At 42.2% G+C, this 144,179-nt stretch overlaps 1 protein-coding gene across 3 annotated transcripts; it reads right to left on the reverse strand.

The window, feature by feature from the left end:
* Positions 1 to 548: 548 nt before the first annotated feature.
* On the reverse strand, positions 549 to 113,453 carry CTTNBP2 (cortactin binding protein 2). Of its 3 annotated transcripts, XM_048499375.1 has the most exons (23): positions 113,247 to 113,450; positions 99,540 to 99,647; positions 74,513 to 74,737; positions 59,111 to 60,722; positions 45,965 to 46,168; positions 44,049 to 44,148; positions 38,992 to 39,142; positions 36,196 to 36,450; positions 32,862 to 32,979; positions 27,457 to 27,732; positions 26,118 to 26,213; positions 25,271 to 25,350; positions 22,124 to 22,210; positions 21,935 to 22,034; positions 19,763 to 19,915; positions 18,927 to 19,114; positions 14,074 to 14,252; positions 10,608 to 10,813; positions 6,670 to 6,855; positions 3,938 to 3,998; positions 3,025 to 3,148; positions 2,025 to 2,129; positions 549 to 1,741 (listed from the first exon to the last, which is right to left on the reverse strand). In XM_048499375.1, exons 1-23 carry the CDS (start codon positions 113,307 to 113,309, stop codon positions 1,484 to 1,486), a joined length of 4,935 nt encoding a protein of 1,644 aa, XP_048355332.1. In that variant the 5' UTR covers positions 113,310 to 113,450; the 3' UTR covers positions 549 to 1,483. The 3 variants fall into 3 exon arrangements, with proteins under 3 accessions (XP_048355332.1, XP_048355334.1, XP_048355333.1); XM_048499377.1 differs by lacking the exons at positions 74,513 to 74,737; positions 99,540 to 99,647; positions 113,247 to 113,450 and having other exon boundaries at positions 59,274 to 59,408; XM_048499376.1 differs by lacking the exons at positions 549 to 1,741; positions 2,025 to 2,129; positions 3,025 to 3,148; positions 3,938 to 3,998; positions 14,074 to 14,252 and having other exon boundaries at positions 6,669 to 6,855; positions 113,247 to 113,453.
* Between the last annotated feature and the right edge of the window lie 30,726 nt (positions 113,454 to 144,179).

Raw genomic sequence — 144,179 nt, forward strand, 5'->3', positions numbered from 1 at the left:
TCAGGCAGAATACAAAAATTGTATATCCCCCACTCCCATGAGTTATTGCTGCCATTTTTACTCCTGATATTTTTGTTGTTTACCTACTACTATCTTTTAACAAAAATAGTTTTTACTGTAAAATGTATGCAGAGTGAGCAAGTAGGAAACGGTTTTATAGCATATCCAATAATTTATGTAATTATAGGTGATTTTTCCCATTGATCAACAAACAAACAAACATATGTGACTAATGACTACAGATTACTTATTACAGTAGCTTGCAATTTCTGTTTTTAATGGAAAAGCAAAATCTGCACAAATCATAGCTCTAAAGCAGGGGTAGGGAACCTGCGGCTCTCCAGATGTTCAGGAACTACAATTCCCATCAGCCTCTGTCAGCATGGCCAATTGGCCATGCTGGTAGGGGCTGATGGTACCAGAAGTCTCCTGAACATCTGGAGAGTCAAGAGGTATCTGGAAGGCTACCCTGGGATTCTACTAAAGAGTTGGAATGCCAAATACAAGTAGAGGAAAAGAGAGACAAAGGAAATAAGCTGCTTCCTCAATGGGCGTTGAAATATTTAATGCAGATGAAAACTGAAAGTAACTGGGAAATATTCCCAATCCTTCCCATTATTGCCACATTCTATTCACTTTAAAAAAAAGTGAACATAAACGCTTTTTTAAACAAATGTACATTAGCTTGAAGCCAGTACTGTACATAATTGTGCAACCTAAAGTATGAAACAGAACACAGGAAACTCAGCATATGACTATTAGAAAGTATAGTATCCCCTGCCCCAAAACCACTGATCCTCCTCCTGCAGGCTGCAGGGATACTGTAAGTAAAGGGTTTTAATGTGTGCAACCTCCTGGGTCCCACTTTATGAAGAAAAGGAAGAAGTTGCCACTGAGTTCTTCCATATACAGAGAGTTCTATGGGAAACACAGATTAGCATCCATAAAATATATGGACGTATATGGTGATGCACAGCAGAAGCAGTCACACAGGCAATGTAGTTATGGATAAGCCGTGAGCCCTTCCAGACTGGTTATCTACATCTTAAAGCAATGGAGAATACTAGCTGTGTGCAACACCCATTTGTTTCTAGGTATCTCTGGATCAAATTTTATATATATAAACTTGATATATATATATATATTTACTGTATTTAAAGGTGCACATGACTGCACACATACCCCAACACTTTTTGTAGGGATGCCCCTGAATATAAATAAACAATACAACATTTTGGATTAGAAAATCAATTAAGAAGCTAGTATTTTCTACTACCAAGGGAGCAATTTGATATAATCTAATATTTTCATTATAAACAGGTTATATTTACATAGAAATTAAACTGTGGTCCCATATACACCATTTTAAACGAAGAAAACAATTTAAAAATTATTTACACATGAGAATGAATTTGTTCTCTAAGGTAACTGAGATTACAGAAAGGATGAGGAAGGATAAAAAATGAGTGGGAGAAAGGTATATTTATTCATATTTTTCAAGTTGTACTTTTTTGTGCATGTTCCAAATTTCTTCTTTTGAGTCACTCACTGCCTCTATTTGCGTTGTATTGCTGCTGCTTTGCTTAGTGCTCTGAGAAGACAGGCTGGCTTTATTTCTGGGTACAGGAAGAAAAGATCTCACTTTTGAAATACCACTCTTGAAAGATTCAGTTTTTGGTTTGCTGTTGCTGCATTCCACAGGTTGACTGCTGCTGCGAGGACAGATCCTGGGATTTCTATCCTATCAACAGAAAAAAAAATGTAATTTAACAGGATAGCATTAAAGCTGCTAAGGTAAAAAAGAAAAGAAAAGAAAAGCAAAACTGCCCAAGAGCCAGTGGTCCAAGCATATTAGGAACTTCTGTTGCAGCTACGAGAGACACACTAAGCAAGTAGACAGGACATGATGGGAAAGAGAATCTGAACCAGGTTCTAGAACCTTAATCAGTACACCACATGCTGGCTCTCTGGATGGAATATGCTTAGACACCTATAAATTCTGTGCAGGATGGTTTGTCTTGTACCTGCTGGGGTGCTGATGTATTTGCATTGATGATATTCGCTGAAAACACGGAGTCCTTCTGAGAATTGTTGATCATAACCCTCAGCTTATCTTTTGAACTGACAATCTGAATAAGGTGGAGAGAAAGGTCAGCATTAGAAATCCTAAAACTTTGAAGCCTATAGAGCATTTTAGTTCACACTAAGGTTGCTTCCATACAGTTGACCTGTTCCCAAAACAGGAGCTTCTCCTGCCCCAGTGTCTACAAGTGTCTACAAGTGTCTATCATTGCACTTTCATGCACCTTCTGGCTTTCCTCCCACTTTGCTGGATATTTCATAAACCTGCTTTGTGATAATTTGTTCTGAAATATTGCAGCAAAGCAAGTTTGCATTGGTGTAAATGGAAAGGAGTTTTTTTTAAGGTCTCAACCATATTGGTGCCATTTCTCTTTTCCCAATATGGTGGTAGTCTTCTGGAGAGATGTGAAAGGGCTGAGGTTTGGTAACAGATGTTGCAGTGGAAAAATAACTAAACATAAAAGGGACAGGAAGAGTTATGGAGTAGAGAGACAGCGCTGAAAGACATGCCACAGAGCACTGATGACAGATCGGAGGGTCACCAGCAGAGGACCCACAGGGAGCTTTCCCTTGTAGAAATGTTTAAGGGATGGGAGAATATCAGCTAAGGACACAGCTATGATAACTAAGAGCATGAATGGAGTCAAGGAAGGAAGGCAGCAGAAAGGTCAAGGAGGCTTTTGGGTAGGAAAGAGAATTGGCAGTGATCTGGCAGAGAGGAGATGAACAATGATTCTGCAGAGGACCAGGTCAGGAAAAGTACTGGAGGAGAGAAAGTCGACAGAGCAAAAGTAAGCAGCAACGGTCACAAGGGAAACTGGAAGGTAAGAAGGGTAAGTCAAGCAGCGGCTGAATGGGGCTATATTTTGAATGCAATAAAGAAAAAAGCCAAAGGAGATGGCTACATTGATTATGCAGGACAGAGGAGTAGACATCATTTACCTTGCTTATGTCAGACTCCGATTTACTTGAACACATACTCTGAAGCTCCTGTAACAGGTCAACTTCATCATCAGAACTAAGGGACAGCCTCTGATCCATTTTTACTGGGTCATCCTCTAGAGAGCTTGGAAAACAGAACAAACAAAAAGTTACTTTCATTTGCTCAACCATCTGTAATTAAAGATGGCAACTTAAAATCATGATTAATAGCTTTTTTCCAAGGTGTTCAGGGAGTTATTTATAGTAAACAAATGGCTCTTTGAATCAACAGGGATCATCTCTAAACCCCTTTATGACTTCACCCCCACTATATATGAGGGAGAGTCATTCTCCGAATGACCAACTTTACTGCTGAAGCCTGCTCTATTTGTAACCTAGGAAAGATCAGCCATAACATGGGTGGTGCTGGTCGAGCTTTGAAATGCCCTCCTCAAAGAGCAGAACCTCTTGCTTGCATTTCATATGCCAGGTAAAACATTTCTACTTCTTTTCTTTCAAGAACAGAAAATAACATCACACTGAACAAGTGTTTGAATTCTGCAATTTTTTTAAAAAATGGAAAAGATCAATTCTACATGGGTATATCTCTTGTTGATTTAAATAAAAGCCACTTTGATATATGTGAGGGATGACTTGATAGACAATTATGTGCAATGTAGAGAAAGTAGATAGAGGCCTCAACCAATTGAACTGAGTGGCAGAACATTCAGTACAGACAAAAGGACGTGATAATTTCATGCAGCAGGTAGTTACAAGTGATTTGTCTCCCTCCTTTGGATGGGGCTGTTAATTCATAAATTCATAAAACAGCCCTCAGGCTAGAAATAAACCATGACAACCGCTAAAAAAGATATAACAGATGTAAAATCATTTTATCCTCGATTGAATCCTCCCCCAACCCGCAGTAACTTACTTTATTGTCTGAGGGACCATTTTGTTGCCATTTTGCTGGAATATGTTCTTTGACTTTATTCCTACAGAACAGGAAGATGAGGAAAGAAAGATTCAGTTCTGGGAATTTTTTCTTCATCTTAAAGAAGAAATTATTTAAGGAGAGAGCGAATCCACATGTGCCTATCTGTAAGTAACTTCTCACACCTCACCCTCAGAAGTCTACAAACTCTGAAACAGGAATTGGTTTGAAAATAAAGGTCATGCCGCTTTTTCTGGGTGTCAAGTCTCTTAGCTCTTTCCCCCCCCAATCCATCTGGAGTGTTGCCATAATGAGGATCACCAAAAGAAGATGCATAGGCTGGGGTTCCTGTGATCCTACCATCAGTTCAAAGGAGATTAAACATACTATGATGATCACCTCAAGGATTTTTTGCAACCATTCTAAGGAAGTGAACAGGCACAGCAGTATGGGCTTCCCTGCCATTTCTTTGAAGCTTTTCCTTCTCCACCTCTAAACAAGGACTTCTTACTGCAGCAGAACCCATTCCTTTCTCTAACTTTAATTACTACAGCACAAAATACATTTCCAGTGAAATTAAATTAGGTTCTGTTTATGTGGATGCCACAGCAAAAGATTCCATTGAGAGGAAACAGTAACAAAAAGAACAAAAACCAACCCATAATCATAATAAACAAATAATAAAAAATACAAAGGACAATGAAATGAATAAATGTGCAAAATGGAATGAATAAATGTGCAAAATTGTATACATCTTTTCCAAAGCTTTTGCATGAAAAGGGGATATTAATCAGCAAGTTGTGTGAGAGAGTAATAGATGGAGGGAATCACACCTTCCTTTTCTTCTGCAAGCATCAGTGGCATACATATACTACATGAACCATTTACACAGGGACTGCCTTTTAGTAGACTACTGGTCTCTCTCCATCAGTATTGTACATTCTATATTCCAGTGGTGGCGAACCTGTGGCACGGGTGCCAGAGGTGGCACTCAGAGCCCTCTCTGTGAGACGTACAAGAACAGAGGTCCCCCCCCCACATCTAGGCTGGCCTTGGGCCTCTAAATTCGATTATTAGCATAAACCTAAGACCTAGTTTTGGGACGCAGTGTAGGTAACCCTCTTAAGGCTAAACCCCACTCGATTTTCATGCAAAGAACTGTGCGCATCCTTACCTGGGAGTAAGCTTGCTGCTGGCAGTGTGGTTTGTTTCCTGAGTAAACCCCTCCTCAGGGTTGTGGATTCACCCATTGAGAAGAGTTGCACCTGCTGCTTCAAAAGCAAGCCACCAACTACCACCAAGCTTACTCCCCGAAAGTAACACTTCGATGTTCAGTGGGTTTAGATAAACAGGGATACTCCCACGTTTCTACCAGCATGGCCAATTGGCCATGCTGACAGATGCTGATGGGAATTGTAGTTCCTGAACATCTGGAGAGCCGCAGGTTCCCTACCCCTGTTCTAAACAAAAACCTCAGTATTCAGGTTAAATTGCTGTGTTGGCACTTTGTGATAAATAAGTGGGTTTTGGGTTGCAATTTGGGCACTCAGTCTGATATATTCTGACTGACAGTTACTGTCCAAGGTCCCTGGCAGAAGTTTTTCACACCAACTACCTGATCCTTTTAACAGTAGATGCCTGGGACTGAACCTGCAGCATTCTGCATGCCAAGCAGATGATCTACCACTGATTTCATCCCTACTAGCACATTGTCTAAAGAGACTTCAGGTTGAGCTTCATTTGTGAAAGCAGGGCCAGATCACTAAAACATAGGACTTGGTTAAAGCTATTGTATTCTGCGGGCTGGCTGTTGTGCTGCTCTTAAAGGTTCTGATGGCACTCTTGTGTCTAAAGAAATGAACAACTGGAACTGCTTTGGCACAAATAAATTTTTAAGGAAAAAAGATTTTGTAAGTATTTTTTCTTTGCTAGTGCTTGATATGCTTCCAATGTTCTTCAGAAAGACAAGTATCACTTAATAATCCTCCAAATTAAATCTTCAGACAGCAATGTGCCACAACAAGCACCTTTGAAAATTAGAATGAGTGGCTATCTTGCAACTGCAACATTAACAGACAACAGAAATCATCCATGAGGATGCCTATACACCAGAGGCATAGCTGGGTCATACTGTTTCCAGTGTGTACCTCAGCAGCCTCGCGAGTCTCAAGGCGGAGCATAGTGCCCCGCCCCCCCACACTTATTTTAGTTCAGTTTTGCTGGAAAGCTGCTCAGCCTGACTTGAGGTTGAAAACGCCTGTAGTACACTTCCTCAGGGAGACCTTTAAAGCCTCGAGATCTCCTGGAAGTGTGTCTCTCACCAGGCCGTTTTCAGCCTCAAATGAACAGGCCGCTTTTCCAGCCTGCATTTCCAGCCTGCTGAACTAAGGTAAGTGGATGGAGGAGGGGAGCTATGGGTGTGTGCGTGATTTTCTGCCTCCCGCCAGGTGTGCACCCAGTGCAATGTGCACCCCCCTGCCACTGGTAGTTCCGCCTCTTCTATCCACCATAAATTTTAACAGGGTTCAGCGATGAATTAGAAAATCAAAAGAATCTGCATAACATAACTGCTGAGTGGGCCATGCATACGAGTTGGTTAAAGCCCCTGCAATTAAAGCAGCTGTGGTTTAATTTTAATGACCACACATTTGTCTTAAACAGAGCTTCTTGGTGTTTTCTGCTGCTTTATAACAGCTAAACTTCCCAGTGGTTCTACTTCCATCAACTGTTACCTTCTACATTTTCTTCTTTCTTACTCCACAACTGGGCCGAGGGATGGACTGACTTCTTACGAGGACTTGTGCTCACTTTTCTCCAAGCAGCGCTTTCCCCCTTTTTCTTGCAGCAATTTTTGTAGCCTGATACCACAGAAAGAGGGAAATTTCCTCCTTTAAAATCAGCAATGTACTGATCCAGTTCTGAAACAGTGAAAATGAAATAAGATGTAGTGAGAATCCTGTTGCCCATCATTCCTGAAATACCACAATAGGTCACTAACCTTTCCACTTTTGCTCCAATATTCTCTGTGTCTCTATTGCATTTTTGTCCTTACAACAAATTGTCCTTACAACAAGTAACATGCATTTCTGTTCCCACATCCACAATATTAAGAACCTTGTGGCCCAGAGTGGTAAATGGCAGCACTGCAGCCAAAGTTCTGCTCACAGCTCAAAGTTCACTTACGATTCTGCACAGTTCAGGTAAAATGGGATGAAACCCTTCTTAAAAATATTTTGGGGGACCAGTTCCCACAGAACTTGCCCGTCAAACACCTCTAAACAGTTTTATTGGCCAAAACCTGGGTTAAATGAGAATTGATAAATTAGCTATTTTTTTCTTTAACCTAGGTTGCAATTGCTTCCTGCTTGCCTGTGCAAACTTGCAAGCGGGAAGCATTCAATTCCAATCCCTTCCATCCACCATTATGGTGTATTTCCCACGCGGCCACCATTAAAGTAGATATTCTAATAGGAGGCCGCCATTCCATGCAAGTAGATGAGGTGATTCTCGTGTGTGTGGGTGGATTCTCGGGGGTGTATTCTCAGGCGGAGGGGATTCTCAGCTGTGCTGCCTCCTGCCTCTGGAATCCCAGCAATCCTGGCTGGCCCCTGCAGCTACCATGCAAACGGCAGCACAGGCAACAGAAACAGGTTTTCAGGCTCCATCCCTGAAGACTGGAAGATGGCCAATGTCACACCAATCTTTAAGAAAGGGTCTAGGGGGGACCCGGGAAATTACAGGCCAGTCAGTTTGACATCTGTTCCTGGTAAATTAGTAGAATCTATCATTAAAGATAAAATTATTAAACATGTAGAAAAGCAAGACCTGCTGAGGAAGAGTCAGCATGGCTTTTGTAGAGGCAAGTCCTGTCTTACAAACTTACTAGAGTTCTTTGAGGGTGTAAACAGACATGTGGATAAGGGGGAACCAGTGGACATTGTCTACTTGGATTTCCAAAAGGCTTTTGACAAAGTTCCTCACCAGAGACTGTTGAGAAAACTCAGCAATGAAGGAATAAGAGGGGAAGTCCTCCTATGGATTAAAAACCGGTTGAGGAACAGGAAACAAAGGGTGGGTATAAATGGGAAGTTCTCACAATGGAGAGATGTAGGGGAGTGGTGTCCCCCAAGGATCCGTTTTGGGACCAGTGCTCTTTAACTTATTCATAAATGACCTGGAAGTAGGTGGGTAGTGTGGTGGCCAAGTTTGCAGATGATACCACCAAGGAAGTGGTAAGAACCACAAAGGATTGGCGAAGAGCCCAAGCCGACCTTGATAAATTAGGTGAGTGGGCCAAGAAATGGCAATGCAGTTCATCGTAGCGAAATGTAGCAAGTGATGCACGAGGGGCAAAATCCAAACTTCACATTAACACGCTTACAGGGTCAGCGCTATCAGTCACAGACCAGGAAAGGGATTTGGGCCGCCTTTAGTTGATAGTCTTGAATGTCAACTCAATGCATGGCAGCGTGAAAAAAGGCAAACTCTATGCTGGGGATAATTAGAAAGGAATTGAGAATAAAACTGCAAAGATTGTCATGCCCTTATATAAAGCGGTGCGACCGCACTTGGAGTACTGTGTTCAGTTCTGGTCGCCACATCTCAAAAGGATATCAAGAGATAGAAAAAAAGTGCAGAGAAGGGCAACGAGATGATTGAAGGATTGAGCACCTTCCCTTATGAGGTGAGGCTGCAGCTTTGGGACTCTTTATTTGGAGAGGAGACGCCTGAGGGGGGATATGATTGAAGTCTATAAAATTATGCATGGGGTGGTAGGCGGAATGCTGACAGAGAGAAATTTTTCTCTTCTCACAATAATCAGGAACCAGGGCATTCATTGAAAAATGCTGGGGAAGAATTAGACTAATAAAAGGAAACACTTCTTCTAACGCGGTATCGGTGTTTGGAATATGCTGCTACAGGAGGTGGTGATGGCCACTAACCTGATAGCTTTTAAAAAAAGGGCTTGGACAGATTTATGGAGGAGAAGTCACCCATGGCTACCAATCTTGATCCTCCTTTTGATCTCAGATTGCTAATGCCTTAGCAGACCAGGTGCTCAGGAGCAGCAGCAGCAGAAGGCCATTGCTTTCACATCCTGCATGTGAGCTCCCAAAGGCACCTGGTGGGCCACTGCGAGTAGCAGAATGCTGGACTAGATGGACTCTGGTCTGATCCAGCAGGCTAGTTCTTATGTTCTTATGTTCTTATGTTCAATGAACCAGCGTTGTCTGTGCAGAATCGGCCTCCGTCTTCCATCCTTCCAAGGTCAGTAAAATGACTACCCAGCTTGCTGGGGCTAAAGTGGGGAAGGCAATGGCAAACCACCCAGCAAACAGTCTGCCTAGTAAATGTTGCAATGTGATATCACCTTATAGATCATTAATGACCTGATGCTTGCACAAGGGACTACCTTTATCTTTTAACATCCAGAATAACCCTGTGAGATAAGTTAGGCTGAGAGAGTGACTGGTCCAAGATCAGCCACTGAGCTTTATGGATGAATAAAACTCCCTGGTCACTTTCCCTGGTCCTTATCTTACACTCTTAACTACTATACACCACAGGCTCTACTCAGTCCCCTGTATACAAAAGGTCACTGTGATTTCTGGGATTGAAAAACTGTACAAAAATATGACAGAGTTTTGAGAATTAATTGACAAATTAAAGGACTGGGCATCCAACAATGAGCTGTCTGACTGTCCAGCAAAAAATGCAATTCAGAGCTACAAAATTAAAATGAATTAAATCCAAAGACAGGTGGTAAAGACAAAAAGGAAGCATGAGAAATTGAAGGATTGGGGATTTATACAAGATGTATAAGCTGAAGAAAAGAAAACTGAGGTTTAGAAAAATGTAGCAAAAGGTATGGCCAGAAAGAAAACCATTTGGTAGAACTAAGAGATTTATACAGAAACCCTTGGACAAAAACTAATAAACTGAGAAATTAAAGAATTTCTCTACAATAGGAAGCACTTGAGGCCTTTCAAGAACAGCAACAAAAACTAAAACAGAAAAACAGAAACGGCTTGAATGTTAGTTCTGTGATAAAACTTTCAAATTGTTAATCCCACCTTTGTGGTTGTGCCTTCAAAAGCTATGGGTAATGCTTTAGAATGACCCCACAAACTACTGCCTTCCACAGCAATACAGTATAAGTGAAAGGTCTCGCTGGTTAGCTCAAATATTTGTAGTCAGGGATTAAATTTGCCACAGAAATGACTAGTAAACAACCATGGGCATTTAATGCTTATTTCTGATCTCCAGTGATAGCCTTTTTTTTTTGAGCCATTTGGAGTTTTCAAAGAAAATACCTCATGAAATAACTTCAAATATAAATTTGTGTAGATCATAGTTGCAGGATTTAAAACCCTGTTGTGTGTTTCAATCATACTTTCCAATCATATATTCGATCAACACACACAGAGGGGGAGCAGGTATGAGTGGCCTGGCCCTGCTCCCCACCTCCATTCAACTGTGGGGAGAAAGTGATCAGAGGAGAATGCACTTCTTCAACTGTGTTCATGGTTGCAGGGTGGTGGCAGCTTCAGGGTGCTTGTAGCCCAGCCCCCATATTTTGGTCAAAAATATAATTGGAATATATGTAAAGGGCTGCAATGTTTATTCTAGGCCTTCTGTTCTAAGCACTGATTCATCCATTGTGTCCTACCTTCTCTGGGAAGAGGACAGCCATGCAGAACAGCCTTGTTTAACAAGATGCTGAGGGCAGCTTTCACCACAGCCTGCTGCCCTTGGCTTGGACTTTTCTTGACTGCTGGCTGTCCTAGTCCAGTTGGTCTTTTCAGCGATGCTCTGGAGAGAATGGCTTCTTGAACTCGGGATGCAATGACAGTGTTCCATAATTTGGACATCCATCTGGAAGCACACAGTGAAAAGAAAGGCACCATTACTGGACATGCCCAACACATCAAAAGAGACCTTCAAGCATGTGGGAGGAACATAACATCATAACCCAATTCTCTGGTTATTCTCTGGTGTGTTAACAATACTGCAGTGACTATGCCCCTATTTTTTGGTTTTTTTAAAAAAATTCTTGAACTAAAAGTTTTCCAGATGTTACTTCCAATCAAAACAATAGGGTCAAAACATAAAAAAGTAGCTTTCATTCAAAAAGTTTAGAACTACTATTGCTACTTGGCAGAACAGTAGTATTTACAAAGCTATCAGGATGTGGGTGGGAAATATGCTGATTTTAAGAAATGCTGCATCTGGGATCATCCTGAGGTATTTGAAGAAATGTAATCAGTATTATATTCTGCTGCTCTTCTACCCAAGATTAGTTTCAACTGCAGACCTGCCCTGGACAGTGGGCGCCACTCTTCTGGTCACGCAAGTGCAAATCGCCCCACACGGACTGAAGTCTCCGTTGTTCGGGCGCTTTTGGCGCACCTCAACCCTGTCCAAGGAACGCAAAAAACGACGAGACAGCAGGACTTCCTGCTGCCTCCAAGCACCCTCAACGTACCCTGGACTCCCCCCTCCCTCCCTCCCTTCCCCCCCTACCGGCTGGGCTCCCAGCCGGCAGCTTGCAGTCTCTTCTGACCTCCCCTCCGGGCAGGCCAAAAGAAACTGCAATCCCGGCCTCAGAGACCTTCTTTTATAAGCACTGAGGCCGGGGGTGGGGCTTGGGGAGCAGAAAGTCCCACCCCTTCCTGCTCCCCAAGCCCCACCCCCCAGCCTCAGTGCTTATAAAAGAAGGTCTCTGAGGCCGGGATTGCAGTTTCTTCTGGCCTGCCCAGAGGGAAGGTCAGAAGAGACTGCCGGCTGCCGGCTACAAGCCCAGCTGGCAGGGGGAGGGGAAGGTGGGCACTCTAGACCTTGCCCATGTCCATGGTGACATGGGGGGGTTGAGGGCAGTGGGGGGCAAAGCCGGAGTGGGGGGGCAGAGCATGGGGGGCATCCTGGAGACAATTTGTCTCCGGGCGCCATTTACTCATGGTACGCCTCTGGCCCTGGAACACATGAAGTCTAAAGAAAAGACTCTTGGAATCTCAGTGACTTTATCTTAACACTAAGTCAGCACAACCTTTCATATGTGTAACCCAAGCACTGTCTGTATTGAAATTAATCACACTTTTTCATTTGAAAAAGTATGGGAGCACATTTACACAGCCCATTTATAGTGCTTTCCCAGCAACTTGGCCTTGAACTGCCTCCTGTTTCTGAAATAGAAAACAGTGGGTGGGTGGGGAAGAATTCTTTTAAAAAACAATGATTTCAACCATCAAAAAATCTCTTTACAATCCAGAAAAGTAGGTTAGGTGAATAAACTTGCTGAGTTCCAGAGGAAACTTGACTGAAGACTGTTAACTATTCATTACCAAGTAGCTAGCCTAAGACATTATGTTTTGAGCGACACATGGAGAAGAAAAGAAGAAGAGTGTGGATTTATATCTTGCTTTTCACAAGCAGTTTAGAAACTCCTTCCCTTCTCCATAACATGCCCCTTGTAAGATAGGTACGGCTGAGAGAGAACAGTGACTAGCCCAAGGTCACCCATCAGGATTCATGTGGAGGAGTGGGGAATCAAACCCAATTCTCCAGATTAGAGTCCACCTGCCTTTAACCACTACACCATGCAGTACCCTTAACACTTGCTGAGTGCCAGAAATTTAACAAAGGAAGATTTTTTCAACTTGAAATTTATGCTGGATAGGAAATTGCTATTAAACTGCTTAGTTGTACAGGAGTTCAAGGCACAGATGTCCTGTCAAAAATAATGGTGGCAATCCTATAGCAGGATATAAAAGATACATTCCTACTGGAGATTTCTAGGCTATCATTCTGTAATTCTTTTTCCCATTCTGTGTATATGTACAGCTTGCCAATAAAGACCAAACACTTCCCTCCTTGAGAAACAAAGCATGGGTGTTCAATAGATCAACACTGCTGACATTATTCAAGACAGATAAGTGTTTTGCAATTTTGCTGCTTGTTTATATTTAGCCTGCTCGCTCATGTTTTATTTATTTGGCAAATAAATATGTAAACACAACTACTCATGCAGAGCAGTAATCTCAGGCCATATTAAAATATTTCTCTATTTAAATCATTGTTAATTTGTGTAGTATGTTGAGCAAGCACAACACAACGTTCTTTCTCATCTTCGCAGTAATTCTTGCAAAGGTACATTAATCCTTGTTCTCATTTTACAGGCAGAGAACCAGATTGAGGGTACAAATCTGAGAAAACTACCCAGCGAGATTTCAACATTCGAGTCATATGCTGACTGCATGGTATGCTAAAAGCAGTGGTAGTCATGGAGAGGAGTAAACACATAAGCAAGTCACTGAAACCATACTTCTGGTTCATGTGATGTCTACATTTTTCCAGGGACCATCTGTTTTAAGCTTATCTTTTCATAAGGGATTGAAACTTTCCCTTTGAAACAAAATGAAAGCAGAAATTTGAACTATCTATATAAAACCAGACCCTGAACTTATGCACAATCACAGGATGTAAATAGCTCTGACAGGTTTTTTTCTTAGCCTACATAAAAATAATTTCTGTCATGCAACCTTAAACCTGACATATTTTTAGGGTTCTAAAAAACTGGAGGCTATATATGTCCTCAGAGTAGCATAACCATGGAGGAGCAGAGGGGGGTGGTCTTGGAGCCCTAGGTGCCACTTGGCCAGGTCACTTGGGGGGCCTGCTTCTGAGCCACCTTCCCAACTGTGCCCCGCCTGAATTCCACATGGAGCTGGGCAGGGTGGGCCCATTTGCTGCTGGGCTCGACTTGCCCAGGCCCAGCTTTAAACTGCAGGCATCGAGCAAAATGCTATTTGCACATATTAACAAAAACAGCCGTGCAGATAGGAAGACTGCAGGAAGGAGAGGGTATTTGGAAGAAACAGCTCTCTCTCCTCGCTCTACCAGCCCTTGTGGCTGTTGGATATCACCATTAGTTCTTAAACCAAGAAACAGAATATTGTCTTTCTGCAGACCATTCCTACTTTCTCAGGAATGAAATCTGATGCAATGGATTTAGCAACTGAAATCAATGACAATTAATTGGATTAAAAGTTGATTACTACTAGTGATGGATTATAGATGGAAGCAGTTGAAGATACTGGTGCATTGCGGAAGTGACCGAGATGAAACAGAAGACCTACTTCACTGTGGCATGGTTGTGACCAGGCACCACCGGACAAGAAAAGAAATGTTTTGGCCCAATAAGTGCTTCAGGTGTGCCCAGGCGTGACAAGCATGAGTTCAGCTGGTGCCAGACTGCAAGTATCCACTCTATCATTTTGCATACTGGATCACATGGAGGAGGCATTTTACCTCTGAACTGTGGGAGAGTAAACAGGTGTTTAAGTTTGGTAGTGGTTTCTTATCCTCTTGAAAAAAAGCAAATCTACACTTGTTGCACATGAGAAGCAGATTTCATTTTGCAAGAAGTCAAATATCCATCATTATTCCCTGAAAAGTATAGTTCGTGTGAAGAACCCACTACTAACAGGCAATCACCCATTTTGTATCACCTCAGGCACAGTCCTCTGCAATGGTGTCAGTGTCTTTCCCTTCACCTGTAAGGTATTGTGCTGATTGATCAAGCAACAAGTCATGTACATTTGTGTATTAACTGGTCTTGCTTCAGAAAGTATCATTTGTGTATTAACTGGTCTTGCTTCAGAAAGCAGCAACCCCAAGAACTTCCTCTCCATACTAGACGGAACACTAACAGAGCTGTGAACAGACCTTCTCAGCATTTTAAAAGGGAAATACTGCCCTGATTTTAAATTTAGCCACAATGCAAGTGGGAGAGAGGTGTGATTATTCCTGATCAAAATAAATGTTATTAGCCATTAGGGGAATGTGAATGTGACAGACAGATCCAGTTCCATCTCTCCCTAACATCAGCCACTGGGCTCTAACTGAATGTTGAGAGAACAGACAGTTTGAATATTTGAAAGATAGTTAAGTATATGGGAGTTGGACAGCAGCTGAGTAAGAACTGACATTTCTGAGCTTGGGAGAGCCAGAAGAGCAGACTGTCAATGATTGAGGAAAAGTTATACTGGAGGTTAGTTGTAACATAGGCACACCAGAAGACAGGACATTTACACTCCTTGGTCTATTCATGGATCATTTTGTCAGAGTTTCATGATGTATGCTGACAAGATCCTGGCCAGTGAAAGCCACTACTTGCACGCTGAATCCTTGCCCATTCTAGCTGCTATAATCATGTAAGGACCACATCAACAAGCCTAAGTAACTATTATAAATTAGTCACTAACTCAGGGTATTTTCTCTCAGCCATTCAAAGAGATGACTATCTGTCTGCTACTTAAAAACCATCCCTACAGAAAAATGATGGATCAACTCCAGGTCTTCTTGGATAAGTCATTTGTACTAGACTCTTTTCAGTCTGGCTTCAGGTCTGGTCACAGGACAGAGATGGTTCTGATAGCTTTAGCTGAAGTTTGGTTGCAGGGGATCCAATGGAATTGTCACCCAAGTGAAGGAAAACCTGGTGCCCTTAGAATTGGATCTCATTACCCAGACCTCAACAAACTTTACTGGTTTCTGTGAGGAGAGTCATCAGCAGCTGTGCAGCAAATTTGGTGCTTCCACCTTGAACTACACACCCACCAGAGCCCCCAATAAAATTGCCAGCAGTACAGCAAGCCCCATGTAAGTCTATGGTGGGAAAAAGTGACCTTTTTCATACACATGGATTGCTGCTGAAACTTGCCTGATTCTTATAACTGACTGGGCTCCTTTGTAGCCTAGGAGGAATTTGGGGGGCAGGGTATCTGCAGGGGGCGAATTTGTCAAGGTAGAGGCACAAAACCTGTAAGGTGGCTTCAGGAGATCCTCCTGATTTGAGTACCCAGGTTTGGTGAGGTTTGTGTCCAGTGTTATGGGTTATTGGGAAAAAAGGGAGATGGGACTACCCCTTTGGGGACTCATAGCACTAAACCTCCTAAATCACACTTCATCAACCTTGGATGTTCTTATCAGGAGAGTTGCCTGAAGCCACCCTGCACGTTTGGTGCCTGTATCTTGAAAAATATGTCCTCTAGAGATGAAAAACTGAAACACCTCAAATTCCCCACAGGCTCAAATAGAGCTGATTTTTTTTTCAGGTTTCCCAAATCAGATTCAGGTTTTTCAATAATTTTAAAGCCAGAAAAACCCAAATTCGAATTTTGCCAATTTTTAAAATATGTTCAAGCCTTTTTCTAATACCCTCTCTGCCAAAAAAAACTTGCTGGGCCAGTCATTCTCTTCTAGGTTTACCTATTTCACAGGATTATTATAAGGATAAAACGGAGGAGTGCAGAATGGTACTGTAAGCTGCTTTGGCTCCCCATTGGAGAGAAAAGTATGGTATAAACAAATAAATAAAAATAGGAGAGGGAAAAATCGAAAAAGCCTTAAATTATGTTCTAAAACCAAAAACCAGCTAAACAGAACCTCCAAGAGTTGAGAATCCAGGAAGGACTACAGAATGGTATTTTTGTGACAATTAAAGCAAATTGGCCTCTATTTATGCCAGGTCTCATGTGCATTTATTAACATATTTTATCGATGAAGACTCAAACTTTATCTCCCTATACATTACAGCAACAGGGAAGATATGAAATAATTAGCTACAATCAATTTTCAGAGGAAATTCCAATGCATGGTTCAATTGTCCTACAGCCAAGATTACCCTTCTTTTCTAGATCAATAATCTTTCTGACTAAAGCAGAAATTCCCACACAGGGGCTGGCAGGCTACTGCTAACTGTGCCATTTGTGTGTGTGCTAGTTTGCTAATTTGCTACCATTTCTGAGCCTTAACATGCATGCTCCACTTATTTAGCTCTCAATAAAAATGCTCCCAGGATACAGAGAGCACTTCAGACTTTTAACAAAGAGGACGATAAAGCCAGAAGGAGGACCAAGCACAAGTGTTCAGACAAGAGCCAGAAAGGAAACCCCCTCCTAATAGAGCATTTGTGTTTTTCCTAATCTCATTTTAAACAGCGCTTTGAGAGGTGAAGCTAGAATGTAGAGACCCTCTGCATACAGATACTTATTTAGTACTGTTTTAATGGCTCCATTGTGGCTCTTGGGCGGAAAGGGCTTCTGAAAAGAAAATGCCGTCACCAAGGCCACGCATGCCAGCACTTAAAACATGTACTTACATTTACATTTTGCACCAAGGTAACCCAAACTCTGCATGCACCATGCAAATTAAGCTGATTTGAATGCATCTGCATAATCATTCAGCTTCCTTTAGTCAAAGGGTACAGAAAGATGCCATGTCAATTCTTGGCCAGTCCTACAGAGCACCCTTTTGGCTTTGAAGATTTTATCAGATATATTGCAGTGGGAGCAGGGAAACTAGAAACTCTTGCTCACAACTTTCACAGATGTTTGGATTCAAGCCACTTTCTCTGGGTCAAACCAGATGGATTCTGTGAATGAAGTGTATTTCCCACTATTCATTAAATAGAAAGGACTCAAAGCTTGATTCAGACTGGGAGTTTGGATGAGAGAAGCAGGGTAGGAAGAGCAGGTTAAGATACCCTTTCATGCCATTTTACCAACCTGAAATAGCCCAATGGAGCTATCATTTGTCCCATGGAACAAATACCCACATCAATATACGGAAGAAAACAGGAATCCCATGGGGCTGTTTCAGATTGGGAACATGGTCCAAGAGGAAGGTTTAAACCCTCTAGTCCTGATTCTAGCTAGCATATACCTGCTGCTTAAAGGAAAAATAAAAATTTCTGGGAGTGTCATTCATGGAACTCATAGCAGTTTTGACACCCAGGCGCTGTCTTCTCTCTGTTAGCAACAGAGTGGTAATAGTACCTACTTACTTTACTTTGAACTCTTGTAAAGTTCTATAAATACAAAGTCCACTTGGGGCTTGACAGCAACCAGCTCAGCTTTTATCAGTATCATAACCCTTCCACTTTCATGGACTCAGAGTTGCAACACATGGATTTCTTCTCTCCAGACAGTTCTGAAGCAAGGAACTGGTTTTTATCTGCCCTTTACATTAGAAGAAATGTTCAAATTGCTAATTGTGCCATTCACTGTGCCAGTGTTACATCTTTCTAAGCCGCTGATTTTAGCAGGCTTTGTGGGGTATAACACTGCTTAAAATGGCACTGTAAAGGGTCAAGAATGCCCTTCTAGGCTAAGTGGTGGAAAGCACTCCAGTTCAATTGCACAGCAATGATTTATGACTATGCCTCCAAGGAAAAAGGAGATTGGAAGAAATTTTCAAAGAAATTCTGCCTCTCACAAATGATGCACCAGGTTTTGGGACTCCATGCTGCTGAAACCTGCAGTCAAAGGAGGGGGGATCCTAACTGAAGTGCAGGAGGGCTTTGAATTACAGTCTGAAGCCAGGCTCTCAATCTGTAGTTTTGCCATCTGCACAGATAAGAGATGAAAACCAATATGGATGCTACTTAAAGACAATGGCTTCAATCCTACAGACTGCCTGCCCAGTTGGAACGATCCCCACCCCACTAGAGCCCCAAATGCCTTCCCAAATCCTGTTCCTGGAGATTCCCTGTCTTTCAACACCAACCCTTCTGGAGACGTTTTGAAGTGTAATGTATGTGTGTGAGAGAGGAGACAGAGTCATGTTCTGTGGGTAGAAACCATTGGATCTAATTCAATGAAATCTTTACTGAAGTCTTTAATAATCCAAGCCCACTGAAAAGCTAACTTGTAGTTTTGCAATTGGGGAGCCACAAGGTATGGTGTATGGGTATGAAATTTCATGAAAGCTAGTTCCCTAACAGTTTCATAAAGACCCTTCTGAGCCAGCCCCCTCCCCAGGTCAGCATTCATATCCCAGTCACAGAAGCAGGAAGCAATGTTGCAGCTATACATCCTTTGTCAACATGAAAGAGCTAGTGTTCTTCAAATCTTCTTCTGCATTTTGCTTCCCCACAAGTAATACTGAAGTGCACAATAAATTCAAACTCAACCGTGCATGTCCCTACCTTGCTTAAAACCTTCCTCTGTAAGAACCTTTGGAGGAGGCCATAGATTGGCTCACCATCACATCGGAGCTGGACCCACAGGAAATGCTGCTGGACTATCAGGTCAGAGCCTTGAAGCCGAGATTTTGCAATGGTCCCCATAAGAAAGCAGTTCTCATGAAAGTAATAGGCATCAGACAATCCATTAGCTAACAACAACAAAAAAAGACATTTGAAATGGCATTTAACAGGGATAGGTAACCTATAGCTCAGCGTAGAACCAAATGGGGCTCAGAACATAAACAGATGCAGTTCATAAAAAACAAGATAAAATCTTTAAGTTGGAGTATGCTGTAGGGTAAGTGGGATGCTAGAATAACCAGTATGAATGAAAATGGCAGACAAGATTTTTATGGGACTAAAGGGTTCTTAAAGATGCATTACAGAAAGGGAAATGATAGCTGCGCCAGGGATTCCAGGTGCAAACCATATGCAGATTTGTGCCAGAGGATTACAACATTTATGCATGATGCTCCTGTATATTTTTATTACTTACTGTGAGATCTCATCTTGTATCAGACTTCCTAATAAAGTATTCAAAACTAACTGTAAGCTGAAGAAATGTTCTCAATCAACAGGTCAATTATCATTAATATTAAGTTGTATATTTTCAGTATGCAAATAGATTTTCTTATACTTAATTTTGAGGCAATTTGGCAGCAATCATGAAAAGCTCTTAACACCTGGCATATAATGACATGTGTTTAAATGGAATGCAAAAGGAGAAAATGCAATTCAAATTTTATTTGCAAAGTAACTATCACAGCAAATACAGTAGATTTAAAAATATTCTGTACCTTTCTTTAAAGTACAAGGGTTTTCAGTGCCGCGGTTTTCAAGAGGTTGCAGAAATTCCCCCAGTAATTCTGACAATGAAGCCTTTTCCAAGTTCTCCAAAATAACAATGCTTCTCTTGCTTACAGAAGGCTGTTTCACTGGGATCAGGCAAGCTGGAAGTACAAAGAGCTCACTGTGGTTGGTAAATGAAAAATATCTTTTTGTAAAGAACGCATTCTATACAAGCATATATTTAATGAATGCAGGCACTTCCATGTTGACACTGTCTTTTAGGTTTGGGGAGGGATTTGAATTGCAAAATACTGGTGTAGATACAATGCCAGACAGTCCCTGAGCCATGGTTAAGCAGAAAGAGAGACGGATCAGATGGATGACCAATGTATTAATTACTGCAATGACAGGCTACTGGAAATGGAAGACAGGTGAGGGAAACGTGACAGTTTCACAGCCAGAACACTGTCCTATGAATTCCAGTAAAGCTATTTCAACGCAGCACTCAAGAGACCGGGGCAAATTAATTCCATGTATCAGCCCACAGCCGGTAAAAACAGTTGCAGAATCAAAATTTGGGTTTCCGGAAGTGCTGTGAAAAAGAGAAAACTAACTTGAGAGTTGATCCAATACTTCTGGATTATGATTTTGAAGATGATATAAAGTAAGCATCGCCATCTGTGATGTGCAATTCATCTTACCATTGACTCTCACTGAGACTTCTTATGTTATTTGCAAAACCTTTTTGTCTACAGGCTGTGGAATGTAGATGGTAAGATCTACAAAATGGAGCTATAGACAGATGTGGTGGGGGGCAGATATCTTTATACATCTGAATGATGTCGGGGGAAGCATGGGTGAATTTAAAAGTTAAAACAGCCCTGGAAAGGGTCTGTCCTCCTCTCCTGGTGACCACTGGAGATTCACTTTCTACATCACTCAGCTTGGTTACGGTGGCCAGCATCACCCAGCATCAGCAGGCCAGACATTTCCTGTCAGGAAGCTGCCTGGAGGAGGGAAGAAGGGAAACCTGAAGACAGGGCAGATAAAAGCAGGTTGACTCGTGGGTGGAAATGACAGAAAAGTAACAGGCTAGGAGGCAGCCAGGGAAGGGAAAGAGGAAATAGTGGTAAGGATGATATACAGGTGAAGTCTTTGTACAAGTCTTGTGGGTCCCCCACTTGGAAATATATGAATAAACAAACTCAAATATTACTGTCTGTCTCAAGGCTAAGCCATTTCCTTGTGATACCTTTGATAGCGTGGATGCACACATTTCGATAGCTTCTCTTATCAAAGCTTCATGATTAAAACTGAAATAGCTATCTTAGAAACTGCATTTCACGGTTTATTCTACACAGCTCAGAATGTCAGAGCAGAGCAAACAGACCAGACAGAGACATGGTGAGGTCAACTAATGCCTCCGTTGTGTCATCATACTATGACTATCATTATACTAGGCGCCAGTATAGAATGTCCATAAATCTCTTGGCAGTAAGTGTCCTGCAGCAACCAGTGCAGTGCGATTAAATGTGGGAAGCACTCAGAGCAAGAATCTTGTATAAAACAGACGAGGGCAGCATGAGGTGTTTGGGCTCTTGGTCAAGAATGCAAGCTTTGGTTTGGGAATAGCAATCATATGATACTATTAATTTGATTAATCTTTTTGAAGAATGAAAGCCTTTTCAAAGGACATCATTTTTTATTTCCAGGCTTTCCTGTCAGAAAGACATAAAATAAATGCATACTAGTGTGTTATTTAGTTCTACAGAAATGCATTTCTGGGCCAGATCAGATTTTGAACTTCCTTCCTCAGTTCTCCTCTTTTTATAGTTCTGCTAAAAGAAGCTGTTGGAGGAGTGAGGAGGATGTGGCTTGTAGTAATTCTTCATTCATCTCTGGTGTAATTATCTCAATACCAATCATCCCATTGGGAAGGCGAGAAGAGTTTTCCCCTATCCTTCAGCACCTAGTTCCCTCTATAGTTCCCTCCCCAGAGACAGGGAATCTGACTGTGGATCTCCAATTTCTCATCTGACGTGGAGTTTCTGTCGAAATATGCACTAGGATACACAAAACTGAATTAGCTGAGGTTTGTTTTTTTTTTGAAACAATGAAACACCGACTTCTAGTTATAATCCCCCACACCTCCCCCCCCCATTTTTTAAAAACAACCTTACCTTTACTGATGAACAATTCTGCAAGTTGCTCCTTGGAGAAATCAGCATCTATCTTCACACTGACTATTTCACAGTTGAACCCTGAAGCCAGTTGCTTGTGCTGCCAATTAAAAAGTCCACGAACATAGTGACATACTAATCCTATGATCTTTCTATTTCTCCAAACCTTGTACAATTTTATCTTCTTACCTTCATGCAGAGTGCTATCTGGTAGGCTATATAATCCTGCAGGCTTCCTTCTGGACCATGGAAGATAACATTACGGTACTGTTCCACCTGCAGATAAACACAATAGTATTTATATACAGCTTATATGGTCCTCGTTTAAAATAGGTAAAACATACATTTACAATTTTGTGAACATTAGCTAAAATTCTTTTAAGTCACTGAGACACGCTTATAAACATGTCTGACATACCGTCACTTTCATGGGTACTGAAAGAAAAAGAAAATTGCTGATAACAGCAACTTTTAAATGTAAAGGTAGTCCTTCTCTAGTTATTATCCCTTTCAACAATCATTCAAATATCACAGAATCAAAAGAGTTATTGCATATACTCCTAATGCAGGGGTGTCAAAATTTATTTGTTATAGAGGCCAGATATGGCATATATGTGACTTGAACGTGCCAGGGTGTGTGTTGTTGCCTCAGCTGGTGAGCTCCCAGTGAGCTTGCCAGCCCGAATTGGCACTGTGGGAGGGGGGTGATTTTCTTGGCTGTCAACTCTGCAGTGGGCTTACCAGTCCAGAATGGCACTGAGGAAGGTGGTCAGCACTTGGGGGGAGGGAGGGTGCCTGCCTTGACTGTTGAGCCCACAGCAGCCTTGCCAGCCCAGATCAGCACCGGGGTTGGGGGGGGGGGGGAAGGTGGTTGGCACTGGTGAGATCAGGAGCGGGGTGGGTAGGTTGGTCTCTGCATTGGCAAGCCCACAGTGGGTTCACCATGTGAGACTGGGAACAAAGGAGGGGTTGCCTCAGCTGGCTCGTGGGCCTGATAAGCCCTCTCAAGAGGCCCCCAAGCCGCAGGTTTGACATACCTGTTCTAATGGCTTTGGTATGTCCACTGGAATTTTGACTTTTTTTATCTTTCATCAGCAGGCCTAGTGCTATTTCACAGTGGTCTTGAAGAGAAGAGTAGTTTGGCGTATGCTAATGCTGCTTGAAAAACACAAGTTCACAGCCCTCTAGTTCACATGCAGATGGTTGTACAGTTCTGTAAAGGTTATGTTATGTTTTTTAAAATAATCTCTGGCTTGATTCCTACACCTTTGCTCCACAGGCCCTTTTGTCTGGCCACAGTGAAGGCTGCCTTCTGCCATAGCGTGTGCTTCTCCTCACTCTAAGCATTTATGCTTGTGCAAGACTAGTGTTTTTCAAGGAACCCCGAAGTGCCAAGTGTGATAGGAACACGCTCTGTGGTGGAGGACAGTCCCTGCAGCAACCAGAGAAAAATGCTCACAGAACAAAGGATCCAACTCAATGTTTGCACTTAATACAAGAACATTTTTCAACTATTCCATGGTTCCAGGGCTGCTGTTGCTGCCACCAGCTGAAATTCAGTGCTCATGCCACAGTTTCCTAGCAACATAAACTACCTGCCGAGGGTTCTGAAGATAGCATTACAAACTGAATTCCAGGAGCACTGAATCAGCTCTAGTGCTGCAATGATCATGCATTTTAAATGTTAACTTGCTGCCTCTAGTAGCCTTGTTTTTTCAGGCAGTTTTTGAGGACTACTTTATATGGAAAATTTCATATTTCAAGGAAGTATGCTTTCTGCAATGTATGCCAACCAGCAATGGACAAAATCTGTAACAGCCCATTCGCTAGGGTTGCCAACTATCGGTTGGTAATTACCTGGAGATTTTTTTTTTTGGGGGGGGGGTGTAGAGTCTGGGGAGAGAGCAGGTTTTGGAGAGGGACTTCATCAGGGTATAGTGATATAGTGTCCACCCTCCAAAGCAGCCATTTTCTCAAGAGGAACTGGTCTTGGTTGTCCGGAGATCAATTATAATAGTGAGAGATCACTAGGTCCCACCAGGAGATAGGCAACTCTACTGTACACATGCTTTCTCCATTAGGTTTCTACCTTATGGAATGGCCTGCCTGTGGCTTTCCACAAACTATGCAAAACTAAATTTGTCAAGAGGACCCTTCCACAGAAGCAACAGGGTTGCACTGTAGAGAATGGTTTACAAACTTGCTTGGATAAACGATTAGGGATTGTGGTCTACACTGCTCTAAAATGGATCCTATTATGTAATTTTTACACTGCTCAATGTGTCCTGTTAATACGCTTAGTTATTTCTGACTGATTCCAGACTTTCACAATCCTAGTGCATTCTAATGCTCATTTTGTTGATTGTACTGATTCTCTATATCTAATCCACCTTGAATCCCTGTGAGAAAGGCGGATTATAATGTAAATAAAAATAGATCAAGAGTTGTATTAGACTTTTCTTCTTGTGCACCAATGCTACAGCTGACATTAAGATCAGAGCAGATTCTCAATATTTTATCAGCAAAAAACCTAGCAAAAGTATCATAGCTAATTGTCTCTGCCAGGGACAGTAAAGACTCAGATTTGCTTGTTAGCAGATGCTGAACTATCTTGAATATCTGGGATGGACCTGAATTAACTTATGCTATAATAGTAGAGTAACCTTTCTTTGCTGCCATCATCAATGTTTCATAGGTTTTGCAATATAGTATGATCTGTCAGATTCAGTAAGATTACTTTGCCAGTGCCATTCTAGATGTCTCCCAGTACTTTCCATGTTAGCGGTAAACCAGGATGCTGGGTTTTATCCCAAGGATGGGAGAAACCCACAAGGGGCAACTCTGTCAACAACTCAAACAACTTCATGTTCCATTGTGACCTCTACAAGATACATGTTTGGAATCCTAAAATCCTGTAGAGTGTTCTGGAATTCAGCAGGATTTATGAGCCTCCATGGAAGGCGTCTCCAGTACCATATCCAACAGTACCTCTGCCAACACTTAGAGGGTGCCCACTGCAGAATTAAATGATTCCTAGGCAAGAGCAATGACTAATGTAGCTGTGCCTTGCCAGATTCATCCCAAGTTTTTTTCCACTGTCGCTCTAACCCTGTTTTTTCATCATCTGCAGTTCCGAGTAAACCTATAGGCTTCCTGGGCTCTCAAACCTGAGAGATGGTGCCTTGATGGAATTGTGTCAATTGCCTAGGTCATTTCTCCATTATACAGGTCAACCAGAACATTGATAAGAGCTATGTGGGTTGCACCCCGAACAGTTGGAACACACAAGAGGTTCACCATTCTGGAAACAGATGAAAACACTATGCTCTTCCTCACCAGTCTCAGGTAGTTCTGCAGAGTCTGAAGACGGATCATTGAGGCATAAGCCACACTGTGCAGACAGCCTTCTTGAGGACCTGGAAGTCAGCGCAAAACAGAAATCATCACAATCATAAAAGTTGTGGGAGCTGAAGCTGTGGAAGTCTGGCAGAAGCTGTCCCCCCTTTCTCCTCTTGAGTTTGTGAGTATTCCATGCATGCAGAGGATTTGTAAGAGAAAAATTAGGTTAGCCACTATGCAACCATGGGGCTACTAAGCTAAGGTCAATGATTTATCTTGGGTGATCAAAGAAAGGATAATGATTGTACAGTTGTGCCTGGTATTTGTTATACTTCTTCCTCTGCTTTTACATAATAAAAACAACAAAAAAGACAGCTTTGCTTTACAATCAACAGCAGCATTACCAATGTTTAATATGATTCAATATATTGTGTGTCACTCTTACATATTATCTCAATAATCCCTTGATAGCCCTATTATAAGGTAGGTCAGTTATATCACACTTGAGAGAGCAGATGTGAGTCACAGTAAACACTGCTGAGGTTGATGGAGCAGTTGCCTGACTTAATATATGCGAATCATAGTTATAAAATAGCTGTAGCTGGTTTGTCTATCACAACGGAGAAATGGTGTTCAAGAACCTTTCCAGCTTTTCTTGTTGTTCAAGAGTTGACTCCCTTTGTTAGATATTTAAGGGAAGTTACTTTTTGAACTGAATTGCAAGCTTAATAAGAATGCGGCATGTAATTACTCAAGATGACAACCAGCAGCAACTCCTACACCATCTATTACTGAGAACATTTTGGCATGACGTGAAACCAACATTAAGGGAAAAAGTATTTACCCAGCAAAAATATGACTATATATTCCACCTGGTTCCTTTTCAAAAACTCCCAGGGTGGTTGGGGAAATGTTTGACCTGTTGACCATGAAACATTGCCTGTTTAAAACAGAAAAATTATAGAGTTATATTTACAAACAGACAGGGCAGGATATGCAGATCTGAAAATGCTTTTACAACAACATGTTTTATAGCAGTGGTATATTTTTAAAATTTTGGCTGGAGATCCCAGGGTGTATCCCTATCAAGACAAAAAGCTGAAACTCACTACTGTTTAATGAAACTAGCCACATAAAATGAAAACACTAACATAAAGTCAACATTTCTTTAAAAAGGTGATGTGAATTTGTCTACCTCCAATTCTCCTATCATAAAATTAAATAAATGCTACCCAGAGTAGAGTTAGGCTGGGTCAGAAGGTGTCCTACTATTCTTCCTTCCTCAGAGGAAGGCTTCCGCTGACAGAAGTCCTTTAGTCAAGGAAAGAGCACATGTGGCTCCAACCCAATAGGTTGTCCACAAATGTTTGCTGGATAAACTTGTATATAAACTAAATGTTATATTTGTGGTGTGTGGTTGCTATTGCCAAATTGCTTCAATCTCTTACGTACATAAAATGTGGTGTATAAAATGCTCTGATAACACAACATCCTGACCACATGGATAACTTCACATGCCAATTTCAATGGCAATCATACTACAAAGGTGACGTGTGAATTGAGCCAGTCAGTGTTAAGATTCATACTTTGATTCAAATTTACTGTACATCTGATTGAGTTACAACTCTATGAAAATTCTCTGGAGTCTATTGTATAGACATGCCCAGCAGTATTGGGTTAGTTTGCTTCATAAACCCATCAGTTAAGCCACACCCACAGAATAGTCAGATGGAGACTTATTTATTCATTTAATTTTTGTTTATTCAAAACATTTGTATGCCGCCCTTCAACATAACTTTGTGTCTCCAAGGTTTGCCAGATGATAGTCAATGTACTATCAATTGCTTTACTGAAAGCAGAGTAACAAGGCACAATTTGGGCTTTGGGGATGAAAGACATTTAACATTTCCATTAACCAACAACTTAATGAATGCAGGAAAGTTTAGATTTCTACAACCCAGTTTCTGCCAAAAGCAGTGCTGTGTGTACACTGTTAGTGCAGTCAAATGTAGAATTACACCGATCCACACCCACTGCAATCAGTGGGCTCAGATAGGAGTAAGGCTGCACAGGATTACACTGTTAAAAAAAGCAACCTGTCACATGCTACATACCAACCCCCCCCCCCCCCAATAAAAAACCAAGGAAAACAATTGTTTTGTACAAAGCAACAGAGCTGATACCAAGTTTAATAGATGATATACTGCTTGCAGTGAGGCCAATATTGGATTCCACAGTATCATTAAACTTCAGGTCTTCCAAGTCCCTCAACCCATCAGAGGCAACTGCTTCAAAATGGTTCATTGCTGCCTGGATCACTGACTTTGAAAATTCATCCCATGTTGTCTGCTTGCGGATATTTAGTACACAGATGGTATTTTCCATTTCTAGGCTGTCCATGCCACAGTAGACTGGCTCTACCTGGCCAACTGCAATCTGCAAAGGGATTTTGAGAGCATCTGTTGAAAGATAACCGGAGAGCTGAATGTAACAAAATCTGAACAATACAACAAGAAATCAACTAAAAAAGAAAAGAAAAAAGCATCTTCCAGGACATGCCATACCTTAATATAATCCATCGCTACAAAGAGGAGCAAGAGTAGAAATCAGATACAAATGCAAACAGAGCCAATCATTCATGATCCATGTGTTTTCAGAGGACAATAGCGTTAATGCTATTGAGACAGAATTTATTAGTCAGATGCGGGAAGTACTTGAACATAAAATATGCACAGCAGTTGCAGGAAACCGTAAGTATGGCAATCATATAGATTTTTATATATGTGTGTTAAAGTGCCCTAAGTAATTGGGAAACATTCGAGCCTTTGAGGAAGTATTTCAACAGGACTGTAACTGGATATGTCACGTAACTGAATTTGGTTGAGATCTCAGCGGGAAAGTCAGACTTCCAGCTCTCTTCCATTAAGTGAAGAAAGACTCCTTCCTCTGCTGAAGCAAACTATTTGACCAACCCACAGTTTACCCTTTTTTTACGGTGTTCAAATATTTTGACACCCCATGTGAAAATGTCCACAGTCTGAATGGACTCACTGAATTACCTGGTTGAGCTGCCTAACTAAATATCTGATACTACAAACTTAAATAATCTCAAACACAACCCTCAGGAGCGATTTCCTGGTGAAAAACCTTCAACGAATGAAGGCTGAAGCACTAGGTATTCATCAAATGGTGCCCAAAGAATATCTGCCTTGCACCCTCCACTGAATTCTGTGCCCTGTTCCCAATGGACAGAGTAGCCTTTGGATCCATCATAATCTCTCAGTCTAGCACATCTCACAAGGTTTTAGTGTGATGATAAGGTGGGGGAGGGGAGAATGATGTGGCAGCTGCTTTCCGTATCCATGAGGGGGAAAGCAGGATATAAATAAATATAAAAATAAAATAAGTGGGGTAGATCCAAACATTCTCCGCAGAATCTTTCTCTACTTTAATAAGCCCTCCTCAAATGTAAGTGGCTCTTCTTCTCCAGAAGAAGAGTAGTTTAAATAGTAAGAAGGCTTTTTAGGGTGGATGAAGGCCTCAGATTTACATAATATTTTACATGCCAAATGAGTATTTTATAACCAGAAAAAAGAGGGAAAAACTGTCTTTTTGCAGTTCATTTTAAAACAACAAAGCAGTTGGGGTGGGAAGGGAAGGAGATCTTTCCCTATTTTAAGATCTATGCATTCATTCAATGTCAGATGTCCTTTGATCTATAATAAAGGAATTGATCACATTTTTGTTCTTAAAATAAACTGCTTTTCACAAGCTGTCAGTGTATCCAGAAGCAGGCCCTTATACTTTCCTGAAAATAAACACACACACCTAAGAAATCTTTTTTACAAAAGAAATCTGAATCAGTGCCCTTGCTCTGCAGCTCCTGCTTAGCAGATCAATAGTGCAACCCTGTGCAGAACTATTCCAGCCAAACCAAACGTGATGACATTTGTGCAGCCACCATGAGAGCATCACTATCATTTAAAAATGATTTTAAAATATTGTGAGGGCAAGGGCTTGCTGGGTGGTAAGTTGAGATGCTCTTGTACCCTCCATCAAGACTGACCCCACCTTGGTACAACAACTTGACCAAGCTTTACCTGGGTTTTGTCTCAGTAACTTCCCAAGCATCACACAGCATGCAGTAAAAGAAGGCTTTATTGAAGAAATCCAAGAAAAGACATTAAAAACAAAGAATATATTTCAGTTGCAGTGAAATGAACAAAAATAACAAAATTGACTAGCTACCTTACTTAGTAGAGTCCTAACGCAGTGCAGTTGATTCTTAAAGCAGCAGTGGCATAGTGGCTAAGAGCAGGTGCACTCTGATCTGGAGGAACCGGGTTTGATTCCCAGCTCTGCCGCTTGAGTTGTGGAGGCTTATCTGGGGAATTCAGATTAGCCTATGCACTCCCACACACGCCAGCTGGGTGACTTTGGGCTAGTCACAGCTTTCCGGATCTCTCTCAGCCCCACCTACCTCACAGGGTGTTTGTTGTGAGGGGGGAAGGGCAAGGAGATTGTAAGCCCCTTTGAGTCTCCTACAGGAGTGAAAGGGGGGATATAAATCCAAACTCCTCCTCCTCTTCTTCTTATTCTTCTTCTTAAAGCAAAGAGTTCCAGAGCATAATATAAATATTTTCTTGGCAGCAAAACATAATGGTATCCTCATGATAGCCATGAGGATGCCACCGCCAGTGCTTTGAAAATCTTGTGAGGGCCTAATACTGAGTAGTAATTGGTTGAGGAAGTCAGGAGCTTATGGCCAGAATGTTCCTATAATTATAGTTAGAAAGAATAATTCTATGCTATGTATGGTCGAAGGCTTTCACAACTGAAATCCTTATTTCCTTTTACCCCTTTCTGTCCAACTATATGTATAGAAAAATGCTGGCCATAATCTCCTGACCTCCTCAACCAATCACTAGGCAGTATTCATGGAACTTTCCCGGGTGGCCCTCCCATACCAGATTCATAGTTGAATTGTGTGAGCTACCTGAGTAGATGGCCTCAACAAGTACCTCCGATGTCTGTGTATGTGTGTGTGTGTGGGGGGTGGGGTGGGTGACTAACACCTGCAAAGAATCAGAGAACAGTGAACCTAGCTGGAACTAACTGTAAAATTTCTTAACACTGCCCTCACCACAATGCTTCATCAACTGTCAAAAAGGCCAAACACTCCAACGTGGTTGAAAAGTTGTACGTGAAGTGGAACAAGATCTGTAAGTGGCAGACACAATTAGAATGAGACCCTCACAGTATTTTCAAAGCACTGGTGATAGTATCCTCACAGCTGCCATGAAGATACCATTATGTCTAGTTTGACCTTAAATCCCTGGATTAGATTAGGATAATTTTGCATTGGATCACAACTGTAAATTGCAATTTTTTCAAAATGACATGGGTTTTTTTGGGATGGGGGATAACTTAAGAAAGAGTTTGTTTTGAAAAAAATGTTAATGAGGGGTTTGATTTCAATTACTCAATACACAGAGAACTAGTCAATAAAACCATTTTCAATTGGGACCAGAAAACAGCAAGTTTTTAAATTTGGTTTTCTGTTCAGTAGAGTTATTAATTTATACAAAACTGTAGCACTTGCACAGGCTATTTCTTTTTACCCTGTCACTTTAGCAAAATAAATATAGAAAATAAACAAAATTTATATTAACTAATCGTTCTGGATTGTCTTCTCCTCTTCCCCAATCTTGCTGCTTCAAGAAGTGAAATATTATTCTACATATCAATGATTTAGAAAAGGAACATGAAAAACGTGATAAATGTCTTCATGCTGCATGCTCTAATAAAGCTCCATTCTTCCCACTTAGTTAAGAAAGCCAGTACAATTTCCATACTTAAGCATGCTGAACAAGATTGATGCAGGAGATATGCTTGCTGGAGCTTGAAGGCATTTTGCTGCCACAGAGGGCAACTCCTCATCAGAGTAAAAAAGAACCACTCCATTAACGCTTCCATTTAAAGCAACACATGAGATCTAACCCTGGAGACACATCCATGTGGTGCTAATTTAGGGAGCCAGATATGGCTGCTTCAGCATATCCAGTCTCCATAGCCCAAATGGGGCAGAGCAATACACACTCCTATTGGTGCTCTGCCAATTCACAGAGTCAACAGGGACTACTGTGAGATGGGTATATTACCTAACCCCAGCACTATCGGCTTCTTTTAGCACAAGGGTTTTCTCTTGGGGCAATACCTTCGTTTTCAGGAATACATTAGGCTCCAAGCAGAGCACTGAAATTATGAACCTCCATGTGATACCAGGCTTAGCAGTGCAGTTCTGTGGATGAACCAAGGAGAACTTGGTTCATAGCTGAGCTCCATCACAGTTAGGCAATCCTAAGTAGAATTACTTCAGTCTAAACCCATTGATTTCAGCAGGCTTAGGCTGGAGTAACTGCAAAGTATTGCACTGTGGAAAATGAGAACAGTTTTGTCCTACTTCCCACAGGCAATGACAAGTGAAAGAATAAGATTGATCTATGTGACCATTTACCGTATTTTGAAGTCAAAAGAGGTTTACCAACTATACATAAGTGATCAGTGACATCTTTACACAAAGGACTTGTAGTGCTACATACAGTGAGCGTTCCCAGAGCCAAATCATAAACAACAGCCAAAATTTCAGCCTGTGCTCTTTAAGGGATAAAGAGTCAAAAACATAATGCAGAAGGCCTTCACTGCAGGGTGAGGGCAAAAACTGACTCCATCCAAATGGATACTGGCCCAAATGCTGCCCCACCTTGGCTGGGCAGAGACAAGTTTTTTCCTGGATCACATGTGCTCACATACTATGCTACCGTGATTGCAGAGGAGAAAGTCAGGAAGTCAGATTGACTGGAAATTGGTAGGATTTTGGCTACCTCCAAGACGGAATACTAGTTCCAATGGAAGATGGAAATAAACAGAGCAAGCCCAGAATGAGCTTGCCGAGCTCCAGAGTCCTAGGACTGGGAGTGTCTGTGCTTGCTTGCATTCAGTGTCTCTGTGACATCTGGGATATATGGTGTGTAGAGCTTGGCAATAGTGATCTCCAGAGCAGCTGGCAAGAGGTTAGTGAGTTGGGTTGAGCATGTGTGGGGGTGGGCTGCTGATGCTGGAGTTTGGATCCAGGGGTTTACCCTTCCATGCAGACAATTCTTTCCTGGACATAATTGTTGGCTCAGCCAATTTTTGCAGGTCTTCCATTACTATCTCTTCTGGATGAAAAACAGGATCGTATAAGTGTCTGGACTGGTCTCTCCTCATCAGAGGTGTATTTGTCCTCACTGAGTAGGGTGACAGCACAGGGGATTTTGTCCCATTTCTGAAAGCCTCTGCATGCCTACAAGATCACTTTCCCCCCCAAAAAATCTAGGGCAACTTCAGAAGAAGCACTAGGGACTAGTGCTAGGATATGTGTGTGTGCGCGTTTGTATGTTTATAAATCAAATCACTTTAAGTGTGCAAATTAGAAATCCATAACTACTCAACAATTTGCTATTAACTTTAAAAGGATTTTGAGCCTGAGCATTGAATTGTATTTGTGACCTTTCTGCAAATATCCATGACAGACTAGTTTACTCACTCAGATTCTCCAGGAGATGTTTGCAGTCATCGGTAGCAACATCACGCAGTGTTCTGTTGCATTTATCTTTCCTCTCAGCTTCCAGTCCATCATGGCTACACAAGACTTCCAGGCAGCTCTGGAAAGAAAATGGCTATGTTAAATTGAGGATTCCAAGGAATGAAGAGGATTCCAGACTGAAGAGTTGGATGAATCCTTCCTGGAACAGATGACCAAACTTTCAGAAAGGAGAGAAGTAGTAGTAATGGGAGATTTCAATTATCCTGATATTTGTTGGGAGTCCAACTCTGCCAAGGCTATATTCAACAAATTCCACACTTGCCTTGTAGACGATTTCATGGTCCGAAAGGTGAAAGAGGCAACAAGGGAATCAGCTATTTTCGATCTGCTCCTAACCAACAATGATGATCTGGTTACTGGGGTGGAAGTGGTAGGATTATTAGGTGGGAATGACCATGTTCTCCTGGAGTTTGTTATACAGTAAAAAGGGGATGCCAAATATACTCAGACACCCCTACACTTTTAAAAAGCTGATTTCAGTAAACTTAAGAAACTACTAGATGTGACCCCATGGTTAAGAATACTAAAAGAAAAGGGAGTACATGATGGATGGGAGTTTCTTAAAACTGAGATCTTGAAGGCACAATTTCAAATAGTTCCTATGAGGACAAAAAATAGGAGGTGTCTTAGGAAACCAGGATGCATGTCTAATACCTTTCAACTGAGCTAAGATTTAAAAGGAACATGTACAAGAAATGGAAAATGGAAGAAATCACTGAAAGAGGATTTCAAACAGATAGCCAGGATGTGTAGGGAGAAAGTTAGAAAAATTAAAGTGCGCAACAAGCTCAGGCATGCAAGAGAGGTTAAAAACAATTTTTTATTTTTTTTATTTGTCTTTAGGTTTTTTTTGGCAGAATAAAATCCTATCAAAAATACAGAATTTATCATAAAAGCAGTATTCAAATGCAAAATATATAGCATAAGTGTAGGCTACTGGTTATACATCACTTCCAATAAAAATTTGCTACCATTTCACAAGTTGTGAGATCAGAATTATCCAGTAAAAAAAATGAGTCTGCATGGAGCATCCATTTCATCAGGAATCAGATAAAACATATTAGAATATTTTAATCTAATATTTGCGGACTTAGGGCAGCAGAACAATTGATGTATCAATGTTTCAATTTGAAAAACAATTTTAAAAGGCTTTTATGTATGTTGCAAAAGGAAGAAAAAGGATATGACAGGATCACTGTGTGGAGAAGATGGCAAAATGCTAACAGGGGAAGGAGAAAAGGGAGAACTACTCAACACCTTCTTTGCCTTGGTCTTCTCCCAAAAGGAAAACAGTGCTCAACCAGGAGGAAATGGAACAGAAGGGAAATTCAGCAAAGAATAAATAAAGAGATGACAGGAATACCTGGATGCTTAAATGAATTCAAATCTTCAGGGTCTGAAGAATTACATCCCAGGTATTAAAAGAACTGGCAGAAGTAATCTCAGAACCACTTGCTATAATATTTGAGAACTCCTGGAGAACTGGAGAAGTCCTAGCAGACTGGAGGAGGGTTAAAGTTGTCCCCATCTTCAAAAAGGGGACCCAAACATCTTCAAAAAGAAGACCCAAACAATTACCGCCCAATCAGTCTGACATCAATAATAGGAAGGATTCTAGACAAGATCATTAAACAAAGGCCCTTTCCGCATGGGCCATAAACAGCGCCCTGGGGATGGCAAAAACGCCGTCCCCAGGGAGCTGTTCGTACAGGGGGAGCAGCTGCTGCGCAGCCGCGCAGCCCTCGCGCCTCCTGAGTGGCGCAAAGCTGCCGTTTTCCCACCTTGCTTCCCAAGCAAGGTTTACGGAAAACGGTGGCTTCCAGCCGCTGCCATGCGAATGGCAGTGGCTGGAAGGTGCCATCCCTCCCCCCTGTGACCAGTCGACCTACCATCTCTGTGGCCGTCTGGCGCATCGGCGAGGCCTGGGGACCCGCCCCCCCTGCCCTGCGTTGCTGGAGCGGTTGCGCAGGGCAGGGGGGGCGTGTCCCCTGGCCTTGGCAATGCACCGGACGGCCACAGAGACGGTAGGTCGACCGCGATAAGCTCCACGCCTTTCTCAATACCACAACCACAGGACCATTGATGCCCGTGTGCTTAACGGTCGAGATGGTAGATCAAGGCGTCATGTACGCCGACCCAACCCCCATCGTGGCCGTGCGGAAACGGCCAGACAGTGTGTAAGAACTTAGCAGATAATGTCATTATCACTAAAAGTCATCATGGGTTTCTCAAAAACAAGTCATGCCAGACTAATCTTATATCTTTTTTTATAGAGCTACGTTTGATAGACAAAGGAAATGCTGAGGGTAGACAAAGGGAATACCTTGGCTTTAGTTTAAATATTTGAAGGGATGTCATGCTGAAGATGGAGCAAGCTTGTTTTCTGCTGCTCCACAGATTAGGACACAGTGTAATGGATTCAAAGTACTACTTATAAATAGCAGCATTTTGAAACTGACATATGGATCTGGAGGTACCGTATTAACCGGCTTTTTAAAATGTGCAGTAGAACCAAACAATACTCAGTACTCAATACAATCCTGGCAACATTCATGTCATGCAGTCTTTTAATTGAGGAAGGCTTATGTAGAAGGATCCTTGAAATTGCTCTCAGATTGTTTCACTATATTCTCACAGTACATTCACCAAAGGAAAACAAAATGCTACATCACATTAAATCAATTTCTGCACCAAGAACTCTAGTTCCCTCAACTATTAATTATCTGTTTAGCAAGAACAGATTGTTAGAAATCTAATCTTAAATGTATTGATTTATAGCCTAATAGTAGCAGTGAGTCCAGAATAGAACAAACACTGGTAACTTCACATTGACCCACAAAGATGATTGAGAGAAATACATAATCAGAACAGGTTGCAAAGCAGGCTTCTATTCCAGTAGTATCTCTTTTTATCTATTTATTTGAAGCCTTATCACCCACATTTTAGCTAAGAAGCTTTTCCTGGCAACCCTGAGAAGTTAAGGTGCAAGACATGAAAGAGACAGCCATCCTCTATCATTTAGCAACTGGAACTCAGAAATATGATTATTTGGCATTACATGGTTACTTTCCAAACCAGAGATGACACTGGCATAGGAGGTAGTCCTGCTGTGAGGAGTGTCTCTAATGACTGAGGCAGCGTGTGGAGACAATCACAGGGGAGCAGACAGAAGGCCAGCCATTTTATAAAGCTAAAACCACCCAATACCAGCAGGTCAGTCACTCAAACCTCAACAGCAATGCTACACAAACCAAAGAATGTGAGACAGACAGACCTTGAAACCTTTTGATGCTGCTATATGGGCTGCAGTCCAGCCTTCTTTGTCAGCATGGTTGATGAGATCTGCAGAAATAACAGGTTTTGCGGTATGGCTCAGGCTGTCTTCTTCACACTCCAAGTCAAAGATGCAGGAATAAGCATCATCTTCATTCAGAAAGTTTCCACTTCCTGGCACTCTGTAGCACATAAGAAGTCTTAAGCAGTCAACATGATCGGCATCTACAGCTGCATGAATTGCTGTCCAGCCGTCCTATTGAAACGACAAAAGGAAAGAAAAAAGAAGAAACAAGCTTAACACAAACAAATAGAGATGAATGGATAGTTACAAAATTAATGCGCTCTGTACAGTGTTTGGCTATAAATATTGCAGCAAAGACTGTCCATCTATTGTCTCTGTGCCAAACTTCATGTGCTGGTATACAATGAAGAAAAGGGTCAAAAACTACTAATTTCCTTGAAGGGCATCTGTTGAAGTCACAGCTGCTCAGAAAAGAAGATTCACCCAGAAAATGCATGAATGGGGCAAAATGAGTTCAATCTTGCAAAGGATGTTTGCCATTCTAGGAAACTGATCAAAAACTTACCCTAATATAGAAGGCACATATAAACATTACTGGATCTCTGTCAGATGCCTGAATTCTTTACTAGCAATTTTGCACAGCTTCATAGAAGCACGCTTCTTCTCCCAGGCTCTATGCAATGTTAAAGTCTTGCATACATTAGCATAACAAAGTAAACACAGCTGCTCGGGGTGGGGGGGAGTATTTTTTCAATCCTTAATTTCCTTTTAAGCATTTTTTTAAATAGGCAACATCTTTGTTATTATTACTTTCCTTCAAGTTATCATTAATCTTGAGCTGACTGTACCAGAACTTTTTTCTCATTTAAAAGACAAACTATTGGCATTATGTGCTGTATTTCTGAATATTCATTAGTTGGGGTGTGGGAGACCTACCACCATACTTCCAGACAGATCAACAATCTAGTATCAGCGCCTCCCCAACCCCCATCCAGGTTGGCAAGTCAATAGTTTTTCTTGCTGAGTAATCAGGAGTAATTCTAAATTCAGAAGAAAAGGGATAGACCACATTGATGATTCAAAAATGCTTCTATGAAATTAACTTGATCAAGGCACACAAATTATGGAATTTCCTCCCCAGGAAAATTTGTCTGCCTCTTCTTGTAACTGTCTTCTCTCAGCAGGTGAAGGACTGTTCTGCTTTTTCCAGGCCTTCCCTTGTCGATCCTCACTGACTCTTCTTCCTGTCAATGTATTTATTTGTTTATGCATTCTGTTTTAATTATTATAATTAAATTATTAATATGTGTTTACACGTTTATTTGACTGTTCTTATTCTTTGCCACCATGGGGACTCAAAATTGAATAAAAAGGCAGCTTAAAAATGTTTTAAACAAAATACAAACTCTTCAGGGGGCTTGGTCTCAGAGTTAAGGAAAGAAATAATAGGTTCATGTATCCCCAACCTTTAATACTTCTGCAGCAACATTTTTTTCCAACTTATTGTGGCAGCTTCACAGTGGTACAATTATTATGTGTTATTTGTTATGGATAAAAAAAGAGCGTGGATTTTCATAATCCTAAAAAAATTCTACAATCTATACAAAAGTACAAGTACCCTGCATGTAACTTGCATGTAACCCCTGACAATAGAGGCATTTTGGTTGCTAGGCAGTATGTAAGAATGCAGGCTCCGTGTGCATAATGTGCATACATATGATTCATTGGACACCTTGACAAATCAATTCGCTGTTACTGGTCTAAGGAGTAGAGACATTCCCAGGAAGTAAAGTATCCCAGGAGCAAGACAGGTTGAGTAGTCTCTGCAATATTATAGGCCAGCATTGTAGGGCCATTCAACTAATACCTTACCAACAACAGGCACCTGTTTTGTTTTTTTCTGCACAGCTGCCAATGACAAAGGGTGAGCTGACACCTATCATTAGTACCACTGGCCATGTCTAAGTTGAGTCGCCTCTGCAAAGTTAGCAGATCTACATGGGCTTTCTCTGACTGTCAGTAGCCTTCCAGGACAGCAGCTCACTGGGAACTTTTCTTCAAAGTTAAATGGCCAATCCACCCCTAGACATGCTCAGCAAAAGGGTATCTACCTATAATATTACTTACCACTTACTGGCAACCCAATCTTCCATAATTTCCATATTATGTAAAGGGTTAGCCATTATCACACCAAAGGTGAAGAATTTATCTTGATAAATTTCCTTATTTGTATAGTATTGTTTTTATATAAGAACATAAGAAAGAGCCTGCTGTATCAGACCAGAGTCTGATATCTCTAATATGTCCACCTCTTTGCACCAACATATCTCTAATATGTCAACCTCTTTGCACCCATACTGTTCAACGGTTGATCCCTTGATAAATCCAATAGTATCACAGAAGGACAAAAGCAATTTTCTAACAATCAAAAAAACCCAAGGTTTGACATCAGAGACAAAGGTCTCTATCAAAGCTGTCACTATGAAAAATAGGAGGTCACAGGATTGAGATGTAAGTAATGGCACTTCAAATTCTGTGTGAAAGGTAGGTTGACAGGAACAAGAATGATTTTGGAAATCTCAGAAGGGAAATATGTAATTTAATACAGTTGAAGGGTTTTCATGAAAGTAAAATCTTTTTATTAATTCCCAAAAATGTCATGCACTATAGCAGTTGGGAGTATTAATAAAAGCTTCAATACAAAGCCATTTTGAAGTAGCTCTTTTCAGTTTTGGGAAATGTTGACTTTTAAAAATGGGCTTTAACACTTACACAGGTTTCTGCATTTCTGTTGGCTCCAGCCTCCAGCAAGAGCTTGACACATGCGTTATTCCCATTTCCACAGGCCAAGTACAGAGGTGTCTCGCCTCTTTCAGCAGCATGATTAACATCGGCATGATACATGATTAATAATTCTGCACACCTGGGGGAGAGTTGGACAACAACATGTTAGAACACCTGATCCTGGAAAAGACAAGACCTTTAAAATGGTATCTTTCAGCAGATTTTAATTTAAGCTATATCAAACAAAAACATTGATTAGTGACCCATGTCAATCCATTGAAGCGTTTCTATAGATGGCTTCTGCCCACAGATCACAACTTGCTCACTTTCCCCCTCCTACTACAACTCCAAGTGCCTCCTAAGATGCTGTTTCTGGGGATAGAAGGACCCTAGCAACAGCATGGGGGCATTCAGGTTGGAACATAGAAGTGGAAAAGAGAAAGATAGTCTCTACTGGTGGCAATGTTTCAGTCCTCTGTATCTGAGCCAGAATATGGTACAGATACTACAAGTAGCCAAATTCTCTTGCATAATTAGTTGGAGATACTTAAAGAAGGCTAAAAGAGAGAGAGAGAGAGAGAAAGGAGGAGGAGGAGGAGGAGGAAGAGAAGGAGAAGAAGAAAAGTAATGTTGGAGCAACAGAAGCACTAGACTTCTTCAAACTAGGAGGGAAGAAGGGGAGGAAGCATGAACAGAAGTATGATAGATTAACATAAAAAGAGATGAGGCAAAAGCTGCAAGAAAATTTCAGGTTATGTATTGGAATGAACTAGACCAGTTTACAGTCATAAGAAAGCATATCGGTTTCCATAATTCTACTCTGTACTTGGGGCCAAATTCTGACAAGTTCCTCAATAACTGTGCAAAAGTGACAATCTCAACCAAAAGGACGTCACCAGAAATTGTAATTGAAGGGTTGCCACAGGTAAAAAACTGAATTGAATGACAGCTTCTCTGGGAAATGTGTACCATATTGGTCTGAACAACATGTGGCATAATGAATAATTCTGCTCATCTGGAAGAGAGAGTTGGACAACAACAGAACACCTGATCCTGGAAAAGGCCTCATACTTGGTCCCCTTCCAGTCTTCATCCCATTCAGAGGCATGCTGGTGGAGAGGCTTGGGAGAAGCCCTTTTCCGTCGCTGATGTTGTGTAATGCCAGGTCCATCAACAATAAGACCAGCACTCCGCAAGAGTTTTTTGCAGAACAAAGGGTGGAGCATGTATGGGTAAGGGAGGACAAGATGATCACCATAAAAGAGGGGTGGCAATGGTCATATGGGAGGCTTTCTCCTATAAGACACTCCCCACTGCACAAATTCCAGTTTGGCAATCTTGTTGGTGTACTGTCCACATAATGCATTAGCAGATTTCCTGTCAAAGCTGCTGGAGGTGGGTGTCTGGCTGGGCCTTGATGTTCCCCAGGCTGGGTCAGAGGAGGTTGCTTGGGGCATGCTGGCTGCTGACTCTTGATCTCCAACTTTTTAATTAGTCATCAGGGCCCTTCAGAATTATGCTTGTTGCTAGTAGTCTTATGAATTGGAAGATTACCAGTGCTTGGATCTAGTAGTATGTTTTATTATTGTTTTAGATGCTTTTAACGGTTCATATACATATGTTGTGAGCCCCGAGCCCCAAGCCCAGAAGGCAGCATATTAAATCAAATAATCAAACAAACAAATAAATAAATAAAATTTGCCTCTCATGTGGAGGAGTAGGGAATCAAACCTCTAATCTCCAGATTAGACTCCACCATTCTTAACCACTATATTATGCTGACTAAAAGCAACAGGATTTTACTAATGAGTAAAATGGCAGAAAATCAATATTGGCAAATTGCCTTCCAGCTGGACAACCAAAGAGAAGGATACTTTGATCCCAGCCACCAGACAGCAGAAAAAGTCTGCTGAGATGTTTCTTCTCACTAACAAAAAGAAGACCGTTTTCTTGGTATTTAGAGGGGCAATTATTGTAGCTTTATGCATCTTTTTGTGTAACAATTTTAGAGATCTGAGGTTGGTAGAGGACCATAAACAAAAAAATTACTGCAGATAGTACTGCAATATTTCACACAAGAAATATAATCAGCTTGTCTAGGTCTTAGGAAGCAATCAACAAATCACTCGCAACTTCCCATGTTATGATCTCCATATATGGATGAGCCTCCATGGAAAAGAAGACTTTCTCTGGACACAGACGAGCCTAACAATCACATTCCTATTCTTGGACTAGAAGACACAGGACTAACATTACAGTTTTAGACAGGGAATGCTATTGGAAGTAATGAATGAAAATAACTGGAATGAAAGATGACATTAAATGGCAACAGAATTTTACTTTAATGCCCACAAACCACCTAAAGTCACAAACATGTGAATGCTTTTTTAAAACAAAATCCATGGAATTTACTTCCAAGTAAGCACACTAAGCGTAGTGTATGTGTATGCTATTGGAATTACTATGGTTTGTGAAAGCAGTTCATCATCCCCTGCTAAGTCAAGCTATCACCAAATGCATGGTTAGCTATTTCCAATGCCCCTTCCATTTTTTGAGGAGTGAATGTTCTCAGGTACCCATCAGAAAACTTAGCAACCAATGGAAAAGTGAGGCAGGTCACATCATACACCTCATACACATCATTTCTGAAGTTGGGGTACTGTGTGGTTTCCGGGCTGTATGGCCGTGTTCTAGCAGCATTCTCCCCTGACGTTTTGCCTGCATCTGTGGCTGGCATTTTCAGAGGATCCACATAGCACCCCAGTGATTCCGGCCGTGAAAGCCTTCGACAATACATTTCTGAGGTTAATTAAGAAGTTTCTCTCACTTTTAAAGAAGTCACACACTGAATGAATTTTGGAGACTGATTTTAAATTTCCTGAGCTTACAAAAAATGAAAATAAGTCCTGCTTTGGTGAAATACTGTTAGTGCCTACTTCATTCAGACAAGCAAGAATTAACTGTTGAAGTCACATGACTAGAATCACATGAGCTTCTGGAAAGATCGCTCTGCTTCTTCCAGAAAAAGAGGAAAGGCAGAGACACACAGGCACAAATAGAATGAACAGAAACCCAGACTGAGCACTTGCATAGGTAGAGTTAGCTGTTCCTATATTCAGTGTTATATTGTTATCTAGTAAAGTTCTACAAACAACTCACTTGCATCTGTGTCCTATTATTTGCTCTGCTAATTAATTGCAGTACAACACAGTACCCAGTTTTTCACAAGTCAATCAGTTTCTCAGAACAAACTATCCAAGACCCACAAAATTTTTCTAAGATTTTATTCAGTCTTCCAAGAGTGTATTATATGAAACATCCTAGTTATTTGACATAGTAGAATCTGTCTGAAATATTATTTGGGAGGAGGGGGGGGGGGGGTTACAAGAAGATCACAAGAGGATCAAAGTGAAAAATATCTATGAATGAATCTGCTGCCAGTAACTGCACATGCTTTTCATTGAATCCTAGTCTGTGTGTTCAGAGAAATGTCTGATGAGGCTTTGAGCAAAAATTGGACTATAAATCAGTTCCAACTCCCAGTTTAGAGATGTGTTTGAAGGAAGCAAGACACACATACCCAAATTTTGCTTGAAAAACACTAAAGCTTGAAAAGCAAAAAGAATGAAGAATACAATCTAACATGTGCGTAAGAAAACTAATTTTTGATATAAGATTTTTTCTATATAACCTAATATATATCTTCCAAAGCCAGATGATATAGGATGTTGTGGATTTTCCAGCTTGTATGGCCATAATCCTGTGAAGACGCCAGCCACAGATGCAGGCAAAACATCAGGAAAAAATACTACTGGAACACAGCCATACAACCTGGAAAACCCACGACATCCTAGTGATTCAGGCCATGAACGCCTTCAACAATACACCAGATGATATAATTAAAAAAAAAACTTCTCACAATAAAGAAATGCCAATTCCTGTGGGAATCTCTAATGGGAACCACAGCTCTGAAGAAATAAATAACTCCCTGTCTGGAGTCCCCGCTGCTGGACTACCAGCTACCAGCCCTCACTCCCAGTTTCCAACCCAGTTTCCTATAGGGGCCTACCTGGGAAGCTCAGGCATCAGGATGCCATGGAAAGCAGTCTCAGGGACAACCCAGGTCCAGAGGAGAGTCACCCCAGCCCAGGAAGGCAAAAGCTGGCCAACACCACAGAGTAGTGGCCCTAACACTCCCCACCTGTGCTGCTGCAGTTGGACCAAAGCTGCAGGTGCTGGGGGGAGGGATGGGGCTGGAAAGGTGCCAGCAGCCTCCAAGGTACTACTGCGCCCGATGCCACAAGAAGCAAAAAGTGGCTAAGAAAAGAACTGGGTTTAAAACCCCTTTGTGAGGAGGGAACAGGGCATGAGCAGAAACCAGGAGACAGGGAAAACTGAAGTTGAGGATGATGATCAAGGAGGAAAAAACTGTCTTGCTGTTGCTCCTGCAAGAGCTCTCTTGGCAGCCAGTTGGGTCATCTTGACTCTAGAGAAGGCAGCTGACCCTGACTGAGGCCACAGGATGGACCCTACTAGCCACAGAGACATGTTGGGGTAGAAGCAGCGACGCCTGGGTGCAACATTCCCTTACACTGGTTCTAGCTGCACAGCATCTAGCTGATGATGTCTACTCAGATAAGTAGTGACTGTTCAGCATCTTAGGTGGAGAAGGGTATGAAAATCCTTTAACCAGAGATATCAGGGATCAATTTTGGGCTTTCCATGCACAAAGCACATGGCCTAGTATTTAAACCCTCAACCAATATATCCAAGCAGGCAAGAATGAAGAAGGCAAGACTTTCAAACACACTACAGAAACTGGAAGGGGGCAGGGGGGGAAGGGGGGGAAAGAGAGAGACTGTTGCTAAGTTTTACCAACACCAATTTCTATTCAGGCAAAAGAAAACCCAGGTGATGAAAACACATTCCTATGGGTCTTAAATTGCATAAACTCATCCTAAGAGATTATATATTGCCAAGTTTAATAATTGAACAGAAGTAGATTTGCCCTGGAAAAACAAACAAATGATTGGCACATCACTTACTTGCAATGTCCCTGAGCAACTGCTGAACACAAGGGTGTAAAGCCATTTTTATCAACAGGATCAACTTGTGCTTCTGAAGTCAGCAGCAATCTTACACAATCTATGAGGCAGAACACAAAGAGGCAAAATAATACACAGCAACAGCAAGAAGCTCAAATGCAAACAAACTTCATTTCTTAACTTTAGGTAGAATACGAATTAACACTTTTAAACCATTTAGCAAATCATTTTACGATCACTAACAAGCCACTGAGTGTCTTTTAGGGACAAGTAGCATCACTCAGTGATATCACCAAAGATTTTCTGATTGTGCCACATGGTGTATTTGAGGGGGGCAGAAGGACTGATGCCTCAGGTGTCACTTGCATGCATCTCTTGGGAGGGCACATTACCCCAGTCTCTCTGTGCTGCTGCCTCCTCTTGCACCCCCACCCACCAGCCTGAACTTCTGCTGCCTGTTGTCTTGGGCTGCTTCAAGGTCACAGTGATTTGCCTGGAAGGTCTCTAGAGGCGGCTGAGCGAAGGTGGCAGCAACAAGGATGAGGAGGGTGGCAGTGGCCAGGCTTTGATTTCCTGCCACCATATATGAAGCTCTGCACTGTGGTGGGAGGAGACGGTTCTGGAGAAGCCCAGCAGGTCCAGCACCCTTACTCGTTCAGTGGGCTTGGATGTGGCAAGAACACCACTGGCCAGCTGACGAGTGGCACCCTGAAAGGAAAAGTCTGCACAGCAGAGGCAGCCTTGGGAGGGCTTTTTCAGGCTAGTCAGATGCCTCTGAGCTTGGGGAAGAGGCAGCCTGAGGCAAAATTTCACTGCTTGCCCTGTGTACTATTTAGCGTAGATACGTCTCTGATTGTGCCCTTTCTGGTTATTACCTATCCCCTGAGCTAATGTGAACCAGCACTAAAATACAAGGAGCTACTCTCAATGCAGTGGCTGAAGACCAGGCAGTGCAGAGATTGGTTAACAAGATAACATTATCCTCCTCAATGTATAAAATGTGACTCCTCAATTACAGTCTGATGTGAGGTAGACCCTTAGGCTCAGAGCTCTGCCATCTCCTGCTTCTTTATGCATAGATGAAGCCATAGTGACTTAGCTATACATTACTAACATCCTTTATTATTCTAAAAACAAACCAATTTGTTGTCATAGACCACTGGCAGTCAATTAACATTTTTAAATGTACCACCGATTCACCTAAGCTTGTCTGTGATTGCTGTTACGCATAGGTAATAACATTTCATTTTCCATCCAAACAATCTCGGATTTAAATGGACCAATCTGCCTTCCTTGAAGTCCTTTGCATACACAAGTAGGGCATATACAGACATAATGTGTGATCAACATTATTTGGAGAGGCAAGCTTTTATTTGCTCAGTTGGATTATTTTGAACTTTTTCATTAGTGCTTTGATGTCAATCAAAAATAGTTTCTTACACCATTGCAGAATTCAAGTTCAAGTGCATATCAGTAGGCACCACATAAATAAATTACACTAACTGAGTAAAAAAACAAAACAAAAAACAAGCTGAAGGACTAGGAGAAATTGCGGGTAGGGATATATAATGCAAAATTCCCATCCCCGTCTCATGTCCAGGATTCTGTAACCTGTCAGAGTCTTGTGCAGTCAATTTCCCAATCTCCATCAGGCTTTTTTCCCTTTAACTGACTCTCAGCTGCTCCAAACATTCTGTGCCTCCTGAAGCATGCTCAACCCTCATCGGGCTGTTTGGATTTGTCTTCTCCTTTTGCTTAACTAACAAAGTTTATGCATACCTTCCTAATCCTGAATAAGAAGAAAACTCTACCTTGCCTGCAGATGGTCTGGTTTTGTGACTGCAACAAACTGCCCACTTTTAGATGCAGTAATATTCACAGTGGCTAATAACGTAATAGCTGTGAAAATCCCATACCTGTATGTCCATTCATAACAGCAGAATACAAGGCAGAATAGCCATCTTCACAGGAATCATTAATGTTCAGACCTTCTTCATTAAGCAGCATAGACAATAAAGTGACATTTCCCTGGGCAGCAGCTTGGTGAAGAAGGGTGGGCCTGCCACCCAGGGGGACAGGACCACCACTCATTAATAAAGGGGTTAGGGAGGGAGACCAGCCTGTGAGTTAAAGCAACACAAATTAGAAAGAACACACATGAATAAGTTAAAGCTGCACACTTTGCAAACTATTAATATAAGTCCAACACAAGGAACAGATTCTTTGTCATTTCAGCATTTGAAAAGATTGAGCACAACTTAGACTGTGTTATTCAAGAGCCACTGTTTAGCAGTTTGAGTGTCACACCAGGGAAACCCAGGTTCAAATCTCCACTCTTCCATGAAGCTTGAGCCTAACATCTCTCACAGGGTCTCTTAGTTTGCTTCATGTGAGTAATGCGAGGGTAAAATGGAGTACAGAGAATGGCACATGTTTCCCTGAGCTCCTTGAGGAAGGGCAGGATAAAAATATCCTGAAAAGTAACAGTTTTATCCAACCAGAAAGTAAAATTGCCCACAATAGTGCAGTTATATCCAATAAGAACTAAAAACTCAAAGGATTTTTTATTTTTGCAGATTAATACAAATTGACATTTGAGAAACTTTCTACCAATTATCACTATTTAGCATTTTAAAAAATATGTTTTAACGGAAAATCAAGCTTATTCAAAAACAACAGTTATTTTGGCTTTAAAATTAGGTAAATTAACAATAGGAGCTGTGGTAAACTTTGCACAATCTCCAAGGTGAATGTTTAAATCTATAGAATATATGACTGACATTTGAACTGAAAGTGCAGTTAAAACATAGACCAACTGCCACACACACGGCAATCTATGCCCACTTATTGTTCAGCAGTGCCTAGCTTGGCAGTGCTGCAAATCCTGTTGTGTTTTACAGGAAGTGCTTCTGTACAATGATTAGTGAATTACTTCAAAATTACTGCCAAAAGCTTCCACATTGTCCAGTCAGAAAAGCAATGGCTAGAACAGGACTTTAGAAATCTTTGAAGTTATCTTGGTTAGACAGTCCAGGTATCAGATATTAGCAGCTTTAGAGGAGAGTTTATTAAGGACATGAAGTTTGCTGTACAGGGTACGGAAAACTTTGTGAACTGTTCCTTGATCAAAAGGCTGCAAAAGGAAATGGAAAATAAAAATAATTTAAAATAGAAAAACTTGTAACTGAGGACTGCCAAATAAAAATGAGAAATTGCACAGACATTTTAACTCCTTAAAGCAATATTGTTAAAGTGTCTGTTTACACTGAATTAGGAGAATAAATAAATAAATTAGGAGAATAAAGTATGGCACAGTGAAGTGATACTTTCAATTGTAATTTATTATTTTTAACCACATTGAACTGGGCAGAGAAATATTTCTCAAAAATTTAGAAAGATGCTATATCCTTAATGAAAGATTAGTGAAGTGACAAGTAAATGTCACAGTACCTCATTAAAGATGACACATTGAAAGTGACAGGCATTTTTCTTCATCAACAGAGAAAAGTCCATTATTGCATCGAAAATAGACAGACTGAATCAACAGAGATTACAGAAATAGTGCCAGTAGGCCTGGCTTCAGACAGGGTGCAGCAGTCGCTGATTTTGAGGGATTATTGAATGGGGAGTTGACAGGTAGGCCACATTGGAACTGGGCATGGAATCAGGCAGCATCATTTTGACAATAAAGTCTATGCAAATTCAATTTTATTTTTAAACTAGCGCAACCTTCCCTTTGAGTTATATTTCCAGTGCAATCCCAAGCAGTTACTCCTACTTAGTTCATTAAACTCAATGGGCTTAGAAGGATGTAACACTGCTTAGGGCTGCACTCATCAATAAAGTATGTTTATTAAGTATTATAATAGATCACAATACTGAGTTGAACCCCAAGTTGTTCTGTGCACATGGAATTGCCCTTTTGCAAGTGGAAATTATCTTCATGGATTCCCACTTGCCTTGGCAGATCCCTGCCACCCCCACCATCACCTCCCACAGCCCCTGATCCCAGAAGCATTATTGGAAACAGCAGAGTGCAGCAGGAGGAAGGTGGGAAAGATTTTTCTGCGGAGCTCCTTTGGTGCCCCATGCTGACATTACGTTCACCTTTCAAATCAGTGCAAGTTTCCTCTTCTTTTGAACCACTTTACAAATTAACAGAGTCCATAGATGGGAAGCATTTCCATGTCAGAAAAAACATATGAAACCCACAGATACATTAGTGGAAGTAACCATCGCATACACATGTCTGTCACTGCATACAGGAGTGTTGAGAATTAAACATTAATGTGTTAAGTGGCACCACAAGGACCAAAAGCAAACCTGACATAAAATACAGTAAGCAAAAAATAACAATGGCAGATTTAATATGCAAATGCCAACTATTAAAATGTAACGCAGAATCTGAGACCATTTCAAAGATCTCCTGATGGAAACAAAATAGATTTGGATTCAATTTTAAAAAATGGCATGACAAAATTAGGAAACATGAGGAAGGTCTTGTGGTTTTTATGAGCAAAAGTTAGCAGATACAAAGCATCTGTGAAAGCATGCTGGACATGCAGCGATGAAGGATGGAAGGACAGGGGGAAAAACAGCTTCTGGCATCAGCTTCAGATTGTGGAGATGGTTAATTTCAGAGTTCATTAACAACCTCTCCTGCACCCCATTCACTTTAGAAGCAAACCACAAACACAAGATAAAATTATAAATGAAGGAACCAAATAAAAACATACTCATTGAAAAGTGATGGTTTAAAAAGAGAAAGAGAACAAGTCTTAGAAAGAAAAGAAAGAGTAATGCCAAGGGTATGGGAAATTCAACTGTTTTAGAAATGTTCCTCTAGCCTGGGAACCCTTCATTGACTTTGAAAGCTGAAGCAGGAACCATAAACTGTCAGCCAAGCAACTTGCCTATAAATAGCCAGCCCATAGCTTGCAGGTGCCTAGAAGTGCATATCTTGAATGGCTCATGAAGTACAGGTGGATAGGTGAAGTGGGTTGATGCTAGAGAGATTTTATCTGGGTTTTCTAACACTGAACCTAGTTTTAGCACTCTCCTGATCTCAGAGCCGTAGCAAGGGGGAACTGCGCTTGGTGCACGCATGCGCTCGGTGCCACGCCACGCCCCAGAACACTTGCCAGGCCCACGCTCAGTGTGTCACACACACCCCACCCCATCCCACCCCCTTGGTGCTATGCCACTGCCTGATCTGCATTTGAATGACATCATTAATACATTCAGGATCAGGTCACACACGTGACAATACTTTTTGTCATACCTCCATGTGACTATCCTTAGCTTGCACATGCCTGCAACTATGCAGAAATCCTGTGCTAACCCTTGCAAAAGGCCAGCGGGGAAGGAGAATCTTTTCAACAGGCTATGAGGTTGATTCCGCACAGCAAATGTATAGAATTGCGATCGTTACAAAGGAGCCTGTTTTCCTTTCTCCTTTTCATGTGTGCCGTGTAGGCAGCAATTGGAGCCCATGGAAACAATCCCGGTTGCTTTTGTACCTTCTCATGGAGACACTTCTCTTTTTAAAAATTTCCTGCAACACATGCTTAGCTGCACAGGCATACAGAAATGAACTCCCGCAGCCATGCTGATTGTCCCACAATACGATTGGCTACATAAGAACATAAGAACTAGCCTGCTGGATCAGACCAGAGTCCATCTAGTCCAGCATTCTGCTACTCGCAGTGGCCCACCAGGTGCCTTTGGGAGCTCACATGCACGATGTGAAAGCAATGCCTTCTGCTGCTGCTGCTGCTCCTGCGCACCTGTTCTGCTAAGGCATTTGCAATCTGAGATCAAGGAGGATCAAGATTGGTAGCCATAAATTGACTTCTCCTCCATAAATCTGTCCAAGCCCTTTTTAAAGCTATCCAGGTTAGTGGCCATCACCACCTCCTGTGGCAGCATATTCCAAACACCAATCACACGTTGCGTGAAGAAGTGTTTCCTTTTATTAGTCCTAATTCTCCCACCCAGCATTTTCAATGAATGCCCCCTGGTTCTAGTATTGTGAGAAAGAGAGAAAAATTTCTCTCTGTCAACATTTTCTACCCCATGCATAATTTTATAGACTTCAATCATATCCCCCCTCAGACGTCTCCTCTCCAAACTAAAGAGTCCCAAACACTGCAGCCTCTCCTCATAAGGAAGGTGCTCCAATCCTTCAATCATCCTCGTTGCCCTTCTCTGCACTTTTTCTATCTCTTCGATATCCTTTTTGAGATGTGGCTACCAGAACTGAACACAGTACTTCCGCGCGGTCGCATCCACTGCTTTATATAAGGGCATGACAATCCTTGCAGTTTTATTATCAACTCCTTTCCTAATGATCCCCAGCATAGAGTTTTGCCTTTTACAGCTGCCATGCATTGAGTTGACATTCCCATGGAACTATCAACTAAGACGCCTAAATCCCTTTCCTGGTCTGTGACTGATAGCACTGACCCCGCTGTAGCGTGTATGTGAAGTTTGGATTTTTTGCCCCTATGTGCATCACTTTACATTTTGCTACATTGAACTGCATTTGCCATTTCTGATCCCACTCACCTAATTTATCAAGGTCCACTTTGGAGCTCTTCGTAATCCTTTGTGGTTCTTACCACACCTACATAATTTGGTATCATCTGCAAACTTGGCCACCACACTACCCACCCCTACTTCCAGGTCATTTATGAATAAGTTAAAGAGCACTGGTCCCAAAACGGATCCTTGGGGACACCACTCCTTACATCTCTCCATTGTGAGAACTTCCCATTTATACCCACCCTTTGTTTCCTGTTCCTCAACCAGTTTTTAATCCATAGGAGGACTTCCCCTCTTATTCCTTCATTGCTGAGTTTTCTCAACAGTCGCTGGTGAGGAACTTTGTCAAAAGCCTTTTGGAAATCCAAGTAGACAATGTCCACTGGTTCCCCCTTATCCACATGTCTGTTTACACCCTCAAAGAACTCTAGTAAGTTTGTAAGACAGGACTTGCTCTACAAAAGCCATGCTGACTCTTCCTCAGCAGGTCTTGCTTTTCTACATGTTTAATAATTTTATCTTTAATTATAGATTCTACTAATTTACCAGGAACAGATGTCAAACTGACTGGCCTGTAATTTCCTGGGTCCCCCCTAGACCCTTTCTTAAAGATTGGTGTGACATTGGCCATCTTCCAGTCTTCAGGGATGGAGCCTGATTTCAGGGATAAGTTGCATATTAATGTGAGAACATCAGCAATTTCATGCTTGAGCTCTTTAAGAACTTTTGGATGAATGCAATCTGGGCCAGGGGATTTGGTAGCATTTAGTTTATCAATGGCTGCCAGAACGTCTTCCTTGTCTACCACTATCTTCGCTAGTTCCTCGGATTCACCTCCTAAGAAGCTTGGTTCAGGTGCAGGAATGTTCCTCACCTCCTCTTGGGTGAAGACAGATGCAAAGAATTCATTCAGCTTCTCTGCAATCTCCCTGTCATCTTTTAGCACTTGCATAGCTGCATCTATGCAACACGCAACACGCAAAATAAAAACAAAAGAAAAAAGAAAAAGGGGTCTCTCTGCGACAGCGGGGCAATATTGAATGTATTGCTGTGGCAGGTGGATTCTCCCTGACTGTGGACAATGCAGTGGAAGGGAGAAAATAAAGTTCCTCCTGCCTGGCAGTTTGTGTGGCAGCGGCTCCAACCCAGAATTTTTCATAAATCCATTTGATTCTAATTCACACAGGCCCTTTTAAAATGTTTTGAGACAGTAAATAAAATGTTTCGTTCTTGGAGTTCTGCACTGTTTTTACCCTCAACCATTTTATTTACCCTCAACCATTTTATAATGGCGGTCAGGAATTGTTTCAAATGGGTGAGTGCACACATACATTGTTGTAAAAGGGGGAGATTGAAAACATTTTATATTCTAACTCACCAAAAGATCTAAGTGCGGTCAGTTGATGTTAGGTGGAAGTGAACGTAGTGTGTTTCCGCAGTAAAAAATAGTCCAGTTTCTCTAAAAGCATTAAAGAATTTTTTAAAAAGCTCCATCATCATCAAAACCATTATTCTGAGCGCTATGAAATGTTTGAAGAGAGCATTTATAGCGCACTGGACAACTATCAGCAAGATTTGTCTTTATGTATACAGTGCCTGCCATTTTCTTCACAGTTCAGGAGCCTCCAAGCTGCCATGGTCATGTTAAGAAGCTTCCTAGCAGTTTACTCTGCTTGTAGCTCATCCGATGAGCATTTCCATGTTAAAAAAAAATAGATAAATAAAGTTTGTTTATCCTGGCAATCTAGCATATGTGTACTTTTTTCTTTTAAATAAGCAATATTTGATGTTTTGCAGATTGTATATACTAACAGTTGCTCCGAGGACAGGTCTACCTCCCATTCAGAACCACTAAATCAGGGGTCTGCAACCTGTGGCTCTCCAGATGTTCATGGACTACAATTCCCATCAACCCCTAGATAGACCTGTCTTACACAGTGGATTGGTCTACCTGGGATTAAAAGTAATGGGTAGACCTGCCCTCTGAGGAGGCCACGTCTACCCAATGGTTCTGAATGGGAAGTCGACTAGCCCTCCAGATGCTATTCTAATATATGATCTGCAAAGCTTTGAATATTGCTAACTTAAAATAAAAAGAAAAAAACTCACAAGCACAAGATTGCCTGGATAGGTTCTTGTGCATGTGCGACACCGGCTAGTCGCAAATCGAGATACCTCCGGCAAAAGACAAAGAAAACACCAGCAAAAGAATGAAAATATAGCCGGATCAAAGAAAAATAAAAAGACAACTCCAGGCAGCAGTGCAAAGCCTCAGCGGAGTCGGTGTGTGAATTATAACTCATTAAGATTGCCTGGATAAACAAACTGTTTATTTTTTACATAGAAAAGCGTATTGGATGAGCTGCAAGAAGGGAAAATGTGTGGGAAGATTTTTTTTAATGGTCATGGCAGCACAAGGCTCCTGAATGGGGAAGAAAATGGCAACCTACTATACTAAATGGCAAGTCTTGCTGATAGTCGTCCAATGCACTATAAATGTTCTCTCACCAAAGTTCAATTTTCAAAGTGCACAGAATGATTGTTTTGATGTTGGCACTTAAAAAAGATTCTTTAATACTTTTAAAGAATTGGGAGGGGGAAGAACCAGCTAGGCACTAGGACCACGCAGAGCATTCCACTACAAAAAAGGTCCAGGAAGAAGTGGTGGATTAATTCAGAAAACTCCTGAGATCTTTTGGTGAGCCAGCACATAGAAACGTTTTAGGGGATTTGTGCAGAAAGGGCCACAGTTTCCCAGTGGTTGCAGGCACAAATGAAGGGGGGTCTCTCTGCCTGATCCTTCATTTCTTGGGTGACATGGCTTTCAGAAGCAGCCAATGTGAACCTCTGACCAAAGCATGCCATGCCTGGAAACAAGCTACATTACTGTAATGTAGTCTGTCTAGAGAACTACTAGACATTTATTGCACTTCAATTACCTAAGCAAAAGCACTTGCATTGTAGAATGAGGACAATAAAATGGAGGATGTATTGTCGAAGGCTTTCACGGCCGGAATCACTGGAGTGCTGTGTGGTTTCCGGGCAATATGGCCGTGTTCTAGCAGCATTCTCTCCTAGGAGAGAATGCTGCTAGAACACGGCCATACAGCCCAGAAACCACACAGCACTCCAAAAGGGAGGATATTTAAAAACATAAGTATTGCTAAATTGAGTCCAAAGGATCTACAACAGGAGACCCCTCAAAAATTTTCATCACTTGTGTGGCTGTAAGGTGCTGTCAAGCTGCAGCCAATTCAGAGAGTTTTCAAGGTAAGAGATTAATAGAGGCGGTTTACCATTGCCTTCCTATGCATATGCACACTGGTATTTCTTGGTGGTTTATCATCCAAATATTAACCAGGACCAACTCTGCTTAGCTTCCGAAAGATCAGGCTAGCCTGAGCCATCTATGTCAGGACTATGGCCCTTCCACACATGCAGAATAATGTGCTTTCAATCCACTTTCACAATTGTTTGCAAGTGGATTTTGCTATTTTGCACAGTAAAATCCAGCTGCAAAGTGCACTGAAAGTGGATCGAAAGTGCATTGTTCTACATGTGCAGAAAGGGCCTATCTCTTTCCAATTTCATTATAAAAATTAATGTTTTGTAAAATAAGAATACATCAATATTAAAGTAGCATGATGCTAGTCAAACAGTACAGTTTCATTAAAGGGCGATCCATGTCGCATCCACTAATGAAGGAGAATGTCAAAAGTTACAAAAAAATTTAAAAGTCTACAATGATCACAATTGTCAAAGTCTTTCCAGCTAATCCAGAATAGTTCTTGCAACATGATTAACTAATGAAGAAAACTGACTGACGTTTGGCATTTAGTGAAATGTCAGAACCACACATTGAGTTTTAATCACGGTTTGGTATTGATCTGTCAAGACTTGCCTTTCAAGTTGAAATGACTTTTCTCTGTGAAGTTTAGTTGGCTTTTAATTTTAATAACTGATCTAATTGGAAGAATTTGGAGCAGTAACATTTTCTTCCATGTGTATCTAAACATCCAGGATGAAAGAAAGCTGATACTAACCAGTATAAAGTATACCGGTATGTAAAAGGGCCAAAGTGGAACTTCACATCTTTGATTCATGTCTCCTAAAGTAGTATTGCCAACTCCTAGGTGTGGCTGGAGATCTCCTGACTTATAGCCAATCTCCAGATGACAAAGATCAGTTCACCTGTAAAAAATGGCCACTTTGGAAATCGGACTCTATGGCATTATGCCCCACTGAAATCTCTTGCTTCCCCAACACACACCCTCCAAGTTCCACTCCAAATCTTCATGTATTAACCAGTCCAGAGCTGGCAACCCTATCCCCAAGAGATAATACCAGTATAAAATTTAAGTTACTTCAGCTTTGCTAAACAATATGTCTGCTTCCAGAGGGGAGCAATCCCCCATTGCATTCTCATTGCTGCTGCAAATGTAAATGTATTCACTGTGGCAACACTCCACACAAGGACTTTCTCTGTGCTTTCTCTTCATTTTCCCTCACATCTGACAGGTTCTCTCACAATTGCCGGAATAATTTACACCACATTTTTTAAAAAATGTAGCAGTAGATATATGGCTATATTGTTATGATGATATGGCAATATAACTTCTGGTTGCTGAGAAGGGGCAAATGATAGGTCTGAGGAGAAACAGATGCACGCAATGGTGTGGGATGTGAAAGTGCAGATCCAAAAAATATGTGCCTTCTTGTCCACATAGTAACCAAAATTGATTTGAGAATAAATTTAGATTTTTGACAGATATACAGTTGCATGCTGGATATAAGATTAATTTTGCCCCAGTTGGAAATAAGTAATTAAAAAAAAATCTCTTTAAGAATTGGGCATTATTGGCACATTGTAATACCCTTTTTAAAAGGAAATAACTTGGGGTGGAAGACCTGGATGACAATCTAAGCAACTCTTCAGTACATTTCTTTTTAGAAATTGTATATATGGATTATTAAAGCTTGTTGAGGGCCTTTGATTTATGCAGATGATTTTAATGTGTATGTGGTTTTGACGTTCAGTGGTTATATATTTAGTGGCCCTTTAAACTTTTTTTTTTTTACCTTCTAGGCACTTAATTCTAGCTTTGTAGGGTTAAGTTTGTTTCCCTCTTTTGTTTGTGTATATTGTCACCAAGCCTGGCTTTGGATACGAAAGCAGGTTTGAGAATATATTCTGAGAAGTGGGGGAAACCCAGAAAATGTGCAGCTGCACCACGATTATCATGCGAAAGCTTAAAAACAGGACAACAAATCTACAGTAGTTTGTGGGGAGGAGTGCTGAACTAAACGTCTGATTGGAAGCAACCTACAGCACACATGCATTAAACACATCTCCCTCCTGAAAGGCAGCTTGTACCAGGAATTATCCTTTTTCAGTTTGTGATCAGTAGCTCAGTATAGTCACTTAGGAGCTCTGTTCCAGCCCTGACATCCTATCAACTCCAAATGGTGGAATGTATAGCTTTAGAATAATAATAAAATTATATGCAAAAATGCAAGACATTCTTTTAAAATTAAATTAAATTTTGAGCAAAAACAACTTAACAGATGCTAAAAACTACACAAACCTAACTCCCAGTTCCAAATTAAAGCAAAACACAAAAGTTATACTATTTTTTCCCTTTCAAGATGTCAGTGCTTCAGTGAGGTTCCAGTGGGAGGATATAGAGCAGTATGACATCCACTAAATATCTCTTTCTGTGCCTCTATTGTCCAAATATATTGCATGGCTGGCAGGGTGCTTGGCTGATTTTAGAAATTAAGACCAGCTGAAGGCCAGGTCTTTAACCATGCCTGACCCTTGATATTTGTGGACAGAACTCCTATGTCTTCCCTGACACCCTGTGCTTCACAAACCCACGCTGTTTATTGTCAGGGCTTTTAGAGTACAGTGATTAGAGTGTCAGTCTAGACTTGGGAGATTCAAGTTCATATCCTTAGTCTGCCATGAAGATTGCTGGATGTCTTTGGGTCATTCATTCATTCATTCATTCATTCATTCATTCATTCATTCATTCATTCTCTCTCTCCCTCTCTCTCTCTCTCCAGAACTACCCAAAATAGGGCAAAATGATGTATGCTGCCCTCAGAGCTCCTTGGAGGAAAGACAGGATTTTAAAAAATATACTAAATAAATAAGTAAAAGCTCTTAGTGGTTCATACACAGATATAGTGTTTGTTTATATTCTTGAATGTCTTATTCAATTTTGTATCCTAAACTAAGTATCAGAATATATATGCAAAAGAAGCAGAAAGTGTTTAGTACTAGGTAAATACAAGAAAAGGGCAAGTACTTTCAGGGAATATCTTATTTCCTCCTCCCCCAGTTATTCCCTTTCTGAAAGCCTTCATAGACGGTACTCTTTTCCTGCTTCCTTCTCTTCTTTCCCACCCAAAAGCCAATCTACCTTTACTGGCCCCCTGTCTTCAGCCTCCCCTCCTTCAGCCTCCTCCTTGGCAGCCTCTCTCTTTAGGAAAATTATGGTGAAGTTGCACAGTACCTAGACTGGGCCCAGTTGCACAGTGCTGGCTGAGGTGGACCCAGTTATGTGGTGCTGGCCAGGCCAGGCCAGACCCAGTTGCACAGTGGAGAACCTATAAGGACTTGAGAAGGGGACTTCATTTTCCCTCTCCCCACACTATTTCCTTTTTCCATCCTCTTGGCAGCCCGTCACATCCATTTCTTTCCTTTCCACCCACCTGCAACTTCCCTGGGATCCCCCCTAGCTATATTTATTATTTATTTACTTGATTTATATCTGTATTCCTCCACAATGGGGATCCAACAAGCTTACATCATTCTTCTTTCCTCCATTTGATCTTCATAAAACCCTGTGAGATGTGTTAGACTTGCCCAAAGTCAACTAATAAGCTTCCACAGCTGAGTGGGAATTTCAATATGATTCTCCCTGATCCTAATCTGAAACTCAAGCCACTATACTACACTGGCTAATGCAATGTGGCTGCTGTTGAACAATAGCAAAGCAAAGCCTGGGTGCTTCATTCATATTATGGTGTAGGAAGTCACTTGGTGATTGCTGCTGGGTCTGGCCCATAGGAGTCTTTCCTCAAAGGTCAGAACAGCCCAGAAAAGGTCCCTACCTGCTCCCACTACCTTTTTTAATGTGAGAAATCAAGGCCGGAAGGCTGATAACACAGTTGTGGATGTCTAACAATGGCTACTGAGGACATTCATTTCTTAAAGCTGCAGATGGTACTTCTATCATTTTGGAGGCTGTTAACCAGAGATGGGATCCAACCAGTTTTCACCACTTCTCTAGAAGTGGTTACTCATTTTTTCTGAGTGCCAAGAAGGGGTTACTAAAGCAACCTCCCTGCCCAATAGGGACTGGAGGTGCGTGTGTGCGGCGGCGCCACTGTTTGAATCCCACCACCATCAGAACCGGTTATTAAAATTTTTGGATCCCACCACTGCTGTTAACCCTTTAATGATTGGTTTTTTAAAAAAAAAATCAGATTTCTGTGGAAAGCCGAAGCTTTTCTCAGGTTTGTAAAAGAACTGTCTGGTCTATCCATGGCTCTAGCTCTGCATTAATGTACTTAAATTAGATACATTGATGATATATATACGATACTAACTATTCAGATCTATCAGTTCCTAATGCCAAAACACACATTAGATAGCGGTCAGTGGATAGGGAAGGCTTCCTCATTAAATAAGACCAACTGAAGTTCTAGTCATATAAAAGTGAAAACAGGAGTAAACTTTTCAAAAACAGCATTGATGTTCCAAGATAATCCTTATAGAACCACTCCTAGAACGTTCTCAAAAGCTTCATGGATTATGAGCTAAACAGCCCTCAAGGACACCTAGGCAGAGGCAATTCTTAAAAGTTTACTGAAGCGCTCAAGCAAATCTAACAGCATCAATCCTATAAAAATTTGCAGAAGCAGCCTCTCATGCATGGCACTTTCATTCTAACCTTAGAAGTAAACTCCAGACTAATACAAATTCTTCCTTGAAGAAACAAAAATATGGTGACCTGAAAATTCACACTATGATGCAATACAGGCCACAAATATAAATTAATCTGAAAGGGGTTAGGCAAATTCATGAATGATAGGCCTATCAGTAACTTCTAGCAATGATAGCTAAAGAGAATCTACACATCCAGAGGCAGTAAACCTCTGAATACCAGTTCTAGAAGATAACACTGGAGAAAGGCTTGGCTTCTTTGTCCAAGTTGTCGGCCCTCAGGGTAAATGATTTGACTGTTGAATGAAATAGGATGCTGATCTAGATGGGTCCCTGTTTGAATCCAACAGAGCTCTTATGTTCTTATGAAGAGAAATGGATTTCCCATACCCCTGAAACTTAAATAATGCAACAAAAATTTCAACTTGGGAAAAACAAAACAAAAGCAAAAACCAAAACAGATTTAGGGAAGAAGAAAATGAAAACATATGGCAGATATCCAAAGTTTAAAAAAGGATCATTCTTAGAGGGAAAGAATTTAGAAGTATATCAACAATCCCTTTACCTGATGCTGTTACCAGTAGGCTGTCAGAATCACATGGTCTATAGGATGAAGCACTAACAAGGTTTATGGAGGAGCTACAGGCAATGGTGGTGGGAATGACAAAGGAACTTTCTGAACATGCAGGTTGGTTCAGTCCAGGGGATTGGGAAGGCCAGGCACCCACCTGAGACGTGGCCATGGCTGGTATGGCACAGCCTGCAGATGCCACAGATATATCTATTGTTGGTTTGGGTGGCAGCTGAGGTGAGGACTTAGACACAACTTCCTCATTTATTACCCTGATTCCTTGAGGTGTACTGGAAGAAGGTGAAACTAGGGTTTTGCTCTCTGTTTTGGCACCTACATTAGGGGATCGACCACTATCCATAATCACTTTAAGCTGTGGGTGTGGTGGTGAAGGAGTTTGTGAAAGGCCTGGCTTTTTAGGAGGAATGGGTGGAGGATTTCCTCTGTCAATTCTTGACACATTGGGAGTCTTTAAGCTCATTCTACCAACTGGGGGAGGATAAGTTCCAGCATCTACTGAATGGGACATTCCTGGCCGTCCAGTAGCAGTACCCTGAGGACTTGTAAATCTTGAAAGGACTTGGGTGACAGTATTCCGAGCTAGCTGCTTGGCAACTAGGTTGTCTCGACTCGTGGGTGATACATCTCTTGTTGGAGGGCTTTGGGCAGTGTTTCCATTTTGGTCTGGATCATTAGTGTTGGCTTGAAATCTAAACCTAGCTGCTTGGACACGTGGATTCAGACCTTGATGTCCGCAAGCTGTGGCTGATGGAGAATGCAAAGAGTGCACAGATGAAGCCTGTAGATAGTTCTGAGGTGCTGGAGAGGATGCAACATTATTTGGAAAAGGGGAAGGTATATTTGTTAAGTCTGATGATGTACTTGGTCCGTTCTCTTCAATCCTGCTTTGACTGGGAGTCGGAACAGAAGTCGAAGGGGACAGAAGCAGGTCACTACAGGAAGAATGCCTGTCCATGACTGGTTTCACAAATCCAGAATTCATCTTTGTGTGGCCAGAGAGTGAAGGCTTTACAGGTACAGTCAAAGGCAACTTCCTAACATTTTCACTACCACCATCTAATAATACTGCATCTGTCTGGCAGGCAAGTGTTCTCAAAGTTGGCCCCTCTGTCCCAACAGAGACAGACACAAAATTTCTATCTTTACTCCTACGTGGGAGGGAAAGATGTAGCTTACTATTGTTTTCCTTTTTCAACTGCTCGATCATTTTTTTCATTCGTTCCCTCTCTTCTTTGAGATTATTGGTGTGCGCCTCCTCTCGGCTAAGTCTGGCATGCAGTTGCTCCCTTTCCGTGTCAAACTCTGAAAGCTGTTTTTCCATCTGGGCTTCCATTTGCGTGCTCCGTTGCTTCTCAGATGCAAGAGACTCCTCCAATTCACTAGCTTTCTTTCTTTCCTCCTCAAATTTTGCCATGACATCTTCCAGTTTCTGGGCCTCCTCTACTATCTTGCTGGATAACTGCTTACATTCTTTCATCAGCATCAAGACTACATGTTTATTCTTGCCACGCTCCTCCTCAAGTCTTGCACATAGTTTCTTATGTTCCATTTCAAGTGCCTGCAACTGGGATTTTTCCAATTCCAACTACAAAGAAACGAAGAACAGTACACATTACTATAGGGGATTTTGTTTCAGTTAAATGTCACTGGCATTTTAGAATATAAAAATAAATTGTACTGAGAGTACTCTGATTAATGGAACCCCAATGAGACTGGAAAAGGCACTTTACAGATTTCAACATAACATTGAACATTAAACACAAATGTGATTTTCCTCATGGAAAAATTCAGAATAGTTAAATAGCTGAAATTAAGAAAAATGAAAGGAAGTATTAAAAGCTCTTTTTAATATTGCTGGGGACAAATATTGTGCTTCAGTAAATATTATAATGACATTTTTCAAAGTTATAATGGAGTTGTGTTTTACTGCTTCAATTGCTTCAAATGAACATCAGGCCTCTATTCAATTGCCTTGGGAATGACTGAGGTCTCTGGCCCCTTCTGCACATGTCAAATAATGCACTTTCAATCCACTTTGAAGCTGAATTTTACTGTGCGGAATAGCAAAATTCACCTTCAAACAATTGTGAAAGCGGATTGAAAGTGCATTTTGCATGTGTGGAAGGGGTCTCTGATAAGCTCATGGTACCTCCTCATGGTTGATGTACTTAAGGCCATATCAATTTGCACAGAACCACCAAGAGCACTATTTAAATCTGATCTGGCCAAAGTCACATACACCTTGGCAATGTCTACACTGGATTATTGTAACTTACTGTACATGCAGTGATTTCTGAACAGTATGCAAACACCACAGTTATCCCATTATTTCAGTACCATGTCAGCTGCACTGGTTGCTCAAATTTTCCTACACAGCTTAGGAACACAGTACTTGAAGGACCATCTGTCACCATATGAGCCTGCATGTGAGTACATTATGGCATGCCTTCAGTGGGAAAGCTGAACTTGATGAGGACAGAAATGGTAGAAAAATAGTCTAATAGTCTAATGGTAGAAAAATGGTCCAATATCAACAAAACAAGAAAAGGATTCCTGTGTCATAAAGGCTTTCTTTGCTGAGTTTATGTCATCAAAAATTATTGACTTAATTCTGGCTTTGGTTCTACATTAACATTATGTTCACTTTACCCATTAAAGTAAAATCATGATTTAAAAGCTAGTGATGTAGTGATTACCTTACACAGTAAGTAAACTATTCATTTATGAGCTTTTATAACCACTGGTAAGTGCTTTATAGTACACTTTATATTTGTTTGTATCTTGTACAATTTCACTTTTCTTTTCTCTAAATTCCATCATACAATTTTGCCAGTGCTAGAAATAATGTTGATATAGTGCAAGGAGTGTAAATTACCTATATTACAATCCTTCCAAGGACGCCATTTTTAGTGTTCCCAGGATGTTCTATTTAGGCTGTGCAGAACAGACCAGTAAGACTTGGTGAGTATGCATGCAGACCAAGGAGCTTTTAGTGGCAGCTCCAAAATTAAATAATTCCTTGGCCCAAATAATTTTTTGCCTGCACAACTGGTTCTTTGGAAGATGGCTGAGACTCTTGTTCTGAAGGGTCTTCAGTGGTTGCATTTCCTGACCTATTCATCTGAATTCTGTTGTACATGGACTGCTGCACTGACAGCTTTTATCGCTTACTGATCAAGTCACTGGTCCACTCCAATTTTTTTTTTGCAAAGCATAGATGCTTTTCTCAGTTTTTTCTAATCTTGTTGTTTTATCAATGCTTTCTTTTTAATCTGTTTTAACTTGTTTTTGTGTTATCTTAGATGCAGAAGGTGAGGTAGTAATTTGTGAACATGACATGAGACAGCCTTACCTGTAGGCATGATTCTTGCCCTCCTGAGGTATCTGTGAGGGTTGTTTCATGTGTAAACCTGCCCAGTAATCAATAAGCATTCAGGACTATAAAGTCTGAAGCATCAGTTCCCACAAGACTGGAATACATGTTACATACATGCTGCCCAAAATAGCCTCCATGTGGTGACTGATTTCCACTATTCCTAAGGGAAGCATTTACTAGTGTAATGGGCTTTGGACTTTTTTCTCCTGCAATCAATGAGAGAATCTGAACTGCACAGTTCTAACCAAATGTTTTTTAAAGCATTTAATGGTAGATGTCTATCAACCCTAGGCAGCCTACTGGGCCACTGAGGAAGACAACTAAAGTTGACACCTTTCCTGGGAACAACCCCATCAGTGCCAGCAGGAACTCCTGAGGTGGAGTGCTGGTGTCATTGCTACTCCATGTGGGGGCACAGCTACCAGTGCTTGAGTCATACCAACTCCATATCCTCCCCTTTTGTTCCCTTTGTTAGGCAAGATGTTAGAAAATGTCAGCATATACATTTAATTCTATAGCTATTGTAAAAGCAAGTGCTACATTTATCAGAATTCTTAATCATATTATAGTGAGTAATATTTTAAAGCAAACCAGGTTTGAAGTTGTTGTATTAAAACTGCTTATAGGGATTTTCATATAAGCCTAAGTCACATACAGGCACAAAAAACACCTAATCTTCTTCTGAGACTTCCATCCAGAGAAATCTAATTTGCTTACCACAGTAATGCACTTTTACAGAAATATATCAGTCTTACCCTATTCTAAATCTTTTCTACCTTAAAAATGTAATCATTATTTAGGTTTCTAAGTGTGACATAATCAAAGAGATGCATATGAGATAATCAATACCCTCATTTTTTCTAAAGCAAGGTAAGAAAGCCAAATTCATAATCTCTATTAAAAGGAAATGAATCTAATATTTCTGTAACTGTTTTAATTAATTGTCAAGGATTAAAGAAAAATCATATGCAACCAGCATTCAGCAATAGTTTAGCTTTGAATGAGCTCATAGACTTCAGGAAGAATGAATGATCTACACAAAATACTGCTACACTAGTCTATCTTGGCAATTATAAGGTATATCTCCACACATCCGTTATCATCAGAAAGAGTAAGAGAATTGCAAAGTAATGGCTAAGGTTCAAATTAACTGAGTGAAAATAGTACATGCTGAACAGCTTTATTCACTCATAGGAGTCATTTAAAGAGTATAGATTCCAGGTGTGGCAACTTCTGAAAACTCAAATGTAATGTTGGAAAGGCCATTACGTTTTATCATTTGTCGATGTTATATACATCCAGAAACACAGATAATGATATACCAGATGGGCAGTCCCATCCTCGAGTTTAGGGGCTGGCCAGAGCTCTGTAGCTGTGCTGCGCTGCCATTCCCAAAGGGGATCCTGGCAGCGTGGGAAGAGTTCAAAAGCATAACAGCTTCCCCGTCACGCAGAAGCCCCCATAACATGCAATAGGCTTACATCTTCCAAAAGGGTTGCATAAGTCACATTTTGCAGCTGCTGGCATAATGTGCCGGATGACCAGGAGGGAGCCGATTGATGCTGGTTCCTCCCCCACACCCCCAGCCCTCCTCCGCTATGCCGGCAGTGGCAGGGGAGGTGCAGGGTCACTGTTGCAGCATCCTGAACTGCATTCCACCACCAGGGAGGGCAGTGTAAGCCACATAGTGGTGGTTTCGCCCCTTCATTGGGGTAAGTGCCCTGGAGAGGGCAGATTAACCAGTGTGGCTCGCATGAGCAGATTCCACCTCCCCCCCTTTGGATTGGAATCTAAATCTATGATTTAGATCCCAATCTAAATCCATTATTTTTGTTATAAGAAAACATTAAACCACACAAGATACAAGGTTTTTCATTTACAGACAGTAATACTATAAGGTTCATTTCTGGATGTGTTATTTTTATAATAATGTTTCTGTATCTGACCACTGAGGAAGGCTGTAGAAGCCAAAATGCATATGACCCTTTGTTGGACACTGACATAATTGTATCACCAACAGTGTTTGGGATATGTACAACAATTTCCACTTACTTTTAAAGGTGTAGCCTGAAATGAAGGCCTTGTGTTTTTAGCTAATTTCCTTTTGTACACAAGATAATAAATATATTAATTTTCATATAGATTTTATAGTTTTCAGTTCAACCCTTACCCTATAAGTAAGGTTTTATCTGGATTAGATTTTAATGTATTTATTTAGCTACCCTGTTTCCCCGAAAATAAGACATCCCCTGAAAATAAGATGTAGTAGAGGTTTTGCTGAAGTGCTAAATATAAAGCATCCCCCAAAAGTAAGACATAGCAAAGTTTTTGTTTGGAAGCATGCCCATCAACTAGAGCATGAAGCTGTGGAGCGGAAAAATAAGACATCCCCTGAAAATAAGACATAGCGCATCTTTGGGAGCAAAAATTAATATAAGACACTGTCTTATTTTCGGGGAAGCAGGTATGTATTGATTTTATTGATTGTTTTTGTTGTAAACCACCTAGAGCTCTTGGGGGATGGGGTGGTATACTAAATTTAATAAATAATAATAAACTAATAATAATAAAAAAGATCACAAAAGTTCGTCTCAGTCATGAGGCTCCTTGGGCTCTCATATTCCATTTCAGTGCTCAACTCAGTGCATGTGATGTTATTTGTAGTTCAAACACATACTTAAATATCAGCACATCACCAAAAATGTTGGAGAGAAACCTCCCAAACTACTACTACTACTGCTGCTGCTGCTACTGCTGCTACTACTACTTCATTATTATTATACACATAACAACACAGCACAAGTGTCTGGAATTCATCTCTGAATATCGAGTCCTTCCCAAGGACCTAGGATATTAGAGGTATTTGCGTAGAATATGTGCAGTTCCTAGAAGTGCTGCTTTCTGCAGCATGTGGACTGATGTTCTGTCCAAGTTTAGGCTTTCCAGATGTTTTTCAAGATTTCTTGGGATTCCTCCTAGAGCACCGACTACTAGTGGGATTTCGCTGTTGTTCTTTTTTTGCCACAATCGTTCAACTTCAATTTGTAAGGTCCCTTTGTATTTTGTGATCTTCTTTTCCCAGCTCTTTTTGTCCCCCCTCTCTTACTCCTGCTGTCAACTGGCACAGCAACATCGATGATCCAAACATGTTTCTTCTCTATCACTGTTATGTCTGGGGTGTTGTGTGCCAGGTGTCTGTCTGTCTGTATTCTAAAGTCCCAGAGTATTTTTTGCTTCTTCATTTTCTGTGGACTTCTCTCTGAAGCTTGTGCCTGCATTACCAGGTCTCTGCTACAGGGCAGGCCGTACTCTTTTTACCAAAGGTTCCAGTGCACCATTGCTTTAGCTAGCCTATTGTGACGCTCGAAAGGATAGTCAGTTTGGGCTTATTTTCTTACAGCAGCAGATGATGGTAGCTCCCACGGTTTCATCACACCCTTTGCAGAGACCTGCACTTTGGGTCGATTGTAGGACTCTTTTCGATTGATCGTGTTCCTTTATTGCATTTGTCACTGTCAGTTTGCTTGCTCCTGGAGCAGCAAAAATCAGGCTCTTCAGTTTCCTTTCTCTTTAGAGTTCCCCCCTTCTGAGCCACTCCCATGTTTGCTTGCTGTCAACCTTCCCTTCAATTTTCTTAAAGTACTTGCTCCATGGAGTGGCTTCTTGTTTAGCCACTGCTCCTTTCGTGTTTTAAACTGTTGGGCCTCTTATACTCTTCTTTTGATTCTTTGGCTTTCAGCATCTCAGCCTTGTGGACTTCTTTCAATGCTGGCTCTTGACTTTTTTCTTGGATGTATTCCTTTCAGGCCTCTTTTCTCTTCCCTCTACTGATTGCCCTTGACCTGGAGCAGTCCTCTTCCTCCTCCGACCTTGCCAGGTGGTAGAGTCTGTCTACATCACTTCCCCTTATTGGATGCAGTGCTCGATTGATGGTCATAATTTCCTTTCCTTTGTTTTTTTTCTCTGTCCAGGATGTCCAGTCTCGAAACTTTCAGTGTCCAAGTTAATTATTATGCCAGCAGGGTGTAGCTGTACTCACAGGCACAGCCCACATTATTAATTGCCTTTATTGTATTTCCTCCATTTTAAACTTCTTGATTTCAAAATTTTTCTCTGACCCCTTCTAAGATATTCCTTCCTAATTGCGCCTTTGACTTCTGCATTGCTTGATGTTCTCTCAGCTTGCAGTATCCCCAAGTATGTTGTAGCTTTCTATTCTCACTGGTAAAGCTCTTTATTTCCTATGGCATTTGGCATATTCACACCTTCTCGCATGTTGCAAGTTTCACCTTTACTGAGTTCCAAAGTTGCACAATTTGTCAAGTCCAAAAATCCATTGCAATGTCAGTGCTTCAAAGACTCTCAACTGTGTTCAGTAGTGACTCAATCTCCTGCTTTTGATTTTCCATAGAGCTTTAGGGTCATCCATGTATAGAAGGTGTGAAATTTTTTGGTGAGTTTCTTTGCTGTCTGATATCCTTGACCTGTTTTCTTCTAGAATTATAGAGAAGCGGAATCATAGCAATGATGAAGAGTAGTGGGGACAGGGAGTCTCCTTTGGAATATTCCCGCTTCGGATGTTGGACTTCCTATTCCCTGCTCCAGAATTGACTATTAATTCTGTTTTCCAAGTGTGCATTGCATTCTTGACCAATTTCTTGATGTTCCTCACTCGACTCCAACTATCTCCAGAGCAAATGAAGTATCCAACTGTGGTGGCAGTGAATCGAATGCTTTCCTGTAATCAATCCAAGCTACATGCAAGTTGGTTTTCTCCTTCTTTTGCAATTCTCAAGGATCATTTTTTATCTATGAGCAGTTGATCTTTTGTTCCCCTACTGTTTCTTCTGGTTTGTTTCCTTTTGTTCTAGGGGCAGCTTAATTTCTTTCCTTCCAGGTGGTCTTGTATTGCATCAGCCTAATATGCCAGTAAAAAAAAGCTTAAAGGTTAAGTTGGTAGGCAAGTGATTGGTCACCTTGTAATTGCTAGAGATTGCTCCTTTCTCTTGATGTGCTCTTTCTCATTACTGCAGAAAAAAGTTTTCCCCTAAGTTGTCATCCATTCTTCAATTTGGGCCCTGTTTGCAGCACTTGATTCAACTGTTGGGCAATTCTTTCATGCAAGGATTGGTCCGAGTTTTCTTCCAGCCAGAGAATCCATACTTAGTTCATCATCCTGCCTGGGGGGCAGTCCAGTTCTTCACACCTTTTTGCTTTCGTTTTCCAACCATTTTAGTTGTTATTACTCAAGTTGTCCATGCTTGTTGCTGCTCAGTTCAGCCTCCACATGCTCTTTTGGCCCAACTTGCATTTCGGTTGTAGTTTTCATTGGAGCTGCCCCAAATGTTTCTCTCCAGAACTCAATCGTTTGTTCCCTCTGTCTGGCTCTCCTGTGTTTCGCTTTCACATCTCCATTCTTACATTCTGGTAGAATCAGTTTCTGGTTGGAGTAGAAAAGTTGATTCTGCTCTTTGAATTGAGCAACCCTTGCTTCGAATCTTGCAATCTTCTTTGAAACTGCCACCAGCTGTTGTTTGACCACCCTCTATTGCCTCATTGAGTTTTCCTCTTGTCCCAGGTGGTACCTCTTAACTAGGTCTTCGTCCTTGATTTTTTATTGGTCATTTTTTCAGCTTCTTCTCCTTCATACTTTTCTCAGTTTGCTGGCATCCGATCGAAGCCAGTTTGGCTACGATTTTTCTCTTCCCCAGTCTGATTTTCCACTTTGGAGTACCTATTTTAAAGGCATTCTTTCTGGGTGATGAATCTTTACTCCCTAGCTCTTTAGTAATCACTCACTGCAGTGCTGTACATAAGCTGGTTTGTTTCATGCAGTGACATTGTTTGGATTCCAGCAATGACCTTGTTTGCATCTTTCAGTGAATTGAGCAGATCCTTCCTTGGAACAATCTTCAATGGTGGCAATCTTGTACGTTCGTTTGCATTGTTATTATTATTATTATTATTATTATTATTATTATTATTGTTGTTGTTGTTGTTGTTGTTGTTGTTGTAGTAGTAGTAGATGATTTCACAGCTGCCAGATCTTTAGCTGGTTGTTGGCCTTCATTACAGTCGATCTCAGCTCCTCACTCAGAGGTTTCCTAGATAGACGGGGAGTTTCTTCCAGATAGCCTGGGGAACTCCAGATCCCCATCAGCCTCTGTCAGCATGGCCAATTGGCCGTGCTGGTAGGGGCTGATGGGAATTGTAGTTCCTGAACATCTGGAGAGCCGCAGGTTCCCTACCCCTGGCCTAGGAAGTTGTTGTTGTTATTATTAATTAAATTTAATAGACCGCCCTACCCCCGAAGGGATTCATGCTTCAAAAGTGATGGTTAAAATGAAAACTCTATAGCTTTCTATCAGCAATGTATACAACAGTACTCAGGAGCCCTTCTCTACCTGCAAGTAGCAAAGTATCTTTAATCTATTGTCGAAGGCTTTCACGGCCGGAATCACTTGGGTGCTGTGTGGTTTCCGGGCTGTATGGCCGTGTTCTAGCAGCATTCTCTCCTGACGTTTCGCCTGCATCTGTGGCTGGCATCTTCAGAGGATCTTCTGGAGATGCCAGCCACAGATGCAGGCGAAACGTCAGGAGAGGATCTGTGGCTGGTATTTTCAGATGATCCTCTGAAGATGCCAGCCACAGATGGAGGCGAAACGTCAGGAGAGAATGCTGCTAGAACACGGCCAAACAGCCCGGAAACCACACAGCACCCAAATATCTTTAACCTGTTGGTATGTAGTCTAGTGTAAATGGTTTGAAAAGAGGGCACTGCAGAAAAGCTTCTGGAATGGCTGAGAATAAACATTCTGGGGCCACAATGTCATCAAAGTGGTTATGGGACTTTAAAGACATTTTGCAGTCAGGAAGCAATACCTAGTGAACATCTAGGACGTCTCAGCAACAGTAGTTCTCAGATCAATAAGTATGGTCCAATTAGAAAGCCAGCAGGTGGCAATACAAGTTATTTCTTTTGATATCTTCCACATCCAATATTCCTTACTTCCTTGAAGATGGGAAACAGCAGAAACCCTGCCAATAACTCGTGTCCTGCTGCCAAAGTCACCCCCACCTCTGCAATGGATCTCACTTATGATACACTTCATATTATAAATACTATTTTCATTTTGACATAATGTCAAATGTATCTCCTCCTCGGTTCAATTTTCAGGGTGTTTTTAAATTATTTTTGTATTTCACAGTAAGACAGCAAGCTGATCAAAGGAAGAAATAAATAAATAAAAGGACTCCAGTCCTTGTAATTACTACAGAGCCACAGGAGGATTTTGAATTCCACTAGATGCTCAAATCCTACTAATTTCCAAGTTGTAAGAAGATATTGTATGGTGAATATATTTCACGTACACTGTAATCTGCGGGACCAGATGGCCCAGGGGATTGGTAACTGGATACGGAGCATTTCATCTCTAGGTCAGCAGTTCAAATTTGGCTTTGGTTGCTAGCGAAAGGAAAGTCATTACAAGCTGGTGTCTCCTGAGTGGTCTGTCATTCACCAATGGCATTACGTCTCCTTCCTCCAATGCAGAGGAAAGCTGATAGTCAGTTGGATACCTCCTCCAAGGAATTTTTTTTCCTTGTTATTTGTGTATACTCTCCCATTTGCTCTTGCCTAATGATACAGTTTCTGTCTTGTTTCATAGTAAACACAGGGCAAGAAATTGACAGCTATTTTGATGGCCTCCTGACACACACCCACTCTCAAATATATATATAAAGCTAACAGTGTTTTTGTTAGTGGTAGTATAACTCAGTAACTGCTGGGCCAATTCCTCTGAAAATTCCCAGCCACTATAGTCACCCAGTTGAGAGGGTTTTTAGATGTTCACATACCTGAAATTTCACACCTGGCCCACGTAAAACGCCTTTTTCCTGGCGCTCCATGGTGAAGGACATGCAGCTGCCTCTGTGTAACTGTCACCCTTAGAATGTTCATGCAGCTTAGAATGTTCGCTCAGATGGCCAGATATGAGCAGTGAAAACAGTACATAGGCAATAACTCGAGTGGAAGTGAAACACATATACATACATACACACAAGGGAGAGTGAGGGGTGGCATGAAAGGGAAGAGAAGTGAGGGAGGGAAGAGAGTGAGGGGTGGCATACAAGGGAGGGGAGGCGTGGGCAGCAACTGGATATGACCCACCAACCCTAGCGGAGGGAGAGGGAAGGGTCAGCGTCTGTTCCTTTCCCATTTCACCACAATAACCCACAGCAACAGTGTTTTTGTTACTGATGCCCTAATGCCGAAACGGCTGGACGGATCGCCCCCCAAATTTTCACATACGTTTCTCCCTGTTGCGGGCAGGTAATCAGACCTTCAAATCGCCAAAAGTCCATGCCTGAGCCAGATAAAACGTCTTTTTCCTGGCGCACCAGGCCATGAAGCTGGCTGTGTTTAAACTGTCACCCTTAGAATGTTCATGCAGCATGTCTGTGGCCTGAGGGGTTGGTATGCCTTTACAATGTTCGCGCAGATGGCCAGAGATGAGCATTGCAAATAGTAAATAGGTAACACTGTTAGGTAATACGAGTGGAAGTGAAACACATACACACTTTGCCGTGTGAGACGTCAGGTGGGGTCCCCCCTCACACGCAGGTAACTTTCACTCTCTGTGCCTCACCCACTGCTACCACACAATACACATCCAGCTCATCCTCACACACCTCACTCTGCCCTCCCTCACATCCAACCACCACTTACCCACTTCCTCACCCATATTCGCCACAGCTCTCTTTTACTAAAAGCAAGCTGGAGTTTGCCTTTTTCTTCTAGGACAATCCACGGGGTGGGGGCGAACCAACACTACTGGCTCCGCTTCTTTTGCACATGGCCCTTTAAGAACCTAGGGAGCTGGCCTCGTTCTGAGTGCCTCACCACCCTGCCTCTGCTGCCTGACTGGGATAGCCTCCTTGCCCCAGTTCTGCCTTACCCAAGCCAGGACTGTGCGTGTCAACCAGCCTCATGTGCGTACAGCTGTGTGAATTCGGCGACTCTGGACAGTTCCGTTGTGGAATGGAAAGAGTTACCTTACACTAAAAAAACAAGACACCACCATATAATAATGTGAATTGAAAAGGGAAAGAGGGATTCCATTTGACCACCCCAAAAGGCTATGCTGCGGATCATTGGACCTGTGTGGGTTACAGACTGTGATGAGAAGGACAACTGCCACAGCCATGCGTGGCCCGGTCCCGCTAGTGTGTGTGTGTGTGTGTGTGTACACACACACACACACACACACACACACTAGTGGGACCCGGCCACGCATATATATATATTCTGTAGGCTGGTGTTTAGTGGCATAGAAATGGCCAGGAAGCATTTGGTGACATTCCCAGGAGAAATACTTTCACTTTACAAAAGAAAATTTGACTGGAATTATGGCTTTGATTTGGAATTGCATAAACATTTTTCTTTTACTTCTCAGTTTATGCAGTTTTTCTGTTTTGTTCATGAAAAGAGAAATGAAGGAGAAAAGTTTGGAAGGATAGTATCAGGAAAAAGAAATATCTAAGAAACTCTTTCTTCCTTAGCCCCAAAATTTACGAGGCTGGCATCTGTTTGAATAAAAAGCTGACAATAGCAGATTGTGAAAGGCTTTGGATGTCACAATGAAACATTGTTGTGGTTATTGCCTCAAGTGTGTAATGGTGAGCTGTGCTCAAAATCTGATGCAAATACACCATAATTTCAGGAAAGGAATCTAAATTAACAGTGGATTAAAAATTCATTTAGATCCCCTTTTCTAGTAGGAAAAAATTCTTATTTCTGCTTTGCACATCCAGATCTACTGAAATGTAAGAAAACTTCAAATTGGGACACAGTGTAATAAGAACAGACAAGAAAGTACTTTATATTGGGATGGTTGTGTAGAAGGGTTTAAAATAATTCAGGTCCAAAGCAAAAAGATTTTGTGTTTCTTTCATTTTAAAAACTTTTTGGCAGAGGGTGAAGTATAAATAATCCTGCCACTGATTTACTGGAGTTTACCTTTTTATCTAATTTCACTGTGTTTGAAATAAGAGGATTTCTAAATGGATTAGCTGCATTTTCCCCATTTGTCTTGTAAGCTGGTGCTGAATGGATGAGTATATGTTTTAAGCTCAATAAAAATAAATAATAAATATGAAACTATTTAATGGTCAATCACCAGTTCCTTTCTTCAAGCCTACTATGTTTCATTGAACTGAAATATTGAAAATGGTTACTGAAATATATTTCCCAAGCAATCTCTGCTAAAGGAAACAGGAAAGAGCTTCTGTGAAGTTTGTAGACAGTTATTTTCTCATGCTCATGTCATTGAGTAGTAATAGTTTTGCCCTACATCTGAGTGAACCTCACATCAGCTGCCTTTTCACCGCCTCACCTTGAGACCCTGAATGAGATAGACTGGCTCTCTTCGTCCTGGTCCCAGATTGGTGAATTCACCTTGGACTCTGCTCTGGATCTTGCTTGCCCACTTCGTTATTTCCTGACCCTCCTAATTCGCCTGTCCAAGCTTCCTGTCACACCTCGATCCTACTCCAACATTACTTTATTTAGTCATATCAAACCCTGGAAATACTGTTAGGCCAGCTCTTACAAGATCAGAAGCTGTGTCTCCTAGAACTGCTAACAAAAACAGAGGGAATAATGTGCATGCTCTCTTGCTGATCTGGAGAAACTCATTAGAAAGCTACTTTCTAAAAGCCAAGTGTTCATAGTAGTACTGTAATACATCTGTTCACAAGTGCATGAATAACTGTACAAAGCATGCTTGTCTTTAATTACTTGGCAAAATATATGTAAATAAAATCCAACGAAAGTTTGGTTTCAGATGACATGCAACTGATCTAATTACGTTGACTTGTCAACCGCCAGAAGCTATATTGGACACATTGTGCTATTGCTAGTTCTTAGCCTGGAGTAAAGGTATGCTCCAAGCAGGTTGGGGAAAGTAGCAACTTTGAATTCTGTCTGAACTCAGATGTTGTTTCTGGCTGAAGGTTTTTGGTTCATCAAAATAACAATACTTTGACATCTCTCTGTACCCAGAAAGAGATCAGGGCCAAATTTTTGGTTTCTATACCAATGAATCCCAGCATGGTGCCTATGGGCATCAGGGTGCCCAGCAAAGTGTTTTCTAGCACCATGTCTTTCTTCCCCAAAGCAAAAAGTCAATCCTGGCTTTGCAGTGCATCCTTGATGTAGGAGATGCTTCAGAAGAGCCTAGGAGGCATCACTTTTGTGTCTGCAGGAAGTGACTATTCAGAAACACCTGCCTCCTTCATAATAGGTTACTTCAGTTGGAACCTCCCAACTTTTTTGTAAGTGGTGCACTCCCCCTGACACCCACTTTGTAATGGCACCCACTAGTCGAGTTCAACATGCCAAAAGTATCCATAGGCTCAACAAGACTGAACTACATCTTATGTACTTCCTTGGCATGAACCTCCCCTTTCCCATACCATGAGGAGATGTGAACACATGACCTAGGAGACCCTACATTTATCTGAACTCAGGACCTTCTATGTGACACCTTAATTTTTCTCCAGCAGTGAGGGTGGAATGGGATAAGCTGGAAGACAACAGATGAGTCTAAGACCTGTTCTTGATCACTCCCTCTTCCATAGGTAAAATCCCAAGGCTAGAAATACAATTTGGACAGAACTAGAGATATTTTACTATCTATCATCTCTATCCTAAGACATATGAAGCACAGATACACTAGAAAGCACTTGGATTTCATAGAGACATCGGTTCTTTTACAGAGGAATCTGCTTGTCAAAGCACAACAAGTTGGTAAATAGTAAAACAAATAAAATTTCACTGGTGCATCCTGGCTGCATACTATTAACCAGAAGGCTGATATTAATGATAAAATGAAGTTGACTCCAGAATTCCCCCCCCCCCCAAAACGAACAAACATTAAGCTATTCCAAACATGCAGCAAGCTGCTAGAAAGAATAAAATGGTTGCATCAATATTGTACCTTCTTCTGTCTGTTTTCTGCTGTAACCAACTGAGCGGCCATTCTTTCTTGCATTTTTCTGCAGTGAGCCATAACAGCCTCTAAGACAGAGAGTGGATTGGTACAGACGGACTTCTTGTGTTTCTCACCAGCAGCTGCCTCATAGTCTCGCTGTAGAGCCAGAAATGGGTCACTAAGATTAAATCTTCCATACCGTTCCTGGATAAAAATCTCCTTCCTCCGTGCCTGAGGTATTAAACAGACAAATGAACAAAACAAGTAATTAGGGAACAGTAAAGAGGTACAGCAACACACTATAGCTGTACACTTAAGGCACTGGGTAAATAAATAGTAACACTTCTGTAAAAAGACTATAAATGAATTTCAGTATTTCTAAGAATACATATGGTAATATAAGGAACACCGTTATTTCAAGATACTTTGAAATGAAATCTCTGTTTTATTAGAACAGGGGTTTGCAATATGGCACCTGTGGGCACCATGGTACTTGCCAACACTTTTCCTGATGCCCACCCAAATGTTTCTTGAACGTGGATGGGCCCAGATGGGGCTTTTGCCTGGCAGGGCAACTGAATGGCTTCTACAGATCTGATTTGCTGGGCAGTTTTTTTTAGGTTGCTTTAGTGGTAGCTGCCATTGGTGGTTTTATTCTGCCTCTCATCCTTCTTTCCCCGAGTATTTCTTTATAATTATCCCTCTTCTTTCCTGCTCTTGGATTTTTTCTATGTGTGTATGTGTAGTTATTTCTTCCACAGCAGTCATTTTATGATTGTGTTCACCACCCGGTGTCAAGGCTGCAAAGCACAGAAGCACCAATTTGTCAACACAGATTTGTCAACACTGTGATACATGCAACGGTCACCTCCAGGCTTGACTATTGTCAACACTGTGATACATGCAACGGTCACCTCCAGGCTTGACTATTGTAACTCGCTCTACGCGGGCCTTCCCTTGCGCCTGATTCGGAAACTGAAACTGGTCCAACATGCAGCGGCGCGTTTGCTCACAGGGGGCGCCTTCTGTGATCATATTCAACCTGTGCACTGCGCCAGCTGCACTGGCTTAGCCAGTGGAATTCCGAATCATCTTCAAGGTGTGTGGTTTTAACCTTTAAGGCCTTTACAGCGGCCTGGGGACCCTCGTGATCTGGAGAGACCGCATTACCCCATATGCCCTACTTTCGGCCTCTCTGCGATCAGCAGAGGCCAATTTACTGGCGGTTCCTGGCCCCCTCGATGATGCGAAGCTGGCCTCCACACGAGGCCAGGACCTTTACGGCTGCCTGGCCCCAGCCTGGTGGAACACTCTTCCCTCCAAGGGCTGTCCGGGCCTCTCACGCGGGACCTTGGATGAGTTCCCGCAGGGCCTGTAAATCGACCGAGGATTGTTCCACCGGACTTTGGAGTGTCCAGTCGCTGAAAAGGCTGGCGCCCCCTTCCCCTCCCCTCTCCTTCCCCCCCTGCATCTTCTTGCACATACCATCTGTTGCACTTTACCACCTATTATCCTCCCAGAGAGGTACCTGACCCCTCCCTTTTCTTTTGCACTGGGGTGATCTAAATTGAATTGGCCATAATAGGGCACCCTATTATGATGCTAACCGCTGTTTTTAAGTAGCTTTTAATGGTTTTTAGTATTATATTGTTGTTATCGATTTAATTAATTGTATATGTGAATGTTGTTCACCGCCCAGAGCCCCCAGGGGATGGGGCGGTTTATAAATCGAAACAATAAAATAAATAAATAAATAAAACAGTGGGGAAAAAACAGAGAAAACCTGAATATGGTGACCAGGAATAGTTTCAAGGGAGAGTTAACAAAAAATTGTGCTGGGGGGGGGGGGGTCTAAAATGTTTTTTTAATGTTTTAGGGTCTTGTGCAAAAACTGCCAGTGTGAGAAAATTACCGTATATACTCATGTATAAGTCGAATTTTTCAGCACATTTTTAATGCTGAAAAAGCTCCCCTCGACTTATATGCGGGTCATTAAAAAAACTTTTGTGTTTTTACTTTGCCGGCCAGCAGGGGGCGCAGTTTTTATGCTAGCGGCACCAAATTTCCAGGGTACCCTCAGAAGACACTCCTGATGATCCCAGCCAAGTTTGGTAAAGTTTGGTTCCGGGGGGTCCAAAGTTATGGACTCCTACAGGACTTGCCCCCATTACCCATTGTTTTCCATGCGAGCTATTGAAGTAGATGGGTCTACCCTCTTTGCAGGGGTCCATAATCTTTTCTGGACCCTCTAGAACCAACTACTTCACCAAACCTGGCTGGTCTCATCCAGGAGAGTCTCTTTATGATACCAGCCAGGTTTGGTGAAGTTTGGGTCCAGGGGATCCAAAGTTATTGACCCCTCAAAGGGGATGCCCCATCCCCCCATTGTTTACAATGGAAGCTAATAGTAGATTTTTCACCATTTCTTGATAATATCCACTCTTAAAATCTAAAGTTGGGATTACATTTGGACATACAGATGATGATGATAAGGGAATCAATCAGTTTTGGAGGATTTTAACTCTTGTAAGTTTTAAGCTTGGTTGCTTCTGGTTGGGCTAAGGTTTTTGTACTTTTAAAGTTATTGTTGATACCATATTGTTCTTGTTTACCCTCTTTTCCACTTACAGAGCCAGTTTACTGTTTTTCTTTGAAATAAATATTCAAAAACATTTAACCTAATGATGCTTCAATTGATGTAATTTTATTGGCATCTATTTTTATTTTTGAAATTTACCAGCAGCTGCTGCATTTCCCACCCTCGACTTATACGTGAGTCAATAAGTTTTCCCAGTTTTTTGTGGTAAAATTAGGTGCCTCGACTTATATGCGGGTCGACTTATATGCGAGTATATACGGTAATGTTGGATGGAATTGAATGAGAATGCTTTCAAATCATACTCCACGGCTCTAAAACCTTAACACCAGTCTACACCCAGAGTTTACTTGTTACATTCACTCCCCAGAATGTCACTTAAGAAAAATAGAATTAATTGCTCAGAAATTAGTTCTAGCATGAAAAACCTATCTGTGAATAAAGGTCACCGTAGACAAGATTTTGTTTTCTTTTTCTTTATGCAGGCACTTTGCAAATAACAAAGAAGAGTCAGTTACTGATTCTGAATTACCCTGCAGGGAGAGACAGTTCTGGATATTAACTTCTCTGGGTAAGCAAAATACATTTCTCAGAGCTCCTTCATAATTAAGGGGAAAAATATGGTCCCTAGAAGAGTAAGCTATCCCAGCAGATTTTATACCTGTTCCAAACCTTCACCTAAAATGGATGCATTCTTTTTGAAATTAGGTTATGAATAACCAGAAAGTGAAAGTTTCTCTCACATCGTGAAGATATATGCCCACTTGTCAACAAAATAACAGATAGACATCCAAATAAAGAATCATGGCTCAAAAATAGAAATAGGCTTTAAAAAGAACACTAATACCACCTTAAATAGACAGCCTCACAAAATGAGGGCAAGAATGATGAGTAAATTTGAAATAAGATATTTTAAGAAATGTGGGATGGTGTTAATTATTTTTTCTTTACAGGATGGAATATGTGTAAGACTACTGAAGCCCCAAAAGACACTTGCTTAAAAAATGCCAAATGATGATGGGAAGAACTCATTATTTTAGAATTTTAGACTAGAGAGCAGGTGCAAAGGCTAAATAGGCCATTCAACAGCAACAAAGTAGCAAACTACAAACTTAACCACCACTTCTTAAAATTCTTTGCAACATCACTTGAGGGTGGGGGCTCTAGAAAACACCAAGCCCTATTAGGGAATGTCTTAATTCAGCAAGGATGAGGACTGTGTAGGTTCAGTTTTGGCAGAGCTGGTGATACCTGATCCTCTCCAGCTGCTCATATGGGGTTCCTTGCCCTTTCCTTATCCCCACAGGTAGAATCATTGCATTTGACTTCCACTGACTTTTTACCTAACCAGACTTCCAAAATTATCTCTACTTTTGTTAATATAACTATTACCTCCCCCTCCCCACTGCAACTCTCAGTCTTTTAAGAGGGATAACTACTGATCTTTCAATAAAAGGCTTATATTTTCCTTTTTCATCCCAGAAAAATGACAGTGCACCATACTAAATCCATACGCTATTTAAGAGTGGCTGGCATTCAACACAAAATTCAGACATGTGGATTTCATACTCCCCTTTTATAAATCCATACTGATGAAAAATTTTGGAGAACTTTTAAATTTGCATAACGTTTTATGTTTATTTTGGTATGTCCTAATAAAAAGGTACAACAGGGCTTTTGTCTTAGTATTTTGCTTTGGATTAACAAGGCTGTTTACAATCTCTACCCAGTTTCTGGCCAGACACCCTCTATTCCAGACTGGTTCCCCGCACTTACCCACTGAACTTTTAGCATAGACAGAGCAATACAGAACCCACATGGCTGACAAGGAATGATGTACAGCTGAAAGGCCTGCTTTCAATGGCAAGCATTTCAATAACCAGGGAAGTAAACATATCTACATTTCCTGATATGCCTCCTACATTCACAGATGGATGATTCAGTGATAAATTAGAAGCACAGAAAATTTCTCACTGGACATAACCTCAAAGTGAAAATCCTTCATAATTGGTATCTCTATATAGAAAGAGCACTAAAATTTTTATAGTATTCTGCACGTTTCATATTTTAACATATGGTAGAAAATTGAATGTTTCCTTGAAATCAAAAAGGGTCACATGAGACATAATTTTCTGACAGATGGAGAGGGAAAGGTCTGATTTTAAGAAGTTAGCAAAGTATTTTGGCATACAAAACAAATGAATGGGAAGAATTTTTTTTAAATGCCTCATTTTCTTTTATGGATACAATGACTCATCTGTTCCTCATTTTTAATGCCAAGATCCAAACTCAGTGTTTCCCTTCAAGATCAGTACACAAGAAACAGGTCAGTGGAATTTTCTTTAACCATCACCTCTACAAAAACTAGAGAACATTTCTGGTGAAAACATGTTAATCTTATCTTCTTATGGCTATGAAACCTTTGGTTGTGTGTTAGAGAATTCTAGTTTCATGACTCGTGAAACCTGACATTACAATACTTTAAACTTTCCTTACTATTAGAAGATGTATATTTTTATATCAAGCGTCTCAACAGAAACCGTATAAGAACAGTAGTGAGTGTCACAAGGAAATGACATTTATAGTTTTGTAAAGGCACATTTAGCTCATATGCTATAGAAATTAGGGCATTTTAGAAGAACTCCAGGAATGGTTTACATATGCTTTAGTTAAAGAAGATAGTGAATTAATACTTTTTACTGCGCTTGAATACTCATAACTGCATTGAAAATGAGGCCACCAATAGCAATTTGCACAGAACAGGTAACGACAACAGGAACTGCCTAATGAACTAATCCCCTACAGGATCCTTACTAGTCTGTCTCACTATTTCATGCAGTGCCAGTGTGGTGTAGTGGTTAAAGCGTCAGGCTAGGATCTGGTTGACACAGGTTTGAATCCCTACTCTTCCATGGAAGCTTGCTGGGTGACTTTAGGCTAGTCATACTAGTTATACACTTTCAGCCCAACTTCCTCACAGGGTTGTTGTAGGGATAACATGGAGCAGAGGAGATAGATGTAAGCAGCTTCAGATCCTCATTAGGGAGAAAGGTGGATTATAAATGTAAACATTAAAACAAATAATATAGGTATACTTGGCATTCACTTCCAGTAGATTCTGGCAGCCTTCTTTTACTTGCCTAATGGAAGTGGGGGGGGGACCCATAGGGAGAAAGGGGAGGCATAACCAAAAGCAAATAAATAAACCGATTCTGGTTTCAAGGGTGGCATTTCACTTAGAATCATAGGCTGATTCCGCATGGGCCAAAAACAGCGGTGTGAAAACAGTGTGAAAACAGTATAAACTCTTTTACACCGTTTTAAACTCTTTTACACCATTTTCACACTGTTTTCACACTGCTGTTTTTGGCCCATGCGGAATCAGCCATAGAGTTGGAAGAGACCACAAGGGCCATCAAGTCCAACCCCCTGCAATGCAGGAACACATAATCAAAGCACTCCTGACAGATGGCCATCCAGCCTCTGTTTAAAAACCTCCAAAGAAGGAGACTCCTCCACACTCCAAGGTAGTACATTCCACTATCGAACAGCCCTTACTGTCAGGAAGTTTTTTTCTGATGTTTAGGTGGAATCTCTTTTCCTTCTTGAACCCATTACTCCTGGTCCTAGTCTTTGGAGTAGCAAAAACAAGCTTGCTCCCTCACCAACATGACACCCATCTAAACATGGCTATCATGTCACCTCTTAACCTTCTCTTCGCCAAACTAAACATACCCAGCTTTCCAAGTCTCTCCTCGTAGGGCATGCATTCCAGATCTTTTACCATTTTGGTTGCCCTCCTCTGGACCCATTCCAGCTTGTCAGTATCCTTCTTGAATTGTGGTGCCCAGAACTGTACACAATATTCCAGGTGAGATCTAACCAATGCAGAATAGAGCGGTACAATTACATCCCTTGATCTAGACACTATACTGCTATTGATTCAGTCCAGAATCACATTGGTTTTCTTTCTTGTACTGGAGAAAGTCATAAATCTTTTTCCCAGACTTACAACCAGAAATCAGGAGCACTGAAATCTTAAGTAAGTGTTATGATTCAGTGGTAGAGCATCTAATTTTACATGCAGAAAGTCCAAAGTTCAATCTTGGCATCTCCCCTTAGAAGATCTCAAGTAGCAGGAGTTGAGGAAAGATATTTTGCTGTCTGCAACTATAAGTTTGAGTAGACAACACTGAGCTACACAAACCAAAGATCTGACTTGGTAGAAAACAAATTCATATGATCTTAATAGTTGCCAAAGCTGGCTCCTTTTAGACCCATCTAATTTTCAAATGTTGCCAACATCTGCCTATATATTAGAACAATTTGAACATTTGCCTATTAAATAGATAATGCAGACATACATCTGTGAAACATTATTTCAGAATGTTGATTTTGCCACAGTGATTCAACAGGCTCTTGCCTGTTTCTGCTCACAGATCTTTTCTATAAAACCCACACAGATTTTGCATTCCAGACTTAAGTTTACCATGTGTGCCACACATATTCCATCATGGGTGAGAAAATGCAGTATACCACAAGATGCTTGAAAAGAACCAAGATACATCAAGTTTTGCATTGTATCTTAAGACCTTTGTCCTGTAGAAGCCAGGTTACAGGACCAGACACTTACTGATATAGGAAGACCCTGACTAGGGTGTCTGAGAAACCAACCACAGATTTTAGTCAATTGTAAAGAGCTGCAATATACTCTGGCTACTTTGTTCAGAAGGAACATGGCGCAAAGGACCGAGTTCCAGAGACCTTAACCCTACATTACACATAGTCTGATTATATAAGCCTGTACGATTAAAGGATATTTTATTTACACTGGCACAAGTGACATTTGCTCTAATGTTGGAGTTATGCTGCCGTCTAAGCAGTTTTGTCCCCCCTCCCAGTTTTGCACTGTAAGAAGGAAATATTAAGATCAAGTTTTTAAGCTGTGCCCCCCACCCACCCTCTTCATGTCAGAAACCTCTCTGAAGAGATGAATATGTTTCATCACACTCATTTCCATGGAAACATATGATGGATGCAAACATAAAATTAAGACTTGGTAGCTGGAATTGAGGTTGTTATGAACAACTCTTTTATTCCAATGGAATTTTTAAAAATCCAGAGGCTTACCAACACTAACTTGAGATATATTTTAAATATTTATTTGGCTTGAAAGGTTTCTTCAAATAATGATTCAGTGATGGCAATTTTTGTGATAATCATAGGTGATTTCCTCCAGCTTCCAATAAAACACTGTACTTTTGCTCACTGTGAGAAGTTCAAAGTTGCTAGTACAATGACATATGTGACTGCAAGCATATAAACTTGGGCTAAGATCCAAAGCCCTGTCAGTCTTCAGTACAGTTGTGGAGTTCTGAGCAAAAATAAATTCATTTATGTGACAAGTATTGCTCTTGCCATATGCAAGGCAAGGCAGAGTCCCCATTTCTGAAATGAACACAAAGAGTGCTCAGTAGCGCGCACGCGCACACGCACGCACGCACACACACACACACACACACACACACACTGAAGCATGGGGACTGGGTAGTGGGCCTACTTGCAAAGGATTAATGTGCATCATTCAGAGAGAAATAAAAAATAACTGTGGATACAAATCTGAAGCTATACAAATGAAATTGCACCCTTTCATCCAGCCTAACTTCAGGAAGCGACTATTAAAATTTAGGACACTTGTAAAGGTAAGAAGATGCATGCAAATTGTCTCCTAATACTTCAAAGCCAGATCAGAATGGCAGCCATGTTAGTTGGTCTGTATTAGTAAAAAAGAGCAAGAGTCTAATACTATTTTCAATACATCTGAAGAAATGAGCTGTGACTCACAAAAGTTCATATCCTGCAAAATATTTTGTTAGTCTTTAAGGTGCTACTGGACCATTTTGGGAAAGGATCCGTTTTTGGGAAGGATCTGTTTTGGGAAAGAATCCATTTTGGGATCTTTGAGAAAGGGTGACCCAGGAGTGACCCAGAGAAAGGGTGACCCAGGAAATTACAGGCCAGTCAATTTGACATCTGTTCCTGGTAAATTAGTGGAATCTATCATTAAAGATAAAATTATAAAATCTTTAAGGTACTCCTGGGCCGTTTTTGGGAAGGATCCGTTATGGGAAAGAATTCGTTTTGGGATCCTTAAGAAAGGATCTAGTGGGGACCTAGGAAATTACAGGCCAGTCAGTTTGACCTCTGTTCCTGGTAAATTAGTAGAATCTATAATTAAAGATAAAATTATTAAACATGCAGAAAAGAAAGACCTGCTGAGGAAGAGCCAGCATGGCTTTTGCAGAGGCAAGTCCTGTCTTACAAACTTACAAACTTAGAGTTCTTTGAGGGTGTAAACAGGCATGTGTATAAGGGAGAACCAAGTGGACATTGTCTACTTGGATTTCCAAATGGCTTTTGACAAAGTTCCTCACCGAAGACTATTGAGAAAACTCAGTAATCAAGGAATATGAGGGGAAGTCCTCCTGTGGATTAAAAACTGGTTGAGAAACAGAAAGCGTAGGGTGGGTGTAAATGGGAAGTTCTCACAATGGAGAGATGTAAGGAGTGGTGTCACCCAAGGATCCATTTTGGGACCAGTGCTCCTTAACCTATTCATAAGTGACCTGCAAGAAGGGCTGGGTAGCATGGTGGCCAAGTTTATGGATGATACCAAATTATGTAGGGTGGTGAGAACCGCAAAGGATTGCAGAGAGTGGGCTAAGAAATGGCAAATGCAGTTCAATGTAGCAAAATGTAAAGTGGTGCACATAGGGGCAAAAAATCCAAACTTCACATACACACTACAGGGGTCAGTGCTATCAGTCCCTGACCAGGAAAGGGATCTGGGCATCTTAGTTGATAGTTCCATGGGAATGTCAACTCAATGAATGGCAGCTGTGAAAAAGGCAAACTCTATGCTGGGGATCATTAGGAAAGGAATTGCTAACGATACCAAACTGGTTCAAGATTGCCATGCCCTTGCGTATAAAGAAGCCATTAGTGCGACCGCGACTTGAGAGTACTGTGTTCAGTTCTGGTCGCCACATCTCAAAAAGGATATCGAAAAGATAGAAAAAGTGCAGAGAAGGGCAACGAGGATGATTGAGGGATTGGAGCACCTTCCTTATGAGGAGAGGCTGCAGTGTTTGGGACTCTTTAGTTTGGAGATATCTGAAGGGGGTTATGATTGAAGTCTATAAAATTATGCATGGGGTAGAAAATGTCAACAGAGAGAAAATTTTCTCTCACACAATAATAAAACTAGGGGGCATACATTGGAAAATGCTGGGGAAAAGAATTAGAACTAATAAGAGGAAACATTTCTTCACGCAACGCGTGATTGGTTTTTGGAATATGTTGCCACAGGAGGTGGTGATGGCCACTAACCTGGATAGCTTTAAAAGGGGCTTGGACAGATTTATAGAGGAGAAGTCGATGTATGGCTACCAATGTTGATTCTCCTTGATCTGAGATTGCAAATGCCTTAGCAGACCAGGTACTCGGGAGTAGCAGCAGCAGAAGGCCATTGCTTTCACATCCTGCATGTCAGCATCCAAAGGCATCTGGTGGGCCACTGCGAGTAGCAGAGTGCTGGACTAGATGGACTCTGGTCTGATCCAGCAGGTTCTTTCTTATGTTCTTATGACTCTTGTTCTTTTCTACTACTTCAAAGCTAACTGCAAAACAGATATTATAAATCAATAATCTAAAACTTCTGATTAATAAAATGTATTAATGGGATTCCAAATAAAGAATAGGAACATGGCATGGGTGGAGGAAGAGTTTGACTTTTCAAAAGAAATAGCTGTCAAAGTAAAAAACAATTTTGCTGAAGATCATGGAAGTCTAACTTGTCAAATAATATCCATAATGCCATGTAAACAAGAACACATTCTTGTCCTCTAATTAATCCAGAATAAAGCCACAAATCCTGAAACATTTGAATGTAGCTGCAAGGGCGGTCAACCATAACATGCCATTAGTTGCTGCCAGGTGACCTAATGAAAACATTATGTTCTAGCAACCTTTATGGAGATATTTTTAAGGCATGGCTAAATCAAGTTAGAACCTCCAGCCACACAAAATTGGCAGAGTGGGGGGAGTGGAGGATGGTCCACTTAATTATTACATCTGAGAAGCGTCTCAACAATCCAAGCATTCATGTATTGTGCAATGAATTTTACAGATCGGAAGTTAATGCATTTTGAAAGAGCTGCTATGTAATTAACAGCTTTCACCGTGCCTTACTGTATTAACTCAAACCTGGGGCCTTGAGTTTACAGTACCTGCAATCCATCTTTGTCTTTCCAGATAAAATAAATGTTATGAGAAAAAGTTGTCACATACATAAAGAGGGAAATTGAATTGATTCAGACGCTTTGATTATGGGACTGTCCACTATATACACCATACTTGTCTTTGAAAGTGTTTTTTCTAAATAAAAACAGCACCAATCTATTTAGTTTATTCCAGCTCCTATTCATAACACAAACATTGGGGGGTGAAGAAACAGGTTCTTAGAGACTAGAATGGTTAAGAACAAAACAAATGATGGAATATGAGTAGGAGGAAATGGCAGCTTCACAAATTGTGAAGAGCCCACTTATGGCTAGGTATGATATAAGTCTCAGCAACACACAGCATAACCCCAGGAAGTCAATTTAAATTAAACCTACTGTACTCTGCTCCACAAAAAGATGATAGTAGGGATGCATATTCCTCTGCCACAGAACCAAATATGCCAGATCTTCTTTGTTGTAGAATGTTCTACCTGGGTCCTAGCGTCTACCTATCCCTGCTCCCCTAATCCGTTTGAAAGTCGTTCAATGAACAATAACCGGCCTCGGACAACCTGCCGGGGAGGGGCAGAGGGTGCGCCCAAGGCCCGCCCTGCCGGCTGGGCTGTGCAAAAGCCGCGGCCGGTCCACTGGGCTCCGGCCGGGCTCAGCGGCCAGATGTTGCAACCGCTACCCCCCGCTCGCGGCACTGTCAGAGCGGAGCAGCTTTCCACGCGCAGCCAGTGCCCAGGGGATGGGAATGCTGCTGCCTGGGGAGCGCGGATGGCTGCTGAGGCTGTGCGCGGCTCTCCTCCGCCGGCTGCAAGGTGAGAAGTCCTGGGACAGGAAGCGGAACGAGCTCAACTTGCTGCAGCAGAAGATCTCCTCTGAAGTTGCCAGCCACAGATGCAGGCGAAACGTCAGAGAGAATGATGCTAGAACACGGCCATACAGCCCAGAAACCACACAGCACTCCAGAGTTTAACTGTTTCCCACCTAGAATTTACAGTCAGGTTTCTTCCTCAATTCTTATTCAATGGAATTAAGCACTTTTGATTTCAATAATCTAGAGGCCCCTTTTAACAGAGAATACAGCCAGCTGAGGAAGAAATTTAATTAAGGATCATGATCCAGGCACCTGCTTCCTCCAGGTACAACCCGTTACTTGAGTCAACAGAGAACTGTGCAAGCCCATGGCTTTTAAGGATGAGTTATTGCACCAAGACACAATAGCTGGCACTCCATCTCCTTGCTTGCATTCCAAGAACGTATAAGGAAAATGACGGCAGACAGGCTTTCCTGCCTGATACCAATTACTCAGGGCAAAGATGAGGAAAAGAGAAGTTTTGCTAATTCTGAATAAATCAGAGCTAAGGCTAATCAGGGCTAGCTACCATAATTTTATCTACATCAAAATGCCAGCAGCCTGGGGGGCGGGGGGGGGGGAGTGCCCAGAGGCTACCAAGAGCCAGAGCTCTATGGCAGCCAGCCCTTCCTAATTTTTGGTCCTTGGTATATTTTAACTCTGCATCACCTGCAAATCCTTCTTCTTGTGTATTCTGTGATTTGATTTCTCCAGTCTGACCACTTTCCTGACTTTCTAATTTCAGCAGCTTTTACTCATTACAGAAAATTGTGCTATCATGAGCAATCAGGGATGGAATGGTCATTATGACCACTGAGAAAAACCTTGGTGGGTCAGTGGCCTGGAGGTTCCAGTTTTCCTGAGTTCCCCCAAGCCCCATCTGTTGCAGCCAGCCCAGCCAGGAGATAAACAACCTGGTGAGGGCACTACTGTATTACCAGCAGGAGGCAAGCAGTCCAGTCAAGCATTCTTCTGCTCGGTAGAGGCAGGTCATGCAGGGCCCAGTCTGAAGCACTTCAGCTCTAGATTCCAATCTAGAGATCAGCTTCCCCAGAAAAAATGGTTACTTTGGAGAGTGGGCTCTACAACATTTTGCCCTACTGAGGTTCTCCCCTTTCCCAAATACCACGCTCCTCAGGCTCCACCCTAGATGGTGCAGTATCCAAGATATGTGATGTCTAAAGGTGCTTCTCCAAAAGGCTTCAGAAACCCTATCCCAGTGGGTTTCATCTCCCTTTATTCCTTCAGCAACTGTGTTGTGTAAGTGAGACTTGGCAAAAGCCATTTAGTAAGTTCTGCAGCCAAATCCAAATTTAAATCTGTTATCTCCCATGCCCCAAATCAGCCTTCTATCCATTGAACCCCCCCCCCCCTCCAGCATTCAGCTGCATTCAGGTAGATTGCTTTGATAATCACTGCATTTTCATGCCAGAAAAAGTAACATCTGGAAAATGTCTATCCATTGTAGCACTGCTAAAACACAACAGGACTATCAAACAACTGACCATTGCATTATTTACTGCACCACACTAGTGATTTGGCTTGAAACTATTGCACTTCATTATTCATAATTTGTATCAGCAACCAAGTGTTTGACATTCAGCTGTGAGATGTAGTCAGGCCCTCAGCACTGCAATTACATTGTTCTTCCCGAAATACAAATGCAGTTTAGAGCAATACTTTGAGGTACTTCAGCGTCATGGGGGTTTTTTTGGCAGAAGGGAGTAATTTACAATGACACTACTGAGTACTGGAAATAAACCATGAGCAATTTATGTGGATTTCTCTAAAGTGTTAATTTTTACATGAACTGCTGAAATTTTACATGAACTGCTGAAATTATTTCAACCCTTTGCTTCTGCAGCAATATACATCTAAATGCTTGTATCAATCTAAGCTTTTCCACTTTAGGCCATTTCTTACCACCTTAATCTCATTTTTGTGACCAGAGACATTGTCTTTTCGGTACTGGGAAAAAGCAGGAGACAAGAGGAAAAATGCATTTCAAAAGTGATATATGCTTCTTCAGAAGAGGTGATCTTCTTTATCTCCCAGACTTCTCAAAAAAGTTCAAAAATGCGGATACGTGTTTATTTTCTCTTTTCCTTTCCTTATTTTTTAAGGTGCTGGACCTCAAGTCTATCACACAGTGGATCTTGAACATCCAGTTTAGAAGGCCTAACCCAGAAGGGGCTGAGGTTACTTTTTTCATCACCACAAAACAGCACTTTTTCCTTACTATTAAACATATCTGGGTGGTTAGGGCTGGCTCAAATTCAGAGCAAAGGGCATAAATTAACACAAGAGTGAGCCCATTTTAAGGCTTAGTCCAGGAGTAGGGAACCTGCGGCTCTCCAGATGTTCAGGAACTACAATTCCCATCAGCCCCTACCAGCATGGCCAATTGGCCATGCTGACAGAGGCTGATGGGAATTGTAGTTCCTGAACATCTGGAGAGCCGCAGGTTTCCTACCCCTGGCTTAGTCTGTAGTAGTGACAGGGTAAAAGAACCTTCCATTGCCACTGTTGTCTGTGCAGCAGTGATGCTGTTCCCAGAAACTCAAATTCAATTCACAAAACAACACAGAAGCAGCCGAAGAGAAAAACAAAATTACCACAAAAGGCATATAAAAAAAGAAAAATCTTGTGTAGCTCCTGGATGATTAGTAGGAAGAGGCCCACATGCATTCCCATACCGATTTCAGGTCCCACAAATCATATATGCTCCTTCTCCCAATTTACAATGCAGCCATGCCCTTAGCCTATTAAAACTGACTCTCACTGTATGTACTAATTTGTAGTACACATAAAAGGAGCTTACAAACACAGCAGGGAAAGGCCTTTTTCACCCTGATAACTGCCTTAGCTGACCCTAGAAAACAATGGCCATGACCTTGACCTTTCCTATTACAACATTTTAGTAATCTTGAGATGTTCTTGTTTGCCTAAACAGGGCTGGTCTAAGAATTGTTTGCGTCCTTGGCAGCTAATGACTTGGCCACACATACAGAGGAACCATGCTTGCCTTCCTCTCTCTCCTGTACCATGGTGAGACAAAGCTGGAAGTCACAGCCCATCTTTCTGACTGTACCCACACTTCATTGTGGCAAGGTGGGTAGCCTCTTCATACTCTTCTCAGACTTATGCTTTTGGGAAGGGAAGAAATAGGTTCCTTGCAGGCTGCCATCTGGAGCCAGAGGGGGTGCTAGTGCTTGTTTCAGATGTCCCCAACACAATGGGCAGGCAGGTAGGCGGGGGGTAGGGGGGCAGTTTGTTGGTGCCCCTCCACTTTGCTGCCCTAGACAATCACCTAGCTGCATCTAGTCGAATGGCTGGCTCTGTGTCTGAGAAGAGCTTCTGTGATGGAACTATATTTGAAGGGTCTACAGACAGTCTACCAGTGGGGTTAAAAGTGGTATTTTCCTTCCAGTATGCAAGTTTCAAGAAGAGAATTCCTAAGACACAGCAATTCACTTAAACCTTGGAGCCAGTGAACCACAAAAGAGGAAGTCAGGGGAACAGTCTTGATTTATAATAATATTTTAGGTTGTGGAATTAGAGGCAAACTAGGAATTCAATTTGGAGATACCGTATAAAACTAGTATAAAATCCATACATTTTGCCATATCCGGTTCTTTGCAAATCAATCTGCAGTTTCAATCAAATGGTTCAAACAAGTGAGACCAGCATGTTTTTGGGGGGAAATGCATGGGAAAAATGCCACCAAATTGCACCACGTCCTTGGTTTCATTTAGAGCTACTGAATAAGCTGATTCAAGGTCAGTGGGCGGATAGGCCTGGGTGCATTCCACAGGCACTCTCACATGAGAGCTTTCAATTGCAGAAGTCAAACAAGAAATTTAGAATTAATTTCCCTAGCTGATGGTCATAACCTTTTTTAGAATTCAATTCTATCTTTGAGCTTTTTGGTAAAGCCTGTTCTGACGCACATGACTTGAGTTTTAATAACTTGGGCTTCATTTTACTCACAACTGAAGAAGGAGAAATTGCAATTACCAACACATCCAGCTGCTGAATGATTTATGCAAACTTGACAAGATGAAAAACAGTTGAACTCATTTTGGCTGTGTACATATGAAACTGCTTTATACAAAGTCAGACCATCAATCCATCTATCTCAGCATCATTTCCCTTGATGGGGGCCATTCTCCAAGGTCTGAGCCTTCTAACACCTGCTATGTGATATTTTAAGACAGATGTACAGAGAACTGAGCCTGAGTCTTCTGCATGCAAAGCATGCATTATACCCCTGAGCCTTCTTCAAATGTACTCTTGGGGTGGGTGCAGGAGAATGTTACATACTAATGGCATTTGTGACTCTGGGGACACATGTTACATATTATTCTTAGACACAGAACAGTCAGTCAGTTCAGAGACTCCTTTGTCTTCTGCTATGTGCATGTGCATGAATATAGTGCTGAGTTGAGCACAGCAACTTCATAGAAGTGTTTGTACCAGCCTCTATCATCCCCTAAATTATCATTACCCACTAACTGTGGCACACATGTTTTCTCATATAAATGTGCCACTAAGGGATGGCAAGGATCATAATTCTGTAAAAGAAGGAGTGGAGGTTTCCAGTGATTAATATAAACATAAAACCTCCATGCATAATACAATAAAGCCAGATTAATAATACAGAGCAGGCTAATACGAACGCTGCTGCCAACTACAAGCAAGGAAATGCACTGTAATTGAACTTTGCCAAATCTAAAATACTTTGTTTTGGGCAAACCCTGGAAGCCATGCAGCTTGCATCTTCAAGGAAATATGATTGAACAGGTTAAATTCTTTCACTATTTGGGAGCAACCTTACAAAATAACCTGAAATGGACAAAACGCCTGAGACAAATAACCATTTCGACCAACCGTAAAGTAGCTGCCATTAGACATTTCTTCTTCACCAAAGGAGGCCAACATGTACCATCGATCATCAAGGTCTACCAATCAAAATTTTTCGCTCAGATCTTATATGGAGCCCCAATATGGGTGAGTGGCACTATTAAAAATCTCAAGTTAATACAATAAAAGTTCCTTCATAGCCTGATGTGCATTTCCAACTGTATGTCTTATTCCACCTGGTGCCTGAAAATAGGTTTGAACTATCTGGAGACCTGAGTCTGGCTAGTTACCATGAAGTATTGGTTATGTCTACATTTCAAGGCAAGACCAGGTAGTCTAATCTGGGCCATGCTATCTGACTCGTACCATTCAAAATGGAATGAACTAATAACTAATAAAATTAAATCCCTAGGTCTACCTACCCGACTTACTTCTTAATCAAGAGGAACCGTGTGTGTGTTTGGGTGTGTGTTAAAAAAGATCTTTAGACAAAGAATCCTGGACACGGAAAAGCAAACCTTACTTTCACTTGCTAACAAAATCTGCTTCCCTTTCAGCCTTGGTCTCACCCCTAAGTATATAATATTACCTGCCTATTTTTATAATCTAACATCACCAACCTTGAGACATGTATTTACGCAAGCTCAAGTGAATGTTTTGCCTTCGGCCATTCTTAGAGGAAGGTACCTGCAGATCCCATCACAAGAAAGAATATGCCTTTGCCCCTTAAAGCAAAAGGAAACTACAGAACATACCCTGCTGTACTGTACAGCTCCACAAGAAGAGTTTTTATTGAACCTCATCTTATTTCTGATTTCTTAAGCTATTATAGGGATAAGATTTGGTTTCTCTTAAATGATCACTGCCAAAGATGAACTGAGGATGTGGCTAAGTTTTGATCTATACCAATAAAGGTTATTTGATTTGATGAACGCTGCAAGGGGCAAACCTTCTATAAAAAGAAAAGCTTTAACTCCTCTTAAAAGAAAGTGATTGTGGTGCTCTGCCTGCTCATGCCCTAACCCTAATCACGAGCCCTTACCATTGCTTTCCTGGAGGACCTACAAGACTTCAAACTGGAATGTGTGTGTGCGCACACGTGTGTGCACGGTGTATGTGTGCAGGGTCTGTGTGTGTGTGTGTGTGTGTGTGAGAGAGAGAGAGAGAGAGAGGGAGGGAGGGAGGGAGGGAGGGGGAGGGGGGACTTTATTTTGCTCATTCTTTGGAGCCTCTGCATTCATGCTGACCTGCAACTGGGCCTTCTTCAAGGAGACTATGGGAGGACACACCCAACTGCAGGCCAACCCCAGCCCATTGTAGGACCATGAGTCCAATGCAGGGACTGGAGTGGTTCTACCAGAATAAAGCAGGTCCTCCACATGTCCACTTCCTAGTAAAACCCATGCCACCATCCAGGTTCTCCTACCAGAACAACAGTCCTGCCCCCTTATCCCCCGCTGGGCTGGCTGTAACCCTCTGGCTTGCACTGCTTCGGAGGCTCAGTTCCCTTCCTTGTGTGGGCTTGCCCCTGCTGAGCCACCCTTTTGGTGGGTGGCACCAGGCCAGCCTGAGATGAGACAAGCCACTTAATAAAGGAAATCTAGAGAAAATGTGAAAATACTACTCACAGATAACATTGGTACCAACTAGCAGGACCAATGAGAGGTACATGAAATTATGAGCTGCCTTATGTAGGATCTTCCTAAAATGTACTATATTCCAACCAGTTGAGGCTTTAAAAATTAAAACAAGCATCTAAGGTTCAGGACGTAATGGCAAACACAACCAGATATCAGATCATTCAAAATGGATGCTATTGGTTGCAGCAATGAAACGAAAGTAACATCAACCTAGAGAGCAATCACACTCTTTGAAAACAGTAATACACAACTGCTCTTCACTTATTGCACTTGTATATTCATGATATGCTAAGGAGGTCCAGTGCCCTATTTATTTCCAAGTCATTGTTTGATTACTCTTTACATAACACTTTGTAGTTGTCATCCATGCAAATTGGATTTCCTTTACCCATGAGTCCCTGTGATGCTATTTTTGTTCCAGGAATCTGCCAGCCATGATTTTACACTCTGGAACCTTTGAACATTAGTCATGTTATCCATTTTTGTACCCAGGACAGCTCTTACACTATTTGTCAGCATGGTGACTCCTTTTGATTATTCTCACTATTTAGCTGGTTTAGCTCTAAATCCTTCAATGGAATGAAGACATTTTATGTAAGCATACTATAGGTCACACTACATGCTGGCATCACAAGCCAAGATGAAGAGCCATAACTCTGCAAACAATAGGTTTAGAAACAGCACTTCCCAGAATGAAAGTACAGTGGTATAAAGAGAAACAATTCAGACATGCAATTTTAAAAGTTTATGACAAAAAAATTAAAATAATCTACTAGGTAGGAAATATACAATTGCTAGCTGTGTATAACCTCAACCTATTTTATGGTTAAGACCAAACCATACACAGACACACAACACAAGCCTTTATTGGCATATAAAACAGGACAAAATTTTAAAACAAAACAAGGTTAAACCATAGACAGACCAAATTCTGATCTGTCTTAAGCTACCATATTAACAGTGTTTCTGGTTGATATATGACAACATAGGGGCAAAAAATCCAAACTTCACATACACACTATAGGGGTCAGTGCTATCAGTCACAGACCAGGAAAGGGATCTGGGCATCTTAGTTGATAGTTCCATGGGAATGTCAACTCAATGCATGGCAGCTGTGAAAAAGGCAAACTCTATGCTAGGGATAATTAGGAAAGGAGTTGATAATAAAACTGCAAGGATTGTCATGCCCTTATATAAAGCCGTGGTGCAACCGCACTTGGAATACTGTGTTCAGTTCTGGTCGTCACATCTCAAAAAGGATATCGAAGAGATAGAAAAAGTGCAGAGAAGGGCAATGAGAATGATTGAGGGATTGGAGCACCTTCCTTATGAGGAGAGGCTGCAGCGTTTGGGACTCTTTAGTTTGGAGAGGAGATGTTCTGAGGGGGGATATGATTGAAGTCTATAAAATTATGCATGGGGTAGAAAATGTTGACAGAGAGAAATTTTTCTCTCTTTCTCACAATACTAAAACCAGGGGGCATACATTGAAAATGCTGGGGAAAAGAATTAGGACTAATAAAAGGAAACATTTGCTCACGCAACACGTGATTGGTGTTTGGAATATGCTGCCACATGAGGTGGTGATGGCCACTAACCTGGATAGCTTTAAAAGGGGCTTGGACAGATTTATGGAGGAGAAGTCGATCTATGGCTACCAATCTTGATCCTGCTTGATCTGAGGTTGCAAATGCCTTAGCAGACCAGGTGCTCAGGAGCAACAGCAGCAGATGGTCATTGCTTTCACTTTCTGCATGTGAGCTCCCAAAGGCACCTGGTGGGCCACTGTGAGTAGTAGAGTGCTGGACAAGATGCACTTTGGTCTGATTCAGCAGGCTCGTTCTTATGTTCTTATGTAACATTTTTTCAAAAGGTATTAATGACATTGTTCCTTCTTAATCATTCAGCATCTAGTGATTTCTCTTCATAATGTTGTTGACATGGTATGTGACAGAATGGAAAGTTTCTGGTGGCTTTCTGTAAACTGGTCAATATTTGCTAAGCAATAATAAGAACTGCTCATTTTCTCCCCTGTAATATTCTATTGCAATTGAATGGCATGTGCCTTGCTGACAGGTTTTGGTTTACATGTAATGAACAGCTGTAACATTAATATTGAACTCATAGGCAACCAGATGATGGAATCTACTAATTGATATACCACTGTAGCATGACAATGCAAAGCACTATCAACATACAATCTTAACATGAGAATGCAATATTTTTTTTCCTATTTACTTCCAATTTACTTCCTAGAAACAAATTCAATTTTCATCAACTGCTAGAAGATGTTTAAACTATTAACATTGTAATCACCAATTAAGTGTTTTTAATGCACTAGCAAATGAAACATTTTGCTGATTATAATCTACTTCCTAAAGTAGATTTTGCTGATTATAATCTACTTCCTAAAGAATTATCTAGGTCCTAAATAAATTATTCGCTTATGGCAAGCAAAAAGGCAAGGGAGGATTTGCAGGATGTGAACTATTCTGCAATGGGCTAAGGCAGCTATGATCCTGGTTAACAGATCAGATGCCAGACTGGAAGGCTCCCATTCTCTCACCGTTTTTGCAAGATATGGTTATAAAATATAGTCAAACAAAATCAACGTCTCACCCTGTTCCAGGAAGAGCCTATATGATATTGAGCTTGAGACTGTTTCATACATGCACTCTCAAATGGTACAACGTGACTGATTTCTGGACGAACCGGGCATTACCAAAGAGTAGGCTAAAGCTAACCAGGATGTTCAACAATGATCTCATGGGCTAGGTATGAGACACACAACTCACTGTTTCCTTTGTCCCTTACAGTCCAGTGTCTTCTGTGGATAGATCCCTCCCTCCCTCCCTCCCTCCCTCCCTTCCTTCCTTCCTTCCTTCCTTCCTTCCTTCCTTCCTTCCTTCCTTCCTTCCTTCCTTCCTTCCTTCCTTCCTTCCTTCCTTCCTTCCTTCCTTCCTTGAATGAGATAGTGAGCTATCCTTATTTTAGTGTGGAAAATTAATACAATATTCTTTTAATTGCATTGATATAAGTGATCTTAGTATAATTCTGTTGAGGATTACATTGTTAATCCCATTCCTCCTGCTAAAAAATTATGTTTAGTTACAAAGCATTCCTTCTTTCCTAACGTCTAGATTTTGTCAGCATTTTAGTTCTATATACGGCATCGACAGTTAAATACAATGCAAGCAACTTGTAAAACCCAAAGCATAGTATATACACAGACAGCATGGTACATACACAAATCATCTTATGTACACAGTTACTTTTATGCTTACAGATCCTTAATGCCTCTTATACACAAACCACATCATCAAAAAACCATAACCAAACATGGAGCAGAATGTATCTGGGCTGGGCCAAATCAGCCTTCTGCTGAAAGATCAACTGTACTGGAACACTCAAGGTTGACTTCTCACAAGCTCCTTGCCTTTTTTCAAGTTAAGTTCTCAGGAAAAGATTCCCCTAGATGTTTTATAGGCTCTGAAAGTGTCATTATTGCAGGGATCTCTTAACAGATAAAAAGCTTGGTTTTAGTATTTGCTTCTAAAGGTGCATTATAAAGTATTTACTTGCCTAGATATCTGCTCATAATTTTAGTGTGGAAATACAATATTCTTTTAATTGCATTGATATAAGTGATCTTAGTATAATTCTGTTGAGTATTACATTGTTAATCCCATTCCTTCTGCTAAAAAATTATGTTTAGTTACAAAGCATTCCTTTGTATTTGTCATTCCTTAAGAGCATATCTTTGCTCTTAACCAAATAGAAACTGTCATTTAGGTATACTTACCCTGGACCATTTCATATGGGTAAGATTCAAAAATTTACTAAAGAATCCTTTGAAAAGTAGAGTCCAAGAAATAAGATACTGTTATCTTGGATTCTGTTATCATATACTTGGAAGCATGTTTGTGTACTGGATATGCAGCTATATTTTAATGTTAAGCGTTGCCCTACCGAGCATGTGGGATATCCGTTTTTAGTGTGCACGATAACATGAAGTTAGCAAGGTGTTTACAGAAGCATCAGGACCATTATGTTGTATTATGGTTTTGAAAACAGGGATGTTATGTGTCAATCACAGGCTGGATCCAGATTAAAATCTTCTTACTTCTCCACTTCAATTGAGTCCCTTGACCTCCTTGAAATAATGATCCTGGTGAACAGGGGACCTCCAGAAATGGCAGGAGAGACAAACTAGAGGTCTACAGCAGTAAGGGAGAATTGGTGAAAATTATACCGGCCCTTCTGCTAACAGAAAATTTAGTCTGGATCCAACCCCATGAATGAAATTATTGTTTTTTCCACCTAGGCATTATGAATGTTGTTTTTCTATTTCAATCCTGAGTCTTCAAAAACAATTTGCGCAAAAGTCTGTCATTAAATCACTCCTCTAATGGTACCTTTGCAATAAGAAGCAACAATTTCTTAGCAAGTTACACAAGTTGTTCTCAGCCTCGTTTGATACAGCACACAGAAGTTATCCAGGGCAGCCCTTAATCTCTTTTTCATTTCACTAAATGAAATAAAAATTTATTTTCATGGCAAATACTTATTTACCACCTGCAGAGATTTCAAAAGGCAACAGAAATTAGAAGTGAAAAAGTAACAAAGCTAAATAAACAATCCTATCAAAGATTAATATAAAATGTGAGTGGTTGATGACTTAATTAGCTGTGAAATAGGGCATCAACTGCAGGATTTATCAGCTATAACACAACAAAAACAAAGTTCAACACGCAAGAACGTCTAGCTGCACACTAGATGAGACACCTCCATTTTATATGAAAATTATGAACATAAACCATGTAAGTGGGAAGGTGATCCTTTAGCAGTTCTTTAGCAATTCAGGCAAGACTCTAAGAGATCATACTGAAGAAGTGGCCAGAAACTATTTCCACAAATAAGCAAAAAAAAAGAAAAAAAAAGAAACCAGGGGCTCATCCGGACAGCATTTACATCAGAGAATTTATTTTTCCAACTGCCCGTTGTCTACTTGCATGTTGAGAACGCTGATATATTTCTTTAGACATTAAATGTGTACATCACTTGCTGCTCATGTTATTCATCAACATTTTGGTAGCCAAAGTACAATTATTCTTTTGGTTGGGATTGCTTTTGCTAATTTTCCTTATAACATACCCAACCCAGCATGGCTTTTGTCCATGCAGGTCCCAAGTAAGTCCATTCTGCACAGCACAAATACAATGTCTTGAGGATGCAAAAAAAAAAAAAGGCATCTTGAGGAGGAAGTCCGCGCAGCTTTTTCCCCAAGATGTCCTCAGGACTCCTTATTTCATCTCAAGGCATTGTTGTTTTGTTTTGTTTGGGGTTTTTTTATGAGCTTCAAACAGAGGAAACCTCCATGGGAAACAAATGCAGCAAATGGCTATAGCAGAGACTCTCAAGCTGCAGAAAATGGTGGGCACAAGCTGCTGTGAAACTGAAAGGAAGTGTTCTAACGGGGAAAGGGGGGGAGGCGGGAAAAATAAAAGATGCCTGCTATGCAAACAACAAAACCAAGAAACGTTCTTTTGAAAATGTCCCAAGGATGCTTTATTTGTGCTGCACAGAATGGACCACAGCCTCCTCACCTGCTTCAAGTAACATTCACCAAGTTGCTAAATAGTATTTTGGGTTCCTATTTCAGCCCAAAATATTGCTAGAACTCTGGTATGGTGTTTTGTGACAACGCTGTCATGGGGGGACGGCTGAGGGGTGAGACTGTGCCTAAATTATAGCTGTGGCTTCACCTAATGTGCAGATTTGCTTGTCTGAGATTTGCTTCTTTAATTATAGTTATGATTTCGTTGCAACCTTTTCCAATATTGGTAGAACTGTCTTGTGCAGCATAATCTATACAAGCTGAGGACCTATTGTGAATTGCAGAGAACTTAGGAAATTTCACCCAGTTCAAATCTACCGCTCTGGGAAAATTTTTCCATTTTGTTTTGTTATCTTAGAACTGAACATCTGTCACTCTGAACATTCTGGGACTATCAGATGCCAAAGGAACCCCAGAAGGTTATCCTGTTGGTAAACTGGGTCTTTTGCTTTAAATTTAGAGAGTAACAGTTCTCTGCATATCTGGAGAATTCCCTGAGCACTGAACCACCTCTATGATGGCCATTATGAACTGCTTCACTGTCCTACCAACAGACACTTAACCATCATACTCCAAAAATCTTTCTAGTCTTTAAGGTGTTACAGGACTTGAATCTAGTTGTTCAATCAGCAACATCTGCCACAATGATGGGCATTTTACTAGTTATATATAGGCCTTCCCAACGATTTTAACTTTTGTTGTCTATTCTATCTCGCGCTATTTCCTCTCTCTCCATTTCTCTTCCTGTCCTTTTCTTCTTTGTTTTGTGGCAGCGTTATAATTTTAAGACTGGGTTAGAAAGGAGAGTATAAAAATAAGACATAGAAGACAGATTATTTTTATAAGTGTTGTAGGAAAATATGACAATGTCATAATAAAACTTTTTTACTTTTAAACAAAACTGTTATGGGAAATTAAATTGTTACAGATAACCTTTAATGGTACAAAGATTAAAGATTTAATGGTACAAAGTACAAAGACCCAAAACAAGATACAAAAAATTAAAAGGGAAATTAAATTAAGCTGTAATTTATTCAGTTCCCATCTGAGATTCCTCTATGATGGCACATTTTTTAAAAAAAGGCAAAACACAGGTATCTGAGCACTACCTGCCAGTCATGTCAGATTCAAAGCTTGAAATGCAAAACAAAGTAAACTTAAAAAGCAGCACACCTTTAAAGCTTCAATCACAAGATCACGAGCTTCCAGCTCCCCTTCAAGAACACTCAGTAGCATCCTCAGTTCTGGTTTGCTAAGACTGTCCATGTCAAACTCTCTTTTCTGAAAAAAAGAAGAAAGCAAACTGATTAAAGCAACAATGTAAAACAAACAGCAGCATGAAGTAAGACGACCAGAAGATCAACTAGTGACCTTATTTTGTTTTATGAAAAAGCCTTCTTTGAGTACATCAACACAAGTAGGAAACTCAGTTTTCAGACATTCCAAATCCATTTGCCCTGTTCCTCCATCAATGGCACCAGTTTTGTAAATATATGAATCCACAAATGAATGCCAACTATCAAGCAACAGCACAAATACCGGTACCTTCTATTATGGAAAGAGGAGGTCCCTCAGACCTCAGACTGAGAAAGAGCACTGCAGTTGCTTGTTGATTTCCCCCCTGCCAATCCAGACCTCTAATTCTCCTCTTACAGTGTTACTGGGATCACCCCAGCATTTGGGGAGGGGGGGTTATGGGCTGCAGTAAAAGCATGAAGGTGAGAAAGCAGTGTTCTACTGACAAGAAACCTTCCATTGCGGTAATTTTTGGCAGGCTACAAGTAAAGTCCTTGCTTGTTGCTCTCCAGAATTCAAGAATATGTGATAGTGGAAAGTGCCATCAAGTCACAGTCCACTTATGGTGACTAGTAGGTTTTTCAAGGTAAGAGACGAACCCTGTTTCACCAAGGTTTTGAGTAGATCCTTCTGTGGTCAACATGCTTCTCTGCCTCATGGACAAAATGGAAAAGAAAAAATTCCCACCTACTAGAAAATAATTCTAGAGGTACAGAATATAGTTTTAGAGGTGTTTCTATCAGCAGCTCCTATCCCTAGCAAGACCACAGTAATCACCCACCTTCATTTTCCTCTTAAGAACAATCAATAAACAAGTTATAGAACAGGAAGGAAGAGGAGAGTAGGGGACATGCGTTCATATGAGTGAGCCTGTGGAAACAAAGTAGGCCACGGACAGAAAGAACCGTTAGAAAAAGGTTTATCTGAAGATACTCCAGACCCACCATGAGCCAATCTTTCTGTTTTGACAGACTGAGCATAGCTATTCTACTAAAATTCAGTGCCAGCAATCTCTCTAATACCTTCGGCCAGGAGAAAAATATTTATGCTCAGTGGAACAAAAATATCTCTTTCAACATTTGCCAACATACTGCTTATTAGTAATTCCCCCCAAACTCATGAACAATAACTGGGTGAGCTAAAGTGTTTTCGGTTCATCACTGAGCTGAGAGCAGCCTTTTGATTATTGCAGATTTTATGACTGAGGTGTAGGAAGATGTTGCTCTAGGGTGACATTTGGAATGTAGAACTCAAGCATGGGAGATTTTATTTAAATTTTAAAGAGGCTGTTCCATTTGTTGTGTGAAAGACGACAGTAAAATAACTTTAAAAATGCAGTTTCTCATTCAGTGTCCTTGGCATCAATCAGATTTTAGAGCTCTGTCTAATTTAAATGGCACAGAAGCAGTATCTACTTTGTTGATTTGAAAAAAATGCACAGAGACATATAGTGATTACAGTGTTAGTGTCAGACTGGATTCAAAGCCCTGCTATGCCATGAGGTTCACTGTGTGAACTTGAGCCAGTAACACATTTATCTATCTATATATCATTCACCAATCCAACTTCTCCAAGAGTGGCATTTATGAATATTTTGCACCCTTAAAATACCCATAAGGTAGGGGAAGTAATTAGCCAATTTCGTCCAGTGGTAATTTGGTAATTTTGTCCAGTGAACTTCCTTGTCCAATGCAAGTTTGAACTTGAATCTTCTAGACCCTATTCTAGTGGTCTGGCTCTCAGCTTTACCTAACTCCAAGGCTTGTGCCATATGCCATGCTGGCTATGGAAGGTGTGCTACATCTTTTTTCATACTTTTCAGATTCAGGTTTAATAGACCCATTTTTAAAAAATAAAATCTGGGGGGAAAAGCCAAATCCCCACTCTTGATACATTTCTTCTTGGTTTTTTTAATATCTGGGAAATTTTGAGTATATTAAACCTTATGAGAAATCTTTGTGAGGCTCAGGGAAACCACATATTTTCTCTATTGGGGGGGGGGGTCTATAAAATTGGATCCACAACTCAGTCTTCACCAGACTTTGGGGTTCATGTAAGGACAGTCACCAGCAGCTATTCTGTAAGCATGGTGCCTCTATCTTGAACCCCTCCCCCCCTCGCCCAAGAGCCTGCAAAAGATCCACATTAAATTCACATTAAATCTAACTGTCAGAGCTGAGAATCAGGGAAAGAAAAATTTCCCAGAATAAGGAAACTACAGGGAAATGTTGTGGGGTTAGGGGCAGGGGGCTTTAAGATATAGGCACCAAATTTGCTTTCTGGGGTTTGCCTTTTCGGTTCCATTGAAATGGGACCTCTTTTTTCAGTTCAGCCCTGACCTCACTGGAAGAAGGGTGGGATAAAAACATAGAAGATTGACACACAGATTCTAAGATACTTGTTCTAATCTAAAGAATCACACATAAATACTGGTCTTGGGAACATGGTAAATCAGATTGCAGAGTGTCTCCAAAACCTGAATACACATTTTTAACCAAGCTCTGTGTCAGGGGTTTGAAGGGGAAGGATGAGAGAAAGCCTAACTTATCGATACCACTTTTCATTGCACATCCAAAAAAAAGATGGTGTACATGCTGCCATTGCTATCTGAAGAATGGATCTGTTCCACACAGTGAAGAAAATCAAAAAGTTTAAGAAATAGCACTAGTCACTCAAAACTGTCCCCTCTTTCTTTGAGTGCCTTAAACAGCTATCTATGAAAGAAATAACTATTGGTTATGTGACTTAGGCTGATTCCGCATGGGCCAAAAACAGCAGTGTGAAAATGGTGTGAAAACAGTATAAACCTTTTTACACCGTTTTAAACCCTTTTACACCATTTTCACACCGTTTTCACACTGTTGTTTTTGGTCCATGCAGAATCAGCCTATGTAAAGCAATTATAAAAAACATTCCCATACATTTTAAGATTATTCCCTTATTTTCTACTAGCAGCAAAGTCCATTGCAGGACAGATGCAATGGGCCCTATCAAAGGGTGGGAGAGCAGGCATTTTCCCCAGCCATGTGCTTTACTGGGGCCATAGTGCCCCCCCCCCACCCCCTGCTCCCAGCACAAGTCTTGCAACCTATTTGGGCCAGGGTCTGTGGCTGGGGGGTGGGAGAGGTCAGAAAGGTCTGGCTTGGGGGAGGTGGAAAGCTGAGGATTCGGGGAGGGTGAAAAGGGACTGGGTGGGGTAGGAGGAAGGTGGGTATATGTGGCATCAAGTTGGGGAGGGTTGAAAGGCATGGCTTCAGATGGGGGAGGGTGAAAAGGTGAGGTTTAGGGGAGGGTGCCAAGGTGAGGCTAAACATGGAGGGAGGGTGGAATGGAGAGCCTTGGATGGGGGATGGGGGAAAGGTGTGGCTTGGGGGGAGGAAGGTGGAATGAGGAGGCTTGGGTGGGGGAGAGTTAGAAGGTGAGTATTGGGGTGGGGATGGTGGAATGGGGAGTCTTGGGTGGAGAGAGGGTTAGAAGGTATGGCTTGGGATGTGGACAAGTTGTAAGGTGTGGCTTGGGATGGGGAGAGTTGGAAGGTGACCACTGAGGCAGGGAAGGTTGAAAAGGTGAGGCTTAGGGTGGAGGGTTTGTTGCCATGACATTCCATTCCTTAGCCTTTTATTGGTTAGGATAGAGAACTAGTAATGTTATATCAACAAAATGTTCTGGAAAACCCAACTGCTGAGAAAGGGCTTGTTACATTTGTTTAAGCACTCTACATTGCTTCCGAAAAATGAAAGGTCACTTGAGACACTCTAGTTTTAGCCATTTTCCAGCTTTACAACTATGTGATCAAAAAACTCACCAATGGAAGTGTACACTATTTGAAGTTCTCCCAATACATATGCCCATCATTGTGCTTGAATAGGATGCTATGTATATTTTCAACTTCAATTTATTTCTGAGCTGGAAAAAAATGTGTAGATGCCCAATTCAGACAAAATGGTGACAGCATAGACTGGGAAACAGTCCAGGTAGCACATAGTCTTGGTACACACAGTTTCCGATCCTCCAATATAACATTTGGGAAAAGATTGTTTTCTTTCTTACAGGATCATCAAGTGGTACCTTCCATATTCCTACTGCAACAAGCTGCACTGGCAGCACTGTGGCCACTTCTGGGCATCACAGTTCAAGGCATATATCAACAAACTGGAAAGAATTCAGTGGAGTGTTAGGTCTAAAGATAAATCCTACATTTGATATGTTCAGACTAGAGGAAATAAAATTAGACTCCCTAGGGAGAGAAAATGTGCAGACAATTCTTATATGTTTTAAAAAACAAAGGGTATACCACTGGCAGCCTGATCTGCCAGAGGCAAAAGTTAACTCTATGGTTTTAAATTACAGGTAAGTAGTCTGGGTTGGATTAAGAAAAGTATCCTTGCTTTGAGCCATTCTGCAACAGAATAAGGCAGCCAAGATGCCTGTGAAATCTCCTCACAGTCCTAAGGGCAGAGGAGGAAGCTAGGGTGAAAGAGAAAATAAACCAACCTTAGAACCTTAGAACAGGCCACAGCTTTTACCGAATACAGCCACAGAGGATTGGTGCAGTATAGGCAGGGATCCTGCATCAGGTGACCAAGTGCACCTGCTGTGGGAGCAGCATGTAATAGCAAACCCTGCAATCCTGTCCAGGTGCAAGCTGCTGAGTGGTTCCTTTACTATCTGGGGGAAGAGACAGCCAACAGGTCCTGAGCTGGACAAACTGCTGAATGGCACCACCCCCAAGACCCCTTTATGCTGGTCTCCAGAATGGAGGAGGTAAACACGCAGGCTCAGTCTCCCCCCTCTCCCACATGAATCCAGCCCAAGGTCCAGATTGCAACAAAACTGCCCAGATGAAACTGAAGTCGACTGTATGAGGGCCCCGGCAGAATCCCTAGCTAATTAGGGAAGGGGTAGACCAGAGTGAAGACTCTGCTTTTCAGTTCCTCCTGGAAGCTCCGCCCCCCAGCTGGGCACAGGCACCTTACTGGTTACCACTGAACAAGATTAGTTCTAATTTAATGTTTACAAATACAGAATATTTCTCAGCAACAAGTATTTCATTTTGCACACTGTGAAGAAAACCCAACATTTGCTAATGAGACTTCCAAATTTTCCCCCAGCTCACTGCTTCTTCTTCTCCCTCCTAGACGTGCAACCCAACTGAGAACAAGTCATGCCCCATTTTGAGGTCTCAAACAACAGTGTGAGTTGAGGTGTTCCACAGCCACAGGGAAAGCTGAAGACCTCAACTTTGAAGTTTGGATCCACCAGAAAGAGAATACTAATAATAAATATTGAGTAGATTTCAACTAAGTGGGCCAATAAGTGAACAGGTGATCCTTTATGTACATTCCAAATATTTTTGAACAGAAAATACAAACTTCATAAACAATTCTAGGTATAAATTGTTGTCAAACTTAACTGTCAAACATCACAACAGCTTCTGAAAATTCAAAATAAGAGTATCTTCTAATCTAGAGATGCTGTTACTGAGACACTCAATATTATTTTATCTCAGCACCCATCTCCTTTACAAGTTTCCCTGGCAATCGGCCGGCATGGTGCAAAAAACTTGTCTTGGCCAACATACTTAAAATGGAAGCCAGACATATAATAATCTATAATTCCTATGGGAGTGTCTGTTTCATAGTCTCAGACTAGCTACTAATAAACTCTTTTTAAAAATGGTTGCACCATATGCTGGGACAACACAATTTAAAGAATCCCGTCAGAACCTGGTAACATAATTATCAGGTGATTCACAAACATGACAGAAGAAAAATTTAGTGAGAAATTTAAGAACCACAGCCACATGTGGTCATGTGGGTCACATAGATAGTTTCTTTTTCAACTCCATCCTTATACTCTATTTTTGTACTTCCCCTCCCCCACCCAGCCGTTCAATTTTAAAGATTCCTCTATCTTTGTTGGTTGGATTGATTCCACCATCCCCCAAAAAAGTAAGCTGTACTAACAGATTCTCCCTTCTTAAATACAAAATAGTAACAGCTCTCTTCCGAAGATTTCAGATCTCTACTAACTTCACAGAACACATGCCTTTAAAAGACTACATCGTAGCATATGACCCCATTTGTCAAAAACACTGTGCATCAAACCAGGACTCATGCCTGTGGTACATCATGCAAGACGTCTAGTACATTTGGTTACTAAATGCCATTACACTATCATACACTGGCATTACATCAGTGATAAGCAACAGGTTACCATTGTTAAAAATAAACAGAATGGATTTGATTTATTTACACTCTCAGTCTCCTCAGTAGAGACCTAAGGCAGCTTACATCATTCTTCTCTCTACCATTTTATTCTTACCACAACCCTAGAAGGTAGGTTAGGCTGAGAACAAGCTTCCACAGCAAAATGAGAATTCAAACATGGGTCTGCTAGATCCTGGTCCAACTGCTATATGTGGCACATGATCAAGACATAGTATATGTGTTATTTGATAATGCTCTCAAAGGATTACGTTGGTTTAGATAATCATTGGCCGATTACGCTGACCTCTGTACTCTTCTCTGCACAGTAGGCTTGCAGAGGGCTCTCCTCATGTTTCTCCGGTTAAACGCAAGGAGGCAGCCCAGTGCCTGCCCTGCAGCTGAAGTCTCAACCAGCCTCTCCTTTTGCTGCTTCTCTTAAATCTGCCCATCAACAGCCTTAAAGGCACAGATCTCACTGATATTCTCTCCCTTCCCCAACACATACTCTCTCTCTCTCGCTCGCTGTTGCTGCAAGAGAGAGGCTTATTTTTAAAATTGAAAGTTTTAAAAATGCCCTCCTGATCATCAGGGAGAGCAGAAGCAGAGTGAGGGAGGTGGGGTGCAGCGTGCAGCCAGAAAGAGATGCTCGTGCTGTTCCTTTGCAAAAGTAAATTATCTGTTACTCCTATAATGTATCAATACAAGGATTTAGAGAAGCAGAAAGGAGTCGGCAACAGGGAGGAGGGGGATGGGGAAGTGTGCAAAGAAGCATGAGGGAGTGTGGGATGTGTGAGACTAGGCGAGCTGGCTGTGGGCAAAGGGAAAAGGTCCGGGTCAAAGCTGTGCTCATTAGCAAATCTGCCCATTCTGGCTGCAAAGCAAAAATTAAATTCGTGCTAGAAGTGGTCTCGCTTGCTAGGGGGAGTAGAAAGTGAAAGCAGGGCTTGAGAAAATATGTCCATACAAAAAATCTTGAGGTGACAAACATTTTCCCCTTCTGCATGATCGGTCATTAATGTAGGGGTTTTCAAATTATATTCCAGAGAATCCTGATTCTTAGAAGTTTATTGGAGCTTCTCAATTAGAAAATCAGGTGTCAAAGACAAATTTTCCTGGGGAAAAAGAACTTGATCACCACCACTATCAATATTCCCCTTCAGGTGTAGGATGAGTATGTTCTAATCTAGAGAATACTTCCCATTCAACCTAGGTGAAATAGCAATACACAACATATGAAATGATGTTAATCCAATCCAGAATTCTAAGTAATGCCCAGACAACCAAACATTTCTCAGCAAACAAACTGTTAAGTGAGATTCTCTGAAGGTACACAGTTTGAAAACATTTTCTTTAACAACTCTCAGCCACAGATACTTCTGCAGTCTCAAAAATTCAAAAGGTATTTTCGAAACATTGAGTTGTTGAAATTAAGATTAATGAATTCTTACTGCTATCCATGTGACCCTCACAATTGGCCTGTAATGCAGGTATGTTAAGTGAGAGTTACTGGTCCAAAGTCACCTGGTGAACCTCCTTTCTGAATGGGGTATTTGAAGCTCTGTGATTCTAGTCTAGTCCAAATATTCTAACTACTACCCTGCAGTGTTCTCTATATTAGACAGATCATAGAAAAGCAGTTCAAAAAATAGTAGCCATACCGTAAATAATATATTGAACAGCCTCTAGGTAGTAAATCAAATTGGATGTGATTCAGGCACCTGAAGGCCACAAGAAAACAGTGTAATGCTGGGGATAGAACATGAATCAAGAAGCTTTTTAAAACAATGCTTTCTAAGATGGAATCAAAATGAAAACCTTTTCCAAATTATGAATCTAAATCTGCCTTCAGATTGGCTATTAATTTACATTACTCCGGGAATGCTCATTATAGTTCCACTTTGAGCAGACATACTTTTAAGAAAGACATACATTGAAACAGGTTCAGAGGTGGTAACTGAAGATGGACCAGAGTCCAGAAAAGAAGATCTAGGATGACAGGTTGAGGGAACTGGGTATGTTTAGCCTGGAGACAAGAAGACTAAGGGCCATTGTGCTCTTCAAATATCTGGGAGGCAGCCACATGGAAGAGGGCAAAGACTCGTTCTATGCTGTTCTGGAAGGTAAACTTGATAAGGTTGTCAAATCTGGCTTGGGAACTTCCTGGACATTTGAGGGTGGTGTCTGGGGAGGGCAGAATTTAGGCAGGTGAAGGGATGGAATGCCATAGTGCCCACCCTCTCAAGTTGCCATCTCCTCCAGGGACATTGTAGTTGGGAGAACCTGGGACTCCACCCAGAGCATGGCAGCACTGCAAAGGGATTTGGGCATCTTAGTTGATAGTTCCATGGGAATGTCAACTCAATGCATAGCAGCTGTGAAAAAGGCAAACTCTATGCTGGGGATCATTAGGAAAGGAATTGATAATAAAACTGCAAAGATTGTCATGCCCTTATATAAAGCAGTGGTGCGACCACACTTGGAATACTGTGTTCAGTTCTGGTCACATCTCAAAAAGGATATCGAAGAGATATCCGAGTGCCGAGAAGGGCAATGAGAATGATTGAGGGATTGGAGCACTTTCTTATGAGGAGAGGCTGCAGCATTTGGGACTCTTTAGTTTGGAGAGGAGACGTCTGAGGGGGGATATGATTGAAGTCTATAAAATTATGCATGGGGTAGAAAATGTTGACAGGGAGAAAATTTTTCTCTTTCTCACAATACTAGAACCAGGGGGCATACATTGAAAATGTTGGGGAAAAGAATTAGGACTAATAAAAGGAAACATTTCTTCACACAACGCGTGATTGGTGTTTGGAATATGTTGCCACAGGAGGTGGTGATGGCCACTAACCTGGATAACTTTAAAAGGGGCTTGGACAGATTTATGGAGGAGAAGTCGATCTATGGCTACCAATCTTGATCCTGCTTGATCTGAGGTTGCAAATGCCTTAGCAGACCAGGTGCTCAGGAGCAGCAGTAGCAGAAGGCCATTGCTTTCACATCCTACATGTGAGCTCCCAAAGGCACCTGGTGGGCCACTGCGAGTAGTAGAGTGCTGGACTAGATGGACTCTGGTCTGATCCAACAGGCTCTTTCTTATGTTCTTAACTTAATCCAATAGGCTTCTGTTAGCGAAGGGTCAATTTTGGTTGCCATTACAAGAAACTTCCTAAAGTAAGAGTAGGCCAACAATGGACTCAATCATTTTGGCATGGCGGCCGTGCTCTTTTACTGGAAGTCTTCAAGCAGATGCTGGACAGTCATTTGGCAGGAATGGTTTAATTTGGATTTGCAGCAATAAGCAGGATTGGCCAATAAGCCCCCTTCTCACTCTAGAACTCCACATGGAAGACCCAGTTCTCTGACTTCTCCAAGTTATTAAGCAGGGTTTTCTCTTCAGCTCTTATTTCAACTAAGGTATCAGGATTTGAATCTGTAACCTTCCATATGTAACACATATGCCCTGCCACTGAGTTGGCCACTGTTATGTATAGATTTCAGCTTCACACAGGTGTGAGGGGTGAATCATGCCAACTGCCTTCAAGTTTTCCCTTGTCACTGTCACCATGGCAACCAAGCAGATATTAAGGCTTACTCCCCCTCCTCATACCAACTGCTACGCTTAGTTCAGGAAAGCCCAGAATGGAAACAATTTTGGCTTCATTCCCAAATATGGCCATTAAAGAACACTATTTTTCTCTCTCTCCTTCCTCTGGTAATAAATTTCTTGCAGACATTAAAAGACAAGATTATTTTTCCCATATGATCCTATTCATTTTCCAGCAGGAACCTCACCAACAAATTTGCTGAAATGATGGCTTCTGCTCCACTGTATCCTGGGGGCAGCAGCTAGCACAGAATACAGGCTATGTAGCTCAAAATGGAATCTCTGGGTCGGAAGTTATATAACAGGAAAACTCAACTCCACAACCTTAGCCGTTTCCTTTAAAATGTTTGTTGGACTATCTATACTTCCAAGACTGGGAAAGTTACGCCAGAAGGCTTCAGTTCAATTGAAACACTCTACTAGAAATCTTACAGAACTTCCAAGTTATAAATTAATCTGGAACCTGGGCAAAAATCCAAAATCTATCTATTAGCAATGACAGCAGCTTTTCTTTTGTGTGTGTGTATGGAGGAAGTTATGCAGCCTATTCCTATCTATACTCAGATACAAGTTTCACTTACTTCTAGATGGACTTAATATTAAAGCACTAGGAACTTTGCCACCAGCTTCACTGGGATGTGTTCCTTTTATGTTTCTTTTCATAAAATGTCCTAGAAGTCTAGATAAAATAAAACCCTTTCATTCCATTTTGTCCATTAATATATTCAATGGTTTTTAAAGTGCTAGTCAAACTGAAATCTGCGCCATTTTTTAACAGAGCAGTTGCCTATAAATAGCCTTCTGGTTCCCTATATAGAAACCTAAATAAGTGACCTGATTTTTAAAAAAATACTGAGCATGAAACCAGCTAACAGGTCTCCTGCATATGATATTTTAAACAAACACTATCTGTTTTCATATTATAATACCACCAGCTGCATACACTCTTCAATTACTGTATGAAGTTCTCATCTTAAAGCAACAAAAACCAACTCTTCCTTCAGAAACCTTTAAACACCATTTTAGAGCTTGAACTGGGATAATGATTAGAACATCAAGACTTGGATCTAGGATCAGCATGCAAACTAGGATCAGCATGCAAAACCTTACTATGCTGTAAAGTTTGCTGTGTGACCTTGAGCCAGTCACTCACTCTCTCAACCTAACCTATTTCACAAGGTTGTCATGAAGGTAATACAAAGGATGAGAAAACAAAGGACAGCACTCTGAACAACTTGGGAGAACAGGCAGGATTAAAAAGTAATACATAAACCATAAAGAATGTATGTGAAACCAGTTCCAATTTCCTAGATGTATGTGTACAGGTGTTTAAAAATGCACATACACAAGTATGACATTTGTCTGCTACAGCAAACCAGGATGTAACATTGGGGTAACAACTATAATGTGTGGAGATGTCCTAATTGCAGACAGCCACTGATTAGAGCAGGGGTCCCCAAACTTTTTAAACAGGGGGCCAGTTCACTGTCCCTCAGACTGTTGGAGGGCTGGACTAAAAAAAACTATGATCAAATTCCTATGCACAAATTATTGTAAAATGTTTGATTTCAACTTTCAGCCTTTCTGTCATGGTCTATTTTTAGAACAGTGACCAAAGTATGTCAAGTACAAGGTGGGCTCCAAATATTGTTAGGGAGGCTGTGGAATACCTTCCCCTGTAAACAAAAAAAAAGCAGAACTTTCCCAATGAAGCATTCCATCTAACCCAGGATCAGGTATCTTCCTGGGTTCTTTCCTCCCTAGCAGCCAGCGAGCGATTCGCCAGCCTGGCTGATGCCAATGGGAGTGAGGTGGAACAGAAAGCCTGAGAGCAACACATGGAGTAGCTGAGAGGGAAGGGCGGAGCAGGCGTTGCCACATGAAAGGTTTCCAACTCTGGGTCAGAAAATTCATGGAGATTTGGGGGTGCCATCATGTAACTGCAATCAACAGCCGTTGGGGCCGGTTCCTCCTCTCCCTCAAGCCCCCACTGCACATGAATGGAGCCATCGCCACCATGCCTGGCGGGCCGGATAAATGCCTTCAGGGGGCCACATTTGGCCCCCGGGCCGTAGTTTGGGGACCCCTGGATTAGAGCATCACACTAGGATCTGAGAGACCCACGCTCCAATCCCTACATTGTCATATTACCTGGCCGGTTACCTTGGGTCAGTCAAACGCGTTCTGTCTAAACTACCTCACAAGGTTGTTGTGAAGATAAAGTGTAAGAAATGAGAGCAATATTGAAGTTGCTTTGAATCTCCACTGCAGAGAAAAGCGACTTGCAACCCTATTCTCCCCATCTCAATTTTATAAAATAAAAACAATTCTCCAGATAATATGGATCTGTTTATTATTTGATATTCTAGCTCCATATTGATCATCACTTTTTCTTAAACTGGAAAAAAATTAATTTTCGGAAACTACAAAATAGCAACTGCAAAGAGCACTTTGCATGGGCCCACAGCAAGGACCTCTGCCTCTTCAAAGAGGCTAGTAAGAATGACAGCCAGATCTTATGGGCAATCAACATACACTGCTTATACAAAACGTGAAATTTGATTTACAATTCTGAATGGAGCAATCAAAGCATGGATTTTTCCATGCTGCTTTGTTTGCAATGTGAGGAGTCGCCACCAGATTAAATCAGCAAGCAACTGAATTAGAAATTGGCCTATGAATTGGAAAAACTAGAGACACAACCAGATAGAGGGACCTCAGCACAGGCTATTAAACAGCATGCATGAAGAGGTGGCAAACACTAAAATTATCTGTACTTTTGGCGATTTAAACAGTATTGTGCATTGGTATTAGAGTGAGAGAAAGCCTCCAGCAAAGATCTGAAGGAAGATCGTGGTGTTTTTCTGCTCCACCACTTTGAAGTAGAGGAACAAAAAAGGGGTTTATGCTATTTTAATAGCTTTTTTTAAAAAAAAGCTTGAATTTCTCTACTCCCCCCCCCCCCCCCGACGATCCTTCCTTATTAGTGTGAGTGAGGCTCTATTTTTCGAACGGCAATCCCACTGACTTCCAGGAAACCGGGAACTGAGCTGCGCCACCCCCAAGGTTTCTCCTTGCAATGTTGTGCAGAGGTTTGGTGGGCCGGGGGACGCAGCCAGTATAGAGGGGGTGGGAGGGAATGCCACGGCTCGAGCCCTGGAACTGGACCGGCTTTCGGCAATCTGCTGCTGACAGCTCTCAGAGACCCACCACCGTAGCCGGGCACCGTAGCCAGGCACCGTCACCGTCCCTTCTCCACTCGTCCCAGGCAGAAAAAAGAGTTCGCGTCCCCACAGTCCACGCGCGCGTGCGCGCACGCAGAGAAACAATAGGGACCCGCTCCCTGCCGGTGGAGACCCAGCTCTTGCTTTGAACCGGATCCCACTGGAGCAGAGATCGAGGGACGGGGCGAGAGGCAGCACAGGGACTGCAGCGTCGTGCCAAGGCCCCACGACGACCCCATCACCCGCTCCTCCCAACCAGAACCAGCTGCTGCTGATCGCCTCTCCTGGCTTGCTCCTCCCCTCCCCCCGTCGTCTCCCTTCCCGCGGATCTCTCGCATCCGACCGCGATCGGGCCAGGAGAGCCCGGACCCTGCGCTCGCCGAGCTACGTGCGCTCCAGCCGCGCTCCGGACATACATACCCGCCGGGCCCTTTGCAGCCCCGCAGGCAGGAGCCCCTTCCCGCGCCTCCCTTCTGCCAACGCAGTCAGCCCATCGGGCGCCAGGCACTGCCGTTTCGCACCCCAGCCCCACACCCCAGCCTACCGCTGCCGTCGGATCCCCCCGGCCGCTGGAGCCGGGCTCCCCGCTCGCTCCGTCCGTCGCCATCTTTCCACTGGCACGGCGAGCCGGGCTCCGAGCGCAGCGGCACCGCGGGGAGGCGAACCGAGCGGCAGCCCCCGCAACAGCAGCGTAACCCTTTCGGCGCCGGCCTGGAGCTCAGACTGCCGCTTCTGCCGCCTTCGCTGCCCAAGCGGGTCGTCAACGCCGAGCGCGGCGACGCAGGCCGGGAGGTGGAGCCGTCGGACCAAAAAGCCACGCGGCTTGGCTGCTCGAGCGAGGAAGGGGCTGCCTGCCGGGGACCGGGTCTGTGTGGTTGCTCGCTGTCTGCTCGGGCCTCCAGCCTGCCAAGCAGAGCACAGGCTCTACTTTCATCCCGAGACACGTCCAAGACGTTGCATCCGTCGCTCCAGGCATTTGCCTGACATTTTCCACACTCACTTGGGCATGTGGAGTCCAAGCTATACTGCAGAGCAGCTGGCTTTCAACAGTAACCTCACATCCCTCATGTACAAAGCTGTTTTTGGTTTTTGCCTGGCAGAGCAACAACCCAACAGTTCAGAGTGCCACCAAATTCAAGGGGGCCAGGCCTGAGTTAGGGCAGTAAAATACTCCTGTTGTTACTGTTTACCTGACATAAAATGAAGTTATAGTTCCTAATAATTAGGACAAATTATTAGGTCTCTCTGATCCTGCTCCCATTACACAATGCTGTGGTTCTAGTTTGAGGTTTGACCTCTCTCTGCCACACTGAAATGTAATCCCCCAACTTTTTACTTGTTATGGATAGTTTCATCTTTGCTAGGGCTTTCTGAACAATGCTACTCTGTTCTTGACTTGACCTCTCAAACACAGGTGGCGAAGTTCCGATCTTTTATGGTGCAATAATAATAACGCTGAAAGCTCTTGGACCTTTGTAAGCCTTTCTGATCTGGAATTGCTCAATCAAAGCAGAATTCCTTGACCGCTTTACAAATTACCTCAAATAAACTTGGCTAAATCTGTTAGAGAGCTTGAGCATGAAGTGCATACAGGAGATGCTTACTTCTGAATTTGCAAAGTACAGTAAAGTTACAGAAGGGAGAATGCAATGCATAGTGCATTAACTGCAATACAGTCCCTTGATGTAGCACTGTCAAAAATGCCATGGACAAGAAAAAGACAGTTTCAGGGGGAAGCCATGCTGATCTGCAGTAGAAAAGCTAGGTTCAAGTCCAGTAACACCTTAGAGACCAATAAGATTTTTGAGATATAAGCTTTTGAGAACCAATGCTCCCTCCATCAGAGAAAGACAATCAGTGGGAAATACACCAACCAAGTGTCTACACAGAGACTTCCAAGCCCCTCGGGGATGGGGCGGTCTACAAATTCAAATAAATAAATAAATAAATAAATAAATAAAATTATCAGTCCATGGGGTACAGAGTAATGATGAGGTGCAATAGTCTGCTTGAAGTATCTATGAGATGTGGCTACCTGCACCCTAATGGAGGCCAAAGGAAAGTAAACATGCAGCTCACAGTGAATTGTCAAGTAGCTGTAATAATGAACAGAAACCTTATGGCATCTAAAATACTTTTTAAAAATTCCAGCATAAGCTGCCTTGGACTAGAGCTGCAATGTGGATCTTCACTGTGTAGTCATTTTATGTAGGGAGTATGAAAATTTAATAGTAGGGACAAGGAGCCATGAAATTCAGGGAGTACAGTGAGAAATGTAATTATGTACCATTCCCATGTAACTATAAAGTAACACAGAGACCATTGACTAGTCATGCTGATCTGCTTAATACCTGTAATGGGAGGAAGCCACCATTTTTGTGAAAGGTCTGGAGGTAAAATTCAAGACCCAATAAATAAGACAATAAATCTCTGTTCAGTTGTTTCACACTGGAGCCTGTCTTTGAAGATATTTGAGTAAAGAATGGTGACTGTCAAGTCCAAAACAGTATGGATTGAAATATTCTCCCTCTGGTTTCTGAAGCTCCCCAAGCTTTTAAAAATGTCAGATTTGTATTCAATTTTGTAATGTATTTGTCCTATGCAGAGAGCAAAACGGCATTGTGGTGGGCCTCGTTTCCTCCTGCTTTGTAACTGAAATGAGAAACAAAGGCCAATTTTGCATGCCGAAATTGCCCCTCTGTTGGCATGGGGAATGCCCCGATGCAATTGGGAGTTTTGCACAGTCCCCGGTGCTGCCATGTTTCTGCCCTGGAGCCAACCCGCGGCAATGGTTTTGCTCCATGAATTTCCTGAACCACAAAGGTTGAGGTCCTTTGAAATGCCCCTTTGTTCCTCTGGAGGCTTCCGCCACCATGTAAAACTCCTCCGTAGAAGAAACGGGGCCAGTTTTTCCACCTCGTTGCTCTGGTCCGCCCCACCAATGGATAAGTGCTGAGAAGTGGCGCCCCCCCCCCCCTTTGCAGTGGGAAAAAACATAGGGCGAAACCTAGGTTTTTATAAAGGAGGGAGAAACCTTGGGCAGAAAAGCGACACGTTCAGATGCCGCGAATGGGAAGGCGGCGATTCTCTCACACACAATGATTTTAGATTTACATTTTAGACAGAGGCAGTGACATAGGTATAGATTTTTAATGGGGGGTTCGGGGGTGGGGCCACGCTCCCAAGCACCCCTCAGGGCGTGGCCATGCCTCCCCAAGCCCTGCCCTTTGCCTCAGTGCTTATAAAAGCAGCTCTCTGAGGTCAGGGATGGCAGACTGCCCTGCCCGCCACACTCCCCCCCCCCCATGGCTGGGCTCGCAGACGGCAGTCCCTTCTGTTCTCCCCTCCGGGCAGAGGCATAGCTAGGGAAAATGGAGCCTGGTGCAAAATCTGAGTTTTGCGCCCCCCCCCATGGGCGGCCACTGTGATGCTGAAATCCACCCCCAAACAGCATCATTTTCAAAGGTTTTTAAACTAGGGAGCCCAGATTCTCCTTTTAAATCCACCTTAAAGGGAGAATCTGGGGTCCCCAGTTAAAGCAACATTGAAAGTGATGCTGTTTTGGGGTGGATTCTCCCCTACCCTGAAACAGCATCATTTTCAATGTTTAAACTGGGGACCTCAGATTCTCCCTTTAAATCCATGCCGAAGGGGGTGAATTTAAAAGGAGAATCTGGGGAAATTGGGGGGGGGGGGGTGCCTGCTGTCAGGGATGCAATTGTTAAGCTAGCACCACCAACATGTCAGAGTATCTTTGGAGACTCTCCTGATGATACCACCAAGGTTTGGTGAAGTTTGGTTCATGGGGTCCAAAGTTATGGACCCTCAAAGGTGTAGCCCCCATCTCCTATTAGCTCCCATTGGAAACAATGGGGAATGGGGCACCCCCTTTGGGAGTCCATAATTTTGGACCCCCTGAACCAAACCTCAACAATCCTGGGTGGTATCATCAGGAGAGTCTTCCAACAAATCCCTGCAATTTTGGTGCTGCTAGCCTAAAAACTGCGCCCCTGCAGGCCAAAAACCGACAAAACACTAAAAATACAAAAAAATCAGAAATGGGGGGTGGAGCTTCAGACATGTAATGGGGGGGTTGAACCCGAGAACCCCCCCTTACCTACGTCCTTGGATGGGGTGGGGGGAGGACGGTGATCCCGTCGCACACGCAAGGATTTTAGACGGGGACTGAGGGCGCCAATTCTCAGCGTATGATTTGTGTTCAGAGTCATTTAAAACTAAAATGGTGAAAGTGAGTGGGGGTGAATGGGGCAAGACTCAGCCAATCCAAATGCAGGAAACAGAGACTGGCCGCACATGTGTGAAAGAGACTACAGAAGAGCTTGCAGTGCTTAAACGGTGCTTATGGGAAAGCCCAGGCTTGTGGGGAACCATTTGGGGCTTCCCGCACCGGCCCTGACTCGAGCGAAGGAAAGAGCCGGGCAGCAGTGGGGAACTACAAGCAGGGTTAGAAGCCCCACAGCAGGTATACTCCCTGGCTAAGCCACAGAGCATTTAGAAAGTGCAAAATCAGCAAAACACTGGCTTAGCCATCATTCCTCTCCCTGGCTTGGATCCAAAAGAGTGATTCTGCACAGCATGACTTTCTGACCTTCCCCCATCTGCTGCAGCCCCAAATACCACCTCCCCCACCCCCAATCTGCAGCTCCTGGAGCACCCCTGTTCCCAAGGAGCAGCATTTGGGGAGCTTCAGCAAGAGAGAGGTGAGACAATTGTGCTCTGTGGGCAGAAATCCTTCTTCAGATGCACCACCTACTTTTTTATTTTTAAAAGCATACCCTGTAGCACACCAGCCTTACAAGCCAGCATTATCTTCTCTAGGTTCAGTTTGTTCTCCTTTAGTCACTTTGCAGTTGCCGTAGATAGCAGGGAAATAGAGAAAAGCATTCACTCTTTAATCCTTAGGTTTTGTTACATAAAATTTGTTGGAAGATCATCACCCCAAAAACTGAAACCAAGCTCCTCAATTAAAGACAGAATAAAATATAACGGGAAAAGAACCAGAAGAATCTGCTCACCACAACTGCTCACATCATATTACACAATTCAGAGAGAGGTGACAATAATATTATTCTTAATTATCAGCTCTGCATCATGCCAATTCTGATAATTCATTATATATAATCATCATCAATAACCATCTTTAATAGGCATAGATTAAAAATTAGCGTGAAACCAATCAAATTACATCAAACACAAAATACATGGTTTTAAGGAAAGTACAAAAAGATTATTCATATAAGTGATCCATCAGATCTTAGGACCTCATATTTAAAATCCTTCAAATTAGAAGTAAAGATAAATATGACAATTAAAATTTGACACTTGGAGGTATAATATTGGCCTGCAGTATTTAGCTTACAGCATTGTATGTGGTTTTTATTATAATGTTTTAGCATGTCACTGTACACAGCCCAGAGCCCTTCGGGGACAGGCAGTATATTAAATAGAACAGATAAATAATAAAGACAAAACTCAATCAAGTACTGTTAAAAATGTGTGTTAGTAAGTTATTATATTTTGATTTTTTAATATAATCGCTAGGAATTTGGTGACCAATGCAGCATATTCTGGTTTCTGTTCAGATTGTATACATCTTACTTATAATGATCCTGAATGGATATTAGTCTCTCTGCTCACTAAGTAAACTTCAGAATATTTCTCTTTCCCACTAGAATATTTCAAATATAATTTCCTATAGGCAGGAAGGCACAAATTCAAAATCCCAGTTAAAGGGGCATTAGAAGGCTAGACATACCAGCAGGACTTCAGTTAAAACCACCTCCAGAGAACTTTCTTGAAAATTATCATCCAAATGTTAAGAAGCAGCTTAATCTGTTGTTGTGACAGAAATGATCAAAGCCGTTTTGTTGTTGTTGTTGTTGTTCAGATGGTGGGAAGATACACATTTTTAAATCTATACATTCACCACTATGCAAAAATAAAAGTGCTCCTTCCTTTCAAAGTGATCCTGTGAAAATTAAGTCCTACCAAACTGTGAGACTCTTCTCATGTCAATATTTATAGGATTGTATCCTTTGAGATGGAAAGAAGTCAAAGGAAACAAGCTGGGAGGTACGATAGGAAATGGGGACCCATGTCCTGCTGTTCAAGCCCTTGGAGAGAGGGAACCACACAGATGAGATATTTAACTGTTATTACATAAAACCTATATAATCTAGACAAGAATGTTCATTCCTGTGTGTCTTATGTATTAAACCTGTCCATTACTGTGCAGAAAAAGCTTAGGAAAAACTTCCTTTGGGAGGAAAGCAGCTGATTCAGAGGAAAATGAAACTCTTCAGCTGCTGAGATACATGGAAATGATGGGATTTAACAGGACAGACTTCCATGACTGAAAATTAATTCTCAGCAATTGCCTGGTTTATCTAGAAGCCATTCCTTTTAAACAAACATAGCAGTTCTATCATAATATTCCTTCAAATGTATATTCTGTAGAGTTCTAACAGATTTACCAACAGGCCCTATAGAGATCAGTCCATCTAGAACAAACGGCAACTTCACTGGACAGACAGTATGGCAGTGGTGGCGAACCTATGGCACACATGCCAGAAGTGGCACTCAGGGCCCTCTTTGTGGGCATGTGTGCATAGAGTTCATCATGGGGGGGCAGAAAATCACACACACACCCACACACAGGTACACACATATCTAGGCTGGTCTGGGCCCCTGGACACGATGTGCGCACACTGCAGCAAGCAGGAAGTACTCAGCTGGAGGGCCTGGTGCCTGTGCTCTATGTGGCTGCTGCCCGAGGGGGAGGGGGAAGAGGCAGAGGAGGCGGAGATGCTAGAGAGGCACAGAGCAGTGCACGCAGGACTTGCTGGAGGCTAGAGCAGGCTGGCCCTGCTCGAGCGGGTAGGGTGGAGGCAGAGGGGTGGGGCGGAGACGCTGGAGCAGCGCAGGGCAGAGTGGTGGGTGCACACAGGACCTGCTGGAGGCTGGAGCAGGCTGGCTGCTGCTGCTGCTCGAGGAGTTGAACAAACAAAACATGTGCCTTTCCAAACACCAGGGAAATGCTCAGACCCAAGTTTTTTGCCAATTGCCTGGGCAGAACAAGCCTAAAGCGGAGGAACCAAGATGCATTTAGGATTTTTTTTAAGCACACCAAGGTCTTTGCTAGAACTGCTTTTAATTTTCTGTTCCTGTTGCATTTTTGTGAGAAGTCAAGTGTTGTGGTGACATGTGAAGGAAAAACCGCAGATCAGATGGCTGCTCTACCAATTTAGCTTTCCTGAAGTTATCCCACCCCTCGCACAGCATTCTTGCTTAGGATTGCCTTTCTTGACTGCCTTTTTACTTCTATTTTGTGGTGGTGGGGTTATTGGGTTTTGGAAAGTGAAAGTTTTACTTCCCTCTCCACCCACACCCTTCCCCCGCCAGGCCCCCAGCGTGATAACAGTGTAATTATTTCAGGGAGATTATTCGCATTAAACTTAAGACCTCGTTTTGGGGAAGCAGTGTAGGTAACCTTTTTCAGTGCTGTTAAACCCCACTGATTTTCATGGGAAGAACTAAAGCGCAATCCTTTACCTGGGAGTAAGCTCAGTTGCTGGCAATGGGGCTTGTTTCTGAGTAAACCCTCCTAGGAACAGGATTCACCTGTTCGAAGCATTGCACGGTTGCTTCACCAAGCTTACTCCCGAGTAACATGCGCCTTGGAGCCAACCGTTTTTTCCAAACGAAAACCTCAGTGTTCTGGTTAAATTGCTGTGTTGGCACTTTGCGATAAATAAGTGGTTTTTGGGTTGCAATTTGGGCACTCGGTCTTGAAAAGGTTCACCATCACTGCTCTATAGCATCAAGTCCCTGGTGAGCTTCCTCCTCTCCTCAAACACTATCCTTCCCATATATGACTCCCTAAAGGCCTAGCAATTTCCCAAGTTGGCAAGAGTTGGCAACTCTAACACTGCCTCATAATCACTGGTGACTGAGAGGACCAGATTTAAGACATGCTGAGGCCCTAAAGCAGTAGTTCTCAAGCTGGGGTTCGGGACACCTTTGGGGGTCGAACGACCCTTTCACAGGGGTCGCCTAAGACTCTCTGCATCAGTGTTCTCCATCTCTAAAATGGATAAATGATGTAGTTGGGGGTTACCACAACATGAGGAACTGTGTTAAAGGGTCGCAGAATTAGGAAGGTTGAGAACCACTGCCCTAAAGTATGACAAAGTGGCATAGCATTAAATCTAACATAACTTTGTGCTTTGTCACATGGGGAGGGAATTGAATTATGAGGAAACAGGCTTTATCTTCCATTTGGCATTTCTCTTCACAAAATAAGATGCTTAACTACCCATTTAAACTATGGTATTATTAAGTCATTGCTGCCAAAGGAGGGAACTACAGTCCTTGTGAATAAATATGATTTCAATTTTAGGGGGAAAAATACTTCCATCAAGGAAAGTCTTTGTTGCTACCAAACACTGAAGTATTCAAAGAGTGGTAAGTATCCTATCACACAGACAGCAATTCTGTGCTCTGCAGATGGGTTTTCATTACATTGAACTGCCATCCTGGGATGTTAACTCCAGTACCAAAGAAAATAAAATCTCCAGGGGAATTAATCTATCGAACTGTCAAGAGAGCGATTTAACTCAGAAGAGTTAACTCCCTTGGGCCCAAGATTAAGCCATTCTTCTAGAGAGCTGGTAATGAAACTTTATTTATGCAGAAATGCTTCACCAGGGAGATGTTTACTTACTAATGAAATGAAACTATTTCACTAAGTTATCTCCATCACTGAATCACAGACACAAGGGAATGGGTTTTTCTGGCATGACAAAGAAGACTGGAAGACAAATGCATAAGTCCAGTTTCTCAAAAGATGGTAAGAGTCACACTAATGGTTATACTGAACCTCCGAATTCACTGTTTATATTGGATCCCAGCAAATATGAAACATTATCTGTCCTCTGCTGATAAAATAAATTTATAATTCAGTTAACTATATCCCTGACAAGAATTAATTTCTCTTCTGAAAACAGTATTTATTTCCTGCCTTTCTCAAATTAAACTAAACTAATGCCAATAATCTGACTCAGTTGAAATCATTTTTGATTTAAAAACATCGGATGATATACACCCTAGTGATAAAAATATGGCCTCAAGTGCTTTGTCAAATTTAAGGATGCTGAAGGGTCAGTTTTTTTGAGTTGACCAACACTGGAATTAGCACAAGCTGATCTCATGGATTCATTTGGGGCTTACAAATGTAGCCATGAGCATGGTCATTATAACCCAGAAATTTAAATATTGTTTTGATTTTGGAGTCTGGTTGCTGTGAAGGGTCTATCTTGTAATTCTTGCATTAAATGGTAGGCCTGATGGGAGGTAGAGGCCTGTGACAGAAGGACGGTAATGTAGTTTTGATTGTTAGGAAATGGCTTTCTCTAAGAAACCAACAGGGCTTCGAGGGGTAACTTTCTCCAAACTGAGGGAAGGAGGCAGACATATTTGTGCATGTGAGGAATAAGCTGTTAAATTCTAAAAGAGACACAGTCAGAGAGTCACTGCTGTGAATTGGTACAGCAACTTTGGGATTCATCTTTCTTTCAGGAGATTTAAGGTGGGATAGCAGATTTTTCCATCATGTGCTCTCTATGTGTATATTTGCAAATAAATATTACATATTGTCATAAATTTCCAGTTTCGAGAACTTGGAGAAGTGGAGAATACATAACAGTTTTTTTAAAAAACTGGCTATTTTGATTTGTGGCTTGAAACACTGAAAACTTATTCAAGACCACACAAATCAAATGTAAAAATTGAGATTAAAACCTACATCTCACATCCTGTTTTGTTTACCAGAACTCCTTTGTACTATAGATTGAAGCCAAAGGTTCCCTTTGATTCATAGGGCTATCTTCGACCTATGAGACAGTAGGGGTTTGTTTGTTTAGAAAGGTAGACTTTTGATTTTTCAAAATGAATGAATGAATGAAATCCTTCATCTGATATATAAAGACAAATGAAATTCATTCGGGTAACAGAATTACTGGAACACTTTAATATGGAATTTGGTACACATTTAATCAAAGAAATCTAGAAAATCAAAATTGTTAATTTTGATTTAAAATAGTTGATGTAACTCCACACATTGCAGATAATTGAAGTCTGATACACACAATAAATTACTAAAAGTTTTCAAAAGTTAATTTGTATATTTGTTTTCCTTGAAATGGGAGAGCCTATGGTTAAGTTTCACAGACACTAAAATGTGGCACATGTTTAGCTAAAGACATACTAATAACAGATAACTGTGAATATGTGATCCTTGGTTTCTATCTAGCCTTGGGTGATAAGGAGAAATGCCACTTTTCAGATGCCCTGAAATCTACGTGTTCCAGTGCACCTTACTATTGTGATACTGCACTCCTTTAACAACCATACTAAGGACTGAAGTTTTCTGCAGCACCATCTTTTCCTTGGAACTTGGGACTCTACAAAGAAAAGCAAGAAATGGGGCCTTGTAGGAAGAATGGCTGTGTGAGGACCTGCACTGGTGTCAAATAAATGGGAAGGGGGAAACGACAGGTTCAGCAGCAGAGATTGTGTCAATAGTGCTGGAAATTATTTGTAAATGATACATGATGTCATTGGATTTTTAGACTCAGTTTATAATCAGGGAGGGGGGTTGGGGAAGAAGGACAAACTCATAAATTAACCATTACAAGACCTCCCTCACTTCTGAACTCAGCACTACTGCTATAACATACTCAGAAAATGAATTTTAATTGAGGAAATCATTCTAAAACAAAGGAAGCAAAACCACACAGGGAGAAATGCTGACCTGGAAGTTCTCCATTGATTGTCCATCACTCTTGAATCAAAGGGAGAGGGAATTTTCAGCAGCAGCTAGAAAAAGTAACTATTCATGCAGAATGAATGCTGAATTTATTTGTGTGTGTGTTTGTGTGTGTGTACACACACGAAACCATAGAAACATTATGGTACTACCAAGGTTTTTTAAAACATTGTGCTTGGGGAACCACTAGCCATTTTGCATGGGAAAGTAACTGGCATAAAGAATTAATGCATCTATATGCTGGTGAAAGACTGCCTTTCAGTAGCCATTACCTATTTCATATACTGCATTCAGATGTTACAAAAAGCTATTATTAAACATAGATGTGCATGAGTCTGGCTTGTTGCAAGGCTTTATCTGCCCCCTAAACAAACAACAAAAAAGTGGCCAGTATACCTGCACATAACTTGAAATGGGTACCTGGAATCCATTTCTAACTGGGATTCTCCATCTGAAAATGGAGGAGAGAGGAACAAGGTATTCAAACCTGCCAAGAAGCTGAATTCATGCATATCCTGTCCTAATGCTAGTTTATTCTTGTATCTGAACATCTTGTGCTTGAACATAAGCTGCCTTATACTGAGTCAGGCACCTGTCTATCAAAGACAATATTGTCTACTCTGACTGGGAACAAGGTCTCAGGAGTCTTTCACCACACTTATTATTTGATTCTTTTCACTGGTAATATTGGGGACTGAATCTGAGCTTTCTGCAAGCAAAGCAGGTGCTCCATTACTGAGCCATCATTGGAATGATTTCTCTTTTACTTAGATGCGACGGGACCACCACAAGTGTTATCACTCATGTTCAGGATCTGGGGTATTATGGGCTGAGACTAATTCCAATTTAGGACAGGCAAAGCTAAATCCCTCTGTGGCTAGGAGGAAACCCTGAAAACTCTTCTTTTGCAAATAAGATCACCATGATGCTATGACTAGATAACTACACTATTTCTGATGCATTTCTGGCCCAGAATAATTTTTAAAGGGGAAAAAATAGTCTTTTGTAAATTCAGTTATAGGTTTTCAGGTTTCCCCACACCATTTAATTTACTTTATCCATGCCACAAACCCAGTTCTAAGGCTCCTAAGAAATTTGGTATAGAAAAGGCCTCCTAGAAAACTGAAAGAATAATGTATTCTTTTAAGTAGCTCTTTCCTTTCTTTATTGCATGTTGACAAGCCTGTGATACATTGGTTGCCATGCAACGACAGAAACAGCAGTGTTTAAACACCATTAGGTTTTAATTATCATCATAGATCCTTCATCAGTCGAAAGTTCAGAAAATACCGCAGCTGAAGTTAGATACCTTGCAAGATACAGTTTTTGATGAAAGGAGACATTGGTATTCGTAGCAGTTTAGTCCCATCTGAACTGTCTATTTTTATGATATTGTTTTTCTTTGGACTCCCCACCCCTGCAAAATTATACACTTTTTGAATATATCAAGCATATACAGAATTAATGAATAGCAATACACATTGTTTGGGTAAACTATTGGATTAGACAGCCATCACTAGGTGATCATCACTAGGTACCAGCAGGAGATTAAGGACTTCCTCATTTACAGTACAGTCCTAAACAGACTTCCACTCTGAATGCAATTTCAATAGACTTAAATTGTATAAATCTGTTTAGGACTTACCATTACTGGTAAGTATATTCCCCAAGTGAAGAAACTGTGCTCAGCTTAAAGTTGACTAAAAGATATTAATTAAGTTAATTGGGTTAATAAAGGCTTCAAGCTAAAAGCTGGACTGAAAAAGACATGATATAGGAGATGGCACTGGGGAAACGGTTCAAAGTCCAACTTGTGTTTGTCTGTCCATCTTCAGTGTAGCAATTTAAAATGCTAAAGGGATCAGCTACTGTTTTGCTTGTACCTTGTAGCATCTGATAGGCAAACTCATGAATACATAAGTTGATCTGCTTACTGTATTCTGGGTACATACACCTTCTGTTAGAAGAGAGATACAAAATGTTATGAAATTTATGTTTTTTCAAAAGCGGAAACTTGTCAACTGGTTCAGAAAAAATAAACCAGTCTTGTGGGAGTTTGAAAACAACACAGTGTTTGATTCCAGCATCAGCTGTGGGGAACTGGTGCCTTCTTCTTAGGGAAAGTTAGGTAAAGGAACCTGTGATGTTGTCCTGATTTGAATGAGATGGCTCAAGTTTTCCTGCTGTATAAAACAAAAGCATGCCTGAGCCAGTGGAAACAAAAATAGCAATCCGATCCCACAGGAAGGAAAAACTCAGTCAGGGGAACAAACTGGCCTGGTAAAACTGACTGCTTATCAACACTGTAGCTAGGAAATTGTTCTCCCACCATGGGGGAAAAATGCTTGACAGCCTCCAGTGCTCTGCCACAAAGGCTGATTGTGCACAGGCTAATTAAAATGGGTTGAGGTCCTTTTTAAAAGCACGGGAGTGGGGGGGAGAGTTCCCACAGAACTTGTCCCCAAAATGCTGCTAACCTATTTTAGTGGCCAGAACCCGGGTTTAATGAAAATTGCTAATTCTGTGATTTTTTCTTTAAACCTCGGTTGCAAACGCCCCTGCTTGCCTGTGTGAACTACGGCAAGCAGGAAGTGTTCACTTCCCACCCCCTTCCCTCCACCAGGTGGCTGCCTTTAGAGGAGATACTATAATAGGCAGCTGCCATGCTGTGCAGATAGGTGGAGGGATTTTCAGGGGGTGGATTCTTGGGTGGGGGGGGGAATTCTCAGCTGCTTGGCTCTCACAGAAACACAGCATTTCCATGCAAATCATGCTGCCTTCTGCCTCCAGGGTCCCAGCGGTCCCAGCTGGCCCTGCAGTTGCCATGCAAGTGGTGACAGAGGCAGCAGAAACAGGTTCCATAAACCCATTGCTACCCATGCAGAATCAGCCTAAGGGATATACATAGTCAAGTGATGTCAATTTCTTGCCAATGCATATGAGATAACATGGCTAGGAAGAAGAAGGCAGTGTTAAGGAAAAGGCTATTGGGTGTATCGTTTCCTGTCGCAAGGTACAAAGTCCCTATGTAGTCTCCCCTTCTTTTATTATACCCTCTTATGATATGTGTGCTTATTTATACTTCAGTAATGCATGCTGCTAAATCAAACAGTTCCCCCATCAACTCAGCATACGCATAAATAAAAATGGTCTGAAAAATATAGTCAAATATACTCCCTGCTTAGTGTGTAGCTCCCCCCACCCAGTAAAATATTCCTAAAGGATTGCCCTGCCTCAGATAAAGCTGTGAAAGCTTATATCTCTATAAATCTTTGAGGTGCCACAAGAATCCTGTTTATTTTCTTCCCAGGTGCACCATCATTAATTCTGGCGCATAATAAAACCAGAGTCGGTCACAGAACCGTTATCAGCTGAGTCACTTCTTGCTGCAGTGGCAAACCTCCCCCCCGCCCTTTTGGTCGGCTCCAGAAATGTTTTTGCCCCTGATTGATCAAACCAGCTTCAGTGTTACTCTAGTGTAGTGTTTCCCAACTTTTCAATGTTGCAGTACCCTTGACCTCGCTCTTCATTTCTCACAATACCCTTGAGGAAAACATCTATTAAACAGACTGTTAAGTGTCTGTTTATTCATTAATTAATGATGTGAAAATGATCATAATTTAAACTAACTAAATTAAGACAATATTGTAATATTAAAGCATTTAGTTTTAATGGTGCTATGTTCAGATACAAAATAAAAAAACTAATATAGTTGCTTTATAAAATATGGAAAAGCAATCTTGTTTCTAATACATGTTCTAATCCACTGTTTTTTATAAATGTAAAATTTTAAATCGAAATGAGGGTTTATGTTGTTACAATATTTTTAATGTGATACTTGAGCTTGCTTATTTTTGCACATTTGTTTTATTCTTAGTCTAATTTTGGATAGACATACACGAAGTTCATCCTCTAGAGCAGGGGTAGGGAACCTGCGGCTCTCCAGATGTTCAGGAACTACAATTCCCATCAGCCCCTACCAGCATGGCCAATTGGCCATGCTGACAGAGGCTGATGGGAATTGTAGTTCCTGAACATCTGGAGAGCCGCAGGTTCCCTACCCCTGCTCTAGAGAAAGAAGGTGATTTCTATCTTTGTTCTTCATCATCATTACACAAGAAAATGCTTGTTCACACATATAGGAGCTAGAGAACTAGAATAATATATTGAGTGCCATTTCCAAAACTGAAGGATATTCTTCTTTCATCATAATCCAGAATTGATCAAGAGGTGTGTCCATGAATTTCATCCTCAGTGTGCTGCTACATCGCAGTTCATCTCAGCAGCTTGGCCCAGAAGGTGAGGAAACATTTCAAAATTACCTTTAGAAATGTGGTTCTTCCATATACCAAATTTGATTTTAAAAGCTGGTATTTTGTAAATGCAGGTTAAAATATTTTCTTTATTTCCCTTTATTCTTGAGTTCAGCTTATTTAGATGCTGATAAATATCAGCTAAGTATGCTAATGTATGGAGCCACATAGCGCCTTCAAAGCAGGAAGCAAAGTATTCTTTGCCATGTTCTTTAAAATATTGATACAATTCCTCCCCCAATTCAAACACTCATCAAGACTTTACCTCTTGAGAGACACCTAATATCAGTGTGCTGCAGGAGGATCACATGATTCTTCTCCATGACTTCACATAATTTGGCAAATAAGCATGACAACAGTGGACGCTGTTTAATGAAATTTATCATAGCCACAGTGTTGCTAAGAACCTTATTTAAATGTTCCCAGTGTTTTTTGAAATGAGGGCCTCATGATGAAGGAAGCAGTGAGTAGTAATCACATTTGGAATTTTTTCTTTTACCAGCAAAACAAAATCCTTTTTTTTTACCAGTCATGGAAGGCAAAAGCGTATCGAGGGGAAATGGAGATTAGAGTTCTCTGCTCTTAACCACTATATCATACCGGAGACTAGCAATGGCAAACCACCTTCGAATTTCTCTTGTCTTGAAAACCCTATGGAAGCACTATAACTCATCTGTGACTTCACATGCTAACCACTTTACCTTATTGCTACCATAATTGCTGAAGTTACTTCCAGCTTTATTTGTGTGTTTGTGTATGTGCGTGCGTGTGCATGTTTTGCCATAAGGTCACAGTTGACTTTTGGAGATCCTGCATGCACCAAAAGAACAAAAAATGTTCTTTACATGGAAGGTGAGAATGGACCTATTTCAGCACTATTTATATGGAGGATAATGCAAGAGCGGAAACATAACATTGGTTGCCTTTGCAGTACAGCACTTCTCAATAGATACTCTGAATCCCTTGGAAATTCTTAATTCTTTAATTATTAATATCTGAAACTTGAAAAACTCAGAGAAATGAGATGAGAAGCCCCCTTTGTTATCTGCAGAGTCAACACACAGTGATAGTACAAGTTAAATGCTCCCAAGCCAGAACATTAAAAATTGAACAATTTCACTCATACTGTCACCCTGCACTGTAACACAAGGCTGTAGAAGGAATGGTGGCTAAAAATAAAAAGAGCACCTGCATACTTAACAACCACATGAAACAAGATTAGGCTCGTAAAAACAAGGGAGAGATGTTTAATTAGATCAAAATCCATGCAGCTCATTTTGTGGGGCAACTGGAAAAAAAACTTGTCCAACATGATTTGCAGCTGATAGGACTGTTGTATTAATTCAGCACTTAACTTCTGGTGGGAGCCAAGGTTGTAATTTAATTATCACTTGAATTATAAACTTGAATCCTGAGTTTATGCATATTGTTGTGGTGGTTGTTATCATTTTTTCAATTTGCATGGGGATGTTTGGAGACTCATTTCGTCAGAAAGAATACTAACACAACTTGTTGGAATAGAAATCGGCCGCAGCCCAAAATTTATTTAACACATAACCAAGAAACCTTGAAGCTGGGCGAGCATACCAGAGCACATCCTGGCCCCCAGGTAGCAAACCGCTGAACCTGGTTATAGAGGGCAGTAAGCTGACCCCTTAGGCCCACTTCGGACCAGAACCCCCTGTCCGGCAGCATCCCCGAGGGAGCGGAACAGGAAGTTACTAGGTGCCACAAGGGCCAAACCCAATTTGTGACACCCCTCCCTGCCGGGCAGCGAGCTCTCAGCGCAGCCCCCAGGCTTGGCTTTCGAGAGCTCTATCGCCACCACGGACCTCATAAGGAGGCCCCCGAGGTGGGAAGGTCCGGCATGCAAGCTTCTGCCTTCCCCAAATAGGATGTGCTCTTATGCCCTTTGCACCCTACTTCACCCGAGCTGTCAACTCCAACAGCTCCCGCCCCAGCTTCAGGCAGCCCAGAGTCTCACAGCTCAGTGCGTGCCGCAAAGTCCACTGCAACAAGAGCAGAACGGATTTCGAAGCCAGCTCAATGCGGGGCAGCTGAAGCCCACTCCAACCCAGAGCATGGCCGGACATAGCGATGCAACCAGATGTCCTGGCCCCAATCCGATAGAGTGGACTCCGTCGGGGCAAAAAAGCAATGCTGGCCAGAGCATGAGACCAAATCCAACATGGGGAATAACATCCTCCCATGCTCAGTACACCAGCCGGGCCTGCGGACCGACAAACCTTGGACCTGACTTTGTTAACTCTGGCCGGAACCTGGCCAAGTTCCTCCAAGTCCTCCGCCTTCCAGCAAAACACGACTTGCAATCTGCGAACAGCTTGGATTTCGGCATCTTCTTCGCGAAGAAGCAACTGTGTAAGTCTTCCCTCATGGCGCTTCTGGCACGCTACTCCCTTAGCTGGAATGTCATTTTCCCCAGCTGAAGAAGGAGTAAGACGCTATTATTGCGTCTGGAAAGCGCAAACTGAAGCACCGGAAGCGTTCCGTTAACCTTTCGAAGAGCAGAGAAGACCACCGCATGCCTCGCAATCACCGTAGCCAGCCGGTGTAATGTCCAGGGAGGTGTCCAGTCCAAGGTGTTGTCCCCGAAGCCCGACTTCTTCAAAAGCATAACGCTTCCAGCCCAGTAAACAAATGCTGTGGCCAACCATCCAAACAAAGGTAAATCGACAGGCCAACGGAACTATAATAGAGAACAAAGTTACAAGGAAAGGGAATTGAGGCCCGGGACATAAACCACGATAAGCTTAAAGATCTCCAGCGGCCCTAAAGCCTGGAATTTCGGTTGCAGATCATTGTCCCTGCTTCGAGAGGCCGTGGTAGCTGCCCCAATCCGAAAAGGAGTGGGAACCGAACTGCTCTGCTGGGAGTCCTAAAATTGTAAAACACAGCCCATTAACACAGCCGTGGTAGAAATCTGGACACTGATGCTCCATCGTTGTGGATAAACCAGGGGACCCTGCCCTGCAGAGGCCTGAAGGACAATACTAAAAGCGCCATGGCTATCCGGTAGCGAACCGGACAGAGGGTGCCCTGGTGGGAGAGGCCAATGTCACTCTGGATTCCCTCGGCGCCACGCTGGTGAGTCTTGGACCAATCGCCAACCATATGAAGTAAAGTTCCCATCGGACCCATGGACACATACCAGCCCTTTGCAGAAGCCTTAGGGAGCCAAATGATGTGGTGGGCGGAGGCCACTTCAGCTTCACCACTGGGCCGAAAGGCCCCATAAAAAAGCCAAGGTAAAGCAAGGCCTGGAACAGCAGTGTAGACTCATAGGCAGAGTTTCTCACAGACGCTGATTCTGTGGCGTTAGTAAAGTTCCCAGGAGCTCCTTGGTGATGGGACGCCTACTATCTTCTGCCGCGGTCTGGGGAAGCGCCGCTGCCACCACGCCGCCACTGCTCTTCTAACCCGAGAAGCAGCGAAGGAAGTGGTCAGTGATCCCCAGGGCCTGGTCACAGAAGAAAGGAAATGGCAGCTAAATGGACCTTAATGCGTCCTTGGCAGCCAATTGAAAGCGGTCCCTCCAAGTCAACCAAATAACGGAGCACCAAATCCTTAGCAGAACCCCTGTATGGAGCCAGGCTTTAAGCCCGTGATGGAAGCTTTGCCAAAAAGCGCAAAGTTAAGGTGCTCAGGGCCCCTTCATCTCTGTAGCGACGGGTAGCTGGAGCCAGTGACTGCAAGACACCTTCGACTTATTGACTGCCTCCAAGAGCGCCACAGGATGGAGTCGGGACACCTCTCCGGAAGAGTGGCTGGCGAGGGCGCTGGAAGTGGCTGAAAGCGGCTGACCTGACGGCGAGACAAAGCGTCCAGCTATATTGTTTAGATTATACCTGGCAAGAAAACAGCTTTAAAGGAGATGTTATTAATCAGGCAAACCATTACAAATTCCCCTTTACTAGCCGCATCACCCGCTCTGGACCGGCTGGACTGCTTCTGATTACCACCTCTGCTAACCACAGCCTGGTTGTCACACCAGAACTTGTTAACTGCATGGCTGCGAAACACATCGCTTCCAGATGTGGAAACCGCCGCCACCAGAGGGAACAACTCCAGGAAAGTCATGTCCCTCAAAATTCGGTCTGAGACCACGCTGGCCCTGGCCACTCCCCTGCACACCACTGGCCCCTGGAAATAAATACCAAAGCCTATCCCGAGCCAGCTGCCAAAAATCGGTGTGAACTTGAAAACTATCCTGCAAGGTGCTCCCCAAGGAACTTCTGCCAAAAGGAAACTCCGTTATAGCGGCTTCCAGAAAGCGTGAATCCATACCCCTAAGTCTTGGCCGGAAGTAACCAGAAGCGGTAACCCACAGCGTGATGCATGGGGAACTGAACCAAGGCCCGGGCCAAGGACGCTTGGCGAAGCGGGAACAAAAGCCCTTCCCGGGGAGACAACCCTGCAGGCAAAGTTAAGGTGCCCAAGCAGGGACTGTATTTCCCAAATAACCTGCATTTCTTTTTTTTGCACAGGTGTGTCTCGCGATCGAGTGCACGTGAATACGTTGTCAGCTTGTCGAGGGAGCAGGGAAGATGTTCCTGCCACCGTGTCCAATTGAATTCTAAGTAGGTTAAAACAAGACACAGGCCCTTCAGTCTTGTCGGGCCGCCAAAAGGAAACCCAAGCTACTGCGCCGCCCAAGACCTGAAATGCTGACAACATCATCGCGACATTCGTCAGAGCCAGCTGCACCTACAAACAAAAAATCATCCAGATAATGAGTGACTTTTCGCTGATGGCATCGCGATCCTTGATTGCCTCCATTCCAAAAAGGTGCTAAATTTTTTCTAAAGGCTGCACAAGCTATAGAGCAACCCATGGGCATGCATTTATCGACATACCAATGTCCTTCAAATTGAAAACCTAACAGTTCCGAAGTCAGCTTGGGGTGTATGGGCAGCGAGACGAAAAGGCTGACTGTATGTCACATTTGCCAACATCGAGGCGAAGTTCCCACCTCCCGGATGAGACTCCATACTGCCTCATCCACAGTGGTGCATACCGAACAGAGCCAGCAGATGCCTGGGTCGATGAAGTCATTCACCCGACCCCCCTGGGCGAAGGAGTAGGACAAAATGTTGTATCATCCTATACTCCCCGGGGGGCCTTTTTTTGGGTACTACCCCAATGGGGAAACCCGTGAGGTTGGGTAACGGAGGGCTGTGCAAAGGGACCCTGCAATTCTGCCCGCCTAAGCATTCTTTTGCAATTTTGGCAGCCACTAACGCGGGCAGTTCCCTGGCCTGGATTTTAAGTTGGGGAGCTCGAGGTTGCCACCCCTACACCCTAAAAATGGGATGTGAAAACCAGAATTGGAAATCCCTCCTTTAAGTACAAATGTCGTCTTCCCGACACGGATACCTGTCCAGCCATTGGCATAAAGCGTTGCTGCCTACACGCTACCGGGGAAGGGGCGAGACTCTGCAGAACCTCCGGGACTTCCTTGTAGGCCTTCTGGGACGAGGGAATGATCCTCCCTGGCTTCGCCCACCGTCCCAGCTTCTTAGAGTTGCGGAGCCAGGGTTCCGGCCACGTCGAAAGGGAGAGCCCGAGCCAGTTGCGGGCATTGTAATCTGGTGTGGGCCCCAAGCAACGGGAACAGCTGTGCTCGAACCTACATTTATCCCTCTTACAGGAGCCTTGGTTAAAGGCCCAGCAAGCTAAAGCGGGGCGGGTCCCGCTGACTAAACCCTTTTTCCTCGGCCCATCAGCCCCAGTTGGCGCTTAGTAGCACCAGATGACGCGGATTTTAATTACATTTGTCATCCACGTCTGATGTGTATTAGATCCCACCTGTGTCCCGGACGATGTGAGGCACTCTTGCGGAATGCCTCATCGTACTTGATAGCAGCCGCATCCCCTGATAGGGATCGTGCCCTTAGCCCAGTGAGCAGACAGATGCCAAGCCCTTAGTGGGTAAGCAGCTCCTATCAGAGCCATATATTCAGCGAACCCTTTCAGCCAGTTGTCGAAGGAACGCTCAGCTCTTTCTGGGCGTTCTCTTCTCTTCTTAGCTGACCGGGAACCTGTCTCTTCTGGATCCTCTTCCGGCCGCAGAACCGTGAAGATATCTACATAGTACCCATCCAGGGCACGTTCTCTTAACTTCCTCGGCAAATGGGAGCCTGGGGGGTCCCCAGGGTCCCATGCCGAGCAAAAGGCTGAAGCCCCTAAGTTCCCGTCACCGTCCTCCACTGCCAGCTCCCCTTTCTCCTCTGAGTAATCCAGAGGGGAAGAGCTGGCACCTTCTCCCCTCTTTCCCAGTAATCTCCAGCTGCTTGGGCGGAATCCTCATCTGTAGACTCACCAGACGAGGATGAGCTAGGAGACCGCCGAGAAGATCTAGCACGACGAGAGGCCTTTTTTCCCCTCCGTCTGGTTCTGGCTCTGGCCCCGGCAGACTGGCTGGCAGAGCCTGCTGCAGCTTCAACACTGCCCGTTGGTCCAGGCAGAGTACAATCCCCAGTCGTCGGCTCTGGACCACGAACTATTGGGACAGCGGGTCCCGAAGGAACCCACGCTCCGGGGGGTGCCTGGCAACCCAAGCTCTGATGGACCTGAGTCCCCCCAAAATTGGTGGCAGAGGAACCCAAGCTCTGTTGGACCCCGGTCCCCTAAACTGACTACCAGAAGAACTTTGAACTTGAGAAGGCCAAAAATAAGGGGGCTCGTTCCCCACGAAACCTCCTGGCCATTGCCCAAAACCAGGAGGGGTTGAATTGGCCTGGCCATCCCATACCGAGGTTAACATTCATGCCCATATACGGAGAATATGGATAAGTATATGGCATAAGAAACAGAGAGTTTCCAGATATGGGCAGCCCACTTTGGCCATGAGGAGGCATGAGCACAGAGGGACTATTCATCCCAGTCCCGGCAGAATAGAGGGAGGCCGAGACGGGCCTGGAGTTCCCGGCCCAGGCTGCCCCAGCACCTCTATGCCGGACCCCTGCTCCAATCTTACGGCCTCTGGCCGGATTACTGTAGGTGTTCCAGGCATGGCAGGCGCCCCTGCGCTGGAAGAGGAGGGGATTGCACCTGTTGGAGTAAAAGAAACGGCCAACTCTCTGTCAGGGTGTGGCATGGCTGACTCAAATTCCGGAAGGGGGGGAGGAGTGGGCCCCACCTGCCCCTGTTCTGAAGGCCTGAGTGGCATGGTTTGGCCACCCTTCCTTGCTCTCTTCTTTGTGCCTTTAGGCTTCGATGCCATGGCCCTGACTAACTCCACCAATAAAATTGCTTTTGTTAATTCAAACCGCTCTCTGCCCTTGTTTGCAGTTTGTCCCTTTTTTTATATATATATCTATGACTATATATATGTATATTCCAGTTTGACACAAGTGCAGAGTTCTTGCAGCGTTAAAGTGCCTAAAAGAAATCACACCCGCGATTGGACTTTGTAGCAGCCTGTAAAGCAGCCCCAAAGTTTTCCAAAAATGGCCGCTGCCTTGCGGGGCCTTAAGCTATCTGAAGAATATCAAAGAAAATGGCTGCTCCTTCCAGTCCCTCCCACCGGGAAGGGGACAAAATGGCCGCCGCACTGCCTCGTGCGATGCTGGCCTAAAGATTGTCCCTATGAGCTCACCAAACTGCCGGTCAGCAGGCAGCCCCCAGAGTAGTCCCAAGGGAAGGACAATGTCGCCCGACCCCTCGTTCTTAAAACAGGCCCAGGTCCTCCGGGGGCGTTTTCTAATGCGCCGAGGAGACTAGCGAGCAGCAAAAGGAAGGCAAAACTGGCCGGGCCAAGCGCTTCTCGCAGCGAGCAACCTCAGGGGAGGCCGCCCTTGAAAAGCATGCCGCGGGCTGCTAGCGGCCGAAAGCCCTTGATATCCCTGCAAGCCTCACGGCCGGGCAGCCAAACGGCCGCACGATCGTCGGGCGGACGGACGGGCTCCGATGAAAGCCCTCCGATGAAAGCCCTGCGCCGCCCAATATCTCCCCCGCCTGCCTGAGAAGCCGAAGGAAGATCGCCCAGTCACACGCCGCATTGCCGCACCAGCCAAAGGCCGGCGCAGCAGCCGCGCGCCCTACAAACGCCTGTCCCGGTGAGTGGGGAGGGGGTGAAAAGCCCTACGAGTCTCGGCGAGGCCGATCCTCCTCTCACAAGGCCGCAAGGAAGCTCCGAAAACAGTCTCCCTTAAAACGATCTGGCCTTGAAAGAGGCCCAACCCCCGCCGACGCAGCCTTTTAAGGCTGCCAGAGGCCCCTGTCACGTGCCGGCACCCGGCCACGTGACCGCCTCATCCGGCCGGCGGGAGGAGGTAGAAGCCTCCAATCGTCCCTCCCCCCTTGCAACGGCGCCTCCAGGCTGAAGCCTGGGGCGCGATTTACAGGCCGCTGTTCCCTGTTGGACAGGCTCAGAATGACTTACAACAATCCATATAACTATGCTAAAATCAACAATTACAATATAATCATAGCAGCATCCTAAATCTTAAAATTATAAATAATCAAACAACCTGGAGGAGTAAATTATAAGAAAATATAATAAGATCAATATCTAGAACAAAAGAAAAAGAAGGGAAGGGAGGCCAACCAAACTGGGCCCCTGCAGTCCTCAACCATAAGCCTCACAGAACAGCTCAGTCTCATAGACCCTGTGAAGCTGCAACAAGACCCACAGTTAAAAAAAACCTATTTCTCTGAACAAATCTAGTTTCTTGTTTATAAAAATCAATACATATAAATTAATACCTTGTAATAAATATACAAAATATGTCACAGGAGAAGATGAAAAATTCTCTTATTATCAAAGGTAAGATGCTTACCGTTTATGACAGGAGAGTTTTACATGTTGTGTTCATTTTGTGACATTTTTATAAATTCTAAAGGATATTCATTTAGTTTAATATGTATTGATTTTATTAACAGCAAGATATATACAATTTCCTCAGCTTTTCCATTTTTTTGCTTTGGGAGTTGGTTGTAGGTTATCCTTCCTTTTCTGAGCCAAATATCCCCCCCTTTTTAACTCTTCAGTTCCCATTTTTCAATGTGTAGAAGTCTTGTTTGCTAGACAAATTACCGTAAACTTGTTCTGGAACTGTTAGATAATAAACAAATACATTTTAACTCCAATAGTCACAACAGTAAGATGGCAAAATGCATTAGAATGCATTAAGGAACTACTGATGTCTGATCTAGAGTAAGCAACTGTTACAGTTCTTTTTGCTATGGTTAATTATAACGTGCTTTTGGGGCTTCTGCTACCCAGTTTTTTCCAGATTGTGCTGAGTTCTGTAGCTAAGCAAATTTGCCCTCCTACAATCTCCCGTTCCCTAGCTGCATTTTATTACTTCATCTGTAAAGATGCTTTCACACATCTCTCTAAAGTACTGGTGTATGTGTGAAATTGCAACATAACGTAAAACTAACATTTTAATGCCATTCACAAATGACTTCTGCAAGAATATTAACATAGTTTCATGTGTAACTGTCCGTGGGAAAAAAAGGGGAAGGACATCACCATATAATGCTTATTTCGGCACCAACCTCCTCCAAAGATAATGCTGGCCAGTGGAACAAGACATTATTTTTTAAAAACTAGTTGTACTGTGGAGGAGGAGTTGACACTGGAGTTGTAAAAATCATCTGCTTCTTCAGGATCAGATTTGGAGGCCAGGTAAGTCATTCTTTACCTCCTTGCAAAGGATACTATGTAGCAACAATGATCTGGGAAACTAGCTCTATTAAATTCCACTCCAAACTAAAAGATCATTGCAGATGGTTAAACTAACCTGCATATTAATCCTCTTGCTCTTAGCCTATTTTTAATGAACTTTGCTGCCTTAATAATTTTGTTCCTAGCTAAGAGTTGCGAGCCAATTAGCACATTTCCCCCGATGTTGCCCCAAGACAGTATAATGTCATTACCGTTAAAAAAAATGCATTAACAAGAAACTAGTTTCAGACCTAGTTTTGCTTTCACAACTTCCTTCACCCAGATACAAATAATTTCATTGCTATGTGTAGCCAGAAGATAAAATTATAGTAGGCAGTAAAATGGCAGAGATTACTACAATTACACAATCAATTTGTATAAATTATAGATATTCATGTAGCATTTTTATGGGCACGTATTTACTCAAAGGTGTGCTTGGCACTGTATATAGAAACCATCAATTCCTACACAAAAAGTTTGTCTTGGGTGGGGGTGGGGGTGGCATGGATGCTACTCATACAGTTGTGGAATTCTAAATCACAACCAAAAAGGAGACTCAAGGCAACTTACAAACTTTTTTCTTTCCTCACAACAGATACCTTGCGAGGTAGGTGGGACTGACAGAGTTCCAAAGAATTGTGACTAGTCCAATGTCCCCCAGCAGGAATATAGGAAAGTGGGAGCAAATATGGTTCATCAGATAAGACTCTGCCACTCATGTGGAGGAGTGGGGAATCAAGCCCTGTTCTCCAGATTAGAGTCCATCTGCTCTTAACCATTACACCAAAGTCAGCAGCAAGTAGCCTGTTCATTGAGATGGATGGAAAATATTTATCATTTATACAATACATCTGATTGTATTGTAGTTATATTAAAAAGATTATGCTCTCTCTGCATGTGTACACTCTAATGCAGACAACACCATAAGGAATGAGAAAAAGGAAAGCATAAGAAATGATGTAAATCAAATACTTACAAATGTAATTTTAAAAGTGTAAAGGAATGAGAGAAATGGATGTCATGAGGGTTAACTGCTGAACTGAAGCACTCTCCCTGTCCAAGAATGGGCAGGAGAATAAATAATCAGATCAGAAGGTTTAATTTGCTCCTGAATGCCAGCAATAATGGTCAGGATTAATTTATGAATTGGACTTAGTTACTCAATGCTGCAGAATGGACCTCCACACACATGAAAGCATGGTAAGTCTTTTGTGTTTTGTAATTAGAATGCTGTGTTTTAACGGGGTTTAGTTTTAAAATGTACAGAGCCACAATCCGGGGGAGGGCGGTATATAAGTGGAACAATAATTAATTAATTAATTAATTAATTGATTGATTGATTGATTGATTAATTAATTAATTCTTGGTTGTTGTTGATTTTACCTTGTGCTCTGATTGTATACTTTGTGTTCACTGCCCTGAGCCCTTCGGGGGTGGGCGGCATACAAACATTAATAATAATAATAATAATAATAATAATAATAATAATAATAATAATAATAATAATAATACCGATGATGATGATGATGACAATAATAATAATGACAATAATGACAATAATAACAATAATAACAATAATAAGTATTCCACACCAACTTCCACAAAAGTCCCAGTCCCAGTTATACTTAATATTAAGCAGACAAAGAATTGGACATCATTACTTTTTCAGTGCCTAGGGCATTATTACCTCCACCCTTTTGTTGCATGCGTGCAGTGCAGTCTTTATTTAACAGGCTTCCTGATGCTTTTTAAATATAGATCAGCACTGTAAAGGCCTGGGAACACATTGTGTTAAACAGCAGTAGCAAGAAAGTAAGTAACTGCATCAAAGGTGTGGAACAGCCTTTAAAATCCTTCAGTTTCACTCCCTCTTTTCCATTACCCCCACCCCCACCCAACCCACCATTAAGTTTCTTCTCAGCGTTCAGGACTCAAATCTCTTTATAAATGATACTCTGCCTTTTTGTTTTTGCAAGTTACTTTCTTCTTCTCCAGAAGTTGACCCACCCAGCCAGAACTTGTAAGTTTGTCAACGGACTTCTGTGTTGGATTGCCTCTTCTTCGTGGCAGCACTGCTGGGGTGTCACTCCTTAAGACACTGTTTAGTCCTTTCCATTGCCTTCCTTTGTATTCCTTTAGTTGTGAATTGTCTTCCTCGGGGGAGCTTGTTGTGCCTGTCATTCAGAAATGGACAATTGTAACTTCTGGGTTACGTTGGTTCCTCTCTGTAGAGGATACTGGATGGAGATGCTGGCAGTCAGTATCCTTTCAGTGCATTATTATGGGGAACATTATCCGGGGCTGCCCCTTTTTTTGCTTGTCTTAGTTTAGGCTGTTAACCTCCCTGCTTTAGCAGCTGTTCCTTTTTGTATTAATTTAATTTTTACTCATTTGCTTCTTTCATCTATACTACACTTTCCTCTCCAATGGGGACGCTAAGTGGTTTACAATTTTTTCTTCATCTCAGTTTTATCCTCACAACAACTATGTGAGTGAGGCCCCTTCCGCACAAATAATGCGTTTTCAAACCACTTTCACAACTGTTTGCAAGTGGATTTTGCCATTCCGCACAGCTTCAAAGAGCACTGAAAGCAGTTTGAAAGTGCATTATTCTGCATGTGCAGAATGAGCCGTAGATTAGGTGGACAGTGTGTGACTTTTATTCCATGGCAGAACCTGGGTTTCCTAGATCCTAGTCTGACACACTAAGTACTACACTATACTGGCTCTACTTAACAGGCTTTCTGTTTTGTGAGGATTGCTGTATAATAACTGCTTTCCAAACAATGGAAACCCTCAAAATTATTTGGTAAGACTATGATAAAAAGCTGTGATACCAGGAAGACTTATCATCTAATTGGTGTGTATATGTAGGGAGGGGACATTTTTGCTGGGATCATCTACAGTACTCTACCCATAAAAATCTTTATAATAATCATGTACAGGCCTGCCTCATGGAACAGAGCAAGCGTCTTGATTCAAGAATTAAGCAAGAGTTTGATATCAAAGGGGTCTGCTTGCCACATGACATCATTCTTCCCCCTCTCAAATTAGGAATGCAGAGCTTCAGACAATGTTCCTCCTAAAGGCACAGCCATTCACATCTAGTTAACAAAAGCCTAGCCTTCAGAAAACATACCTGCCTCTGGTACTACAATGAACTTGCAAATATCCACATTCTGATCTTGTCAATGAACCTGCTGCCTTGCCCTGCATCCTTTCCCCTAAATCAACTTAATCCTAAAAACCTCCTGTTCAACAATTAAGGGTCATTAAGCTTCCTGAGTTTCTTTGTTTTAATCTCCTCAGTACTGCCCAAAATCCATCAAGTCTTGGGCTGTCCCAGGGTTAATCTCATCAATTCATTTCCAGCATTGTCCATGCCTAGGAATGGTACTTTGCGTTGCCAGAAGGTCACTTTTTCCTGTAAGTAGAACCCCCCAAACCCGCAGTTCTTTACACTTGGACTTCTTCCTGATGCCTGATTTTGCTTTCTGTGGGAAATGCTGGCCATTTCTTTCACTCCTTCCTTAGATCTCTTCACTTCTGGAATGATAAATATTGCACTCCCAGTTCCCTAACCTCTTCTCATTGTTGCTCATCCTTTTATTTCTTGGGGCTCTTAAATCTAATTGATTTTGTATTTTTTAAATCTCTTAATAAAATTGTAATCTATTTTATTGCAACCTTGGTTTTCAGTTAATTTCTTGGGGAACAGATCTCTGTATAACAGGCATAGATCTCCTACCTACCTCATAGCAGGTCTGCCTCTAGTCAATTTCCCCCTGCTATTCTAAGAGACAGATTTGACCAGTTCCTGTAACAGCTGTGGAACACATGGCTCTGGTTTGATCTTAATTTAGCTTTAAACTGTAAAGGAGATTGTGAAAAATGATTCAAAAAGCAGCATATTTCTTACAAAATGCTTCCATAATGCATGAAATCATTTGATATTTCTAATTAACTGCCCAGAATACCGCTTAAATGTGAAAATGACAACCACTGACTTTGAGGTAAACATAGGCTGACCAGCCGTCCTGCTTTTGGCGGGACCATCATGCCTTTAGACGATTTGTCCCGCGTCCCGCGGGTTCTGCAAATTGTCCCGATTTTCGGGAGGCTGTTGCACTGCCTTCTGGGGTGCAAGGCAGTGCGGCAGCCTCCTGTGCGCCCGGCCGCAGGAGCGCCCAGGCTTCTGGGGCTTGCCATTTGCTGCCCTGTCACAGGGCAGCAAACGGCAAGCCCCAGAAGCCCGTGCATGCGGCTTCTGGGGCTTGCCAGCTCCTGCGGTTGCGTGCATGGGCTTCTGGGGCTTGCCAGCTCCTGCGGCCGCGTGCATGGGCTTTTGGGGCTTGCCAGCTCCTGCAGCCGCGTGCGTGGGCTTCTGGGGCTTGCCGCTTGCCGCCCTGTCACAGGGCGGCAAACGGCAAGCCCCAAAAGCCTGTGCGTTTCTGTGGCTGTGCGCGCGTGCGCACATACGCGCGCGGCCACTTCCCCCGTCCCGGATCACAAAGGTCACCTTAGGTAAACATCCACAAGGCTATGAAACAAACTAGTTAGACCAAACCTGGATCAAGACTGAGTAAGAAAGCTACACCAACCGAAACACAATCACTGTAAAGTTATAATCACCCACAATTGTGAGGGAAAACTTTATAGGTATAGTTGGAGACCAGTTGTCATTGGTGTGGGACCTTCCTTGTAGGATTCTACAGGACACAGCTCTAACCCCTATGCTTTTCAATCTCTATGTAAAGCCCTTAGGACAAATTGTTCATAGCTTTGGGTTGGTTGTCATCAATATGCTGATGATACTTACCTGTATATATCCTTATCAAAATTTCCCAGTGATGAGGTAGAGGTCCTGTTTGGCTGCTGTGGTAAATTGGCAAAGAGTGAACAAATTGAAACTAAATACTGAGATAATGCTGGTTAGGAAGGCAGAAATCTTGAAGGACATTGTGCTCTCCCATTGTTGATGGCGTTCCGCTGGCCCTTGCTGACTCAGTTAAGAGCATTAGGATTATAGTAGACCCAGCTTTATTACTGGAGAAGTAAATGCAGCTGCAAAAAAGACTCTACCAACTCAGCCTAGCCCATGCTGTCAGGGGCTGATGGGATTTGTAATCCATGAACATCTGGAGAGCCGCAGGTTGCAGACACCTGGCCTAGCCCATAAGATGACCCCTTACTTGATATGCTTGGCTGCTCATAACATAACCTACGAACCATCTTCAAACCTACCAGGAAAATACTATGCTCAGCAAAGGACAAGAGAGACCCCCACACTTCTGCAGGAGTCTATTGCATACCCTGCAGCTGTGGAAAGGTCTACATAGGAACTACAAAACGCGGCATTCAGACTCGTACTAAGGAGCATGAAAGACACTGTCAGCTTAACCATTCTGAAAAATCTGCAGTAGCAGAACATGTCCTAAACAAAACTGGACGTAACATTTTATTTGAAAACACTGAAATTCTGGACAATTCGGAAGGTTACTATGTCAGACTGCACAGGGAGGCCATTAAAATTCACAAACACCAAGACAACTTCAACAAGAAAGAAGAGACTCTGAGAATTAACAAAGCTTGGCTACCAGTACTTTAAACATGGACTGATAACCCCACCCAATACAATGCACTCAACCACACCTTTGCATAGAAAGTTCCACCCAAACACTTACTGATTGGTTCCCCATGCTGGGACATGGACAACATATACCCCACTAAACTTTCCCTTCTCACTAGACACAGTGTGTAACAGACTTTTCTCTGTGATACACCTCTGAAGATGCCAGCCACAGATGCAGGCGAAACGTAAGGACAAGATCTACCAGACCACGGCCACACAGCCTGGAAAACAAGCCCAAGCCAGTTGAATCTGACCTTGAAAGCCTTTGACAATACTTAGAAGGAATTGTTTCTGGTCAGTGCTTGGATAGAAGGCTTTCTGGGAACCCTACATATGCCATATCCTAACCTGGTCTGATCTTGACAGATCTCAGAAGCTAAATAGGGTCAGTCATGGCAAGTATTTTGGATGGGAGACCTCCAAGGAATACTAGGGAAAGCAAATCATCTCTAAATGTCTCTTGCTTTGGAATCCCACCATAAGTCAAATATGGATTGACAACAAAAAAGTTGGCTATCATGGATTCCACAGTGAAAAGGGGGTGGAATATACATGTAAACAAATATGACATGAAGATTCAGATCTTGTAAGATGGGAGAGGTTGCCTCAAATTTGTGAACTGTAGCAATCAATTCAGTCAAGCAGTAACTCATTCCTGGGGTGCTGTGTGGTTTCCGGGCTGCGTGGCCATGTTCTAGCAGCATTCTCTCCTGACGTTTCGCCCGCATCTGTGGCTGGCATCTTCAGAGGATCCGACAGTAGGAAAGGAAAGCAAGTGGAGTATATATACCTGTGAGTAAAGGTCAATAGGTGAGGGCATCTGAATAGGAGTGGCCTGGCAAGTGAGTAACAATGAAGTGTAGCATGTGAGTAACAATGGAGATAGCAAGGTGAATAGGTGAGGCATCTGAATAGAAGTAGTCTGGCCTTTGTTCCCTTTGATTGTCTATAGTCATCCTGTGTTGGTGTGGAGCTGATTAGTCACTGGCTTG

Source organism: Sphaerodactylus townsendi, linkage group LG06 (assembly GCF_021028975.2).
Source record: "Sphaerodactylus townsendi isolate TG3544 linkage group LG06, MPM_Stown_v2.3, whole genome shotgun sequence".
Taxonomy (NCBI): Eukaryota; Metazoa; Chordata; class Lepidosauria; order Squamata; family Sphaerodactylidae; genus Sphaerodactylus; species Sphaerodactylus townsendi.

Excerpts from the sequence above, each read along its gene's own strand:
- CTTNBP2 (XM_048499375.1), bottom strand. The coding sequence starts at position 113,309 with ATGGCGACGGACGGAGCGAGCGGGGAGCCCGGCTCCAGCGGCCGGGGG. Across the intron at positions 26,214-27,456 it reads TATATCATCTATTAAACTTG|GCAATGTTTCATGGTCAACA; the intron begins GTATCAGCTCTG and ends TGTTTTAAACAG. Across the intron at positions 3,999-6,669 it reads GAAAGAAGAAAATGTAGAAG|GAATAAAGTCAAAGAACATA; the intron begins GTAACAGTTGAT and ends CCTGTTCTGTAG.